This window comes from Symphalangus syndactylus, chromosome 21 (assembly GCF_028878055.3).
Source record: "Symphalangus syndactylus isolate Jambi chromosome 21, NHGRI_mSymSyn1-v2.1_pri, whole genome shotgun sequence".
In the NCBI taxonomy this organism is placed as follows: domain Eukaryota; kingdom Metazoa; phylum Chordata; class Mammalia; order Primates; family Hylobatidae; genus Symphalangus; species Symphalangus syndactylus.
The window spans coordinates 71,548,817-71,692,995 of NC_072443.2; the positions used below are offsets into that span (position 1 = coordinate 71,548,817).

Below are 144,179 nucleotides of genomic sequence, written 5' to 3' on the forward strand. Positions count from 1 at the left end.
GAGAGGGAGAAAGTGGGGGCGTGGAGAGAAGCAGGAGAGGGAGAGGGAGAGGGAGAGAGTGAGAGAGAGAGAGAGAGAGAGAGGAGGAGAAAGATCCTTTTCCTCTTTTTCTGAGGCCACCAATCCTATCAGATTAGGATCCCACCATTAATGACCTCATTTAGCCTTAATTACCTCTTAAAATCCCTATCTCCAATATAGTGTCCTTGGGGGTTAGGTCTTCAATATATGAATTTAGTGGGGACACAATTCAGGCCATCACAGCTAGGCATTACATCATTTAGTTCTTCTCTTCCTTCTGCCTTCCTCCCACCTGGAATCCAGATGTGATGGCTGGAGCTTCAGCAGCTATACTGGACCATGTGGTAACCTTGAGAATGAATGCCAGGTGCTGAGGGTGAGGGTGGAAGTGCAGAAAGATGGAAAGAACCTGGGTTTACTTTGTGGCACCATTATATTATCATGGAATCGTTAGGAGTTGCTTTATGTCAGAGCTCTGGTTCTCAGCCACGCTGTATATTGGAATAACCTGGGGATCTTTGAAAAATGCTCATGCCTGGATGTCATTCCCAGAGATCCAGATATAACTGATCTTTTGGGGCACAGCCTAGGCATCGTGATTTCTTTTAAATTTCTCCTGGTGATTCTAACGTGTTAAGCTCGAGAACACTGCTAAAGAAAAAATCCTGGTGTAAGAGAATTGACTGTTTTAAACAATGGTATTTTAGTTTTGTTATGCAGACTAACTCAACTTCAATAAGAAATCTAATTCTAGAAGATGAATCACTTCTGTCTTCTAAGATTTTCAGAACAAGCACCGCCCAAAGCCATCAGGAGACCTGGCCGCATCCTACCACTTTCAAGAGTAGATATGGGTAGATATCAATTCAAGCTGAATGGTGACAGATCTGTGCAGTATTAAGTACAATTTTCTGTCCTTTCACTCACATGAATAAAACAGTGTGTGTAACTTAAAATAAACTTCAGGATTAAAATAAGCACTCAAATTCAAAATAGTCAGATGTGGCACTTTTGTCAACAAACCTCTTTTCCAAAAGTGAAATCCATTGGTAAGGATCATTAGAGGCCAATGAACTCTTCTTTCCTGTGACCCAAATGTCCCTCCTTGTCCCCAGCCCAAGTGGGAAGAGCTCAAGGGGAGGAGCTCGGCCAGCTGGTGAGAGAGTTGGCTTAAAATAAACAGGTACCAGGGTTCAACTCTCAGCTTCACCACTTACAGCTGAGTGCTCTTGGCTACGTCATTTAACCCCTCTGTGCTTCAGCTGCTCCCTGTGCAAAATGCAGTTCATGATTTTGTCCAGGACTTGGGACTGTGGCAAGGACTAAAAGGCAATGTCCGAAAAAGCACTTAGCATTGTGCCTGGCCCATAGTAACTGCTCAGTAAATGTCAGCCATCATTCTTAGGCTATGGCCAGCCACTCTTCCCAAATGATGTGTCCTTCCCTTTCATTTCTGGAAAACAGTGCCAAAACAGGGCTGCTTTTATGAATAGGGTACTAAATGAGCAAACACATGTCTGCAAATAAAGGTAATTCATCCCTGGGGAGATAGCATCTCTCCCAGGTTCAGGGGTTAATGGGCTTGGAGGATTCATAACAAACGGTGCCCGAGACAAATTGGCTGATGGAACTGAGCAGCTATTGTTTCTCAGACAGCTCTTCAGCTGTGGCCCATTTATTAGCATGGCTGCCGGAGAAACAAATTAAAAGGCAAGACCCTCAAAGATAACAGAAATTGAGTGCGAGGGGCAAAACGCCCTGAAAGTTTGAGCCGGCGACAGAGAGGCCATGCTTCTTCATCTGCTGCCAACCTCCAAACACTGAACTCTGGAGGAGGCTGGACGGGAGCCAGCCTCTGACGGCGTGTGCTCTCCTCGGTAAATATGGGAACTGCCAAGAGCCAAGCCCGTGGAAAAGCACTTACAGATTAGAAGCAAACACATGGCAAGCAGGACCCTCTGCAATCGTAAAATGCATCGTGGAGGAAGACGAAAGGAAACAAACCATTCTCTTTGGGACTGTCCATCTGGAAGCGTGGAGCCAGGAGCATTATTACAAATAAATGTATCCAGCCCAGCAATGTCTGGGAGTCACTGGATGTTTTCATCCTCCTGGAACCTTCGGAAGAGCTCTGTCCACAAATACAGGCTTCTGAAGCTGCAACAGAACCCTGGTGCTGGGACACGGGTTCTGCCCTTCACCCCATGTGGACTGGTTTAGCCCATTTTCTAGGGAAGGCTGCGGAGTGGTGAGGGCTTAATACTCCAGAAGCTTTGTGAGTGGGGGTGTGAGCCTGGGAGGGAAGCCTGGAGGCCTCGCAGGCTGTGGGATACGTGGCCAGATGGAGCATTGGCCTCTGTGGGCAAATGGCTTCTACTAGACTTTTCTAGGTGTGACCCTGGAAACATTTTTATCCTGGGGTGCTGACTAATAGAACGGATTCCTGGGTCCTACTTCAGACCTCCACGATCAGCCTCTCTGCAGGGAAGTGCAGAAATCTTACATTTAATATCGCTTCTTTGGTGATTCCTATGCACACTAAGGGAGTGCTTCTCAAACTGGAGCATGCATGCGCCAGCATAACCCTGAGAGCTTACTAAACACAGATTGCTGGGCCCCACACCGACAAGCACCCCTGATTCAACAGGTCCAAAGTGGCACCTGAAGATCTGCATTTCTAACAGGTTTCCCTGATGCTGGTGCTACTGGTCCAGGGACCACACTTTGAGTAGCACTGCAAGTCTGCAAGCCCGCTGAACTACAGGGTTTGCTCTCAGGCTGAGCAAAGTTCCGTTTGTCAACAAACATTTACACAGCCCCAGTTGAGTGCAAGAGCCCTCTATTCCTGGGCGTCGTGGCGTCTGGGAGCCAAAGCTTCACTCTTAGGCCCCCACAGGAACCTGAAGATGTTTGAGTTAATAATGACTCCAGGATGAGTTTGTGCCAGGACTTTCCTTGTAGAAGAGAAGGGCCTAAACAGTGGCTCTCAACTTCGAGCGAGATTTTAGAAACACTCCAGTGCTGGGGAAAAAATGTTAAACTAACTAATGTAGTCTCTTTGGGTGTGGGAACTGGGCATCATCTGGATTTTTAAAGCTGCTCTGGGGAGTCCAATGTGCAGCCAGGCTAGAAAATCTAGCACAAACGTTAACTCTGACTACCATCAGTAGCACCCAGGGAGTGGCTACAAAGCATTACATTGGGCCCCACTCCTCCCTTGCAATTCTGTCTTCCATGATTCAGAGTGGAGCTTGGGCACTGGCATTAAAACAAAAGCTCTCCAAATGTTCCACAGTGCACCTAGCGGCAGGGATCCAGACCTGCCGGCCTAGTGGAAAGGGACTGAGGAGCACTAAATCCTGGGAAGGCTTAAGGGGTAGAATGAAACCAGACTGGGGCTGATTCATTTGGATCACCACAGTAAATGGCAATGGTAAAGCAAGTCACAATTGTGTAAAGCAGTTTTATGATGTGCCATCAGAACAGATTTCTTGTTCTTACCCCATAAACAACTCAAACTATCTTCCTTGCTGGCCTGAGCAGGAATTCATTGGAAGGGAAGATAGAAGCTTCCTCTGCAGACTTCAGACATGCCTCCTCTGGGATGCACACAGCAAGGGGTGCCCTTGCCAGCCATAAAGCCCTGTGCAACTGGGTTTCTACAGCTCTCCAGCGGCCTAGGAGGAAGGTTTGCTAGAATTACTGCCCCATGTGACTTTCTTTTAAAAATTAACTTGCAGATCCCTGGGTGCTAGATCAGCTTTCTCAACCTGGAAGTTGGACCCTGGAGCCTGCATTTTGAACAGATGTTCTGGGCAATTCCAATGTGCATTGTAGGCAGGGAACCATTTACCTGAAGGTTCCACCTACCTGAGCAAAGGCGGAAGTTGGGAGAGATAGGGCCAGAGAACAGAGTGTATAATTCTTTGCCATCTTTGGTTTCCCCGAGGTCCCTGCTGGGCAAAGGGTCTCTCAGAAAACCCTTCCTTAAAGATAAGAGCCTATTTACCAAAATTTACATCTAGGTCCAATAAATGGAACTGACTTTACCCATGCAGGGCTGGGTGTCACACTCAGCTGTCCCTGTCATGATGCACTTTTAAGGCCTTTCTAACAGGATGAGCTAGATTACTGGCAAAGAAATGAATTTCTCCTATCTCCAGAGAATTCTAAATCTCCTCACTAGAGAATTGGACTATCTGTCCCATTTCCAACAATGACACATGTTGAATGGCCCAACTTTGGCCAATGGTCCTGGCCTGCCATGTCTTCTCACAACAAATGTTCCCTGGTAATTTGCTCACTCTGGGGTTAGTAAGAATTTCAAATTGGGAGAGAAAGAGAGAGAACTGTTTTAAGTGGGCTGACCTTGGCCTTCCAAAATTACCTCTGAAGTTCCAGGATTTGTGAATGACCCAGAGGTCCATAATCCACAGTCATGCGCCATTTGAATGAAGCATGAATGTGGATGGTGTGCATCTGGAACCATGGAGGGGAACTGGGTCTCGTAGCTGGGGGGCACCAACACCTTAGCTTTGTGGAACTTACGACATGGTGGAAGTTCTGTTTCTTGGCAAAAAGTGGTCATGTGGTTGAAGAGAAAGTTTCAGAGGATATAGAAATAACCATCAACTTGTGGTAGGAGAAGGGCACTGGGTGCTCATGGAGATTTACAAGGCGTGTGAAGTGGGAGGAAACCAGGAATCTGTGTCAGCATTTCCTGTGCTCCAAATTCAGGATCCCTGGAGGTTTCGGAATCAGTCCTCCCAAATATTTATGGAAAGAATAACAAATGCTTCTATTTATTGAGTGATAATTACACGCCAGGCAAGGTGCCAAGAGCTTAGCACACATCATCTCCTGTGACCCTCACAGCAATACTCCAAGCGTGGACTTTTATGATCACCATTTTCTAGAGAAGGGAACTGAGCACAGAGTGGTTGTCCAGTTTCAACAAGAACCCACAGCCAGACAGCGGCAGAGCTGGGATTCGAAGTGACAAACACTCTCTCCTCGCCCAAACTTTAGTTCGGCTCCTCTGAGCCCTCTATTCAACTAGGCCTCAAATATGGCCCCAGTCCTGCCCAGCAAAAATCATGCCAAGTCAGTTTAGCAAAAATGTCTTCACTTTTGATCTCTGATCACCCTTGAAATCTGATCAATTTCCTCATCCCCCACCTTTAATGTATAAGTCCTTGACATGCCTTTAGCAAGAATCCTGTTAGGTCAGTTTAGCAAGAATTCCCCAACCCTGGGTGTCTCCTCTTCGCAATTTTTCATCCACTGACTCTCCTTACTCTGCTCACTGACTATAATCCTCCACCTGTCCTTTCTGTATTCAGAGTTGATCCCCATCTCCCTCCCCTATTGCAGTACCCCTACTGTGATAGTCTTAAATAAACCCTTCCTTACCTTTTAAATAAGTCTCAGAATCACTCTTTCATGAACAGAACACAGGCAGTTGGACTCTGGTAGCTGCATTCTTAATCCGTACAGTATCCTGCCAGACCAGCGCTGTCCCATACAACTATAATGGAAGCCACATGTGTAATTTTAAATTACCTAATAGCCATATTAAAAAGGGAAAAAGAAACAGGTGAAATATTTTTAAAAATTTTTTTACCTAGTATATTTGAAATGCCATTTCAACATGTCATTGATAGTACAAAATTATTAACGAATATTTTACATTCTCTTTTCGTTACTAAATATTTGAAATCTGGAGTGTATTTTACACTTTAAGCACATCTTAATTCAGATGCTAAACGGCTGCAGTCATGGGCAGCATGGGGCTGGATCTCCCCTGGCAGGCAGGATGCTTGATGTAGTTTGGATGTGTGTCCCTGACCAAATCTCACGTTGAAATGTAACCCCCAATGTTGGAGGTGGGGCCTGCTGGGAAGTGATTAAATCATGGGGGTGGATTTCTTATGAGTGGTTTGGAACCATCCCTTAGGTACTGTCCTCGCGATCATGAGTTCTCACGAGATCTGGTCATTTAAAAGTGTATGGCACATCCCCCCCTCCCTTTCTCTTGCTTCTGCTCTGGCCATGTGACATGCCTGCTCCCCCTTCGCCTTCTGGCCACAACTTTAAGTTTCCTGTGGCTTCCCCAGAAGCCAAGCAGGTGCCAGCATCATGCTTCCTGCACAGCCTGCAAAACCGTGAGCCACTTAAACCTCTTTTTTCATAAATTGCCCAGTCTCAGACATTTCTTTATAGCAATGCAAGAAGGGACTAATACAATGCTTGAGTTGGAAAATTTTTTCATGGGGGTGCCTAGGGTAGAGGAAGCACAGAGAAAGGAGGAGAGGAGAATGAAGAGACAAGGAACCTGGCTGGGACACCTGGGGGCATGGTTGCCTGTGCAGCTGGAATGGAGAGATCATTTCAGGAGCAGGGTGTGGGGTGATTAGAACTGAGCAGAGGCTCTGAGGACATCTGTGTGGGTGGAATCCAGGGGACTACATGAGAGAATTACGCTGAATAAAGATAGGGCTTTGGGCCTCCAGTCGTGAAGTGTGCCTGGGATGGAGGAGACTTAGAGTGGATGGAGAGAAGAGTAGGGTAATGAGCAATCCCAGATAAACTGGCTCCAAGTGTGGGCCAGGCAATGTGCTGTCTGATTGGGAAGGGCATGCAGGTGATGAAAGAGGACAGTGTGTCTCCAGCTGTCATGTGCACAGATATCACCTGGGGATCTTGTTCAAATGCAGGTTCTGATGCAGTTGATTTGGGATGAGGCCTAAGGTTCTGCATTTCTAAAAAACTCACAGGTCTGGTGAGGCTGCTGGTACATGGACCGCCATGCTCTGAGTAGCAAGGACTAGGACACAGATTCATGCTTTGAAAGGTTAAGAGGCATAGAAGGGGAAGAAGTAGAAATTTAGCTAAGCTCTGGAGAGCCTCCGGCTTGTGCGCTTTCCAAGCTGTGGCAATAATAACTGTGGCTTGCTTCCACCGAGTACCTACTATGTGCCAGGTACTGCGTGTTGGGTTTTATACCAGAGATTAGCAAACTAGGGCTCATGGGCCGAATCTGGCTGCTTCCTGTTTTCGTGAGTAAAGTTTTATTAGAACCCAGCTACACCCATTCATTTATTTACATATAGTCATGGCTGCCTTCATGGTACAGTGGCAGAGTTGAGTAGTTGCAACAGAGATCATTCACAAAGTTTAAAATAGTTACCATCTGGCCCTTTATGGAAATATTCTGCTGATCCCACATTTGCACATTATCTTATTTAATTCTCATCACAGCCCTGTGAGGTAAGTACTGTTATTGTTCCCTGTTACAGATGAACAGAGGTATAGAGGCATCAAGGCACTTGCCCAGGGTCTCACAGCTAATACAAAAGACAGACAAGGTCCTCATAATCAAGGCTGATGGAGGCCAATGCCGTATTTGATTTTCTGTTCCTGCATTAATTCACTTAGGATAATGGCCTCCAGCTGCATCCATCTTGTTGCAAAAGACATGATCTCCTTCTTTTTTATGGCCGTGTAGTATTCCATGGTGTGTATGGACTACATTTTCTTTATCCAGTCTACTTTTGATGGGCATTCAGGTTGATTCCATGTCTTTGCGATTGTAAATCATGCTACGATGAACTTATGTGTGCATGTGTCTTTGTGTTAGAATGATTTATATTCCTTTGGGTATATACCCAATCATAGGATTTCTGGGTCAAATGGTAATCGACCATTCAATTACCTGTTTTCTGTTTTAAGTTCTTTGAGAAATTGCCAAACTGCCTTCTACAGAGGCTGAATTAATTTACATATCGCATGTTCTCGCTTATAAGTGGGAGCTAAACATTGAATACACATGGACACAAAGAAGGGAACAACAGACACCAGGGCCTACTTGAGGGTGGAGGAGGGGAGGAGGGTGAGGATAGAAAATCTACCCATTGAGTACCATGCACATTACCTGGGTGATGAAATAATCTGTACTCCAAACCCCTGTGACACACAATTTACCTATATAACAAACCTGCACATGGACCTTGAACCTAAAGTTTAAAAAGATAAATAAGTTAAATTAATACACTAGTCTCATGGAAACAGGAGTGGCCTCTAGAAAGCAAGCACGTATGTGTGTGAGCAGCAGGAGGCTGAGGGAGACCAAGATGCTGTTTTATGGAAAGGACCCGGTGTTTCCTTCTATAATGGCTTCTCTCGCACCCCACAGCATCTTCCCTTGCCCACCTCTGAACTTCCCTGCGACAGTGCCTGTCTCTTACCCCAAGCACTGGCCTCTCTTCCTACTATGGGATGGCAGTTGTTAAATCCTCCAATGTCCCCACCCCTTGTGGGACAATCCAGAGGCACATTCTACACAATTCGCCTGGGGTCCACAGTGAGCTTGAGCTCCAGGTGCCCACAGTGGTCACCTGCTCACTATTGGCTTCCCCTATCTGTGGCCCCCACATCACTCTCCCATTCTCCCACTTTTGGGAATCACCTCCCAAGTAAACTATCTGCACCCAAACCCCATTTGCAGTTCTGTTTTCAGGGAAACACAAACCAAGACACATACTCAGCTGTGTAGGTACCATGGCAGTCATGTAAAATGCCTGTGGGGTTCACCTTTTACAGATAAAGAACTGGGACCCAGAGAGGAGAGCTGCTTGTCTCCGTTACACAAGTTCCTAGCCAGCTCCATCTGACTCATTCATTGACGAGTCCTACAGCTCATTCTTTGAATAATAATCATTGTGGCATTATCATCATCACATGCTTACTGCGAACAGATGAGGGGTCCACGGCTCAGAGGAGTTAAGAACTTGGCCAAGTTTTGCCCATGTGTTAGAATGCGGATTTGCACCCCCAGAAGCCTGGAGTAAGAGGTGAAAACCTCCACAAGCAAGGCTGCGGTGGGCAGGGAGCTGTCTCCTTGGGGCTGGGTGCCCTGGTGTGGCCTGCCCATCCCTCAGCCCTGCCCACTGGGTGGGATAAACATCTTCCTCAATGACTGCTCCCTCGGCCGGTTGCCATGGTTACCTCTGGGTACCATCTGAATATTGAAGGTCAGTGATGGTAACCGCAGCCACTGTCACTGCCTCTGTTTGACATTCTACCCACCCCCCACACCAATTCCTAGTACAACTGGGGCTGGAGAGTGGGAAGGGGGTAGGCCTGGTTGCCGTGAGAACAAAAGAGAGCAGCTCCTCGTGACCTCATCTCTAGAAATCCTGGGAGCTTGGCAGCTGTGGCTGGAAGTTATTACTGCTCTACTCTCTTCCCTCCCCTTCCAAGTTTCCCCAGCCCCAGCATAAGCAGGAGGCTGCCTGCCAGTCCGCATGTGCTGTTCATGCCTGCACCTCTCGTGTACAATGTATTCTAGACCTCGGTCTTGCCTATCTCTCTCCCTTTCTCCTTCTCTTCCTTCCGCCCCCACAGAAATGCACTGTCTTATAAAGGATGCAGCCCTTTGCTGGTGTGTTATTATGCTTCAGAGAGAGGCCCGTAGAGTTCTCACCGGCCCCTCCTGAGGCTCTGAGAGTTTCAGTGATGATCCCCATCTTCTCATCTGTAAAATGGGGACAAGGGCTGTTGGAAAGATTAAGTAAGGGCAATAGCAGAAACATTAAGAGCTTGATCCCTGAACTGGACAGACTTACATTTGAATCCTGATGTCTCACTGCGCCACCGGCGGCAAGTTAATTTTCTGAACCTCCATTTCTTCTTCAATGAGGATAATAGGTGTATCCACCTCGCAGGGATTTAATTTACTAATGATTAAGGCATGGAGCCTTTCTTTGTCCCAGTGCCCTTGCCTGCTTCATGACCCTCTAAGCCTTTGAGTCTGCAAAGGGCAATGAACTTTGTTCTCCCTTGTTCCCAACCAAGGGCCGTGACATGAGACTCTGCCCTTCACTGAGAAAGAACAGCTCGCCTTCCAGCCGGATACGAGCAAGGCAGATAAGACACCTCCGTTTCCTCTCTTGAATGCTGTGGCTGTCACCAGCCTCTGATAAGATAGCACCAGCTGGGTGGCCCCACAGCTCCAATGGGAGATTAAGAGCTTGGGCTTGACAGGGATAGGATGCTTTCTAAGCTTGTAGTAGTGGCACCCTTGATCGGTTTGCGGCACAGGGCAAAGGTGGTGGAGCTTGAGGAGGAGGAAAAGGGAAGGATCTGCAAAATTCCTTTTCTCCCAAAATATTGATCCTTCCATCATCCTTCCCACAAGCCCTCAAGACACTCTCACAGTGCAGGAGGGAATCAGGGAGACAGGGGGTCCTCCAAATCCATCATGAGCTTTGGGCTATTTTTAAAGTCTCCAAGAATTTGAGTAAAAATGTGCAAGTATGTGCATTTCACTATGGTGAGAGAGAACAGAGTGTTCATTCAATTCTCAAGGGCAGGGTTCTTCAAGCAGCAGCCCTGTTATGATGTGCTGGCATCTGCCTGTACCAACTTTCAAGAGCGAATTGTTAAGTATTTAGGAATTGTGTGAGCCAGTTGTGAAACGCAACATTAAATACTAAATTACAGAAAATTACAATTAAATAAATTATACTAAAAATACTTATCATTTCCTAATTATTCTATTTCTCATTCCTTTTACCTATACTTTTGTATCTGTAATATACATAATGGTGCGTTACGGAACATCTCTTCCCAGCTCGACTTTCGGTGACTTCACATGGTTAGCTTGAAATTGGCCATGGTGGGAGTATTTACACCCCCGGAAACTGGCAAATGCTACAAACCAGCCAGCCCTCTCCCAGGCCCCAAGTCCTTGTTAAACATTTACCAGTACATCCTAGTCCCTGCACAACCCACAACAGAGGTATCTAGGTGGTCTATTACAAATACAGACCCAGAGCCGCTCTCTAGACACACTGAATCAAATGTCTGGGTTTGGGGCCCAAGAATCTACATTTAGAGAGCCCCCCCTGAGATTCATAAGCACACTGAGAACTCTGGGAGATTGGAAGGGAATAAAGGAGGGAAGAAGGTGGAAGGGAATGAGAGAGGGAAGGAGGAATGTGGAAGAAAGCAGGAGGCAAAAGAAAGGGTTCCCAAAATAACTTTTCTCAGGACTAGCCATAGGACAATTTTAAAGTGGGTGAAGGCTGAATTGTACTATCTACCCATTATTATTGTATTGTATTGTATTTTATTATTGTATTGAGAGAGACATCTATTAAGCATTTACTACGGTTCAGGCACAATGCTAAGTGCCTTAAGTGTATGTCTCATTCATGTATCACCTTGATGTAAAAGTTATTTATTGTTCCCATTTTACAGGTGAGGAAACTGAAGCTCAGGCTAAAGTGCATTGACCAAGGTCCACACTCAGCAAGAGTTAGAGGCAAAATTCAAACCACAGGAGTGGTGGGCTGAGTCAGCTCTAGTGACTGGGCTCCAGAAGTGGTGATCTGAGTCAGCGTTAGTGGCCGGCACATGGAAGGGCCTTGGTAAACATTGGTGGGTGGACTTATCCCAAGGGCGCCACCCTGTCAGAGCCGTGTTTTCTCTGGAATGAGTTTTAAACTCGTGATGATTTCTTGAGTGCCATTAACTGTCTCACATAAGCAAGGATAAATGCAGCTCATCTCAAGATGTGTACAATTCAGACAGAACATGCAGGGGCCGGGCACTGAGAGACGGCCCATGCTGTGGTTCACAGAGCAAAGAGCTCTTCTCACACTGTTCCTCACTGGCTCATCCCTCAGTTCCTTGGCTGGGCCAAATGCCTGCACTCAACCCATGTTGGTCAGAAAGAAAATGTAGATGGCAGTGATCAGGAGCTCCCAACCTGGTCTGGCAGATTAAGACAAAAATCAGCATGAAAAATTAGAAGCACTACAGGAGTCAACCAAGAAAACCAAGCCACCATCTCTTATAAGGAATTTAGCTCACAAACATATTAGTTAGGTTCAAGATGAATGATGAAGAATCATTAAAAAAAAGAAAAACAAAAATATATTTAAAAACATATTTAGTTTGGGGGAGAGTAGGCAACTCTGGTGGGGGTGCAGGAGGCTCAGAATGGAGTTGTGAGAGATGAAAATGGGGAGTTAAGTTGGATCACGTTGGAAAGGTTGGCCAGGATGGCTGACTCTAGAAGTCAGAGAAGGATATTGAGGCCTATAAGAGTAAAAATAAGTTCAAAAGGGCCATGCTTGGGAAGCTCTTGGGGGGTCCTGGAAGAGCCCAGCTCTGTTGGTGCGAGGCTGTGTGTCAGTTCTGTTGGTAGCCTACACTGAGCACCTGGGGGCGGGGTCAAGAGGTGGTGGTGAGCTGGGAATGCCCCTGTAACGCCTGGAGCCCAGTCTGGCTGGGTTCCTTTTGGCTTCCAAAGGACCCCAGGGCGGTGTTCAGCTGAGGCCACGAGAAAGCTTTTTCTGCTCTCCATTCTCCATCATATGGGCCCCTAAGAGCAGGGGTTCCCCAAACTGAGATCTGTAGGCATTCTAGAAAAAAGACAGCCTCGTAGTTGAGCTGGGGAGTTGCTACGTGTGCTGTCCTTTCCATAGAGATTGCAATGATCACATTAAAAGCTCTGAAAAGTTCTCCAGACAAAAAAAACACTTTCAAATTTGTAATTCATTTAGAATTGCTGGAGGTAGCAGACAATGGCAGGGCTCCACTCAGATAGACACAGATCTCTAGTTTCTGTTTCTGCCCCACCCCTGGTTTCTGCATGCTTTCATAAAAGTGCTCTAAAATTTACTTCCCCTAGGGACAACCCTCCACTAGTGAACAATATGTCATCCTAGGTGGGGCAGCTCTGAGACATCATTCGGAGTTGATAGTTCCCCTGTGGGACCAGCCTAACGCTATCCTCTATGGGACATTGCCCAGGGTCAGTTCTTCCTTTGCACACAAGTCCTCAGCTCAGGGTCAGCCACTGGGAATCAGACCTAAAACACCTGCTTTCTCTAACATTCAGGCTGTTTGTGTCTGAAATATCTTTCAGTATCATTTAGATCTAGTATTCTTTGGCACATCCTTTGAAAAACTCCTCCTTAGAGAAAAATTCATCCCCTGAAATGATTTTCTGCAGAGGAAGAGCCTAAGGGGAAAAAACAAAACAAAAGCCTCCTTTGGAGCCGATCGCTAGCTCAGTCTTCTTTCTCTGGAGCCCTTCTGTGCTGTCCTTAAACACTGTCAGGGTTTCTGCAAGAGACCTGCTATGGTCTGAGTATGGCTTGTCCCCAACAAAACTCACATTGAGGCTTTGTCCCCAACATGACGGTGTTGAGAGGTGGTGGGATCTTTAAGAGGTGTTGGGTCATGAGAAGTACATTCGCATGAAGGGATTAATGCAGTCTCTCTCTGGAGGGATTGAATTAGTTACTGCCAGAGTGGCAGTAAGGCAAGTCAGCAGCAAGGCTGACTCTTGTATTTGCTCTCTTTTGCACACCATTTCCCCTTCAGCTTCCCTGCTGTGTTACAACATACCACAAGGCCCTCACCAAAAGCCAGCCAGATGCTGGCACCATGCTTCTTGGACTTCCCAGCCTCCAGAACCATGAGCTAAATAAAACTCTTTTCTTTATAAATCATCCAGTCTCAGGTATTCCTTTATAGCAACACAACACAGACTATGACAGGGCTGAAAAGAGATGTCCTTTGTCAGTGTCCAGCTTGCATTTCAGGAGCATGCCTTGAGGAATTCAGTCTATTTGATGACTGGGTTTTTCAGGAAAGCATAATTCATCTTTACCACAGTGCACATTTGTTTTTGGAGAATGTGGTCAGATCCCCCTTTCCTACTGTCTTGAATCCATTTCTGTGCATTATGAGATTTGCCTGGATCAGAAAGTCACACATTTAAATGTCTGCATTGGCCAGACAAGTAGTGCAAATGAGTGAATCAGACCTGATATAAAGCAATTGGGAGCGATGGGGACTGGGACAAATCAGGGAGCACATGCCCCATCTAAGGAGGCAGCCACCAGCAGCCCCAAGCCAATTGTCACTGGGCAGGGATTAGATCCAGGTGCTAGGATTTTTTTTTATAAGAGAAGCCAGAGATACAGATTTTATTTGAGATATCTTGACTTTCTAATATTGGCAAATAGTTCAAAAGTTTTTAAACTATGTGACCAAGCAGTACAGATTCACCAGCTTGATGAGAGATGCCAGGTTACGATCTTGATCTTGGTGATCTACAAAAGGTCAAAAGTAGAGTGAGGAGAGACTTAGCCATGGAATACGAAGTCACAAGCTCACCCTCCATCACAGTGCTGTGCTCTCCCTTTGCACATGCTGGCCCATCTGCCTGCAACACACATCCCTCCACTGTTTGCCTGGTTACCTCCTTTTCATCCTTTAGACTGGGGTCCACAAACTCTGACCTGTTAGGTCTGTCGTCTGTTAGGAACTGGGCTGCAAAGCAGGAGATGAACCACGGGCAAGTGAGCGAAGTTTCATCTGTATTTACAGCCACTCCCCATCACTCACATTACCACCTGAGCTCTGCCTCCTGTCTGATCAGTGGCAGCACTAGATTCTCATAGGAGTGTGAACCCTGTGGTGAACTACGCTTACAAGGGATCTAGGTTGCATGTTTCTTATAAGAATCTAATGCCTGATGATCTGTCACTGTCTCCCATCACCCTATCACCCTCAGATGGGACCATCAAGTTGCAGGAAACAAACTCCAGGCTCCTACTGATTCTACATTATGGTGAGCTGTATAATTATTTCATTATATATTGCAGTGTAATAATAATATAAATAAAGTACACAATAAATGCAATCTGCTTGAATCATCCCAAACCATCCCTCCCACCTTGGTCTGTGGAAAAAGTGTCTTCCACAACTGGTCCCTGGTGCCAAAAGTGTTGGGGACTACACTTTAGACCACAGCTATCTCCTGACTCCTCAGATGGGCTTAGTTTCCCCACAAGAGTTCCCACAGCCCCTGAGGCTCCCCTTTTGTAAGATTTATTCCATTTGTAATTACTTGTTCAAAGTCTCTCTTCGCCACAATTCTGCAGGTTCCATAAAGACCAGAACTGTGTCTGTCTTGTTCTCCATTATATTCCCAGCACTGGGCCCAATGCTTGACACAGAGTACCTGCTCAAAATGACTCTTTTCATGAATGAAAGAGTAGAATGCCCAAAAGATTTCCCGAAGGTGAAAGAAATATTCTAAACCCATCCCAGAGGATTCTACTGCCTCCTTGAAAACACTCCTCCAGGATGGTGTCAGGCACTCATCTGGATTGTTCCTGTTTTCCCAGAATCGAGGCCCAAAGAGCACACAGTGCTAAGCAGAGCCACAGTTTAAGACTGTGTGCATTGTGCTTTGTGAATGGAATCCCCTAGAATGAAGGATGGCACACTATAATCCTCGGGCCAAATCTCCTGTTTTAGTGAATAAAGTTTTACTGAAACACAATTATACTCATCCATTTATGTATTATGTATAGCTGCTTTTTTGCTAAAACAACACAGTTGTCTAATTGAGGCAGATCTTACATGGTGTGAGAAGCCCAAAATATTTACTGTCTGACCCAGTATGGTAAAAAGTTGCGGACCCCTGCCCTGGGAGTTGGGCAGTGCCCAAACTGCACAAGACATGTTGCAGCCATACTGTTAAGTATTCCTCAATCCAAATTCTGAGAACCACCAAGTGCCTGGACCAACCACTTCCCTGCAGGGTTTGTGGGTGGTGACATTTTGGCTGAATCCCCAATACCATCAGCCCCCTCTATTCCCACCCACAGATGGAAGAGAAGCTGGGTAGAGAAAGAAGGGCAGTAACCTCATGGGCCCACTGCAGCGTGTGGGGCAGCAACCTCCTCTCCCCTTTGCATATCCCACCTCTTAAAAGATGGTGCACATGGAGCGTGTGAGGGAATGGTGATAGTCTCTTTGGCCCAAAGTTGTCAAACTCCAGTCCAGGAGCTCCTGGGTTTGGAGAGAGGGGCAGGAAGGAGATGAAGGAGATGAGACTGTGACTCTAGGAGGGGTGGGGTTGCCTAAAGGCCCACCTAGGGGCCTAGCAAGGGTACGCCAGTCTTCCGTGGGTCAGCGGATACCAGTGAAGATAGCTGGGCTGTTCCCACCAGAAGCGCCACCCTCTGGGCACAGGGATCTTGCTACTAAGGTCTGCCATGAAGCTGATGGCTCAGATCAGAACCCGGGGGTGGGGGAAGAGGAACTTGAACCTGAACCAGATCACCTGTGGCTAGGCTCTGTGCAGTAGGGAGATCCCCAGTGGGTTTTCCAAAGAACCAACCATTTTTGTTGTAGTTATTTAATGCTGGGTACCAAACCATCCCAATACTTGGTAGCTTAACAAAACAACTCATCATTCTGCTCATGAATATGCAGATTGGGCTGTTCTCAGCAAGACAACTCCTCCCTGATCACTCATTATCAGCTTGAGTGGCTCCAAGGCCAAGAGCTGGGGCCTCTCACTCACGCGTCTGGTGGTGAATGCTGTCCCTTGGGGAGACCTTGGCTGGAGCTGTTGCCTAAAATACCTACACATGGCCTTTCCGTGCTTGGCTTCTGCACAGCATGGTGGCTGGTCCCAAAGGCAAATACTCCAAGAGACAGAGCCAGGTGGAATTTGGATCACATTTTCTAACCTAAGTCAGAAGCCACACTGCATAACTTCTGCCACATTCTGTTTGTTAGAAATGAATCACTAAGCCTGGCTTATGTTCAAGGAGAGGGAAACTAAAGAGTCTATGGGCCTATTTTAAAAGCTCCACAAATATGCTTCACCAAGAATAAGCCTTTGGGAATTGCCCTACAGAGAGCCTGGAAATGATGATAAAGTAAAAGGAGACATCCACGCCAGCCCTGGGCTGCAGAAGAGAAGAGGAAGTCAGTTTTCTGTCTCTCTCCCCATCAGCCGAGGGCTGGGGCTTTGTGGGGGGAACCACCTCTTGGGGCCACCTCCCTGGCAAAAAGTAGGCAAGCTTTCAATCAAATATGAGATTGGAGCTTTAAAATGAATACAGCTGAGCGTTAAGATCCAAAGTGAGACCATGTTAACGATCACAAGATGTGGAAAGTTGCAGAATAGGATTAAAAGTCAGTTAAGGAATCCTTTACCATTTGGAGATGCAGGGACGGGATGAGGGTGGATGTCCACGCTGCACTGATCATAGCAGCAATTGCAAATGTAGAAATGGCTCAGATTTTTATGCCCCAATATGGATAGGTTGAGACACCTCTCCAAATGGCTTCATTTAGAAGGCCTTCATCAGTAGTCTAATCCTTCTGCAGTTTGCTTTTCAAGCCCTAAATTTGGGGAAAATTGGAAGAATTGGATAAATGATCTCTAGGGGCCCCTCCAGGACTCACAGTCCCTGATTATCTTGGTAACAAGGACTGGGTGCTGACAGCTTACGAAGGAAATGGTCTTTAAGAATGTGTTTATTTAATTAAAGAATCTTTCAGTACAGAAATCGTAGTAGTATCTGGAGAAATTAGCTCTGTTCTCTGATTTCACTGAAGTAGAAGTAATCATATATGGTCTTTCCCAGCCTCTCTTCTTTCCCTCTCCCTCCCCCTCTGTCTTCCTTCTTCCCTCAGATCCTCTCTCAGCCTTTCTCAATCTCTGTCCCACACATACCCAGGGTGGTGATTTGAGGAGAGACTTTAACAAGCTTCCAGTGGGGCATCAAACTTCTGCTCCGATGTCTTTACTATTCAAGTCCGTTTTACGGCCCCTGTCTTTAAAGCTTTGCTACTCAAAGTGTGGTCTGTGAACCATGAACATCACCTGGGAACTTATGGGAAATGCTGAATCTCAGGCCCAATCCTGGGCCTACTGAATCAGAATCAACAGCTTAACAAGAGTCCCAGGGGATTCAAATAAACATGAAAGTTTGAGAAGTGCTGTTTAAGAATCGCTGTTTAAGGATCCCAATTCCTCACCTCTACTATTCTTCCTTGTCTTTTTCAAGACATCTTGAAGTAGATGATCCCCTGTGGTTAACTCCCTGTGTTTCAGACCCCTCTGGGTCCCTAGCAACCCGTTTAGAGCTGGCTCTCCATCCATAGCCTTAGAGAAACTAGGCATAGCTCACCTTCAGCCAATACCTAACAGGAGTCAAGCCACACTTCCAGCCCTTGGATCTCAAATACTCTTGATCCATATCTGGAGAAATATTGGGCAGAAATCCTTGTGGGAAATGGCTTATATTCAGATGGCATGTTGCGGAACACCATTGTCATTTCTTTTGAATCCAGACCCCGTTGTCATTTACATCCCCCTGTGTGCTTCAGGCTTTAATGTCAAAAGACTTGTCTCATTGCAAAGCTCAGAAACATTTCTGTGACAAGGTCGCTTGCCTAAAGCTATTTGTTTACAAGCTAAGTGAGCATTGGAAAGGTATCCTAACCACCCTTTAGTGCCCTGGAGAAATCACACCATTGTATTTGGCTATTGTACAGATTTTTTTGTTCCTTTAACTCTTTGCTTTGAGGACATAGAAACCAATGGTGGGGAGAATGGTTATAATTTTAGGCACCCACAATTTTATACAGTTGGGATGGTGAAACGCTTTCATCCAGCTTGAAGAAATACCCCAAACCCTTCCAGGCATTTTCCATTTTGAACAAATTTCAGCTTAGCCAAGTGACGTCCATCTACAGGTGGACTCGATCCACTTTCTTTTCTTTTTTTTTTTTTTTTTTTTGAGACGGAGTCTCGCTCTGTCCCCCAGGCTGGAGTACAGTGGCGCGATCTCGGCTCACTGCAAGCTCCGCCTCCCGGATTCACGCCATTCTTCTGCCTCAGCCTCTCCGAGTAGCTGGGACTACAGGCGCCCGCCACCATGCGCGGCTAATTTTTTGTTTTTTAGTAGAGACGGGGGATCCACTTTCTTAGGGTGGTTACTAAAGTGTATTGACAGCCCGTGGGTCCCTGAGATGGCCCACCTTAAAAGCAGGGTTTCCCAGCACCTGTGAACTCTAAACCCCAGACAAATAACCACAATGGGCATTTTTGAAATGGCTGCTTGACATTTGCTAAACCTGGTTATGACTTTTAATTATCCTAAGTTTGGGGTCCCCTAAAGCCTGAGCCTACAAGGGCTTGGATACAGGGGATTAACTTGAGGGGTGACTCTAGGAAGCAGGAGTGCGGAGTGGGTGACTGTCAGGCTCATATAAGGGGGCTTCTCAAAATTGCTGCTCCAGACCCCAAAGCCAGCTGCAGTGGAGTCTTGGTGAAGCATAGAGAATGCCTCTAAGAAATGTTCCTGAACGTCACAGAGGTCTGAGCACTCATTCACTGCTTCTAAGACTAATTGGTAGAAGGTTACACTCGGCGGCATTAACTCCTCTGCTGTCCTGGCCTGTGCTTTCTGCACTGGCCAAGCAAGCTGCCTCAGCACAGAAAGCCCTAAAGCAAAATACAGAAAGATGCTTCCAGGCAAAGCAGGTGAGTCTGAGTTCAGCCAGAAATGCTCACCTCAGGAACATCCAGGGGCTACTGCCATGCCTCTCAACACCTTGACAAGGCAAGTGTTTTTCTTATTATCCCCATCTTCAAGCTAAGGAAACTGAGGCTCAGACAGGTGAATCTTCTGCCCAGAGAGGAGGCAGGGACTGGGGTCCTAGCACAGGCTGTCCGCTGCACAGCCTCTCCTTGGAGACTGCCACCCTGTGGGGCAAAGGACTGGAGGGAGACCAGTCATCTGGTGTGCCCAGGACTATCCAAGTTTTATCACTGAAAGTTCCAGATCCTAGGAGTCCCTTAGTCCCAGGCAGAACGAGATGGTTGGCAACCCTCGTGGGTCTCTCCGCCTCTTCAGCTCCTGGCTCTCCCAGCGGGCTCCCTTGTGAGCGGCAATAGACATGTGGCTTCAGGACGGTCTCCCCTCTCTTCTCTCGCTCCACTTCTGCATTCTGGTAAGGCTGTTTCTAAGTAAGACTCAGATAAAACTGGCTTTCAAATGGTGATTTCCCCTGAGTAAACCTTTTATGTAGAAGGTGAGAGACAAGAAAGTTTTTCATTCTTACTTCCTTTAATGAAGCCCTCTTATTCTAGTTGCGGAGAGGAGGGGTGGGTGGTGATGACTATAAATGAATTCTGATTGATTTCTTTGCTAAGCATGCATGATCATTTTATTTTTTAGGGACTTTTTTTAAAAAAAATGAAATAATATGTGTGTGTGCATGTGTACCTGTGTATATGTATGTGTGTGCACGTGCAATGCACATAGGCAAATACGTAGTAAATCTGTGTATATTAGTTTGCTAGAGCTTCCCTAACAAAGTACCACAAACTGGGTGGCTTAAACAACTGAAAGTTCTTCTCTCACAGTTCTGGAGGTTGGGAGTCTAAGATCAAAGTGTCCACAAGGTTGGGACACAGTTCTGAGGACCGTGAGGGAAGGATCTACTCCAGGCCTCACTCCTTGGCTTGTAGATGGACGTCTTCACCTTTTCTTCCTTTATGCATGTCTCTGTGTCCAAATTTCCCCTTTTTAGAGGAACACCAGTCATACTGGATTAGGGCACACCTTAAGGACCTATGTTGACTTGATTACCTCTGTAAAGATTCTATTTTCAAATACAGTCACATTCTGAGATACTGGAGGCTAGGATTTTGACATATGAATTTGGGGGTACACCATTCAACCCATAACACTATGTCATCCCTGTGTGGGAGTAGTGAAAATGCCCAGCCCACAGTGTTGCCATGAGGAATAAGACTCAGCCTAATTTCGTGCCCCTCAGTCTAGCACACAGTAGGCATTTGGTCAATATTTGTCAAATGAATGAAATGTATGAATTCATGTTACAGAATTGAAGTGATGGTAACTAGTAGCTAATGGTTGAAACAGATAAAGGAAAATACAAAGTGGTAAGTGCCACCCCCGCTGTGGAGGACAAAGACACTGTGATTTTGGTCTGTTTAGCATGGCTCTTTGGGGATCCCCTCTCCAACACCGTGGGTCCCACTGGAGCTGACCCGAAGTGCCCTGTCTCTCCATGCAAGGTTGGAACTATGACCCAGAGTGGCCAATGACAGAGAATTTTATCCTCTCTGGACAAAGTGATGTGTTTAGTGATGGGCAGAGGAACAACAGGGCAAATGATTCCTCCTTAGGACTGGCATTTGTGTAAGGGAGAGAGGGCCTTGTTTTCCACTGGGTTTGTAAAACTGGAATTAGGTGCAGACGGCAGTCACTGTCTCAAGCTGCATAGGTGGGCATATGGAAAAGGACAGAGCTAAGGTGTAGGGAGATGCAGAGAGAAGGAGAGAGGAAACTCAGGAAGCTGACATAATTGGCTGGGACCCTGGATCCACCTATACCTGAAGGATCCACTCCTGAACGTCAGCTACATAAGTCAGTAAGTTCCTGTTGGGCTTGGGCACTTGCAGCTGCAGGATTTCTGTCTAAAAATGGGTATGAGCAAAGTGACTGGGAGCCCAGAGGGCAGTCCTATTAACTCTGACCAGGGGAATCAGCTTAGGTTTTCTGAAGGACGTGATATGTGGGCCATCTTCAAAGATAAGTCAATTCTCAGCCAGCAAAGGAGTCCAGGGCACTTAGCGGGAGGTGAGTGTGCATATGCACCGATAAGTGAAAGGGCAAGGTCTGTTCAGGGCTGGTGAGGAGCTGGCTGTGGTTGGAGCTGGGCCATGTTATTGGGAATGGGGGCTGTAGCTGGAAAAGTCAGAGACAACAAAGGGCTTAATGCCACCACTGAAAGCTGCTGTTCACCCCTCAGACTCCTCTCAGCTTTCTTCTCCCGCTCAGGGCTTATGACTTTGGGAAAAAGGCATGAGGATGGGAGGAGCTGTTTGAAAATAGAAGCAAACCAGTCTCCAGCCTGTAGAATGGGGGGTGCCCATTTCCCCCACATTCCTTGTGTCCAACCTAAAGAAGATAAATGGATGTCAGAGACCAGTTCACTGGGAGGCAGGGGACCCCACTCTGCCCAGGGCCCATGTTTCCCAGGCCAGAACACTATCTGACAGATACAGGTGGGCAAAGGCCCCAAAAGGATACTCACCACTGCGTGGAGACTTCAAATGCTCTATCACAATTTCCTCATTAAAGGGAAAGATGGGAACATGCAAGAGAAGTTGGGTAAGTGCGGTAGACAGAATGACATTCCCCCAAAGATGTTCACGTCGTATCCGCGGGACTTGTGAATATATTTCCTTCCATGGCAAAAGGGACTTTGCAGATGTGACTAAGTTAAGGATGTTGAGATGGGGAGAGGAGCCTGGATTATTCCAGCGGACTCAATGCAGTCACAGCTATCCTCATCCAATGGAGGCAGTAGGGCCAGAGTCAGAGGGGGAGATGTGATGAGGCCAGAGTGACATAATTGTTGGAAGGAATGTGGGCACGCCCTCGAAGCTGAAAAAATACAAGGAATGGATTCCCTCCCGGAGCCTCCAGAAGGGATGCACCTGGTTGATACCTTAATTTTAGCCCGTAACAATCATGTTTGGACTTCTGAACTACAGCACTGTAAGATAACAAATTGGCATTAAGTCACTAAGTTTGTAATAATGTGTTACAGCAGAAAAAGGAAACGGATATGATAGAGAAGCAACAGAGATCATAACTATGAGACAGTAGGATGAAAGTTCAGTGCATGCATTTCAGGGCCAAATTAACCTGGATTTATAAACCGGCTCTGATACTTTCTAGCTTGAAAAGATCTCTGGGCCTCAGTTTTTCCCACTGTAACCTGCATATAGTAATACCCACCTCTTACCATAGCTGGAAAAAAAATCAAATAAGATGATGTACGTAATAATAATTACAGTGTCCCATATATGGTAGGTGTTTAAGACATGTTAGCCATTTTCCTTTTTATTATTTTTATCACGATATACATGAACAAACTTAATATGGTGGCTAGCACTCAATGTAAAAAACGAAACAGAACATTTTTTTCTACTTTTAGATGTTTATCTTCCAAATCCTTTTCCCAAGGGTGTTTTGGGATGTTATTTGTTACATAAAACAAGAGAACTATGAAGGAGGTTTTGTGTACACTTTTAATAACAAATTTTACATTTATATGGTGGTTCATGGGCTATGTCTAAACGCATAAACTGATACTGAAAACCAAACCAAAGACAAGCAGAGTTATGTTAAACACAGTGAAACCACAGCTTATTTTTATAACAGCTGGCTATGAAACATTCCACTTGACTGGATGAAGGTAATTGGTTGTTTCAAAGTACACTGCTTATATTTTGATGCAGAAACAAGGACTATCTTTCATTTGCAAAGAATTATATGAAGTCCCATGCACTTTTCCAGACACATTCCCATTTTACAGCTCAGGGAACTGAGTTTTTGAGTGACCCATGTCCTATGTCCCAGAGTTGTACGTATTAGAATACATCAAGGTTTTTGTCTTTAGCCTCTCTTCTTTCCTTTCCTCCCCTCCTCTTCTTGCACTGATATTCTCCATAGGTGATCTCACCCAGTTCTATGGCTTTCACTGTCATCCATGTGCTCAGGAATCCAAATATATATATACCTCCAGCCCTGGCCCTGCCCTTGCACACCAGACTCCTGTACCAACTGTCTACCTGATGTCTTCACTTACATACCTGCTAGGCACTGCTAAATCCTCCAAAAAAGAACTTCTGATTTTTCCCTTCCTCGGTATGCTCCTCTCCCAGCCAGTTCATCCTCAGTGAATGGTATGGCATCCCTGTCTAAAATCCAGGGACCTTCCTGACCACGCTTCATTTGATTATACCCACATTCCAAATTATCAACAAGTTCTGTTGGCTCTATAACCTCAGCATGGCTCAAGCTCCACCACTTCTCAGCACTGCTATTGCTACCGCTTTCATCACCTCTCCCTTGGAGCACTATACTGGCCTCCTGGATGGTCTTCCTGCCTTATGTGTGCCTGACTACACCTGGTGCTCCGGAGTAGCCAAGGTGAACTTTTAAAGACGCACATTGGGTCACATCATTTGCATGCTTAAAACTCCACAGTTGCTTCCCATCGTCCGATAAACTAAACTATTTACCATGGCCTGTGGGACCTCTATGAGCGTGTCCTCATAGGGCATATAAAGAACATGTTCTGACTGAGGGGATATGGAAGAGGTGAAGCAGAAACTACTTGCAGCACCCTAACATCTGCTCTATCCTTTTCTTTAGTAATAGCAGCCCTGATTTTTACTGGGCTCATGACTGGAATAAAGACTAAATTTCTTAACCTCCCTTGCCACCAGCTGTGGTCGTGCAACTAAGTTATAGCCGATGCAATGTAAAGGTTTTTGTGTATGATTCTGGGAAGTGTCCTTCTAAAAAGGAGGCGTGATTTTCTTCAATGCTTTTCCTAATTCCTGCTAGCTGCAACACAAATGTAATGGCTGGAGCTCTAGCAGCCATTTTGATACATGAGGTGACCTTGGCACAGAAGCCACGTGGTAGAATACAAGAATGAAGAAGGCTGGGTCCCTGGTGATGTGAAAGAATGCCATGCCAGCCCTGGATTTCTAACCTCCACACTTCTTACAGTTTTATTTTGAGTGTGTCTGTTAGTCAGAGCAGAAACTAATGATAACTTCTGCGAAGGGGGGCTGTGGCAAGAATAGAAGCAGGAATAAGAATGTGGGTGTGTCTGCAGCTCTCCAGCAAGAGGCCTGAGTGGGGTGGTGGAGACAGAGAGATGTGGAAAAAATGGAGAAAGATATGGCCTATAAAAATCTCGATAATAAATTAGAAATGGAGTATGAGCGTGTGAATGAGAAATGCCAAAGTGCCTCCCAGTTTTTTGGACCAAGCGACCACGTGGTTGCAAGTCCAGTGATTGAGGCAGGGAATCAGGAAGCACACACAATTAACATTTCTGCAAAAGAGCTGTCTAACGCTGTTGAAGTCTGGCATTTTGTCATCTGAATCAGTGTATTTATGTCTCAAATTTGCAGCGAAATGACCCACTCTTTAAATCAATGCATAGGATACTGCTATTGTATAAATTTCAATGCTTTTCAAAATATCCCTGTAATTTCCATTTCTCATGAAGAGAAATGCTCTTGTTAGAGTCTATTTTTAGGGGCTGATTTCTCAGGTAACAATGTTATTCTCCCTTTGAGCTCTGGGTCAGTACAATCTAAGACTCATGCACATCAAGCCCTGGTGAATACAAAGAATGCCATGAAAGATAATCTTCCAGGCCCTTCTCCACAGGCCCTACTAACATTGGATTTATGATTTGGAGGGGCCAGGGTAGTTCTAAAATGTGCTTGGCACTTTAACTCATTTGGCCTTCCCTCTTATTTGGGTTGGCAGAATCACTCATCTTCTTTATAAAAGCTTGGCACATTGAGAATGGTAGTTTATATTTTTTATGTTAAGCTGGAATTTCCGGATTGGGTTCTGCAGCATATGGCTCTGTTTTTATTAGGTTCTGGTGGGCTTACAAAGGAATTTTCTCTCTTTTGTTTACTTCACGCTAGAGTTTAGGATCTGTTCACTGTGGAGGAGGAGGTAGAAAATTGGCAGGGGAGAGACTGTCTGTCCAGATACAAGTCTATCCAGCACAAGTCACATTTCGGTTCCAACTCTGGCAACTTGGTTATTCTCAGACTCAAGGCCAGAATCACAAGCACAAGTTAAATACACTGCACTGATGTCCTTACTTTCACAACAGAGAACATGTTGGCTACATGGTAAACTGTTACCCTAAGCATCTACTTGTGGACCTAGTACATGTGGGATGGGGGTCCCTGACTTGACTCCACAGTAGAATTGTTCATCAGTCAGTTTCATAGACATCAAAGATAGTTGACTGATGTAGAAGAAGATGAGTACTATGCCAGCCTCTAAATGGTCCCCAGTACTCCCCACCTCCTGATATTTACACTTGTATGGAGTCCTCTTCTACTTGGAATAGGGCTGACTTGTGTAAACAATTGGATTCTGCAGAAATGAATAATGTGACTTCAGAAGCTAGATCTCAAAAGACAGCTTCCATCCTCCTGCTCTTTCTGGATCACTCACTCGGGGCCACCATCTGCCGTGTCAGGAGGGCACTCAAGCATCCCTTTAGGGAGGCCCATGTGGTGAGAAACTGAGGCCTCCTGCCAACAGCCATGTGAGAACACCAGCTGAGAAGCAGATCTTCCAGCCTTCAGGTGACCTCAGCCCCAGCTGACATCTTCTCTCTAATCTCACAAGAGCCCCCATGCTAGACCCTCCTGACAAAGCTGTCCGCAAATGCCTGACCCACAAAAACTGTGAGATAATAAATGTTTATGGTTTTAAATCGCCATGCTTTGGAACAATATTTTATACAGTGACAGATAACTAATACACATGTACTTCGAAAAGACACGATGATACAACTAGAGGACCTCATTCTATTTATCTTAAAACAAGGTAGCAAAATAAAAGCTTTAAGTAGGTATTCACCCTTTTAAAAATCTTTTTAAAATTTTTTGTTGCTATCATTTTAATGGATGTGTGATTATTTGACATTTGTGGTTGTTCATCATCAATTCCCTTTACCTCATAACAGCCCAGTTGCTTATTAGGGACTTGACTCTACCCTTTTTCATAAAGCCTGGTTAAGACATTTTAGTATGGGTTCCCCTAAAGCAGATCTTGGGACAGAGATTTAGGTGCAAATGGTTTATATGGGAGGAGATCTCAGGAAGCACTAAGAAGTGCAATGTGGAATGGAGGAAGCCAATGTCCCTTATTGACATTAATGCACAGATTACTGCTGTGGGCAACTTGGCTCATGAGAGACTGTGTGGAACACACTTCAGGACTTCTTCCTGAGGGTCAAGGACACTGGGCTATTGATCTTCCAAATCCTGGCCCTCGTGGGTTGAGGGTAGCCCACTGGCCACAGAGATGACCAATGTGTGTAGAGGCAAACCCAGAGGCAACTTCCCGGGGAGGCCAAGAGGATACATGTGGGTATTGACAGCATCTTCTGCAGAGGGCAATTCTTGGTTACCACTTTCAACTGGGAAAGCCAGATCCCCTACTCTCCACTCTAGTTGGTGAAAGGAGTTGGGAAGAGGTGGGAGAGAGCGAATAAAGCCTCAGCTGAGTCACCCAGGTACTTTCTCGGTGCACTTTTTGAGTCGTGCCCAGTACAAAAGGAGGGACTGGCTAGAAGCCTTTCATGATGGAGTCAGAGGCATTTGGATCAGACTCTTTCAGGTTCCAGAGAGGAGCTCTCTTCTCTGTTTCCTTGATACTGTGAAGCTTCCTTAGTTCCTATCCATGTCAAACCTAGTCCCTAAAAATTGTGCAAGTCTCCCCAGAATTTGACAAGCCCTTAATGTATTTTCAGTAGGTTTCTCTTTGCTTAGGTTAGCCAGAGTTGGATTCTGTTGCCTGCAACAGAGAAGCCTCATGGAGACAATGAGTTGCACTGAAATTAATGGGAAAGTTCACACTATTCCAACCCAGATCCCAGTGGGATGGGGGTAGATTTAAGAACTTGCTAAATGGAGTCTAAAGGTCATCTGTATGTGCAAGATATTCAAGAAGGTTTTGAAAAGGAAATGTGAGGCCACAAAGATCTATGACTGCACTAAGTGGGGACTATGGTTTATAGAACCACCAGTTTAAAGATAAAGGGTCTCTGGCTGGTCTAATTTGGCAGACAAAAATTTCATTCCCTAGTGCACATAGCCTCTCAGTCTGCTAGACTGAGCTGAGATCCTGTCTATAAAAGCTGGCTCTCGATTTCAAAGGTCAGCACTCACAATGTGTACATCTGCCACCCTCTTATTGAAGACCAAAGCGTGGCTGGGAGTGATTTGATATTTAAGCATGACCTGCCTGTCTAGACCTTTTTCATTCTCTCTCTCTCTTGCTCCCACCCTCCCACTCACACTCCACCACTTATAGATCTCACAGATTCAAAACTTTTTTTTAGCCTCTCAGAAAAAGATGAAGAAAGGCTGCTTGGAGTGAGTGCATCTGAAAATTGTCAGCAATAACACTGATCATTTTTATCCGGTGTAGACCAGATACTAATCTGTTGGTATCATTATTTGGTGCTGGGGGGAAAAACAGTTTCTAAAAATATTTCAGTGATCTGCTGAGTTTTGCGGAAATGGAGGTTTGATGATCCATCACAGTGGCATGGCATAGTGGTTAAGATCAGAGTTTGCACTCAGACAGCTGGAGTAGGGATTCAGTAGGGATTCAGTTCCTGGTTTGTTATTTTCTAACTCTGTGATTGTAATTTCTTTAAGCTTGAGATTCATCTTCCATAAGGTGGACTAGTAACACTCCGCGGAATTCTCGCGGGGATTAAATGACACTGCACTTGCAGGACTTACAGCAAATGTTTAATAAAGTTCATTGTTACGGACATTAGTGGGGTTGCAGCAGGAAGCAAATGACAGACTTAAATTGGGGAACTTGGGGAGATTTTAATAAAGATACTATTTACTAAGTGTGAGAAGGGTATAGGGATACCAAGAGGGACAACTCCACCCAAATACTGGAAGACTGGGCATTTCCTACGACTTTAGCAAACTATTTTGAAATACCCACCACGCTTCCCCAATTTTTAAAGTTTAGACTGAAGTGTTTGCTGATAACTGGAAATTCTGACTTTTGGTTCTCAGCATTTTGGAAATGGCAGGCCCTATATACTCAACTCTGATCAGCCATAGATATGCTCCCCCTCAGGGTGTTCTGCAGCTGAGATAACGCCTACTGGGCTGATACCAAAGGCAGACTCCATACCAGAAGCGCCTCCTGCAGTTTGCGCACCCCTTTCTTGAAGGGAGATCTGGAAGGAACATCACCATCCTCTCCTCAACGACTTTATAAGGGAAGATAGGATTTTATACCCACTGCATAGATGGGGAGACTGAGATTTAAGGAGCTGAATGATCTTGCTCAAGATCATGCCACAACAAATCCACGAGCCAGTATCCGACCCAAAGCTTTCAGCTCACAAGTTTTCATCTTCATAAGTCTTAGATTTTAGAAAGGAAATTTAGTGCATGTACCATATATGTCACTATACCTCTGTGTTAGTTTCTATTATTACTGTTAAAATTACCACAAACTTAATGACTTAAAACAATACAGATTTATTCTCTTACAGTTCTGAAGGTCAGAAGGTCTAAACTCAAGGACAGCAGGGCTGTGTTCCTCCTGAAGGCCCTAGGGGAGGATCTGTTTCCTTGCCTTCTCCAGCTTCTAGAGGCTGCGTGTGTTCCCTGGCTCACACCCCTCCCTCCATCTTCAAAGCCAGGAGCGTAGCATCTTCAAACTTCCGTTTCTCTAACCTCTGCCACTGTCATAGCATCTCCTGTGCATCTGAACTTTGTGTGTTTCTGACTCTGCCTCCCCTCCTAGAAGGACCTATGTGATTACACTGGGGAAGGTGTGATCACCCAGAGAAAGTAGGATCACCTCTGCATCTTCAAGGTCCTCCATTTAATCACATCTGCAAAGTTCCCGTTGCCATGTAAGGTAACACATCCACAGGTTTTAGGGATTAGGACCCAAACATCTTTGGGGACCATTAGTCTGTCTACCATAACCCCAGAGGTATCTGGGCCAGCACCCAATAATCAGAATCATTAATATTTCTATAGCAAAATGTCTGAATTGTTTGTGCTAAATAGTATACTTCAGAAGTCAGCAAACTACACCCTGTGGGCCAAATCCCACCTGTTTATGTAGATCAGGTTTTATGGTAACATAGCCATGCCCACTTCTTATGGCTGCTTCCCTGCTACGAGGGTAGAGCTGAGTGCCAAAAATACTATCTGGCCCTTTATGGGAAAAAAGAAAATTGCCAACCTCTGGTATAAATGATCTTTCTAAAAATTCAGGTCAGTTTTGCCACCAAATGACTGTAAACCTACAGAAAATCTTTTGGTTTTCAAAGTTGTTGAATTTTGGAAGCACAAACAGTGGAACATGGGCCCCTAATTAGTGACAGAGCAGAAGACTCAATCCCACATTACTGCAGAGCCCATGCTCTTCATCCAAACAAGCTACAGCCCCATGTCCTTTGTATTTAAGAGTGAGATGGACCCATTTTGGGATCACAGACACCCAAAAGCTTAGGGTCATTTGTGGCCCTGGGCATCATTCGGTTCCCATGGATGAATAAGATAACAGTCTGCAGGCCAAGTCAGAACAGAGGCACATTCATCAGGCAGCACTTTAGCAATAATGCACCTGAAAGATTTTAGCCAAGAGTGGACACTGTTTTTTACATTTTTATTTTTTATTGGAGACAGGGTCTTGCTCTGTCACCCTGGAAATGCAGTGGCACAATCATAGCTCACTGCAGCCTCAAACTCCTGGGCTCAAGCGATCCCCCAGACTTCAGCCTCCCGAGTAGCTGGGACGCCAGGCACACGCAACCACATCCTGCTAAATTTTTTTTTTTTTCTTTTTTAAAGACAAGGTCTTGCTATGCTGTCCAGGCTGGTCTTGAACTGCTGGCCTCAAGCAAGCCTCCCACCTCAGTCTCCCAAGTAACTGGGACTACAAGTGTGACCTATCATACCCAGCAATGGATACTCTTTTGGTTAGCCGCAATCACCCATACTCCCTGCCTCTTTATTGTCTCACCCAATCTCCTTCACGATAGACATTTCCAGCCTGGTCCCTGAAGGCTTTTGAGATTTGACTGTTGAGACCTAATCTTCCTCTTCTATGCTATAGAGGGAGACAAAAAAAAGTTCAACAGCAAAGCCTCTCATATAAGGTCACAGAAAATAAGTGGCCAAGTTGGGACCAGAACACAGGTCTCCTGTCCCCTCCACCAATCTCTTCTACTTCACTCTCAGGTACTTATCTTGGCTCGGGGCCACTAATGATTCATACCATCAGCTTTCACTGGCTGCTTCTGCCTGCCACGTCAGTCCCCTTCTCTGCTTGACCTTGTTTTCTCTGCAGGTCACCAGTAAATCACTTGCCTAAACAATCATCAAATGTTCAGTGCTGGTCCCAGATGTCGTAATCTCTCTTGGCTTCCTTTGATGCTCTGGAAAGAAGTTTCCTTGGAGATCTTCCAAATCCAGGACTGGAAACTTGTTATCACATGAATTTAAGGCTACGTCAGATCTCGGCTTTCAAAATCATCACAGCTTACCTTTCCTCCAACACAGCTGAACTGTGGCCTGCAGGCGAAGGCGCCCAAGTCTTGGCTGATCCCTTCTAGACGGAGTTCTGGGGTCTTGTTTTTGGAAGGAACAACTCTTGGCCTGGAGATGATGATCTACTGACATCATTCTCCCCGAGGTCATTCCTGCAGGAATTCCAGAAGAAAAGCAAAGCATCTACCTTAATTAGAATAGGTACAAAATATCTTCCAGCTGTTGGCCTTTCGTGAGAGTGATAAAGTTTCTTTTACTGAGTACCTTTCCTCTGGTTTAGGCTGAGTTAAACGTCATCCATAAGGTATCCGCCATAGGGATACAAATCACTTTTGAATTAGAATCCCTCACCATAGGTTCAGGGATAAGGGCTGAGAATACTCAATTATGCTCCATGGCATTTTCTTTTTGAGAGACACTGCAAAGAGTTAGATGTTTCTAGAAGTGAATGTCTGTTTTCTCTGCATTTGAATGTGGCTATTATCTTCATCATTGCTTAGTCTCTTCAACTAGTATATGGTCATTGATGTAGACTGAGAGTTGTACCTGGAAGAGGTCTTGTACAAGGAAGAAAAGGTTAATTCTCCATAATTTCCATCAATGAACCTCCTCTAGCCATTCCAACGAACATACAACCTCAGCGGAAATGATGAACTTCTCTGCAGGAGCGCTTCACTTCCACGCTATGACCACGCCATCCCCTTTCTTCTGCCATATTGGCCCCAAGCACCTCTGGTTAGAAGTTTTGGAGGACCCTGACTGGAATTCAGACAATCTTATTGGAACTTTGAAAATTATGTACTTGGATAATTAGCATACAATCTCCACCATTCAACCTGATGTTTTGTTTTGTTGTTTTCCCTTGGATACATACATAGATATCTTTTCACAGGCTAAAGTTTTTTCTTTAAACAGGGTCTCACTTTGTCACCCAGGATGGAGTGAAGTGGTGCAACCACAGCTCACTGCAGCCTCAACTTCCTGTTCTCAAGCAGTCCTCTCTCCTCAGACTCCTGAGTAGCTGGGCCTGCAGGTGTACCACCGCACCCTGCTCATTTTATTTATTTATTTATTTTTGTGGAGAAGGGCTTTTGCCATGTTGCCCAGGCTGGTCTCAAACTCCTAAGCTCAAACAATCCACCCACCTCCGCCTCCCGAAATGCTGGGGTTACAGGTATGACCCACCGCTCCCAGCCTGTGATAGGCTAAAGTTGAAACAGCCGGATCATGTCCTATTGTCCCTCAACTAATTGTTCCAGGATAGCCACATTGATGGGAATTCCATTATATCAGGCTGCCTTCTGGGTTAGCCCAGTTTCTGTGAGGACCTTGTAAATGATATGTAATTTGTTTATTCATGTAGTAAATGTGTCTGTATACCTACTATATATGCTAGGTTCTGTGAGGAATATTCTATCATCTCTACTGCAACTAGTAGACGAAGCTGGCATTGGATGGCTAGCTACCCACGAGGCACTGTTTTAAGCACCTTATATGTATTAGCTCGTTTAATCATCACAAGAATCCTATCAAGTAGGCACTACAATGTTGTTATCCCCATTTTACAGAAGAGAAACCCGGATCAAGAAAAGGATAGTACCTGCCAAGGCCCACAAGCCAGTGAGCATCAGCACTAAATAGGAGCCTAAATAGTTTGGGCCCAATATCTGTGCTTTTAATCATCACACCAAACCAGGGTTAGTAAGGAATGCTTTCTGCCCTCAAAGTTGTTACAGCAGGGCTGCAAACTCCACTGCGGACAGGGATCCAGCAGGAGTGAAACAGGCCACGCGGGAATTGTGGAGAAACCAAGAGCTGGCTTCCCTTCTGGGAGCTGGGGGTGGGGCAGCCGCTTCGCAGACCCAGCCTACTGTAACTACCAGAGCAGACAGGCCCAGTGGGGCCAGGCTTGCCAATGCTTCAAGAGAAGCCAGAAAGCCAGAGTTTTGAAATCCGAAGTCTGAAATTTATCATTAAAAAATACATACTTTCAGGTTTCGCCAGTCACTGCAAGCTGAGTTGAGCCTGTGGGTTGTCAGTTTGTAGATCTAAGTTATCATCCTAGGAGTGAATGCAACATGTATGCTAATAGCTCTAATGTAATGTAAAAGTTCTGTGTCCTAAGAGAGGTACATTAGGGACACGCTATGGGAATTCACAATAACAGAGAAAGGTGACTTCTCTATGGTATCGTGTGAGAAAAGTGGCAATTAAGATGCTCTATGAAGAAAGGGCCAGGCTTATAAACACAGAAAGGAGTGTAAAGGGCGTGGAGTATCCAATTCTTCTGTTTGTCCACAGGGAGGTCTGATATTCATCAGGTGTTGAAACGTGCTCTTATAGTTGGTAGAGAGCGTTGTTCCCCCAGGAATCCTCCATCAGACCTTCTCCTGAACCAGGAACTGAAAGGGTACTGCCTGGCACCGCTAACTTCCTATCTGTTGGTCAGTGCCTATGGCTGGTTCTCAGGTACAATCAAGCACTACATAGGGACATTTAGGTCAACGATAGATCACATATACCTCTGTGGTCCCATAAGATTATAATGGAGCTGAAAATTCCTGTTATCTAGTGAGATCACAGCTGTCATAGTATCAGTGCAATTACTTTATTTTTTTATAAACTTAGTGTCACCCAGGTGTACAGTGTTTATAAAGTCTACTGTAGTGTACAGTAATGTTCTAGACTTCCACATTCACTCACTGACCCACAGCAACTTCCAGTACTGCAAGCTCTATTTATGGTCAGTGCCCTATACAGGTGGACTATTTGTCATCTTCTACACCATACTTTTACTGTACCTTTTCCATGTTTAGATACACAAATACATACCATTGTGTTACAACTGACTGCAGTGTCAAAGTTGCCTAACAACACATTTCTCAGAACATATCCCTACAGCAATGCATGACTGTATTTAAACACCACCCTTGACCACAGTATGGGTAATGGAGTTAAGGCCAGCCAGGGAAGCTGGGGCCACAATGCAGGAACCCTGGGTACCAGGTTGAGGTGTTTGGACTTTTGCCCTGGGGAGCCATGGACGATTTCTGCACAGGAAGTGACTTGGCCAGAATTGGATCTGACAGGTCTGGGTCAGGTTGATCGGAAAAAGGAGGAAACTAGAGGTTACTAGTTAGAAAATGGAGAATGGGCCGGGCGCGGTGGCTCACGCTTGTAATCCCAGCACTTTGGGAGGCCGAGGCGGGCGGATCACGAGGTCAGGAGATCGAGACCACGGTGAAACCCCGTCTCTACTAAAAATACAAAAAATTAGCTGGGCGTCGTGGCGGGCGCCTGTAGTCCCAGCTACTCAGAGAGGCTGAGGCAGGAGAATGGCGTGAACCCAGGAGGCGGAGCTTGCAGTGAGCGGAGATCGCGCCACTGCACTCCAGCCTGGGCGACAGAGCGAGACTCCGTCTCAAAAAAAAAAAAAAAAAAAAAAGAAAATGGAGAATGACAGTTCCTACAAGAAAATGTCAGGAATTTGGGGCACAGAAAGAGAAGAGAGGCAGGGCTTGGGAAGGGACTGGACCTGGTGAATGAGTGAGGGCATGCTCAAGGGCCATTTCCCCAGTCCAAGCCAAGGTGAGTGGTGATATCACTGGGCACCTAGGGGTGGAGTGGAGAGAGCAGGGGAAAGAGTAGGAATTCTCCTTGGGACGTTTTGGGTGTGAAGAACTGGTGAACTTTCAGGCCCATGTACATTATTAAATGTCTTTCCTGGGAGAATAATATGTCTTTAGAAATAATGACTATACATTCATCTCCCTCCCCACATCCCCTGGGATAGCTTGTGAAAAACAGATTGAAGCTTTGGGAGAAAAAACATAGAATTGTTAAGTTTTGCTTCAGAAGCTAAAACACTAAATGTGAGAATGTTACGATAAAAAGCAAGTCCTGGTGGACATTACCTGGGACAGCTCGGGATTGAAGGTGATAACATTTATTGAGCTCCCGCTATGTCCCAGGCCAACAGCATGACTCTATGTAGATGATCTCATTTAATCCTCAAAACAACCCTATGAGCAAAGTACTCTAATTATTCTCATTTAACAGATGAGAAAACTGAGACCTAGGAATATTAAGTAATTTGTGAGACCTTCCAAAAGGAGAGATGAGGATCTTTGAGGCAAAGTTTATTCATTTCATGATTTTTTTTTTAGAGATGGCCCTAGTTACAGGTGATGTAGTCTTTATTAATCACATTTCCAACTCCTTTGTGAGTGATCTACAGTGCTGACTTTATTAGATCACAGCAATGATGGGCTTATCTTCGAGCCTGGTTTATACAGCAAGCAGACAGCTTTTCTTAGAGTTAAAAGTGCTATCATTCAAATTTTATATAATATTAAGAAAATGTCCATATTAAAGAATATTTTTATTTGACTGGTATATTAGTCTGGGTTCTCTAGAGAAACAGAACTAATAGGTGAGATAGAGAGACAGATTTATTATAAGGTATTGGCTCATGCAATTATGGAGGCTGGGAAGTCCCACCATCTGCCTTCTGCAAGCTGGAGACCTAGGAGAGCTGGTGGTGAAGTTGGAAGGCCCGAGAACCAGAGAGTTAATGGTGTTAAGTCCCCATCTGTGTCCCGAAGGCCTGAAAGTCTCAAAGACCCCCAAACCAGGAGCAGTGATGGATGAGTGCAGAAGATGGATGTCCCAGCTCAGGTAGAGAGAACGAATTCACCCTTCTCCTGCCTCGACTGACTGGAAGGTACTGCCGACATTGGTGAAGGTGATCTCCTTTACTCAGTTCGACCAATTCAAATGCCCATCTCATCCAGAAACACCCTTGCAGACACACGCAGAAATATTTAGACAGCTATCTGGGCATCCCATGCCTCAGTTAAGTTGGCACAAAATTAACCATCACAACTGGGGTAAGAAATCATGTTGGGGCCACTCCTTGTTGACACAGTGACTTCTACAAACAGACTAAGTTGAAAACCCTGAGCTTTGGAGTCAAAGAGAAATGGGTTCAAATTCCAGCTCCATTATCTGCTGACTGTATGACCTTGAGCCAGCCATTTAGCTCTCTTTGCTTCAATTTCCTCATATTTCATGTCAGCCTTATTACATTGCTGTGAGGGTTAAGAAATGTTTTAACTGTATATTCTTTTTTTTTCTTCTGTCCTATATTCTCTTTCTTTCCCTCCTATTTATTGCCTTTTGGAAATTATCTAGACCAGGGTTCAGTAAACTTTTTCTTAAAGGAGTAGGTAGTAAACATTTTAGACTTTGTAGATCACGTGGTCTGTATTGCAGCTACTCAACTCTGCTGTAGTACAAGCCATAGACATAAGTATAAACATACATAAACATACACATAAAGCTATGGAAAATGTATAAGCAAATGAGTGTAGCTGCATTCCAATAAAACTTTATGTATAAACCGAGGCAGCAGGCCGGATTTGGCCCACAGGCCATAGTTTTCCAACCCCGATCAAGACTATCTGAGCAGTTATGAGGACCTCTCTAGCAGGCTTGGGAATGAGAAGTGCTTTGCAGGCAGGAAGCACAACTTCCTGATAGGGGAGGGAATTCCAAATGTACTCCAGTTACCCTTAGCAAACAATGGCAGCTCTGTCTCTAAAGAAATGCACAAAAAGATATTGGAGATTTTTGAAACAGCTTCTAGAAGATGAGAGTTTAAGCACTTTTAATGGTTCTGAGATTACTCTGATCAGATTTACTTTCAAATGTACACAGCCCTGGTAAAAAAAAAAAAATGCATGGGAAATTTTTGCCACACTTAGAATGTGTTGCTTTTTATGGCTTGCAGAAGGCAGGAGAGACACTGAATCCAAACAGGGCTTTGCTCACTGCCTTTTTGCCCACAGACCAGAATTCTCTGTTACAGAAGCATTAATGCCACAAGCTTCTGTGGTCCCTGGGGCCTGAATCCCACTGGCTCTCATTCATGTGTGCATGTGCTTGTGTGTGTGTGTATATATATATTATATATATATATATACACACACACACACACACATATATGTATTTTAAGACAGCATTTTGCTCTGTCACCCAGGCTGGAGTGCAGTGATGCCATCATAGCTCACTGCAGCCTCAAACTCCTGGGCTCAACTGATCCTCCTACTTCATCTCCCTGAGTAGCTGGGACTATAGGCACATGCCACCACACCCTGCTAATTTTTTTTGTGTGTGTAGAGCGAGGGTCTTGCTATGTTGCCAGGCTGATCTTGAACCCTGGCCTTGAGTGATCTTCCTGCCTTGGCCTCTCACGGCTCTAGGATCACAAGAGTGAGCCACCATGCTCAACCACGTGTTCTAGTTTTTTAAATACTGGCTTTCACAGATATGGACTTATTTGAGCCCCACAACAAGCTTTCTGAGGCTCAGAAAGGTGAGGCAAACACCTTAGTCTGAGAACGTGTGGGAATTCTTATAATATGTGTGGCCTCCATGAGAATGTACCCTGCAGACTACAGGGAGCCTAACTGGCCAGGTGCCCCAGCTGCTGTGCTCTTGGATCCATCCCTGCATTTGCACCAAAGCCACACTCCCCACAGGCTGCTCCCAGCCAATGACCAAGTGGGAAAACTGAGGCAGGCCCGTTTCTGGGAGATGTGAGCTCCTTTGATGGCTGAATTTAGTGAGTCATCTTGTTGCACTTTGGACTACACACATTCTAGAACACATCTACTCGACCTTCCTTCCCTCTCTCCTTTACACAGAGTTAGACCTGCATGTGGTCTGACAGCTCTCCCAACCTCTTACAGCCCCTTCTCAATTTTCTCTCATGAGTGTTTTTTATAATAAAATCCGTATACATTTAATCCCATCTTGGCATATGCTTCTCAGATATATACTTTTAAAAATAATGTGGACCCCAGCCCTAAGGTAAGAAGTGCTCTCTATGATGGCAGGGCCCACCTGCAGACACTTTGGTGGACGTAAGCTTCTTGAGGCCCCAGCATCCCTGACTTAGTTGGGATTCCTTCAGAAGATATAGACGACAAGGATTTGACTACAAGTAGTTTATTTGGAAGACAATTGCAGGATGCACAGCAGAGGAGTGGGAGAGTGAAACAGGGAAGAGACAGAAGCCAATTAGAGGGTGTGTTGGGGAGGAGGTTGCCACCGTGGGCAACTAGAGCTCAGTTGTGCTACCCACCTCTGGAAGGCAGGATAGAGCATATATTTGAGTTGTTCCACCTGGGAGCTGGTTTTGAGGAAGCTGGGGTCTTTTTCCATCAATTCCTACATATCATTGGTTGACAGCTGTTCCCTGACCCTCTGCCCTGCCCTGTGCATGAGTGCCACTTGCTCCTTTGTCCAGAGGAAGCCCCCGGGTCAAGTCATAGGTACTTCCACTAGGAAGCCAGGCATGCGGGAATAGTGAGAGTCAGGGCTAATGGGTGGGGCCTAACAGCATCTTCCCCAAGCCTCATTTCAGGTTGTAAGGGTTAGGTAGAAAAGACCTAGGAGTTTACACCTGACCCAAGCACTGTCACCTCAAACACAGTGATCAGTTCAGGGCTCCAGTGCAACCTGGATCAACCACAGTTTTCCCTGGAATGTTTGTTAGCACTATCTAGGAGGATGCACTTGCTCCTGAGATCATGAAAACTAAGCACTGCCAAGCTGGACACCTGGCAGTCCTCCTGCCCTGAGAATGAAACCAGTGTAGATGAAATTAAAGCTGAGGGATGGAAAGAAGCAGAGAGGCACTAGTATCCACTGATAGCTCTGCTGAAATGTCTGGATTCAGGTGTACCCAAAGCCAAAGTACCTCTGGATTTTCTGTGACACGCCGATTCATTATATTTCCTGCTGACGCAAATGTGAATGGAGGCTCTGTCATTTGAAAACAAAAGAATTCTGACAGATGTGGGCAGACACCCAAGTTAATGTAAGATCGCGGGGCATGGGTTTCAAAAAAAGAAAAAAGCCGCTTCTCTTGATGCGGAATCTTGTGTTTCATTGACAAGACTCATCCTCAGGATACGATGGCCAACTCGGGAGACAGAAACAGTCCCTGCCCTCAGTTTTGAGAACATAGCAGCAGTCTTCAAAAGACATCACTAGCCATAGATTTTGGAAAACCTCCACCCAAACCCCATTCTTCTCAAATAAAAACTTCATGAAATCCCATAATAAAAGCTCTTAAATTCATAATTTGAAGCTTTTTAATAATTAGAAAGCAAATGAGCAACACTGCAGGGTTAGATTTTCAGGTGGTCCTGCTACCACTGCATGCTGAAAAGCCATCAGAATTTATGCCAGTGACATTTCATTTTAGTTGTTTCTGAAGAATTCTCTGAGCCTGACTTTTTGCTGTCAATACCTCTTTCCTAAAAGGTCTTGATTTGCTTCTGTGGCTGAGGCCTATGGTTAAATGCACTTTAGCCTGAGCTCTTGACTTTGCACGAAGGAAATGTAGAGTAATATGCCCTTTCTCCAGGGTTCAAATAGCCATTATGCAGACTTCCCAGTGAGGCTTCTATGGACTTAAATGTATCCTCCATCATTCGTACGTTGAAGCTCCAACCCCCAATATGATGGCATTTGGAGGTGGGGCCTCTGGGAGGTAACTAGGGTTAGATGAGGTCATGAGGACAGGAGCTTCATTTAAGGATTAGTGTCCTTAAAAGAAGAGACACCAGAGAGTAACACACCTCTATCCCTCTCTTCCTGTCCTACTGTGCATGCACAAAGAGGTTTTGTGAGCACACAGAGAGATAATGGCCACCTACAAGCCAGGAAGAGAGCCAGAGGGCCTTTACCAGGAACCAACCTTGACCTTGAACTTCCCTGCCTCCAGAACTGTGAGAAAATCAATGTTCCTTGTGTAATCCACCCAGCCTGTGGTACTTTGTTGTTGCAGCCCTGGAGGACTGATACGGAGGCTAAGAGGTTGATCTCACTCCATGTGGAAAGTGAGTCCAGGAGTGGTAAAAAGTAGCTCTGTGTCTCCATCCCTATCATCAGAATGGGTCTGCTGCTGATCAACACAGTCACAAGGCCAGGCAGCGACTGTGGGGAGAGTTTGGAATCTGAAAAAGTCTCAATGGGGTTGCTAAGTTTATTTGGGGTTGGACTGTCATGGAAATTATGGGATATTCTTCAACCTTGGCCCCTGCCTGCTAAATGCCAATGGAAACTCCCAGTCACTGGGACAACCAGAACCACCTGCATACATTTCCAATCACCCCAGTGGGAAAGGGGGTACTGTCCCTAGTTGCAACCAACCGGAATCCCCAGGATCTAAGCTTTTAACCACCTCACTTCATTACCGTTCCAATGGCTGGCATTTTAAAGCTTGCCCAATGGCCAGAGCTGTCCAGTGAGTTGTAGGGAGAACATTCCATTCCTTTAGTATTTGGCAAGAAGGTGTCCTTGCACTGTAAGATTTCCAGGGCCGGTCAAACATAGCAAGGAGCACGTCTTAACTCCAGGCCCTGCAGAAGCAGAATGGCATGTGTCCAGTGGGTTTTCAGTCAGTACTGTATATTGAGAAATTGTTGAATTGAAATCTTGCCTCCAGACAACATACATTAAACTTATGGAGGATGTCACCATTTTCCATGGCTGACCCTCTCTCTCCTATTTATCTTGGTCCCTGCTCTCAAAAATACCTTCCTTAATTAGTCTTGCTGCAATTTACATCAGCTTCTACTTGCCTTGCACCCACATTTATTACCCTAAGAGACAATATGACATATCGTGGTTTAGAGATTGAGCACCAGAGTTGGATAATAGGTTCAAATCCTACCTCTGCCTCTTATTAGTTGTGTAACTATCGGTTGTGTAACTAAAAGCAATATATTATTTTTTGGTCTGTAAAACAGGAGCAGCAATAGTAGTTCCTATCTCATTGGGTTGATGGGAGGATAAAGTGAAATTCCTGGGACTCAGGGGCAAAAAAGCAAGAGTTGCCTGTCTAAAAGTCTTCTCTCACAATACATTCCTTGGCTTTACCAAAATGCAAGAAATTCTCAAGTTTCTCCTTCATTTTTGTGTTAAATTATTTAAGGCTCCAGTTTAAAATGAAAATATTGGGAAGCTCCTAGAAAATAAATATTACACATGGTTTATCTTTGTATCCCTGGCAACTAACCCATAGAAGATAGGCACTTAATGGTTGTTGAACGAACAGTGTCCAATGGCTACATGAAGTCACTGTGATAGTAATAACAGCAGCTCATCCTAAACAACTGTTTACTAAGTACCAGACTATGTTCTAAGTGTTTCATATATATATTGAGTTATTTAATTCTTATGACAACCTACAAGGTAGGTAGTTTCATCACTGTCATTCTATAACAAGGAAACTGAGGCTACAGAGAGATTAATTTCCCCAAGTTCACACAGTTTGTAGATGTGACCTTGGAAAAAATCAAAGTAACTCTAGAGGGAAACGAAGCTCTGTCCCAAGAACTCTTGTCTGATATCACCTCCCTAAACCTGGTTGGGTGGGAGGTGGAGGCAGGCGGTGGCTTTTCTCCAAAGGGCAATTGCACGGCATGTCATCTGTTCTCAATTTCCACTCTGGTTGTCCTCCATGGCAGTCCTCCAGCCCAACACATGCGCTCAGGCTGTTGGCCAGGAGCTAAGTTTATTTAAGAACCCAGGGTTCAAACAGGTACATAAATTACACATAGACAGCCTCATTCCTCAGCTCAGCCTGATACAGTGGCGTACCCCTCAGAGCTTTACAGGCAACTTGCTCCCACTCGTAAGCTATCTGGTCTTGTGGTGCTATCAGCTGCTACCCCCACCCCACGCAGCAGGCACCTTATAGGAGATGACCCTGGCGGTTTCTCTCCCTGTCTGTAGCCTTAGTTTTGAACTCTGCCCGACTTAGTCCTTGTATCCCACTCTGTCACTGTGTCACATCTCTGACCTTGTGGCTTCCCACCCTTTAGTGCTGTCCATTGACCTTAGGATAAAGTGTAACCCCCTCACAGTGACTCACGGAGCCCACCTCTCCAAGCTACCTCCCAACCGGCCTCGCACCTTCCTGACCTTCCTTACTGTCTTACAAATAGCAGGATGTTTTGTTGCCTCTATCATCCACACTGCCATAAAAACCAGACAATAATTTTTTTCTTAAATATTAAAGATCAGTCCTTTGATGATGGAAAATGTTGTGTCCACCAAGATAATTCTCATTTTGCTAGGACTGGATAAATACCAGCCAACTGCTCACAATTCAAATCACTTTAAGTCTCCTCAGCCATGGAATTGATTTCTGCTTTTATGTTTACTCTAGTGGTATTGTATGGAGGCCTTTCAGAGGAAATTTCAGGAAGGTCCACATAACAGAAGCTTCATAGACTCCTTAAACAGCTTTTAGAAAAGACATTTCCTCCTCCAACTATGATATATGGGCAGGGTTAGGGGGTGGGCAGAGAGTTAAAAGTCCAGAAGACTGAAATCCTCTTGAAATAGGACCTTATTTGGGGGGGTCTTCTGTAGAACTTGGCATTTGCTGAACTGAACAAAAAGAAAAGGAGTCTGGGTAGGGGGTTTTAAGGAATGAGAAAAGAAGGAAGAAGTGAAGCTAATGTTTATTGCAGATCTACAGCGAACCCTCAGTTTGCCAAGTATTTTACATTCTGTCATTCCCTTCAATCCTTACTACAATTCTATGAAGAAAGAGTATCCCCATTTTACAAGGAAGGAAACAGGCCCAGAGAGGTTAAGCAAGTTGCCTAGGGTCACACAGCTAGTGATGAGCAGCAGCAGTATCTGAACTCGGGTCTCATTTTCCTTCTAGAATACGGACTTCCCTATTAAAGTCAACTAAACCATTGCTCACCTTCAGCCCCAATAGGTCGATATGTTTTTCCCTGTTCCCGCAAGACCCTTTTTTTAAACCTCTGCTGAGCACCTCTTGATGTCTCAAGAACTTACTACTCAATCAAATTTCAAGTGTTGTCAGAATTCAGAAGTTTTAGAAAGCTGGCAGATATACAGGTTTTAAAAATAGAATGGCAGCATTAGTCAGTGTTTGGGATCCACTCTCTGGACACTCAGGAGAGTGTCAGAAATCTAATTGGATAATTACTGAAGTTTCACTCAAATGTGCCTGCATTATGAAAATACAGTCTTCTTTAAATTTTAATTATGGAAAATATTTGGGTTGTTAAACTATTTCTAACAAGGAACATTTATCTATTTTTTTTAAAGGAACTTAAATTTTTGTTAAATACTGAAATATATTTGGGGGATGTAATTACTGTAAATATATGGAAATAGGACCACTTGGGTTATATGTTACCAGTTGCCAATTTCTCATGCACTTAAACAATCTGTCTCCTTTCAAAGTATGACAGTTGGCAGAAATTCTTGGGCATATGAGAGATTGTGATTGTTTTCAGACATTAAAAATCAGCCTTCAGACCATCAATGCTGCACAGATCTAACTTCATCCTCCGTCTGCCTCTATCCTACAGGCATCACCTCGCACAGAGTAGACTCACTTGGTGTGTGCGTGGGGGCAACTGGATTTTTTACTTTCTACCTTCGCTCTGGGTGGCTAAGGGCTGTTCTCCCCTCATGTAGAGAATCCATCAGCTGCTGGGAGAAGCCAGTGAAGCATGCGAGACCCAGGAACTAACTCTATTTCCTAGCAACCAAGGAAAACCATTTCTCCTCTGTCAGCAGGAATGCTCAGATTTATGTAAGCTACAAATGCCCGTTATCACCATAATAAACCATATATTTGCAGGCGGTATTTACAGCCAGCTAATCGTGGCACTCTATCCTGAAAGCCCCCAAGCTGGCAAGTTTCCCATTTGGAGCCCCCCAAAAATATGATTAGGTGGACGCTGAGTACTAATTTAGTTAACAGCAGTGCCTGACAAAGCTACTAACCGTCTAATTATGAAGGAAGATTACTGATACCGTTAATTGAGTGGTTGTAAAACTCTGGTAAAGTCAGATGGTAGTAAAGTCCATTTTCAATTTACTAGGCTATTAAAAGTATTTCTGGCTGTAAAATAAACAGACACAAAGCATACTAAACAGGCTAATATGGAAACATAAAAAGAAAAGGGAGAAGCTTGTCATGGCAATTAGTGGTCGTGATTAGCTGTGCCACAGACCCAGCGGTGGAAATTAAAGATTAATTTATGACAGTGCTCTGGCAAAGGAGGTTTTCTGGCGACTGCTCTGCCTACAGGTGGGCGAGGCGCTTGTCCTTTCAATTGCCAAAAACCACCTCCAGCTTAGGTGGGGCTTTGGGCTTCCTTGGGACTGTTGTTTCTATTATCTGTAACTGAAGATGCTTTACTGATACATGTCGTCACTCAGAGCCTCTGTTTCCCTGCACGAATAGGTTGGTTCAGGGGCCTTGCAGTTCTAAAAGATCCTAGAATTATCCATTCCCGTGTCCCATCCTACCGACCTGGGTCCCTGCTGTCCCCTAAATAGAGTTCACATGTTCATGTGCCCATCCCTTCCCCTGGGTGCTCTGCCCTCCACCTACTCAATGCATGGGCTGTCTTAGTTTCCACTATCTGGAGAGTTCTCGTAAGTAACCCATCTCTGCACCCCTCACTTGCCATCCATCCTTGCCACCTCTTCTCTGTTTACACTTTTCATTCACCCAGCTTATAAAAGTTTCAGGAGTGGAGGCTGGGCCCAGTGTCTCATGCCTGTAATCTGCATTTTGGGAGGCTGAGGCAGGTGGATCACCTGAGGCCAGGAGTCTGAGACCAACCTGACCAACATGGCAAAACCCTGTCTCTATAAAAATACAAAAATTAGCCAGGTGTGGTGGCACACACCTGTAATCCCAGCTACTCAGGAGGCTGAGGCATGAGAATAGCTTGAACTCAAGAGGCAGAGGTTGCAATGAACTGAGATCATGCCACTGCACTCCAGCCTGGGTGACAGAGCCAGAATCCATCTCAACAAACAAACAAACAAAAAAAGTTTTGGAGTGCTTATAGAGGTGTGTGGATTGATTGAGAGTAAGCATTCCAGGCACATGACGCATGTCACCTGGAAGTGAAGGAAAATTGGGAAGGGGGAAGAAGGAAACTGCCAACATCCAGAAATAACAAGAACAGTATTTGGTGTGGAGTCTTGTTATCCAAAGGACCTTCACAGTGAGATGTCCAGAAGCAGCTGTGAAGTAGACCAGTAGATATCCTGCCAATCTCACCAGTACACAGATGGAGGCTTAGAGAGGAGAAGTGGCCTTGTCTGGAGTTTCACCATCAGCCAGTGTGAGGACCGGGAACAGAAACCACGGCTCTGGTCCATGTTCTGATGGGCCGAGCAAAAGAACTCCTCTAGGGCTAGGCACAGTGCTTCACACCTGTAATCCCAGCACTTTGGGAATCCACCCAAGGCGGGTGGCTCGCTTGAGCCCAGGTGCTCAAGAACAGCCTTGGCAACATGGTGAAAAACCCATATCTACCAAAAATACAAAAATTAGCCAGTCTTATAACCCAGTCTCAGAATATAAATAAATAGATTTTAAAATTTGAAAAAAAAAAAAAAAAAAAAAAAAGAACTCTTCTGGGGGATGATTGTTGGCTGCGTGCCAACGTCCTTATCCATAGCATGACTGGAACTTCTCAGACTCCACTTTGAGAATGAGCCCTACCATCCGGCTTCCTCAAGGTGAAATGAACACTTCACACACAAACAGGAGCTGGGGCACATGGCCTTTTTAACCAGCTTCTTTTCTCACAGGACAACCAGCGATTGCTTCACCAAAATTTTAGTCACCCTATCACCTTCTTGTTTCTCAAACTGTGGTCCCTGCACCAGTGGCATCAGCATTTCTGGGAGCAGGTGCGAAATCTAAATTCTTAGCCCCACTCTAGGCCTCCTGAACCAGAATCTGCTGCCTAACAAGATCCCAGGTGTTTCCTGTGTGCGTGGAAGATTGAGAAGTACAGGTTCCAGTTGCTAGCTCTGTTCTCTGTCGAACTCCTGGGCTCAAGCGATCCTCCTGCCTTGGCCTCCGAAAGTGCCGGGATTACAGGTGTGAGCCACCACACCTAGCCTGACTTCACTTTTTTCCCTCTTCCCCAGTGTAATTTACAGTCCTTTAGTCTCTTTTTCTATCCCACTGGGGACCTTAGTTTCCTTGCTGGTCTTTTGCCCCTCTTCTCCCTCTCAAAACTACAAAAGGGGGAAAAATGATGTGTCTTGCAAATGAGCGTTTAGGACTTGTGGTAGGCCAGATGGTGGCAGGCATCAGTTTTTCCTAAATTGTGGCAGGACAAGGATCATCTGAGGTGCTTGTTGAACCTACAGCCTCCTTGTCCCATCTCTGGAAATTCCCCAAAGCACTGGTTCTAGGACAGGGTGGGGTGTTTGTGTGGGTAAGTAATGCCCACAGGGGATGCTTCCTGAGGGAAGTTCAAGGATTCTCTGCTCGCACCCTGTGGTTCGCAGTCCCCACTGTGCATTAGAACCACCTGGTGAGCTTTTAAACCGACTGAAGCCAAGAATGCACTCACAGCAATTCCATTTGATTGGGTGAAAGTAGATCCCAGACATTTTGCCTTTTTTTAGGTTCTCCAGGTAATTCTAATGTATAAGCAGTGTTCACAACAGTCTCAATCCATGGTTCTCAAAATGTGGCCCATAGACCAGCAGTGCCAGCACAAACTGGGAACTTGTCAGAAATGCACATCTGAGGCGCCCACCTTCCAGAACTACCACATCAGAAATCTGGAGGTGGGCCAGTTATCTATGCTGTAATAAGTTCTCCAGACAACACTGGTTACATAATTTTCAGGGGCTACTACAAAATGAAAACACACAATGCCTTGTTCAGAAATTCAGACTTTCAAGACAGTGACTGCATAGCACTGAGCCAAGCAGAGAGCCCTCTGAGCATGGAGCCCTGTGTGACTACACTGAACACGCACCCATGAAGGCGACTCTGTATCCAAGTGACTCCGATGCATGCTAAAATCTGAGAACTGGCAGGGCGCGGTGGCTCACGCCTGTAATCCCAGCACTTTGGGAGGCCGAGGTGGGCGGATCACTAGGTCAGGAGATCAAGACCATCCTGGCTAACATGGTGAAACCTCATCTCTACTAAAAATACAAAAAATTAGCTGGGCGTGGTGGTGGGCGCCTGTAGTCCCAGTTACTCAGGAGGCTGAGGCAGGAGAATGGCATGAACGTGGGAGGCGGAGCTTGCAGTGAGCCGAGATCCCGCCACTGCACTCTAGCCTGGGTGACAGAGCAAGACTCCGTCTCAAAAAAAAAAAAAAAAAAATCTGAGAACCTAGAGTCGAGATTCTCCTGCTGGCGTATAGCTCATGTTTCTGCTTCTTGGCATGCTCCAAGGGTGACACTCAGGACCTGTAAGGCACTAGCTCTCAGATGATGATAATAATAGAACCATTCATTGATCATGTGTGATGTACCAGGCACTGGTCTTGGCACTTCCCAGGCATTGTCTCACTCAAGTCTCATCACACCCTCAGGAGGCAGGTCTGTTAGCTTCGTTTGCATTGTGCAGTTGGGGAAACTGAGCCAAGGCCAATGGTGATTAGTTGGTTGAATATTTCGAATATCACCTTCCTGCCAGCTCCTTCACCCTTCCCCCTGCTGCAGTCATGATCAACCCTGAGACCATCCTTACTCCTAACTCCATGGATGAGGACTTATTGGAACAGAATTGCCTGAAAGGTCTCTAACCGGGAGCCTAGCCTTTTCTCCAGCAGGATAGAAGGATTCATAATCACAGGTTTTCTGCTTATTGTGCCAATGAAGAATCGGAGGTTCAGACAGGGGACAGAGCTAGCAAGCACTGGAGTCAAGATTTGAATCCAGGACATGTTGAACTCAAGGGCTACCGCAAGTCCTAAACACTCGTTTACAAGACACAGCATTTCCCCCTCTTTTGTAGTTGTGACAGGGAGCAGAGGGGTGAAAGACCAGCAAGGAAACTAAAGTCTTTAGTGGGCTAGAAAAAAAGACTAAGGACTGTACATTACAGTGGAGAAGAGGAGGAAGTCTAAAGTGAAGTCAGGCTGGATGGGCGTGGTGGCTCATGCCTATAATCCCAGCACTTTGGGAGGCCAAGGCAGGAGGATCGCTTGAGCACAGAAGTTAAGACCAGCCTGGACAGCATAGTGAGACCCCGTCTCTATAAAAAGATATTTAAAAATTAGCTAAGCATAGTGGTGTGCTCCTGTAGTCCCAGCTACTTGGGAGACTGAAGTGTGAGGATTGCTTGAACCTGGAGGTCGAGGCTGCATTGAGCTATAAATAATAAGATAATATTAAATTGAGCTATAAATAATAAAAAAATTGAGCTATAAATAATAAAATAATAAATTTTATTATTTATTATAATTATCGCTTATTATTGATAGCCCCTGAGATTTCCTTGGCCAAGTTCAAGTCCATTCTGAGAGTTCTAAGCTCTCAAACTTCAGACTTCTTCCAGGTGAATCTCCCTGGTTGTTTCAGGGAATCCAATTCATTTATTCACTTAACGTATCTTCAGCAAATATTGACTTAACACCTATTGTGTTGAAGACACAGTGCGACGGGGGATATAAAAAATAAGATGAGGTCACGGTCTCCAGGGAGATAAGATGTATCCACACATAGCTACCGTCTAAGGCAAATTGTGATAAGTGCTCTTCTGTGTGTGCCAATACAGCATAAAGTGAGTTCAGAGGAGGATGAAGAACATTGTGTGTGGTCTGAAGGAGTAGTGTTGGAGTTGGGTTCGGAAAGGGGTAGAAGCGCAGCAGAGGAGATGGAGGGGAGAGGATACAATACATGGAGAGGGGGAAAGTGATAAACTCTAGGAGTTTGGCATCCCAGAGACAGCTCAACTATGTCTTAATGTGAGATCCCACAGATTGAGCCTCTATCTCTCAGAGATAATGGGACAGCGGATGCTCCCCCAAATTATTATTACCATTCCTGACACTTACATAATACTTACCCTGCCCTAGGAACTACAGGGGATGTGCTACGTATGTTAACTGATTTAATCTTCACCTTCAGGGTCAGCACAACTATGATCTCCACTTGACAGATAAGAAAACTGAGGCTGCAGGGGTTAAATGTCTTGCTCCAGCTCCCGCGGAAGCTAAGTGCCTTTCACCTAATCCTGTGTGGTCCGGCTCCAGGGTTCACACTCTACACTGCCTCTCAAGTGTGGCACCTTTTCAGGATTTTAAGGGAATATGTTGCTGTGACGTTGACAGGGCTTGAGGAGAGACTGAAAGAAAGCGCTTCAGCCCCATAGAGGAAGTCCCCAAAGGATGGATGGTTCTGGAAGTTGCGGGTTACCAGGACAACGCATCCCCTCAGCCTGGCCACGCCCCCCGGGCTCCTGCTCACTGGTTGCAAAACTCAGCTTTACCCCGGCAGAGAGCTTCCCTTCCCGGGGTCCGCTGGGGAAGCGTCCGCGGCTTGTGGTGGCTGTGGTTTGGTGCCCAGGACCCACACGTAAAAGGACCTCATTCGGAGGCAGGGGCACGCGCTTGTCCCCAGAACTCAAACCCCGGAGTCCCTCCGGTAGGTGGTACAGAGGCGAGTTTGACCCTAAACAAAACAGGGCAGGGTCTTCCTGTTTGTTTTCTTCCTCCAGCGGGGAGCAACGGCTGCTAATTGGATAGTGAAGTAACCGATTTATTATTCTCTTATCCGTGCTGAGCAGAGCTGTAGGAAATCTCCGGTGCCGGGAGCAGCACAGGGGGGTATCTCGGGGTCTCTCTGAGAAGGAGTTGACAGTGGGGACAAAAGCTGCCGGCTGCCATGTTTTATTTGGCCTGCCCAGTGTTTAAAAAAAATGTTTTTAAATAGATGCTGACATTTTTAAAAGGGGAAGATTATACATACACTTCTACATCTCCGACTTGTGTCAAGAAATGGGAAGTTCTGGGCCCAGATCCCCATAAGTCAGCGATGAAGGGGGCCGAGCAGGGGCTGCCCGTTAGACGGCCGCAGAGTCCCAGCCCCCAGCCCTGCTCACCTTTCTTACCTCTCTGGCCCCGTCGGCATTTGAGCCTGGGACCCCAGACGAAAGGATACGCTTCCTTTTAGAACCCCTGCCAATCTGAGGACGGGGCCACCCCACAGACGCCATGGCTCAGCACGCAGACCAATGGCCGAGGAGTCTGGCAAGGGGCGCTTGGTGAGTGGGTTTAATGACAGATTAAGTTGCCCATTAGAAAGCCATTAGAACACAGCATGATGCATCACGGGTAAACGAGAGAGGCTGAAGTCAGAGACAGGTTCTTGGAGCGCTGGATCCAATTTAATTCTTCTATTTTTTTTAAAACCCTAGGCAGATGATAATGGAGGCTGTAAATCACCCTCTATGCAATGGCTCATCATAAAGGATACGGAGCAAAATTAGAGGAGGCACGAGAAGGAAAGCCGGTGATGAACAAGGTAGGGGCTGCTGCAGGGTGATTGAAGACAGGCTGGGAACGCGGGAGAAGCCGCTGGAAACTGGCTTGGGCTGGAGGTCTGATTAAGGCATCCCAAGCCAGAAAAGCCCAGAGCCCAGCTTTCTGCTCTGCCTTGGGGAGTAGGATGGGGGAATATGTGTGCAGAAAACTTCCTGAGACAGTGCCTCATAGTGCCATCTACATGGAACGTGAAGTCCATCAGAATGTCTCTAAATCCTGTCTCTGTTGGGTTTTGGCTGTGTGACTTTGGGTAAGTAACAACCTCTCTGAGTCACATTTTCCACCTGTGTTAAAGGAGTTAATCATCTCAAATGCAAAGCGCGGTGCTGGATATCAGGGTGGTCACCTGCTAAGTGATGCTTTCTTCTGTTTAATGTTGTAAAAGATATAAATGAGACGGTCCCCAAATGAGGGTAGATTTTACTCCCGTCTAGCTCAGGTGGCACTTGTCGGGGAGATCAAGCAGTTTCTGTTCCTCCCTAGTAAAAACAGGAAGGCTTTCCTTGGCGGGGTCCTCTGAGTGCTGGAAGAGGGAGAGGGTGTCCACTCAGCGAGGAGGCAGGAGGGCAGCCTTGCACACACTGGGCACCTCTGGGCCTCCAGCACTGGATGTCAGCTGTGCTTGTTGAATGGATGTGCTGCCCTCAACCCCCAAATCTGTTCTCTGCCCTTCTCTATCCTCTCTGTGTCCTGGGATGCTGACCCCAGCAGTAACTCACCCAGTGTCTTTATCTGGGCTCTCCCAAAACAGAGCCCCAGATAAGGATGTGAGGGCAGCCTGTTTCTTGGGGAGCTTATGGTGAATGTGGAGCTCCCCATGCAGGCCCCCCATCCAGGAGGGACTGATTGCCCCTCTGTTGGCTCCTTCAGGATTTGCCTCAACTACAGAGAGAGGCATGGAACACGCCCTCCTGGGCTGCTCACATCCTCATCTGCATGGGGGCACAGAAGCCCAGCCATTCATCCCACAGGAGACTCAGGACATGCTCCCAGTACCCTGCTGGGCTGCCCAAGGCTTGGCTGATCCTTTATCCCTGCATCACATCTCAGCTTCTCCCTCTGCCCAAATCTACTTCCTCCCCATTCCTTTCACAGGCATTGATTCCCTGATAAACACCTTGCACCCCATATTCCATCTCAGAGTCTTCTTGCAGAGAACCCAACCTGTGGCGAAGCTGGTCTCAGGACTCGGAGTGAGGGAGCAGGGAAAGAGGACAGGAAGGCAGGGAGAGTCAATTTAAGGGTATGTTGTCTGAGACAAAGATTCTGCTAGGACCTCTGAGATGGGTACAAGATTCCTGGAGCCTTTCAGTGGGCAGTATCTGTCCATCAGCTCCCAGGCCCCACAGAACCAGAGCTGCCTGTGAGGGCTTTCATTGCCCTGCATTTCTGGGCTTCACATATGCACTAGCTGAGAGGGCTCCCTGTCTTCCAGGACGATCCTGAGCAGAAAGTGGGTGCACTTGAGGTGGCATGCTGTTGCGAGAGTGTGAGCTTTATGAGAAGCAGACCCAGGGGGCATGGTGTGGGGCATCCCAAAGGACCTGCTATACATTAGGTGCCTTGGTCGTGGGGAGGAGCCCTCGGGAGTTCTGAGGGTGGGAGAAGAGGTAGGTGGGGTTAATCCTTTCCCATTCCCTCCCTGCCTCAGCACCACGGCTCAGGCAGTAGCGCTGCCAGCTCTTCCTGGGATCAGAATCATGGCCCCGCTCCCCTTGTCCCTTCAGGCTGAGGAACATAAGGGCTTCCCATGGTTGCTGGTATCTGAGTGCCTCAACCTCCCTTGCTGGTTCCTTTCCCTGCCCACACCTTTGTCAATAGTTCCCCCCACTGAAGTCTCTTTGGTTGAGCAGTTGGTGGGGATGCTGACTGATAAAGTGGTCTAGGCCACTGCTCACTGCTTAAAGCCTTGCTTCAGACTGACCTTCCAGGGCCCTGCAGCTCCCCCTTCTCCAACCCCTCCAACCCCTCCAACCTTTCTCCCTCCCAGCTGGTCTGGGTTCCCTATGGCATCTACTTGCTTTTGAATCTATTTCTTATAGATACATGTGTGTGCTCCTCTTTCACAGCCTTACCTTTTCACATGGAGGAAGAAAAAACCCATTTCTATAAAGCTATTAAATGTTTTCCTTTCACAAACACCAGTTTTGTACATCAGAAGCACTGCCTTTCATGCCTATTGAATTCTCAGAAATGGGCTTCGAGTGCCTATTTCAGGAGTTGAAATCTGAACATCAGCTCTTTCTTCCTCTCTGCATTCCTGCCACACAGTCCTAATCCTCTCCAGTGTGATGGATCCCTCTGGCTGGGTAGAAGGGAGATCATTTCAAGGAAATGTGAAAAAGAAAAGAATAGTATTCCATTTCAAGAGATTTTTCTCCTGACACAGTTATTTTCCACAGGTGACAGGTATTGATACTGATGAAAGATTCTTGAGTGAATACAAACCACTCCCCACCCCCTCCCCGTCCCCAACACACATTCTCCAGAAATTCCAGAATGCCTAGTGAGTGGATTAATTCCACATATATTTAGTGCCTAACTACATGCCAAGGAGCTGGGTGCTAAGAACAAAAAAGTACGATTCCTGCCCTCTGCCATAGAGTTTGTGATCTGTGTTGATGCATTAAAGATTAACCCAATGATTACACAAAATGTGATGTTGCAATTTTGCCTTTGCACTTGCTGTTCCCTCTGCCTGGAGTGCTTGTCCCGGCAATGTGTCTGCCCGGCTTTCTCCATACTTCCTCTAGGCCTTTCCACAGTCATCCCTCCTCACTCATGGCCTTCTTGGCCACTCACTCTGTCAACATTCCTGTTCTTTTTTTCTCTCTAGCATACTTCTCTGTTTATGGACCATCTCTCCCAGAATGTAAGCTTCATAAGAATACGGATTTTTCTTTTCATAAAATCTTTTATTGTTCCTGCAGAGAACAAAATTCCCAGAGCAGAAAACAATGCATGGGATATAGTAGATGCTCAAACAATGTGTATCGAATGAATAAACATTGACCACACTAAGTGCTAGTAAGCGTGGGCTGAGAAGGATTAGAGACAGGAGAGTTTCCAAGGAGAGCGATAGTTGGGCTGATCTAAGGAAAGTTGGGAGGCATCAAGTAAGCCTAAAGGAGAGGGAAATAAATCCGTGCAGGAAACATCAGCATATGCCAGGGTGCTGGGTGAGCAGGAGCATGGTGGGCTTAAGAAACTAGAAGGAGGCCGGGTGCGGTGGCTCACGCCTCTAATCCCAGCACTTTGGGAGGCTGAGGCGGGCAGATCACGAGGTCAGGAGATCAAGACCATCCTGGCTAATACAGTGAAACCCTGTCTCTACTAAAAATACAAAAAAAAATTAGCCAGGAGTGATGGCGGGCGCCTGTAGTTCCAGCTACTCGGGAGGTTGAGGCAGGAGAATAGCCTGAACCCAAGAGGTGGAGCTTGCAGTGAGCTGAGATCGCGCCACTGCACTCCAGCCTGGGCAACAGAGCCGAGACTCCGTCTCAAAAAAAAAAAAAAAAAAAAAAGAAACTAGAAATTCAGTGGGATTTGAGCACAGAGGATGGAAAAGATATGTGGGGAGGGATTAATGACAAAGCTGACACTTAGAACTGTCACACAGTGCTGGGAACTAGGCCAACCTTCACACAAGTCTGGGAGAAAGGTACTATATGTATTCCCATTTTACAGGTGAGAGAATCAAGGCCCAGATAGTGTAGGTAACTTGCACAAATTACAAACCTAATGAGCAGCAGAATTAGAGTTCAAATGCAGGAACTTTGATCCAGAAGCCTAAGGTCTAAAATCCATGTGGCTTTTAGTCTCCGGTAGAAGGACTAGGAGGGGTTGGCACAGGTAAGGCTTTGTAGTGACATAGAATCCCACGTTGGGGCTAGGATAGAGCTGGCAGATACAGGCTGGATATCTCCTAGGATGATTGTTACAGACCTCCCAACTCCCAACTCCCCACCCCACCCCATCTCCAGAGCTGCACATGCTCTGAATGGATTGACCTTAAAAAGCTTGCTTCCATTCTAGTCAGGATGGGCAAAATCAGTCTAAACTCCCTGAAGATTTGGCCATGAACCAATAAGATCCCTTCAGAGATTAGTATAAAGCTAGTGCTCTGTTCTCTGCGATGACAGGTTATTTTAAAAAGCATTAACTAGGTCATTTGCAATGCAGTGTGAGTGGCAAAGGCTGCTGACTAGAATCCTCTTGGGACTTTTAAAAAATCCAGATGCCCAGGCTGCACCCTCACCAATTACATCGGAGTCACTCAGGCGGTACCCAGGCATCAGTATTTTTTAAAGCTCCCTGGGGAAGCCCAATGTGCAATCAAGTTTGAGAACCAACAGTCCAGTCCCCAGCTACTCAAAGGCTGGAGCAGGGATCGGTAGCATCAACATCCTTGAGAAGCTTGTTAAAAATGCAGAATCTCAGGCCCTTTCCCAGACCTACTGTTTCAGAGTCTGCATTTTATTTTTTTAATTTTATTTTGTTTTTTATTTTATTTCTTCTAAAAAAAGGGGGGATACATGGGCAGAACATGCAGTTTTGTTATATAGGTATATGTGTGTGCCATGGTGGTTTGCTGCATCTGTTGACCTGTCCTCTAAGTTCCCTCCCCTCACCCTCCACCCCTCAGCAGGCCCTGGTGTGTCCATGTGTTCTCAATGTTCAACTCCTCCTTATGAGTGACAATATGCGGTGTTTGGTTTTTCTCTTCCTGTGTTAGTCTGCTGAGGATGATGGTGTCTAGCTTCATCCATGTCCCTGCAAAGGACACGATCTCATTCCTTTTTATATAACCTCATGTGGTTAGTGGCTATGGTTTTGGATCATGCAGTTCTGGAGCAGGGCTTTTCAAACTTGTGTGGATTCTGAGGTGGCCAGATCACCTGAGGTTGGGAGCTCGAGACCAGCCTGACCAACATGGAGAAACCCCGTCTCTACTAAAAACAGAAAATTAGCCGGGCGTGGTGGTGCACGCCTGTAATCCCAGCTACTCGGGAGGCTGAGGCAGGAGAATCGCTTGAACCCAGGAGGCAGAAGTTGCAGTGAGCAGAGATCGTGCCGTTGCACTCCAGCCTGGGCAACAAGGATGAAACTCCGTCTCAAAAAAAAAAAAAAAAAAAAAAAAAAAAAAAAAAGAAGAAGAAGAAGATTCTGCATTTTAACATGGAGATTCGTATTCACACAGGTTTGAAAAGCCCTGCTCCAGAGCTGCATAGTTCAATACCATAGCCACTAACCATAGGAGGTTATTTAGATTTAAATTAAAAATTCAGCTCCTCAGTTGCACTAGCTACATACATTTCAACTGCTCAATTGCCACGTGTCACTGGCTGGTGGCTACCATATTGGACAGTACAGATACAGAATAATAGCCTGATCATTGCCAAAAGTTTATTGGACAGTACTGCTCCAGAACATTCTGGAGTGGTGGTAATTCACCAGTCTTTTTTCCTGTGGATGCTGCAGGCATACAGACAGACAGCGCTACCCTCCCTGGATGGGACAAAATTAAGATACATTCAACCAGGCACACACGGGATGTATCTAGATTATTGATTTTCCGCTCATTTGAAATAAATCAAGGACATGGCCATGTCTTCCCAAGCCCTAAATAAGTGCAGTTTGTAGGGTAGGAAACAGATGAGTGGGAAAGAAAGGAGAGGAGAAATGCAAGAAGCAAGATCAATTTCAGGTGCTAGAACAGGATACAAGAGGGTTAGCCCAGGCCCCCACACCTCCCTGTCAGTCTCAGCACTGCCTGCTAATCACAAGGCAGGAGAGCACTTGGCAAGCGAATGTGATTGATTTGTGACTCCAGGTGCAAATATGAAAAGGGGGCATTTAGTCAGCTAAATAATAGCCAAGCTGTAGTGTGACAAGGCTGGGGGCTTAGATTGTTTTTCTTCTGCTTTAGGGTGGAGATGGCGGCAGAGAGTTCCACCCTTCTGCAAAACCTTGCCTGTTTTCTGGGAAGGCCTGGCGAGGTTTCCCCCTTGTAGACCGTTTAGTTGCAGGCAGAGGGATGTATAATGGGGCTAGAGCTGAACAATATGATGACAAGCCAGACCAGCAGTAGAGAGAGATGTATATTTTTCTTGGAAAGCTGCTGTCCATGTAGACAGCAGCTGACAGTAGATGAGGGGCAGCAGTTAGCGGCAGATCATTTGCCTACTTGCACACTACCCCTTGGGTGTGCTCCTTCCGAAATACTGTGGGTCAGGGCAGGGTGAAAAGGGTGAAAACTCAAAACAGAGAATGCACCAAAAAAAGTACCCTACTACACAGCAACAGGCACCATTCAGTGCTGTTTACATCTTTTCACACTTTCAGCTTTTAAGGCTAATACTTCTACATAGTAAAGCTTTTTGCATTTTGAGATGTTTTGTGGTTGCCTTATGGGGCTGGTCCTCATGACCGCCTCTGGAAGAAGTCAGAGTAAATTTTGCCATCCCTTTAGACTTGAATAAAGCCCAGAATGGTTAAGTGAGTTTTCCAAAGTCACACAACTGCTCATGAGTTGAAGATGTAAAATAATCATTCCGTTATTGTTTATTCATAACTATTTACTGAGAACCCTACTAAGTGCCCAGCCCTGGGGATGCTTCTGTAATGTCTGTTTTCATGGAACTTGGAGCTTGGATTCTAAAGAGGCTGATAGAAAAAAAAAAGTAAACAAATGAAAGAACCACAAATTACAGTAAATGCTGCAAAGGGAAGACAAACTATGAGAATGCTGATAGATAAACAGGGAAAGGGATGGGGCAACTTGGAGAAGTTGATTTGCAAAGGCTTCTCTGAAAAGGACATGTTTATGCTGAAACTTGAAGAATGAGATGTAACGAGAGCGGGAGAAGAACATTTCTGGCAGAGGGAGCTGCATAAGTAAAGACAGATAATTGAAAGCGCACGCAGCCTACGTGGGCCACGTAAGGAGACAGGTGTAGCTGGTGCTGTCTGAGAGGCAGAGAGCATCATCTGAGATAAGAGCACGTAAGGGCCGCCCACCTCCGTCGCCCCCAATGTATCCCTACGTCCAAGGGGAATTTTGTCTTCACCTTTCAGTTCCTCCTCCTCGTGGCCCTCTGATGAGGGTCAGTTCAGCCAGCCCATTCCAAGACTTCGTGCTGTGGTATCAGGAGGTCTGGGAAGGGGGATGAAGAAGAGACACAGTTCTGGGAAGGGGGAAGGAAGAAGATAGGGTTTCAAAGACAAGGACCCTGAAGCCTGAATGTCTGCAAAAGCTGGAGTAGAAAGCTGAGAATGAAGAATTGAAAAAGAGCAAAGGGTCAGAGGTTCCAGGGCCGCTGCCAGCCGCAGAAAGAAGGCCTGTCGGGTGCATGTAAGCCTCTTCAACCTCCTTCAGGGATGACTTAAGGCTTTGTCTCTGTGCTTCTTCCAACAGACTATTGATTAAAGACTGAATGACATGGACCTCAGAGTTTATGTGAGTTACTCTAAAATATGGTAAAATCAGGACTTCACTCCCAACTGAGAGCCTTGCAGAGTGAAGATTTTCTCTAGAGACCATCTGATAAATGCGGGCTCCCATACACAGAGATGTGAGCTAGAGCTGGGCAGCAAATAATATATATTATATTCTTCTCCACTTAAGGTCCAGATTGTCTGATGTCACATCTTTGGTGACCGTTCCATTTGGGAACCCTAGCTTACTGGATGGAGCTGTGTGCATTGTGAGGTTGGCCCTTGCTGTGTCTGAGCTTAGAAGAAGGAATAGCAGGGGTAATAATCATTATGATAAGCACTTCTTGAGCACTCACTACATGTCAGGCACTGTTCTGAGCATACTACATGCATGGGTTCTTTTAATGTGCATAACCCCACAGGATTAGTAGGTGCCATTTACATCCCCATTTTACAAATAAGAAAACCAGGGCACAGGGTCTCAGAGTTAGCAGGTGGGATTGCCGAGATTGGAACTCAGACAGTTTGGCTCCAGAGCTCCTGCCCTTTAGCACTGTGGAGGTGACTTGAGAGACGCCCTAAGTTCCAGCCCAACCACAAATACCACCCCCCATTGGCCATAGTACATGACTAAATGTGACAATTACTTATTCAGCATTTATTAAAAGCACAGTATTGTCCTAAGCACTTTACATGTAGTATCCTATTGCATCTTCTTATCAACTCTTTTAGATAGGTACTGTTATTCTTCATCTTTTACAGAGGAAGGAATTGAGGCTCAAATCAATAAGTAACTTGGTGAGAGTCTCCCACTTAAATAATTGGTAAAGTTGAAATCCAAATCTAAGCATCCAACCCTGAAGCCCAAGCTCTCAACTAACCCTGGTCACTTTTTTGTGTAAGGACTTTGTATCTCTCAAATGCCCCCTATTAAAATGAACCTCAGCCATGTGGGAGCAGTGTGATAATTTTTTTTCCTGCCCCTAAAGCATGTTGAAGATTTGGGGACAAGTTTTATTGAAACTCCCCAAGGCACTAGCTTTCACCCTTGGTGGTAATTATCTAGTGACTGCAGATGCCTAATTAAAAGAGTTCAGGCACACTGATCTCCTTAATTCAGTTTCTTCCAACCCCCATCTTCATTCTGCCCTTGTCTTTGAACTCCTCATGCTTTGTCTCAGTGATCTCCACTACCAGCTGTTAACATCTACTGTATTGGGATGAATCCCTGACACACAACTTCAGCCCTGACCTGGCTCCAAATCTCCATGTCCTTCATTCCACCTGCTCCAAGACCTAGGCACCTGGATTTTCCCTAGTGTAGCTGAGGCTGGCATCCCCACCCAGATCCCACGGGGTCTTTTTTCTACCCCCATTTCCAAGCCGCTGCCCGCATTGCTGCAGGCAAAGGCTCACATCTGCAACCTTTTCCTGAGGCTTGCCCTTGAGCAACGGGAGCAGCCTCACCCAGACTCATACTCTCCACCTTTGCCTGACCTCAGATACTGATAGCGTCTGTTCCAAGAATCTAGTGCAACTTCCTTAGACTAGCAATCAATACCTCCTGCACCTGGTGACAACCTCGCTGTCAAATCTTCACTCCTGCTCAGCTGCAGAGCAGCTCCTCAGCCCTGAAGAGTTCCTCTGCCTTCTGGCCTTCTTGCCTTTGCTCACTCAGCTTCTGTTTGGAATGTCATCCGCCCTGCTTCCAACTGTCAAAATTCTACACATCCTCTGAAGGCGAGTGACACTGTGCCTCTGCCCACGAGGCATTCCCAAATTGTGCTTGCCCTTGCAACGTGGGTTATTGCTAGTTATGCATGGGTCTCTAGTCAGCATGGTTTGTATTCTAAAAGGTCAAGAATGAATCTGATTCTCTCAGCTATCTCTAGTTAAGGGTTCAAATGTGTACCCACCAAAGGATATTGAAGTCTTAACCCTCAGTACCTGTGAGTATGACTTTATTCGGAAATAGGGTCGTTGCAGATGTAATCAAGTTAAAATGAGGTCATTAGGGTGAGCCCTAATCCAAGAGAAGAGAGACAGAAACAGACGGGCACAGAAGGAAGATGATGTGAAGACACACGGGGAGAACACAGAGGCACAGATTGCAGTGACGATGCTTGCATGAGCCAAGGAACTCCAGATCTACTGGCAAAACCAGAAGCTCAGAAAAAGGCATGGAGCAGACCTTCCCTAGAGCCTTCAGAAAGAGCACAGCCCTGCTCACACCCTGATTCCAGACTCCCAGCCTCCAGGAAGGAACTGCGAGACAATAAATGTCTGTTGTTCTAAGCCACCCAGTTTGTGGTCCTTTGTCACAGCAGCCCTAGGACACTAATATATTAAGTATCTCACACAGTGCCTTCCACAGAGTAAGTAATGGCAAAGGCTTGTTGAATTCGTGTGGGGGTGGAATATTTCTCTCACTAGCTTTTTTTTTTAAACAAGCTACTTAATGTTTATTGTAACATGCCTTGCACTACGTTGATAGAATCTCTCAGATTTCCTAAACCTTTTGTTGTTATGGCATACCTATACACTACCCAGCCCCCACTTGTACGTTCCATATGTACTCTTTTTTCTTCCTTCCTTTCTTTTCTTTTCTTTTTTTTTTTTTGTTTTCTTTTACTTGCTCAGAGAGTTTTACTGTGAAAGGGAGTCAGGAATATTGACAACAGAATCCAAGCAACTCCACTGGAAAAACAATGAAATAAGAATCTACGGAGCGGGAGAATGATGTGTGTATGCTTGTGTGTATATGTGTGTGTATGTAGTGTGCATGTATTATATCAGTATGTGTGGCTATTAAAAGAGAGACAGAAATATAGTTTAGCCTTTGCATCCTTGGGAAAGAGGACTGCTAGGATAGCCTTGTAAACTGAGAGTCTCTAATTTAACAACCTTTGTTACACAACTTTTCAAAGTGTTTGCTATTTGTCTTCTGTGTTTCTTTTTTTTTAAATTTTATTATTATTACACTTTAAGTTTTAGGGTACATGTGCACAATGTGCAGGTTTGTTACATATGTATACATGTGCCATGTTGGTGTGCTGCACCCATTAACTCATCATTTAGCATTAGGTATATCTCCTAATGCTATCCCTCCCCCCTCCCCCCACCCCACAACAGTCCCCGGAGTGTGATGTTCCCCTTCCTGTGTCCATGTGTTCTCATTGTTCACTTCCCACCTATGAGTGAGAACATGCGGTGTTTGGTTTTTCGAACTTGCGATAGTTTACTGAGTATGATGATTTCCAGCTTCATCCATGTCCCTACAAAGGACATGAACTCATCATTTTTTATGGCCGCATAGTATTCCATGGTGTATATGTGCCACATTTTCTTAATCCAATCTATCGTTGTTGGACATTTGGGTTGGTTCCAAGTCTTTGCTATTGTGAATAGTGCCGCAATAAACATACGTGTGCATGTGTCTTTATAGCAGCATGATTTACAGTCTGTTGGGTATGTACCCAGTAATGGGATGGCTGGGTCAAATGGTATTTCTAGTTCTAGATCCCCGAGGAACCGCCACACTGACTTCCACAACGGTTGAACTAGTTTGCAGTTCCACCAACAGTGTAAAAGTGTTCCTATTTCTCCACATCCTTTCCAGCACCTGTTGTTTCCTGACTTTTTAATGATCGCCATTCTAACTGGTATGAGATGGTATTTCACTGTGGTTTTGATTTGCATTTCTCTGATGGCCAGTGATGATGAGCATTTTTGCATGTGTTTTTTGGCTGCATAAATGTCTTCTTTTGAGAAGTGTCTGTTCATGTCCTTTGCCCACTTTTTGATGGGGTTGTTTGTTTTTTTCTTGTAAATTTGTTTGAGTTCATTGTAGATTCTGGATATTAGCCCTTTGTCAGGTGAGTAGGTTGCAAAAATTTTCTCCCATTTTGTAGGTTGCCTTTTCACTCTGATGGTAGTTTCTTTTGCTGTGCAGAAGCTCTTTAGTTTAATTAGATCCCATTTGTCAATTTTGGCTTTTGTTGCCATTGCTTTTGGTGTTTTAGACATGAAGTCCTTGCCCATGCCTATGTCCTGAATGGTAATGCCTAGGTTTTCTTCTAGGGTTTTTGTGGTTTTCGGTCTAACATGTAAGTCTTTAATCCATCTTGAATTAATTTTTGTATAAGGTCTAAGGAAGGGATCCAGTTTCAGCTTTCTATATATGGCTAGCCAGTTTTCCCAGCACCATTTATTAAATAGGGAATCCTTTCCCCATTGCTTGTTTTTGTCAGGTTTGTCAAAGATCAGATAGTTGTAGATATGCGGCATCATTTCTGAGGGCTCTGCTCTGTTCCATTGATCTATGTCTCTGTTGTGGTACCAGTACCATGCTGTTTTGGTTACTGTAGCCTTGTAGTATAGTTTGAAGTCAGGTAGCGTGATGCCTCCAGCTTTGTTCTTTTGGCTTAGGATTGACTTGGCGATGCGGGCTCTTTTTTGGTTCCATATGAACTTTAAAGTAGTTTTTTCCAATTCTGTGAAGAAAGTCATTGGTAGCTTGATGGGGATGACATTGAATCTATAAATTACCTTGGGCAGTATGGCCATTTTCACGATATTGATTCTTCCAACCCATGAGCATGGAATGTTCTTCCATTTGTTTGTATCCTCTTTATTTCATTGAGCAGTGGTTTGTAGTTCTCCTTGAAGAGGTCCTTCATGTCCCTTGTAAGTTGGATTCCTAGGTATTTTATTCTCTTTGAAGCCATTGTGAATGGGAGTTCACTCATGATTTGGCTCTCTGTTTGTCTGTTATTGGTGTATAAGAATGCTTGTGATTTTTGTACATTGATTTTGTATCCTGAGACTTTGCTGAAGTTGCTTATCAGCTTAAGGAGATTTTGGGCTGAGACAATGGGATTTTCTAGATATACAATCATGTCATCTGCAAACAGGGACAATTTGACTTCTTCTTTTCCTAATTGAATACCCTTTATTTCCTTCTCCTGCCTAATTGCCCTGGCCAGAACTTCCAACACCATATTGAATAGGAGTGGTGAGAGAGGGCATCCCTGTCTTGTGCCAGTTTTCAAAGGGAATGCTTCCAGTTTTTGCCCATTCAGTATGATATTGGCTGTGGGTTAGTCATAGATAGCTCTTATTATTTTGAGATACATCCCATCAATACCTAATTTATTGAGAGTTTTTGGCATGAAGCATTGTTGAATTTTGTCAAAGGCCTTTTCTGCATCTATTGAGATAATCATGTGGTTTTTGTCTTTGGTTCTGTTTATATGCTGGATTACATTTATTGATTTGCATATGTTGAACCAGCCTTGCATCCCAGGGATGAAGCCCACTTGATCATGGTGGATAAGCTTTTTAATGTGCTGCTGGATTCGGTTTGCCAGTATTTTATTGAGGATTTTTGCATTAATGTTCATCAAGGATATTGGTCTAAAATTCTCTTTTTTGGTTGTGTCTCTGCCTAGCTTTGGTATCATGATGATGCTGGCCTCATAAAATGAGTTAGGGGGGATTCTCTCTTTTTCTATTGATTGGAATAGTTTCAGAAGGAATGGTACCAGCTCCTCCTTGTACCTCTGGTAGAATTTGGCTGTGAATCCATCTGGTCCTGGAATCTTTTTGATTGGTAAGCTGTTGATTATTGCCACAATTTCAGAGCCTGTTATTGGTCTATTCAAAGATTCAACTTCTTCCTGGTTTAGTCTTGGGAGGGTGTATGTGTCGAGGAATTTATCCATCTCTTCTAGATTTTTTAGTTTATTTGTGTAGAGGTGTTTGTAGTATTCTCTGATGGTAGTTTGTATTTCTGTGGGATCGGTGGTGATATCCCCTTTATCATTTTTTATTGCGTCTATTTGATTCTTCTCTCTTTTCTTCTTTATTAGTCTTGCTAGTGGTCTATCAATTTTGTTGATCTTTTCAAAAAACCAGCTCCTGGATTCATTAATTTTCTGAAGGGTTTTTTGTGTCTCTATTTCTTTTAGTTCTGCTCTGATTTTAGTTATTTCTTGCCTTCTGCTAGCTTTTGAATGTGAACTATCAGACAAATTCAGCTGTCTGATAGTTCCTCTGGAAGTTTTGTCTCAGAGGAGTACCCGGCTGTGTGAGGTGTCACTCTGCCCCTACTTGGGGGTGCCTCCCAGTTAGGCTGCTCAGGGGTCAGGGGTCAGGGACCCACTTGAGGAGGCAGTCTGCCCGTTCTCAGATCTCCAGCTGCGTGCTGGGAGAACCACTACTCTCTTCAAAGCTCAGGTGGAAATGCAGAAATCACCCATCTTCTGTGTCGCTCACGCTGGGAGCTGTAGACCGGAGCTGTTCCTATTCGGCCATCTTCTTCTGTGTTTCTTTCTTCCTTTCTTTCTTTCTTCTTTTTTTTTTTTTTTTTTTTTGGTCTCCCTATGTTGCCCAGGCTGGTCTTGAACTCCTGGGCTCAAGCAATCCTCCTTCCCTGGCCTCCCAAAGTGCTGGGATTACTGTGAATGACCCCACAGGCCGACTATCAACTAGGCCTTGGCCCTAGTCCATCAGGCACTCACCCCTTGCAGGACGTGGACCCGCCGGTGCCGAACGTGTGAACGAGTACCTGGAGGCCTCACCCCACACTGCTGGAATGGCCAGAGAAAAGGATCTGCCTGCCTCACCCACCCAGGTGTGGCAGCTCCTGGTGCCAGTTTCCCAGGAGCGTGGCCAGGCCCCGGGTCTCTCCATCACAGCTGTGGCTCTGGCTTCTTGTTGGAAGTTGGTTGGGGGGGGTCACTCCCCACGCAGCCGCCACTGCTGCTTCAACATCTGTAGGCCTGCATGACCCACTCTCTCTCCTCCCCGGCAATCCGCTGGTAGGCCAGGGAGGCAGTCAGAGCCTGGACTACACCGTGGGGGCTCAGAAGCATCCTCAGCATCTGCAATCTCCTGCCAGGCTGATCCTTCTTACGCTCCTTCAGGGCCTGGTAGTCAGTTCTGGGCGCTGCAGGACAACCTCACCAAACTTCACCGTGTCTCGGAGCAACTCCTGCTCCAGCCGGTCTGCCATCTTTTCCTCCTTTTTCTGCCAGACTTTATCTAGTCGTCACTTCTGGAATGCTTTGTTTGCTTTTTTCAGCTCAGACTTCTCCATAGGAGCTGCCTGGATCTCTGGCTGCCGGGTGGCCTGGTTCTTGCTGAGGAATAGCACGTGCTGGGTCTCTTGCTGCATGCGCTCGATATGGGCCTAGGGAGACTCCCCCTTCCTCTGCTTGAACTTGGGGACGGCAATGTCGGGCTCCACTCCCTTTGCTTCCTTTGCCAATGTCTTTCTGAAGGCCACCTGGGCCGCTTTCTTCCTCTTCTTGTTACCGGTCAGATTTTTCATCTCCCGGCCGCTCCTCATAATCTCCTGGAGCCGGAAAGAGATCTCCTGCTCGTCCTGGGTTTTGGGCTTGCAATTCACTTTCGCCTCTTTGCGTGAAGCCTGGACCACGGGACTGGGCGCTGCTTCCCCAGGGCTGCACTTGCTGCCGCTGCTACGCCCGCCGGGGACTCCCAGGACCCGCCGGCGCCCTGGGCACCGCTGCTCCACGTCCAGCTTGCGCCGTCTCCACGCTGGAAGCTTCCCTAGCGAAGCCACTTCCGCCTTCCTCCATTTTTTAAAGTGATTAAGAAACACTGGCTAAAACTTCTTCAGTTGTAAGCAGTAAAACTGCATTCAAACTGAGTTATGCAAAAATGAAATTCAGGAGTCTGGACTTCAGGTATTGCCAGATCCAGAGGTTCAGATACTATCAGCAGTGCTTTTTCTATCCATATTACACACAGACTGTCTCCAAGCAGCTGTCCTTGAGGGCCCCTATGAGTGTCATTTACATCTTACTGCCAGCTATCTGGGAGGATTGTGAAACACTGCCCAGCCCTAACAAGCCTAGATTAGTCAGCAGTGTAGGCGCTAAGACTCCCACTTATACGGACAGAGAAGATAAAAGACCTTCAGCCATTTCACAGTGCTGCCTGGGGAGGGCTCCTTTTCTCCTGATATTCTAGGAGAACAAGAAAAACAGGGCTTCGTAATCTGATAGGTATAAATTCAAATCTAAGATCTACCAGTTACTAGCTCTGTGATCCTTAAAGTTCTTGAAGCTTTGGTTTTTCATCTGTAAAATGGAGGTAATGGTAGTCACCCATAAGACTGTTGCTAGGATTAGTTGAGACCGTGCATGTAAAGTTTCCCACAGAGCACCTGCACATGCTATAGCTAAAAGAGGAGAGGAGGAGGAGGAAGACTGTAAGTGGGGGATGCTTGTTTCCTGTTTCCAGAGAGCGGAGGACACCTGCCCACTCTATAATGTTTTCTGCTCTTGTGTTGCTTTGCTCAAGGTTGAAATCCCCAGGACAGAAACTCAGATTGGCCAAGCTTGGGTGATGGGAAAGGCCAGGTGACATCAGTGCACCTTGCTTGACCCACCAAGACCACCCAAATGGGGGTGGAGTGGTTCCCCAGAGGAAAATTGAGTGCTGTTAGGAGAAAGGAGGGGGCAGACACTGGGTAGGAAAAGTTGCAGATGTCCACCGCAGGCATCCTTCAATGCAGTGTGCCGGGAAGCACTGACCCATACTTTCTTCCCTTCACCCGCTTGTGTCTATTTTCTCCCCTAGTGGGGTCTGCAGAGAAGGGGGAGTAGGTGATTGTGGCTGACACAGTCAATTGCCTCCCCCAAGGACCTTTCCCACCTTCTTTTAGCTGGCTAAGTTTAAGAGTTGACCATCTCTGGCCTGCTCTGCCTGATGTGTGCTATGTGCTCGGCTCTGCTGACTCCCAGGGGCCTCCATCACACACGGAGCCAGGCTCATCAGCTGTCTTAATAAGTGGTGTTCAGGGACAGGGTAATGGGACCCAGCCCTTCCTAAGGTGTACCTGGGCTGCGACTCAGAATGGATGTTCAGAACAAAGAGACGCAACTGTGAGTGACCCCAGGCCCCACAGGCCGACTGTCAACCAGGCCTTGGCCCTAGTCCCTCGGGCACTCACCCCTTGCAAGATGTGGACCCGCTGATGCCCAGTGTGTGAACGAGTACCTGGAGGCCTCACACCCACGCTGCTAGCATGGCCAGAGAAAAGGATCTGCCTGCCTCTCCCCCACCCAGGTGTGGCAGCTCCTGGTGCCAGTTTTCCAGGCGTGTGGCCAGGCCCCGGGTCTCTCCATCATAGCTGTAGCTCTGGCTTCTTCCGGGAAGTAAGGTGGGGTCACTCCCGGTGCAGCTGCCGCTGCCACTGTTTCAATGCTCCGTAAGCCTGCACTGCCGGTTCTCTCCTCCCCTACAATCCACTGGCAGGCCAGGGAGACAGGGGCACAGGGCTCCTCCCCGGCCCCAGCAAGGGGATATCGCTTAGACTCACCAGATCATGGTAATTCCATTGCCCTTGCCAGCAACTGTGGGTACATGACGATCGTAGCAAGTGGGATTTAATGGAATATCCTCTGGGCACCTCTGGGAGAGTTGTTCCTCCTGAATAAAAAGACACATGGGCCAGGCACGGTGGCTCACACCTGTAATTCCAGCACTTTGGGAGGCCGAGGCAGGTGGAACACTTGAGGTCAGGAGTTCAAGACCAGCCTGACCAACATGGTGAAACCCCGTCTCCACTAAAAATACAAAAATTAGCTGGGCATGGTGACTCATGCCTGTAATCCCAGCTACTCAGGAGGCTGAGGCAGGAGAATTGCTTGAACCCGGGAGGTGGAGGTTGCAGTGAGTCGAGATCATGCCATCGTACTCTAGCCTGGGTGACATAGCAAGACTCTGTCTCCAAAAAAAAAACCCCACAAGGAAGAAAACCCCATCTCTTCTTCAGACTGATGTTTCTGGGTTCGCATGTGGTACCTGGAACAGTGGCAGCCTTCAGCCTTTCTGGAATAATGAAGAGACAAGCCCAAGAACAAAGCCAACATGATGAGGATGGCAGGACAGAAAGACAGGGAGAGGCTAATCCTTATTGAAGTCAGTCATTGGCTGAGCTATCCATGGATAGGACCTGCAGACTTCTTTTGATGCCTTACTGCCTAAACTACATTCAGGTGGGTTTACTCATACCATAGCCAAAGCATCTCAGTGATACATATATATGCTCATCTATTTCTAAATCTCCAACAAGGGTAAGAAAGCCTTTTAGGTCAGTGGTTCTCAAAGTGTGGTCCCTGGACCAGCAGTACTGACATCACCTGGAAACTTATTAGAAATGCATATTCTTGGGCCCCATCCAGTTCTTGTCAATCCGAAAGGGAATGGGTGCAGCAGCAATCATGCTTTCACAAGCACTCCAGGTCATTGTGATGCATGCTATAGTTTGCCAACCTCTGCTTTATATACTACTCTGTTGTCATACTGATATCAGAACTGACCACTGGGAGTGAGGGCACCACTTGTTATTCCATCCAACTTACCTTTTTCTATCATTGCTTCATTTGATTCTGCTATCCCTAAAACAAACAAAAAACAAGAAAAAAAAAAGAGAGAGAAAGAGAGAGACAGAAAGTATTTGAAAACCGTTGGCCAAATATACCTTTTGCTTTGAGTTTCAATCTGCTGACTCTGGGTCATCAGCTCTTTCCAAACAAGACTTTGGAGGTCTGCAGAAACCTGTAGTTGCTAGAATGTGGTAGACATTTCCAAAATATTTAGAAACACTAATAATCACTGTTATCAATAATGCTCCTTAGGGATCTCCCTTGAGCTATTGGAAGTGAAGTTAGCAAGGAACTTAGAGAGGCGTGCACTGTCTGGGGTGAGCAAACAGAATTTGGAGGGACAGAGGAGCCCTGAGAATAATGTTAGAAAAAAAAGGAATGAAAAACTTGCTGCAAAAAGGAGAAAAGAAGGAAAGAAAGAAAAGAAAAAGAAAATGATTCTCTTCAGGGAAGCTGGTGAAGATGGATTTGTTTTCCAGGACTCAATACATTTAGACAAAGGAGCCCAGAGAGGAAATCCAGGTTTAGGGGTGGTTTGAGCAAGGTGTCCAGGAGGGAAGTCAGGGGCACGTCTGGACACCTGGGAAGCCACGGATAACGGAGAGAACAGGTCGTGGGAGTAATGCTGTGCGAGAGGAAGAATGCCTCCACAGGACTGGGCTCTGGCACCACCCCTTACTAACTTTGGTCTTAAGCAGCTTCCCGAGCTTCTCTAAGCCTCAGTTTCCTCAACAGCCAATGGGCTCAGTGATTCTTATCTCACAGCTTGTTAGAAGTTTACATAAATCAATGTACTCTGATCTGAACTGCATACCCCCCAAATTCATATGTTGACGTACTAACCACCAATGCGTCGAATTTGGAGATAAGAGTCTCAGGAGGTAATTAAGCCTAGATGAGGTCATGGGAGAGGAGCCCCCATGATAGGATTGGTGGCTTTATAAGAAGATGAGAAAACAGAGAGAGAGAGAGAGAGAGAGAGAGTTCTCTCTCTTTACCATACAAGGACACCACAAGAAGGCAGCTGTCTACAAGCCAGGAAGAGGGCCCTCACCAGAACCGGAATCAGCCAGCACCTTAATATTAGACTTCCAGCCTCCAGAACTGTGAGAAAATAAATGGCTGTTGTTTAAACCACCCAGGCTATATATATATATATATATGTTTTTTTTTTTTTTTTTTTTTGAGACAGCGTCTTGCTCTGTTGCCCAGGTTGGAGTGCAGTGGCGCAATCTTGGCTCACTGCAAGCTCCGCCTCCCGGGTTCACACCATTCTCCTGCCTCAGCCTCTCCGAGTAGCTGGGACTACAGGTGCCCGCCACCATGCCTGGCTAATTTTTTTGTATTTTTAGTAGAGACGGGGTTTCGCCGTGGTCTCGATCTCCTGACCTCGTGATCCGCCCGCCTCGGCCTCCCAAAGTGCTGGGATTACAAGCGTGAACCACCGCGCCCGGCCGGTATTTTGTTATGGTAACCTGAGCTGACTAATACACAAGGTATATTAAGGACCTTGCATAGTGCTTGGCTCATTCTAAATGCTAGATAAATAAATAAGATTCATAACAATGAATACATTAATAAGCAGTAAGTTAGGAAAATGAGATTGCCAAGGTCTTTGAATGGCTAAACTGAGTATGTAATTTTTTATCTGCACCATGGGGAGTTTCTGAGCAGGAAACAAAAAGAGAAAAGATATGTGTGCATAGCTCTGAGGTCAGTGTGACAATAGGGCATTACATAAGGTGGGATTCAGCAAACGTGAGGTTGCGTCAGGATCACTTCGAGGGCTTGTGAAAATATAGGTTGCTGCCGCCTCTACTTTCTCTTTCAGATTCAGCAGGTCTGGGAAGGGGTTCAAGAATTTGCATTTCAAGTAAGTTCCCTGGAGATGCTGATGCTGCTTGTCTAGGGACCAGACTTTAAAAGAGGGAAGAAGAAAGATAAAGAGAGAAAAAACAGACAGAGACATTAGCATGACCTTTGGTCTAGAATGGCAGCAGAATGCTTGCTCCGCAGACATTCAGTCCACACTGTGATGCATGACGGAGAACGGAGGTGGTGCCTGGAGCTGCCAAAAGTAATTGCTTCAAGCATGGCACGCAATCATGGCACTGGTTTTTTGGTTTTGTTTGGCTTTAAGGGTAAACCACTATAATTAGAAAACTTGCAAAATCCTGACTTACAAAGTGAGCAGATTTCAAATCAGAGAAACTTAGTTTTCATGCCTTCCCCAAGTTGTGGATCACTGCTCAGAGATGACTATTTGGGGCCAGTTGCTAAGACTGATACTAGTTGCAAGGTAATATACACAGTGCTGGTAAGGTCAGCTTGATCTGCAGACCCATTAGGATGTTTGGTTGAATGTATGATGTTAGGAGTGAGATGGTCTGTTTTTTTTTGTTTGTTTGTTTGTTTTCTGATTTTTCTTAGGACCCTGAGGTGAACATATGTGGTTTCTTCCACATAGCGCTTATTTCTTCTTTACATTTGTACCTGCACTCTCCCTTTATCTTTTTTTGGGAAAATCCTTGTCATTGCATACTTCTTCTTCTTCTTTTTTTTTTTTTTGACAGAGTTTCCCTCTGTTGCCCAGGCTGGGGTACAGTGGTGTGATCTCAGCTCAGGCCAACCCCTGCCTCTGGGGTTCGAGTGATTCTCCTGCTTCAGCCTCCTGAGTAGCTGAAATTACAGACACGCATCACCACACCCAGCTAATTTTTGTATTTTTAGTAGAGACGGGGTCTCGCCTTGTTGGCCCTCAAACTCCTGACTCCAGGAGATCTGCCCACCTTGGCCTCCCAAAGTGTTGGGATTATAGGCATGAGCCACCATGCCTGGCACACTGCATACTGCTATATGGTGTCTGTCAGGCTGCTAAACTCCTCAGTCTTCCCGTAAGCCACAAGGGTGGGCATGGGATCGAGGTCTGCCCAATCCTAGTGTCTTCTCCCTTCAGCCCCTGTGACTGGGCTAAGGAAGCTTGTGACCAGACCAGCCTATCAGAATCCTTGTCTGGGATTCATCCATAAACCAAAAATAAAATTCTAAGTCCCCCAACCATGTTGATGGACCCCATCTCTTGGCCAAGGCATTCCAAAGTTAACCAGAAAAACTAGTTCAGGCCATGATGGGAAGAGGGAGTCAGACATGCTTCACCATACCTTCCTCCCCTTTTGGAATTCACGCTCACCTGACCAGCATTAACATCAACTCAACCTTAAGACTGATAGAACAGACCTTTTAAGTCTGATAAGAAACATTTACAATCTATTGTCTCTGCAGCCTGCCACCTGAGGCTTCATCTACACGAAAAACCTTGGTGTCTACAATGCCTTATCACAACCCAGACATTCCTTCCTTTGATTCCAGGTCTTTAGATAATAACTCTTTCAACCAATTGCCAATGAAAAAGTCTCTGAATCTACCTATGACCTGTGAGCACCCCCGCTTCCAGTTGTCCTGCCATTCCAGACCGAAACAATACACATCTTACATGTATTGATTGGTCTTCTTATGTCTCCCTAAAATGTAGAAAACCAAGTTGTAGCTCAACCACCTTGGGCACGTGTTCTCAGGATCTCCTGAGGGTTGTGTCGCAGGCCATTGGTCACTCATGTTTGGCTAGAATAGATCTCTTCAAATATTTTACAGAGTTTGACTCTTTTTGTTGACACACATGTGGGTACCAGAAGAGAGAAATCACTGTTTCCTTGGATGGCCCTAAGATGTGATGATGTGAGTGAAGCATGCAGTTCACCCAACCCCATAAATGAATGGAGTCTTCTTGTAAGAGGGAATCAGCCCCAACCTACAGAGAAAAGAGAAGCTAAGACTGCAGGGGAGGGAGAAAGGGGGAAAGGAAGGAAGAAGAGATGGGGAGGGAGGAAGGGACAGTGGAAGAGAGGAAGGCAAGGGGAGGGAGAAGAGATCCTTGTCGTTCGATTCACTAGCATCCCAAGGCTAATACCACATTCAAATTTTCACTCGCATGAGTCAAAAAAACTTCCCCGTTTTACTTAAGCTTTGAGTTAGTTTCTGGCACTTTTAACTAAAAAGGTCTGAATAATAAAGTTCATCAATCCACTCGTAACATCTAACTTCTAGAATTCAGGTTGTGCTGGGAAATTGCTAATTCAACACTCAAGTGCCTACATCAGCGTGGGAAGGAGTCCTTTGGAGCTGTCTGAAATTTCAGGGCATTGTCCCCATTGGAAGCTTTGAACGTTACACTTAGAAATGCTAATGAGAAAGAGAGAAAAGAGGGAGAGAGAGAAGGGTTAACCAATTTTCAAAAGCCGAAGTCAGTCTTTTTAGGAGAGAAAGAGGAAGGAAAAGGGATGGAAGACACTGGGAGTGTTTTTAGTGGATGAGACAATGGAGGGTCTTCCTTACCAGGTAGTGAGGAATTTTTTCCTACAAAAAGGACACTAGTGGCTTTTGTATTTGTAGAGAGGACTAACCCTCCTGGGGGTGAGCTGATCAAGGTGAAGTTATATAACCTATACAGTTGACTAAAGTGAATTCATCTCCATGCCCTCAGCAAGAAGAGTGAGAAAGAGTGCTGATAGGGTGTTGGTTCTGCCCATCCTCACCTGCAAGGGGCACGTGAGAGCTGAAGTAACCAGATTTATTTCCTACCTCCCACGGTGCAAGCACCTCACTGTGCTAGTGGGCATTTGAAGGGATTTTCCAAATGCAACTTTAACCGGACACAATTTTCATCTTTGTAGAAATTTAGAACCCGACTCCCTAAATAAGATGAGACATCACCATCACAGGCCGCATATTACAAGCCTGTACAGAGGGAGTGTGTGTGTGTGTATGTGTATGTGTGTGTGTCAGAATATATCTGATGGTTATTTGAAGCTCAGTGTTAATAAGCTATATAATAACTGAGTTCTATAGTATTTGAAATCAAAATCACTTTTAGATTCCTCTAGTCCTCTGGGCTCTTGTAAATGGTAAGTACATCAAAATGCCTTGTGATGGCCTTCTGGGAAAAAATCCTCTCAGCCCAATTTACCAGGCAACTTTTATCCCATTGAATAAACTCGAGGCTCTAAGGCAGTGACTCTGCCATCAACAACATATATGAAAGCCTGCACTTTGTGGTTGGTCTGTTTTGTGTGAGGTGGGCACTTGCTGTTCTACTTGCCCAGTGGTGCTTTTTAATTGGAATGATTTTTATTTGGTCTAATTTCCTGAAATAGAATACATCGCCTGCTTTAGAAACCCCAGATAGTCTATCAGCACAGAGAGCAAATTGTCCTAGGGTTCTTGGCTTAGCTGTTTGTGGGGGGAAAGACTGCTGGGCAGGGGGTTGGGGGGGCAGTTGTAGCATATTCAAATCTGATATGGAAACAGTTTGTGTGTGTTTAGGAAGTAACCGCAAATTTGACATGCCACCTCCACCCCAAACCCCAAACTGGTTCCATTCCAATAGGCAGTAGTCTCAAAGACTCTCTTAAATGTTTCATTTCTTCCTATTTATAACTCCCACAGTGAGCTGTTTTTTTAAGGGGAAATCAGTTTCTATGAACGTCTAGAGCCCCGAGTGGGTCTTTGCTCTTTATTTGTCCTGCTTTGTTTAAACCAAAGAACACCTCAAGCCAGTAACCAGGTGAGCAGGGGCCTGTGACAGGCATGGTCACCTGAAATCCATTTATGCACAGGGATTGAAGGAGTAATCATATTCTAAATAAGGCTAATCAAGCTTTTTGTGAAAGCGCCAAAACCCACACACAAACATCACCCTTGGTGTGTTCTCATTTCCATGGAGCAAAAGTGAAGGGGAGAAGGCTTACTGGGAAGCTGCCACTGGCACATAGAATTAAGCAAATGCTGTCCCATAGGTGTGCACAGCAGACTTCTTTTCAGAGGGAGGATGAGGAGAAGGCAATGTGGTTCTTGCATACTAAGGGACTCAGTGCACTGCTCTAGGTGTGATTTTTCTTTTCTGTCACAATTGAGCCCAGTTTGAATTTATCCCCTTACTTTCTTGGTTCACTCTTTTCCTTCATGGTAATCTTGCTGCTTAATGACCCTGGCCCCAGGCTTCCAAGGCAACTTGCCAAGAAGATCAAGTTTACTTCTGAAGTCCATGGCTTCTCACTTCCTCTTCCTTCGTCCCTCACCTCTTCTCACTTTTCTCTGCACACCTTCCGCACAACATCTGAAATATTCACTACCTCCAAGTGGCCCCACTTTTGCAACCCATCCAAGCCTGTCATTTGTTTAGAAACTACTACTTATTTGGGTTTTGGCTCTGGACCACTCATCAGCAAACATTTTCTGAAAAGGGCTAGATAGTAAATAGTCTCAGCTTGTGAGCCACACTGTCTCTGTTGCAACCCTTCACTCTGTTATATCATGTAAATAGCCATCAGCAATATGTAAATGAACAGGCAGATGTGTCTGTGTTGCAATAAAACTTCATTTACAAAAAGAGGCAATAGGCTTGATTTGGCCTAGTGGTCAAATGGAGTGAGTGCATGTGACATACATAGGAAACTCATGAGGCTTTTAAGAATGGTATGTCCCCCAAAACACTGCCAGCTTGACCTGAAAGGGACAGAGAGAACAGAATGAAAGAAGGCTGTCAGATCCCCAAAATTCTACAGACAGGAAACAGGTGGGTGAAACTACAGCTGCAAACAAGTATTACCCTTCATGAAAAAGGAAAGATGACTGTGAGAGCAGACCTTATAGGCTCAGAAGGCAGAGCTGAGAGCCATGCCTTGAAACCTAATAGAGTTTTTTCTGGTCGGATTTAGAAAATGTTTGGGACCAGGAACTCTTTTTTTCCTTTCATTCTTCTCTCGTTTCAAATGGGAGTGCTGTTACCCTGGTAGAGTATGTTTCATTTTGTATTTTCGGAGCAGATAATTTCTTTGCTAGCTTCATAGGTCCACAGATAGAGAGAAATTGTGCCACACACTGGACTATACCCAGAGCTTCACCCATGCCTATATTAGATGATTTATGTGATGAGAAATGAAACTTTTGACCTGATAAGACTTAGATGAGATTTTGAATTCAGGTTGATTGCTGTAAATGGGTTGAGAGTTTTGAAGAATGGGGTCAATGCAGTTGAGATAGACATAAAACTTTGGGAACAGACAGCAGATTTTTGCAGGTTGAACAATGGCCTCCAGGCCAGCACAGTGGCTCACACCTGTAATCCCAACACTTTGGTAGGCTGAGGAAAGAGGATCACTCGAGCCGAGGAGTTCAAGACCAGCCTGGGCAATATAGTGAGATACTGTCTCTTTTTAAATTAAATAATGGCAATAATAATAATGGCCCTCCAAAAGATTTCCATATCCTAATCCCTGGAACCTGTGAATATATTACTTTCCACTATAAAAGGAATTCTGCAGATGTGATTATGTTGAGGATCTTGAGATGGGGAGGTTATCCTGGTGGGCCCAATGTAATCAGAAGAGTCCTTGTGAGAGATCAGCAGAAGCATCAGAATCAGAGAGAGAAGATGTAAGGATGGAAGCTGAGGTCAGAGAAAAGAGAAGATGCCACACTTCTGGCTTTGAAGCTGGAGGAAGGGCCCACAAGCCAAGGAATGCAGGCAGTCTCTAGAAGCTGGACAAAGCAAGGAAGCAGATTTTCCCCTAGAGCCTCCAAAAGGAAGATAGGCTGACACCTTGATTTTAGCCTAGTATTTTTATTCCAGAACTATAGGATAATAAATTCACATTGTTTTAAGCCCACTGTGTTTGTGGTCTGTTGCGGGAAGTCAGGGACCCCGAATGGAGGGACTGGCTGAAGCTGTGGCAGAAGAACATAAATTGTGAAGATTTCATGGACATTTATCACTTCCCCAATCAATACTCTTATAATTTCCTATGCCTGTCTTTAATCTCTTAATCCTGTCATCTTTGTAAACTGAGGATGTACGTCGGCATAGGACCCTGTGATAATTGCATTCATTGCACAAATTGTTTGTAAAACGTGTGTTTGAACAATATGAAATCTGGGCATCCTAAAAAAGAACAGGATAACAGTGATTTTCAGGAAACAAGGGAGATAACCATAAGGTCTGACTGCCTGTGGGGCCGGGCAGAACAGAGTCATATTTCCCTTCTTGCAGAAGGTGAATAGGAGAAATATCACTGAATTCTTTTCCCAGCAAGGAATAAACCTGGGAAAGGAATGTATTCCTAGGGGAAGGTCTGTAAAATGGCCGCTCTGGGAGTGTCTGTCTTATGCAGTTGAAGATAAGGGATGAAATACGCCCTGGTCTCCTGCAGTGCCCTCAGGCTTGCTAGGATTAGGAAATTCCAGCCTGGCGAATTCTAGTCAGACTGGTTGTCTGCTGTCTAACACTGTTTCCTGTTAACATGTTTATCAATGACAGTGTTTGCCCAGCAGGACATGGAACGTCATCAGTAATTCTAATTTCGCCCTGGCCTTGGGATCTTGCTCTGCCACTTGCCTTGTGATCTTTTATTGCCCTAGGACACATGTGATCTCTGTGACCCTCTCCCTATTCATACCCCCTTCCCCTTTTGAAGTCCTTAATAAAAACTTGCTGGTTTTGTGGCTCAAGGGGCATCACGGAACTTGCCGACATGTGATGTCACCCCCGGAGGCCCAGCTGTAAAATTTCTCTCTTTTGTACACTTTCTCTTTATTTCTCAGACCAGCCAACACTTAGGGGAAATAGAAAAGAACCTACATTGAAATATTGGGGCTGGTTCTTCCGATAGTGGTCATTTGTTATAGCAGAAAGGAGACTAATACAGATTTTGCCAACCACTGATCTAAACATAAACTATGTAAGGGGCTTTCATGCATTACCTTCTCCAGTCCTCACAACACCACGTTGAGACAGATATCAACAATATTCCCACTTGCAAGAAAGAAAATGCTGCTTGCAGAGATTGATTGAACAGTGTAGTTTATTGAACCTCAAAGCCCATGTTTCTGTCATGTTGCTCGACTCAGGCAGACTTCCATTTTCCTTATTTCAGAGTGCCTCCACAACCCCCATTAATGTTTACCAGTCCTGGGTCCCAAGCTCTTGCAACTTTTTCCTCTGTTCCTACGCATGTGTTTTTCGTTCACTCAGCCTACAGTTTCTGAGACCTACCAAGTACCAAGCCTTGGCTTAGGTTGCAAGATAGGTATATAAAAAAGATGCTTATTCCAGGCTGGATGGGGCGGCTCACACCTGTAATCCTAGCACTTTCAGAGGCTAAGGCAAGTAGATCACTTGAGCTCAAAAGTTCAAGACCAGCCTGGGCAACATGGCAAAATCTCATCTCTACAAAAAATATAAAAACTAGCCAGGCAAGGTGGTGCGTATATATAGTCCCAGCTACTCAGGAGGCTGAAGTGGGAAGGATTGCCTGAGCCAGGGAGGTTGAGGTTGCAGTGAGCAGTGATCATGCCACTGCACTCCAACGTGGGTGACAGAGCAAGACCCTGTCTCATATATATATAGCCTATCTATATATGTATATAGGCTATATATATAGCCTATCCTGGAAGAATCAACATCCCTCTCTCTGGTATTTGGGGATGGGACCTTTGGGAGATAATTAGATTTAGATGTGGTCATGAGCATAGAACCCTCATCACAGGATTCATGGCTTTACAAGAGGAGGAAGGGTGAGCTTTCTCTCTCTCTCTCTCTGCTGTTTGAAGACACAGCAATAAGGTGTCTGTCTGCAAGCCAGAAAGAGAGCCCTCATCAGAAAAATGAATCAGTAGGCACCTTGATCCTGAATCTCCCAGCCTCCAGAAATATGAGAAAGAATTGTCTGTTGTTTAAGCTATTCACTCTATGGTATTTTGTTATTGCAGCCTGTGAAGATGGAGACAATCTACAAAGCAAAAAAAAAAAAACCCTAAAAACAGCACTTGGGCTAATAGCTGAAACAGTCTTACACATTTGTAATAAGTGGGCTAAGCAGGAGGCAGGACAGCATGGATTGGTAGGCTGACTCTTAGATGGCCTCAAGGATCCTCACCTCCTGGTATGTCTGCCCCTGTGATCCTACTGTGTGATGGTGGATTGGCCAAGCAACTTGTTCTTAACCAATAGAATATAGCAAAGGCGATAACGCATGACTTCCATGATTATGTTACATAAAATTGCAATGTCCATATTGCTAACAGTCTCTCTCCTTTGCTAGACTTGATGAAGCAAGTTGCCATGTTGTAAGCTATCCTACAGTGAGGCTCATCTGGCAAGGAACTGAGGGTGACCTCCAGCTGACAGCAAGTAGGGACCTGAGGCTCTGTCTTACAACCTAAAAACAACTGGATTCTGCCAACAGGCATGTGAACTGGAAAGTAGCTCTTTCTCCAGTTGAGCATTGAAATGAGACCTCAGTCCTGGCCAAAACCTTGGTTGTAGTTATTCAGAGGACCTCCGAAGTTGTACCCAGATTCCTTACCTACAGTTACAGTGAGAAAACGATGTATCCTGTTTTAAGCTTCTAAGTTGTGATAATTTGTTATACAGCAATAAATAACTAATGCAAGTTGAGAGCATGGGTTTAGACTCACTGAACAAACATTGTGGGTTCAAATTTTGCCTTGACTGCTTCCTCTTGTAATCTTGGGCATGCCACTCAGAGGCTTAGTTTTCTTATGTGCAAAATAAGACAACACCAGAGCCTACCACATAACAAGTATTCAATTATTGCTAGCTGTTATTTTTTAAGTGCTAAGGAATCACAGAAGACAGAAATTTAATTTTCTCTGAAATCAGAGCAAAATAATTAAAACTAACACTTGTATTGGGCTCTCAAATTTACAAAGGCTCACATAGGAATTACTGAGTTTAATCCTTACTGCAGTGTTTCCTGACTATGGGCAATTTTGTTTCCCAGGGAATATTTGGAGATGTTTTTGGTTGTCACGGCTGGTAGAAGGTGCTACTGGCATCTAGTAGCTGAAGAATAGAGATGCTGATAAACATCTTGCAATGCACAGATAAACATCTTGCAATGCACAGGGTACTCTCCCTACACACACACACACACACACACACACACACACACACAATTATCTAACCAGAATGTTGATAGTGCTGAGGTTGAGAAACTGTGCCTTAGTAATCTTGTGAGGGAGGGTGTGCTTATCATGCATGACTCCTAGATGAGAAAACTGAAGCTAAGAAAGGTTGAATTACAGAATGTTGGGGTGGGCGGTCAAGTAGGTGGTATGTGGCAGGGCTGTAGCAGGCTTTGCCACCAGGCCCCAAATGCATTGCTTTTTCTTCACTCCAACTTGACCTACTAAGCCTGTCTGGAGGCCCACTGATTTCAGCCCAGAGACAATGAACAGAATGTATCAGCCTACAGGAGTAATGGTGAAGGCTTAAGGCATTGGGCCTGGTCGGGACAGAATTTGTTCGAGGGCAGATAGATTCAATTCTACTTGGTAGGAGGGTGAGATTAGAGTGGAGGGACCTATTCCATCAGAATCCAGAGACATTCTTGCCTATGTAAAAACTCTGTATTCTTATATAGAGATATCTTGATATTCTTTTTCAGCTGTTGAGATTTTGAGCTAACAAAGACATGCATTCAACCAACGTTTTTGATCATTGTTTCTGCTTAGACATCATTAAGACCTTCCATGGAGCTGGCATTTTACAGTTCCAATTGTTCCCCAATGGTAACCCATTCAAACCTCTCAGTAGATAGTTGTGTTCCCATTTGACAGGTGAGGAAACTGAGCCTTGGAGAGGAATGCAATTATATATCAAAGGGCACACAGTTTTCAAAGGGCAGAGCTGGGTTCCAAACCCTGGCTTTTAACATCAAGTCCACATTAACTTCCACGCTAGCACTGAGCTCCCTATAACGGAGTTTGGGATATTTGCAGGAAGGGGGCATAAAGCATTTCCTATTTTCAAGGAATCTGCTATTTAAAGGAGGAAACAATTGTAGTAGGTGAGTAAAATTAAAAGGAGAGTAAAAACACATACTTAAAATGGTTTCAAACAACACACTCCTGGGAGCACAGGGAAAAAAACAAAAAAATGGTTCTCGGGGCTGGGGCTGGGGGAAAGGAGCTGGAAAGTCTTCAGGGAAGAGGTGACACTTTAGCTGAGGCTTAAATTGCAGGCAGAACAAAAAGCCAATGCCCCAAATCAAACAATAGATTCACTTGTTAAAAGTGATTTCTGCCTCCAGATGCTAAAAGAAAAAAATGTCTAATTCCACTCTAACCAGTCCTCAGCAACAGAGCCTTAGGATTTCAGGCATATTGTTATTATTGCTCCTTTTTCTCCTTGCATGATTTGACAGCCAGGCAGCCTGAGTTCTATGCGCTTCTCATCAGGGCTGAAGATCTGCTGCTTGTCTTGTGATTTATTTTGTGGTGTGATTATACTAAGTTTATGAGACAAGAATCTTACCATCACTATCAGCACTTTTGTTTTTCCATTTTCATTCATTTTTACAAAATAATAATAGCAATGAGCTCCTAAAATAGTCAAATAATCACACAAACCAACACTCTCCTGGGCAGACAACAACAGCAATGTGAAAAACGGAACCCTTAGCCAACAGACTACACACTCGGATGCCATCGTTTGAAGCACCGATTCAACTGTTGAAAAACAGAAACCCACTTTCTACATGTGAAGGTTGATTCGGGCCTCTCAAGGCAGAAAGCATAACTGTACAGGTGACATAATATATTCATTTATTAATTCACTTAATAAATATCTACTAAAGACCTATTCATTGCCAGACACTGTTTCAGGAAATGGGATATAGCCATGAAATTGACATATAAGGTCCCCATCCTCATGGAACCTCCAGACTAGATGGGGAGATGGACAATATATAAGTAAGCACATCAAGAAGAAAGGTAAGTTCAGGCTGGGTGTGGTGGCTCACGCCTGTAATCCCAGCACTTTGGGAGGCCAAGATGGGTGGATCACTTGAAGCCAGGAGTTCGAGATCAGCATGGCCAACATGGTGAAACCCCTTCCTCTACCAAAAATACAAAACATTAGCCTGTAATCTCAGCTACTTGGTAGGCTGAGGCCTGAGAATTGCTTGAACCCAGGAGGCAGAGGTTGCAGTGAGCCAAGATCATGCCACTGCACTCCACCCTGGGTGGCAGAGTGAGACTCTGTCTCAATAATAATAATAAGGTAAGTTAAAATGGTGATAAATACTAAATAGGGTCACCAGATCAAATACAGCTGCAGTCCCCAAAATTTTTGACACCAGGGAGCAGTTTTGTGGAAGACAATTTTTCCACAGACCAAAGGTGGGGGCCCACCTGGATGGTTTTGGGATCATTCAAGTGCATTACACTTACTGTGCACTTTATTTATATTATTATTGTACATCCTACAACTCACCATAATGCACAATCAGTGGGAGCCCTAAGTTTGTTTTCCTGCAACTAGACAGTCCCATCTGAGGTGATGGGAGACAGTGACAGATCATCAGGCATTAGATTCTCATAAGGAGCCAGCTACCTAGATCCCTCACATACACAGTTCTCAATAGAGTTTGTGCTTCTATGAGAATTTAATGCTGCTGCTGATCTGACAGGAGGCGGAGCTCAGGCAGTAATGTGAGCCATGGGGAGTGGCTGTAAACACAGATGGAGCTTTGCTCACTCACCTGCTGTTCACCTCCTGCTGTGAGGCCCAGTTCCTTACTGGGAGTTGGGAACCCCTGAAATACAGGATGTCCAGTTAAATCTGAATTTCAAATAAACATCAAATTTTTTTAGTATATGTACATCCCAAGTATTGCATCCTAGCTGCAATATTGTATTTTTACTAGCTAACTCAGGCAACCTGAGCACTAAGAAAATAAATGGAGTAACTGGAGTGTTGTATCATGCAGGGCTCCACCACAGAAAAAGAACTAGTAGAATATATTAAGAGATTTATTGCAGAGAATTGTCTCGAGCAGGTATAGGAGCTCGCTAGGCCAGTCTAAAATCTGTAGAACCAGGTAACAGGAAGGATGGGCTGGAAATCTTGAGCACAACTGAATCTGCTGTTGAAAGACAGAATTTCATCTTCCTCAGAGAAACCTCAACTCTATTTTTAAGACCTTGCAACTGATTGGGCCAGGTCCACCCAGACTATGGAGAATAATTTTCCTTACGGAAAGATTATGGACTTTAATCACACCCATAAAATACCTTCCCAGCAACACCTAGACTAGTGCTCCATCGAATAACTGGGAGCTATAGCCTAGCCATGCTGACACATACAACTGACTGTCACAGATGGGAAAGGGAGGGGTGCCCACACAGGGAAGGCTTCTCTAAGAAGTGGGGGCATTTGAATTGATATGTGAACATTGAAACACTGAGCATTAAACTGCCATTCTAAGAGCCACGAGATGAGAATATTCCAGATGGAAAGAAAAGCAGATGGAAAGGATCTCAGATGGGAAAGAATCTGTCTTATTTTAGGAGGAAAAGGAAGGTCAATGTGTCTGGAGTGGAGTGATCAAGGGGCACAGTGGTACCTGATTGAGTGGGAGAGGAGGACAGAAGCTGGGTTGTGCACAGTGATGTACAAAAGTTTATAGAACTCCAGGTTACTACTTATTACTACTTATAAAAAGATGGTGATGGATAGAGAAAGTAGAGCAGGTCTTTGAAGAAGCTTCTCCCTGAGTGTTTCTGGGTATCAAATTGGTATAAAGTTGTCTATTTGCTTGCTCAAAAAAAGTGCTTAAGGCATGGAACTTAAGAAAGCCTGAACATCACCAAATTGAAATGATCCAGGACTCCATAAAGTCAGACCATCCCTTATTATTAGGTTGGTGTAAAAGTTATTGTAGTTTTTGCCATTGAAAGTAATGGCAAAAAAAATTATTGTTTCAGAAGAGCAATCTTCTCAAGAGCTGAAGAATAAGCTTAATAGCTGGGGAACCTCCATGGGACGTCTCCAACCTAGAGGTTTTCCTTAACCAGTCTTTGCATTCCAGAGCCTTTTGAAGGCTAGAGTTGTCAGATGGCAAACAAATTGTTTACATGAAGCCACTGAATATGAGTCAACACTTTCTGTGTCTTGGGGACTTACAACTTGCTTAAGGAAAGATTGCAACAATTTTCCTTAAACAAACAACAAATCAGTTTTACATATTGATATTGAATTGTAATTCCACAGACTGCTTTGTCTCCTGGGTATTGTAAATATGTTTGCGAACCCTCAGTATTGGTGATGTGCAGAAAACATTATTACCTAGGCCAGGTGGAAATTCCTGATATCAATAACTTTTCAGAATTTGCCTGTTGCCTCCAACTTAAACCAGGATTCCTCCAAACCAGATAAAAGAAATTCAGGAAAATCACTTATTTTCTCTCAACCTAGGTTTCCCTATCTATTAGGGGGAAAAATGAAGATTTTTCAAGCCTCTGAGTTATCTTTTGACCCAGAAATTCTGGTTCCATGAGAATTCTGTAGGTAATACTGTAGATTATCGCCAGTATTTTGCTTCAATTCAGTAGACAGTAGAGGCAAGAAATGTTGATCCCTGTTATATGTCATGTGCTAGAGCAATTTTGCTTCCTAAAATCTTCATGATGGATTTTTCCTGTTCTATCTCCCCACCCCCACTAATAATCAAATAATTATCTATTGTAGCACAAAAAATTACCCCTAAAATTTAGTGACTTAACACACAAAAAATATTTACTATCTCCACAATTTCTATGAATCAGGAATTTGAGACACAGCTGGGCTCTGGCTTAGGGTCTCTCATGTAGTTGCAGTCAAGATGCCAGCTGGGTCTATGGTCAACTGAAGGTTTGACTGGGGCAGGAGGAGCACATGGCTGTTGGCAGAAGCCCTCAATTTCTCACCATATGGCCTCTCCATATACTGTTTGGTGTATCCTAGTGACATGGCACCTGGCTTTTCCCAGAATGAATGACCTAAGAAAGAAGGAAGCTTAAGTGTGTGTAATGATCTAGTCTTGGAAGTCATACGTGATCAGTCCCATTATATCTATTGGTTAGAAGTGAATCACTAAGTCCAGCCCCACACTCAAGTCGGGGATGGAAATTAGGAGGACTGCCAAACACTTTTGGATGTATTTTAAACCACCAAAGTTCTGTCTTTTGTGTGCGCCAGAGAAACTTCACTCCCTAAGATCCTGATGACATTGTTCTTCCAACTCTATCTTCCCAACCTCACCCCTACTAGTTAAATAGTATTTAGCCTATAACTTTTCTCTCCTTCTGTCTTGTATAATTTATTCTGAGCACGATGTGGCCTTGCTTAAGAAAGCCTGAACATCAGAAATACTCCTCTTTTGCTGCTTTCAGGTTTTTAACTCCCTTGGTAGTAATTGGCAAATCTTCCCTTCCCCACCTGTTAGGTAGTCCATTGCATGAGGAAGGGGAAAAGTGGAGGTTAAAATAAGAGATATTTTTTTCTTTAGCCCCTTGATATCATTTGACTGTGTCCCCACCCAAATCTCATCTTGAATTCCGATGTGTTATGGGAGATGCCCAGTGGGAGGTAATTGAATCATGGGGGCAGGTCTTTCCTGTGCTGTTCTTGTGATAGTGTATAAGTCTCATGAGATCTGATGGTTTTTAAAAAGGAGAGTTTCCCTCCACAAGCTCTCTTTACCTGCTGCCATCCACATAAGATGTGACTTGCTCTTCTTTGCCTTCTGCCATGATTGTAAGGCCTCCCCAGCCACGTGGAACTGTGAGTCCAATTAAACCTCTTTCTTTTGTAAATTGCCCAGTCTCAGGTATGTCTTTATGAGCAACGTGAAAACTGACTAATACACCCCTTTAGACAGATGAACCACTTTATGCACCATTGCATCCAGTGATAGATTGTGCAGAAATATTCCAGGGCCAGGATGGCCAGAGGATGGCCTTCTCAAATATCAGCCAGCATATGTGATCAGAGGGATTCTGACACACAGAAAGACATCCAGGGATGCATGCACACAGAGAAAAGATCATGTGAGGACACAGTGAGAAGGTGGCCACCTGCAAGCCAAGGAGAGAGGCCCCAAGAAATCATATTTGCTGACACCTTGATCTTGGACTTCCAGCTTCCAGACTATGAGAAAATAAAGTTCTGTTGTTTAAGTCACCCAGTCTGTAGTATTTTTTTATGGAAGCCTTAGCAAGCTAATATAGCTGTCAATGTAAACTCTCAAAAGTAAATCAGATGATGTCACTCCTGTTTAAAAATCCTTGAAGGGCTTCTCACCGCACTTATAGTAAAATCTGCACTCCTTAATGTGGGCTGCGTCACCCAGTCACTGCTTATCTTTTCAACTCATCTACCACTAAGCTTCTCCAGCCCACAGTGCTGCAGTCACAGTGGCCTTTCAACAAACTGTCCTGCAGTCATGCCATGTTCTTTTCTTCCTCATGGCCTTGGCATTTGTTGTTCTTTCTGCCTAGAAGCCCTACCTAGTGCTTTTTACCTAGTTGGTACTTAAATCCTTCTTCACGATATGTTAATAGTTTCAAAATCATCTCCTCAGAGAGATCCTCCAGACCACCTGTGGAATCTGTTCCCCTCTCCATGAATCTAGGTTGGCCTCAGTGACTCGTTTGAACAGTCACATGCAGCAAAAGTAAACTATGGAGACTTTCAAGTCTAGATTATATCAAGCTTTGCAGCTTCCATCTTGCCTCTTGGAATACTAACTCTTAGAACCCAACAATCACACTGTAAAGAAGCTCAAGCAGCCACATGGAAAGTACTAAAACCCATGGGTGTCAGGCAGTCCAGGCTGAGTTCTCAGCTCACAACCAGCACCAACTTGCCAGCCACGTGAATGAGCCAGCCCTAGCTGAGCCTCCCCAGCTGACACTCCATGGAGCAGAGATGTTTGTTTTGACCATTAAGTTTTGAAGTGATGTGTTACACAGTAATAGATCATAAGAACACCACTTTATATAACATACCACCCTGACTGATTAACATCTACTGCACCATTGTTTTATTCCCTTCATAGCACCTGCCACAATCTGAAATTACCACATTTGTTTAACTTCCTCATTTCCTATTTCCCACCACCACTAGAATATAAACTCTATGAAGGCAGGCAACCTGGCTTTGTTATTCATCACTAAACCCATAATAGAGTAGATGCTCAATAAAGACTGACTGAATGAATAAATGAAGGAGTGAAAAAGTGAATTAATGAGCTCGCTTCAAGCCCTTGATTCAGAATGATAAGGGAAGGGGCCTCTTCTGCCTAGTTAAATCAATACAGTTGACAAAATATTGAATCAATGATGTCCTGAGCCTCCTTGGTTTGCACTGGGCTCTTCATTCTTCTGCAGTGAACACTCTTTCCCCTATAGTCACATTCACTTGGCTTGGAATTTGAGATCCATCCAGTGAGGAACAGTTCACTCCAATAAAAGAATCTTGTTTCTGAAGAGCTATGAATGAACAAAGGCCTGGAGCTCTGTGGCACTGTGGAAAACCAGTGAACCTGCTGCCTCATTCTCTTTTAAAGGGATGTGCCATGTTTGCATTTTCATCAGAACTTCAATTTTACCCTCTCTATCTCTTACCCTTTCTTTCCCTCTTTTCTCCCTCTCTCTTTTCCTTTGAATGCATAGAATACTAAAAAGATTAAAAGGCCTTGGAGTGTATGGAATGTACCCACAGGGTGATATTAATATCAACATTCTAGAAAGAAAACAGACCCAAATGCAGACCCACTTAGGTTGACTTTGGCAAAATGAGGTGCCAACTTTGAAACTATCAAATCCTCCCCTCCTGTGGGATTTCTCCACCACCGACAGGACACATATTTCTCCTATCCTTGCCCTGCAATATCACTTCTAAAACTAGATAGATAGAGAAATAGATAGATAGATAGATAGATAGATAGATAGATAGATAGATAGATGATAGATGATAGATAGATAGATAGATAGATAGATAGATAGATAGATAGATAGAGATGGTTTGGCTGTGTCCCCACCCAAGTCTCATCTTAAATTCTCACATGTTGTGGGAGGGACCTGGTGGGAGGGAATTGAATCATGGAGGCAAGACTTTCCCATGCTGTTCTCATGATGGTGAAAAGTCTCACAAGATCTGATGGTTTTAAAAAGAGGCATTCCCCTACACAAGCTCTCTCATTTTTTGCCAGCTGCCATCCACATAAGTTGTGACTTGTTCCTCCTTGCCTTCCACCATGATTGTGAGGCTTCCCCAGCCACATGGAACTGTAATTCCAATTAAATCTCTTTCTCTTGTAAATTTCTCAGCCTTGGGTATGTCTTTATCAGCTGCATGAAAACGTACTAATACAGTAAATTGGTACCAGTAGAGTGGGGCACTGCTGAAAAGATACCTGAAAATGTGGAAGCAACTTTGGAACTGGGTAACAAGCAAAGGTTGGAACAGTTTGGAGGGCTCAGTAGAAGATAGGAAAATGTGGGAAAGTTTGGAACTTGCTAGAGACTTGTTGAATGGCTTTGACCAAAATGTTGACATGATATGGCCAATGAAATCCAGGCTGAGGTAGCCTCAGATGGAGATGAGGAATTTGTTGGGAACTGGAGCAAAGGTGACTCTTGTTATATTTTAGCAAAGAGACTGGCAGCATTTTGTCCCTGACTTAGAGATTTGTGAAACTTTGAGCTTGAGAGAGGTGATTTAGGGTATCTGGCAAAAGAAATTTCTAAGCAGAAAAGCATTCAAGATGTGACTTGGGTGCTGTTAAAGGCATTCAGTTTTATAAGGGAAGCAGAGCATAAAAGTTCAAAAAATTTGCAGCCTGACAATGGGATAAAAAAGAAAATCCCATTTTCTGAGAAGAAATTGAAGTTGGCTGCAGAAATTTGTATAAATAACAAGGAGCCAAATGTTAATCACCAAGCAGTGGGGAAAATGTCTCCAGGGCATGTCAGAGGTCTTCACAGCAGCCCCTCCCATCACAGGCCCTGAGGCCTAGGAGGAAAAAGTGGTTTCATGGGCATGCTGTGTGCAGCCTAAGGACTTGGTACCCTGCATCCCAGCCATTCCAGCTGTGGCTGACAGGGGCCAATGCAGAGCTCAGGCCATGGCTTCAGATGGTCCAAGCCCCAAGCCTTGGCAGCTTCCACACACTGTTGAGGCTGTGAGTACACAGAAGTCAAAAGTTGAGATTTGGGAACCTCTGCCTAGATTTCAGACGATGTATGGAAATGCCTGGATCCCCAGGCAGAAGTTTGCTCCAGGGGTGGGGTCCTCATGGAGAACCTCTGCTAGGGCAGTACAGAAGGGAAATGTGGGGTCAGAGCCCCCACACAGAGTCCCCACTGGGGCACTGCCTAGTGGAGTTATGAGAAGAGGACCACTGTCCTCCACACCCCAGAATGGTAGATCCACTGACAGCTTGCACCGTGTGCCTGGAAAAGCCACAGAAACTCAACACCAGCCCATGAAGGCAGCTGGGAGGGAGGCTGTACCCTGCAAAGCCACAGGAGTGGAGATCCCCAAGACCATGGGAACCCACCTCTTGCATCAGCATGACTTGGCTGTGAGACATGGAGTCAAAGGAGATCATTTTAAAGCTTTAAGATTTGACTACCCTGCTGGATTCTGGACTTGCATGGGACCTGTAGCCCCTTTGTTTTGGCCAATTTCTCCCATTTGGAATGGCTGTATTTACCCCCTGTACCCCCATTGTATCTAGGAAGTAACTAATTTGCTTTTGATTTACAGGCTCATTGGTGGAAGGGACTTGTCTCGTCTCAGATGAGACTTTGGACTGTGGACTTTTGAGTTAATGCTGAAATGAGTTAAGACTTTGAGGGACTGTTGGGAAGGCATGATTGGTTTTGAAATGTGAGGACATGAGATTTGGGAGGAGTCAGAGGCAGAATGATATGGTTTGGCTGTGTCCCCACCCAAATCTCATCTTGAATTCCCATGTGTTGTGGGAGGGACCTGGTGGGAGGGAATTGAGTCATGGAGTCAAGTCTTTCCTGTGCTGTTATCGTGATACGGAATAAGTCTGACAAGATCTGATGGTTTTAAAAAGAGGCATTCCCCTGCACAAGCTCTCTCATTTTTTGCCAGCCACCATCCACGTAAGATGTGACTTGCTCCTCCTTGCCTTCCGTCATGATTGTGAGCTTTCCACAGCCATGTGGAACTTTAATTCCAATTAAAACTCTTCCTTTTATATGTTGCTCAGCCTTGGGTATGTCTTTATCAGCAACGTGATAATATAGATAGATATAGATGGATGGATGGATAGATAGATAGATAGATAGATAGATAGATAGATAGATAGATAGCATACATAGATAGATACATAGATAGGTGTAGACAGATAATAGAGATTTCTTCCACCCTCCTTCACCCAGGATAGATTCCTTTCCCCAAAAGTCATTTCTGACCCCGAAACAGAGACACCAAGAAACTGCTTGATGCTGGTGTTTTTGAGTTGGATTGTGTGTCTGCCCAGCCAGTCTGGACTGGTCAAGTTGGAACACATGGGACAGGAGAAGGACAGGATCCCCACATTCACATAGAGCCTGACTTCACTGCTATGCCTATCAGACAGCCAATAGAAACCAAGAGAGAGGGATTTGGAGCCATGCCTTTCCAGGGATCTATCCAAAGGCATTTGTAGGTCAGGTTCTGGAACAAGTTGCCATCTAGTCAACCGCCTGTGACTCAGCTCATTCCAACATTTTAATATGAGTGATATCTGGTTAGAAATGAACACCAGAAATGACTGAAAGGAATTCAAGAGCTAGGTGTCAAAGGGCAAGAGCTAGCTTATTCCCTCTTGACTTGGTTATGGCAAGAGGTTTATTAATCTAGTCTGCCATGGCAGACATTGTTAGGACCCTCTTGTACCCCTCATTCTTACCACTTTTATGCATACAGGCCTGACTTCCAAGTGCTGGCATCTTTGTTTCTTTTCCTGGGCGTTTCTCTTCCTGATGGAACCCCCTGAGAGCAGCCCTCAACCAATTACTAATGGGAGTTGTTGTATAAATACACTAGCCCCCTCACCCTTGGAGCAGGACATCTCAGAGGCACATTTCTACACTGGCTCCTAGAGTTTCTTCAGTGGGACTAAGCTCTAGTCACCCACAGGAGTATCTAGCTTGAAAACATACCCTTTATTAACTTTTATCCCTTCCTTCTCTTCACCTTGACCTGCCTCCTAATGTCCCCTTCATTCCCAAATCTCAAACTGTCTCCACTCTAATCCTTGTCTTAGAGACCATTTCTGGAGGAACCCAAACTAAGACAGCTAGGTATTCTTTCACAAGCATTCCTCCAATTCCTCCTATATAGCAAAGGCTGTGGCCCATACCTTAGGTGCTTTAAAACCTAGATGGCAATACCAGTTTATCCAGCCAAGACAATACAAGACTCTATGTGTTAGGAGCCCTGTCAGAGAGCCCCTGTGCCATATACAGAGAGAAAGAGCAATGACAGCAAAGTTGTCCAGCCAACTGCTCAGCTGGAGCCCCGTGGCAGGGTCTTCACCTGGGTCTTTATCTAGGTGCACCCAAAATCTCTCTGGAAGAGATGCAACTCTCTAAGCTGACCCAGCATGGAGATATGGTTTTAAAAAGCCACATTAAAGACTCACATTAACCATGCCCCCAAGAGTCTGGGATATAAATCAGAATGCGAATTGTGAACTTACAGTAAGTGAATTTATGCCAGCTGCCAGGCAGGCTCAGGGATACTAATATAGCCTTAGCAGCATTTCTCCTCCCCCACAGGAAAGTGCCTGGTTGAAGCTAGCTTGCAATCCCAAAGTCAGAAGGTTGCCTGGGAAGCCATGAAACAAAGCCAAATCAAGGCAAAGCAGACACATGGAGATTTTGAGACTGAGAAGAGGGAAACTGAGGATATTCATGTGAGATGGTTTCAAGTTTCCCTTAGAAGGAAAAGTTATCTTCAGAAGGTTAGGTTGGTGAGGTGAGAGTTCAAAAACAACAAAGTACATAGCTACCATTGTGAGGAAGACCATGGAAAATGGACAAATCAGAATGAAAGGCTCTCTGAACAAGAGTAAGTACCCCCACTGATATGGCTTGGTGGTGTCCCCACCCAAATCTCATCTTGAATTGTAGCTCCCACAATTCCCACGTGGTATGGGAGGAACCTGGTCAGAGGCAATTGAATCATGGGGGTGGGTCTTTCCCATGCTGTTCTCATGATAGTAAATAAGTTTCATGAGATCTGATGGTTTTATAAAGGGGAGTTTCCCTGCACAAGCCCCCTCCTGCCTGCTGCCATGTGAGACGTGCATTTTGCCTTCCACCATGACTGTGAGGCCTCTTCCCCAGCCACATGGAACTGTGAGTCCATGAAACCTCTTTTTCTTTATAAATTACCCAGTGTCGGGTATATCTTTATCAGCAGCATGAAAACAGACTAATACACCCACCTTTGCCAGCACCCACATTAAAACAACTTTAACTTCAACCTAGTCAAAGTATATGGGCTTTCCAGTCAGGCAGATTCACAGTTTCATTCTTACTCCACCAGAAATTAGCTGTGTGTGGAGTTAGTCTCTGGGCTTCATTTCTAAAATGTATGTAATAATGCACCAGGTTCTAAAACCTGGTGAGAATTCTGAGAAATTATGCATGCAAAGTGCTGAGCATGGGGCCTGGCTCATAGCAAGGATCAAATAAGTGGTAGACAAGTTGTCATTTTCACTTGTGGTTGATAATTTCCACTTTTGCCTTTCTGTAGCCCAGAGACAGAAGCAGATAATGTAAGTGTCATCTACATCTGGCAAAAGCCAAGGTTGGGAAAATGGACAAAGGAATCCAGGCAAAAAGGAGCCCAAGATTGAAGTGAATGACCAGGTGCACCAGTTCAAATGCAATCAGGAGGGACAGGGGGAAGAGAGAGAAGCCTAGAGCAGCACTTCTCAAACTGACTATTCAAGTCACCTGGAGATCTTGGTGAAATGCAGACTCTGAGGCAGTAGGTCCTGGCGGGAACTTGAAATTCTGCATTTTGACCAAGCTCCAAGGTGAATGTCCAGTGCTGTTGTCCTTGGCCCACACGGGGAGGAGCAGGGATCTAAGACTTGGAGAGCAAATGTCAAGCTCAGAAGAAAGACTGGAAGTTTGGGGACAAAACCCAAATATGGCTAAAGAAAGCCTGTAGATATGCTTTGAGTTGTATTTTCCATCGCATCTGAAGCTGTGCTGGCCAACATGGTTGTCACTGGCCCTGTGTGGCTATGGGCTAGCCCTAATGGACATGGGCTCTAACATGTAAAATACACACTGGATTTTCAATACTTGGTAGCAACAAAATAATGTAAAATATCTCAGTACTTTAAAAACATTATTACATGTTGAAATAATATTTTAGATATATTGGGCTAAATAAAATGTACCCGTATTATTGAAATTAACATCACCTGTTTCTTTTTACCTTTTCTTTTTTTTTTTTTTTTTTTTTGAGACCAAGTTTTTCCTCTTGTTGCCCAGGCCAGAAAGCAATGGCACGATCTCAGCTCACTGCAACCTCCACCTCCCAGATTCAAGCAATTACTGCCTCAGCCTCCCGAGTAGCTGGGATTACAGGCGACTGCCACCACGCCTGGCTAATTTTTTGTATATTTAGTAGAGATGCGGTTTCACCATGTGGACCAGGCTGGTCTTCAACTTCTGACCTCAGGTGATCCACCTGCCTTGGCCTCCCAAAGTGCTTGGATTACAGGCATGAGCCACCGCTCCCTGGCCTACCTTTTCTTTTTAATATAGCTACTAAAAAAATTAAAATTACATTTGCAGCTTATGTTAAATTGAACAGCACTAGTCTAGAAAGGGTTTCTTTCTCTCGCCTTCTCTGAGCTTCTGCCCAAAACCCCACTCTCAGCAATTCCTGTAGTGTCCCAGGGAAAACTCTAGACTAGAGAGGTTCATTGCTCTGAAGGGGAGACAGGCAGGCCTGCGCGAGGGAGCTGTTTGGGAGGAACAAGGTAGAAACATGCCAAGTCATTCTCTGCAACAGCAGAGCCATAGCCATCGGGCTGGCTGGGAGGCCTGGATCCTGGAGATGCTAGCCTGCCATGCTCCAGTGCCTTCTGTCTGGGCCTCGTCAGTCCTTTCTCATGTTCTCCTCCCTATCCTGGGCGACAGGTAATTAGCAGGGCCAGCTGGCAGCTTCTACCAGGTACTGCCGCCAGAGAGCCGGCAGCCGGCCTGCAATTACTGTAATCCTGGCTTGGCCTCCAAAGAGAGCTCTATTCAGCTCTCCCTCTGCAAGTTGGTTTGAGGTGATGGGGCTTGTAATCTGTACATTCTCTGGGTGCCTTCTGGCAATGAAAGGCCCACAGAAGAAAGTCTCTAGTGTGCCTACCTGCGGCAGACTTCCTTTGGTAAATAACTGGGCAGCTGGGACTAAGTCATTGCCTGTTGGTGGCATGGAGGGGTGATATTTGAAATGTCTCGCCCAAGCCATATATTCCCAGTGTTTTTTTTTTTTTTTAATGTGTTCCTAGTATCTCCTCTTTCCAGAAAGCATTTCCCAAGACGAGCAGCCAGTCCTTCTAACTCCGGGAAGCTTGTCCAGGGCAGATCCCAGGCACGACTGAAATGTGTTAAGAATAACACTAGAAAATCCATGAATTTTAGGTTCCATGAAGGTAGCCTGGCCCTAGAAGGGAATGAGAAGAAAGGCTGCTTTATCAAATGGAAACTGTCAGCAAAGACAGGTGGTAGCAAGTGCAAGGCATGCTGGGCTGAACAGACAAAGGATGTGCAAAGAGTCTGCAGAAAGGTCCTCATTTTCACTGGGCTAACCCTTTAGCCTCTCAGGCTTCAGTTTTCCCATATGCAACACGGGCATAATAGTAGCATGTACTTCACAGGGCTGCTATGAGAATTAAATGAGACATTCTGTGTAAAGGGTTTAACATGGCAAGCACCCAACAAATATGAGCATTAAAAGCTAAGCAAAGTAACTTATAAGGGAATGAACCTGAAGAAGCTAGACAGATGGAATGCATGTAGACCTAGCCTGACAGAAGCTTCCAAGAGCACTGAGATTTAGATGGGGTGGGGGTAGGGAGGGCTCTTTTTAAAGAAACAGTCTTCCCTTTTTGGGAGGGGAGTGAGAAAATGTTCTCTTGGAGGCTTAGTGGGTGAAGGACCCTCACTGCCGGCACAGCAGTCTGCGGTGCGGTTTGGGGCCCAGCGACATCATTTGTAAGGTCCAGTGCAAAATAAAAACACAGGACCCCTTGTTCATAAATCAGGATAAAGGTGCCATCAAAGGAACTGAAACAGAAAACTTTCTCCACTCTTCTACTGTCTGTCTCTTTGTCTCTTGTTCCTTTTCTCTCCCCAACTTCTGTGTTTTTATTTGTTATTTAATGTGCCATCTCCTCAGGCAAAGGAATACTCACGCAAACAGTGTGACTCTCGCAGGTACTGGGAATCCTGTCACTCAGCACATGCCAGCCCTGAGCCCCACCTGCTAGGCTCCCGCTCCCAGCAGCCACCAGACTGACGCCCGCACCCCAGCCAAGGGCAGAGAAGCCATTCTCCCCTTCCTACTGGTCAGCTACCCCAACCCACAGTGGATAGGCAACCCTCAAGGATTGCAACCTCCATGCTGGGCACACTGGTATGGGTCAGGTGGGCAGAGGCTCACTCCTGCCAAGCTGTGTACCAGGCATGCCAAGTGCAGCCATATCTTGCTCCTGGATGCCACTAAGTGCATGCACCCAAGTTCACTCTTCCCATGCCAGCACCTAGGCCTCTGTTGGGGCTGGAAGGCAGCATCAATCATTGGACGATGCTTAGGGACGCCTGGTGGTGGGGGTGGCTGTAGTCACTGGGGAGTGGCAGAGAGAGAGAGAGAGAGAAAGAGAGGCCAAGCAGTATCAGGGTGTTATGGGGCACAGGAGCGAGTGACAGAGAACTCATCCTGCGGAGATGACGAGGTGGAAAGGCAGCAGCAGGACAGCTCCACAGTCCCATCAAAATCGGCTTACAAAACCCAAAATCAAAGGTATAATTATTAGGAGTTTCAAGGTGACAACTCTGGAGCATTAAACCCCAAATGTGGGCCTCTGAGCCAGGTTCTGTGCCACTTCACTGCTTGTGTGCCCATGAAGCAGGCTTTCTGGAGAGTCATAGCTGTCTTGCAGTATTTTAACATCATGTTTCCTATCCCAAGTAGAGCCTGGGATTCAGACCCCAGCTCTACCACTTACTAGTTTCAATCATGTTGGGCAAGTCTTTTAACCTTCCAAGACTCAGTGTCTGCATCTGTAAAGTGGGATTAATGATACAACCAACTCTTAAAAGTTGTTGTGAGGATTAAAAGATTATGTAACAGGGCTTAGTATGATGCTTTAATGCATTCTCTTCATATAGCATAAAGCAAGACATTAAAAACTGTTAGCTATTGCTAGCAAAGTGACTTTTTAAAGGGAGGCATGCTTCTCCCAATTTATCTCTTGGAAAACTAATCCGTCACACTTTTCTGAGCTCAGAGATCCTCTGTTTCCCTTCTTCCAGTAGACGGTAAGTGGCCGAATGAGACAAAGCAATAATGGGCCAGGGGTTCCAGGGCAGGATCTATATCTGCTTTTGCCAAGCAATAGATCCCCCAGTGCCTAACCTGATTCCTGACTAGTAGGAGATAATAAATGCTTGTCCAATTAATGAAAGTCTGGATGGATGGATGGATGGATGGATGGATGGATGGATGGATGGATAGATGGAAGGAAGAAAGGATGGACAAATGGAAGAGAGAGATCTTTTTTTACGGTTTGAATGACTCTAAGGTCATTCCCAGCTCTGACAAGCCGTTATGCTATTAAGTCACCTTCATTATTTCCATTTTTTCCCATGAAGGATGAAGTTGGAAGTTCCAGAGCCTTCTCTTCACATAATGGGACATGCAAAGGGGAAACCAAATCAAAAATGTAGAGTGGGTTAGTGGATGTCTTTGACATGGTGATATCTTGTTCCTAATGGAGCTTTTCCTCTCGGTCACATTACCTCTGAAGGTATCTAGGGCCCCATAATCTATTCCGGGGGGGCTGTGGCCCACATGGGTCTGCATAGTCAGACAGTGGCTAAAGCAAATTCTCTGGCTGCAGAAGAGCCTCAGTCCTTCTGTCTGATTGGCTGGCATCATGACCATGAGTGTGCCCTAGCAGATGGCCATGAGGAGGACAACTGGGCACAAACTGGGCAGCCATGTGGCTCCCTGGCACTGGGGTGGATGGCATCACTCCCAAGACCTGGAGCCTCTTGATCTCACTTAGCTCCTGTCTCCATGGTCCCTCTTCTTCCTCTCTCCCTCAGGGGTGGAGTCTTAATTTATCTGACAACAGAGAAAAAATGTGTTCTGCAGGTATATGCACTATGATTTCTGACTTAAATTTAAGCAAGTGGATTTTTAAAAACTCGGTAGTCAGGAATTTGCATCCCTCTTCCTGCTTTGTTTTCTTCTTTCCCCCAAAGCAATGGGTGACTCTGTCCATCTGGGCCAGGGAGGAAGAGCCCCAGCCTAAGGATTGCTTCTCAAATTTTAATGCTCACATCAATCCCCTAGGGATAACACAATTAAACATGGCTCAGTGAGGGAATGAACTCTGAGAAATGTGTCATCAGGTAATTTTGTCATTGTGCAAATATCACAGAGCAGAGTCCAAACTCTTACATAAACCTAGATGGCAGAGCCTACTACATACCTAGGCTGTGTGGTATGGCCTATTGCTCCTGGGCTACAAACCTCTGTGACATGGGACTGTACTGAATATTGCAGGATATTGTAACACAATGGTAAGTATTTGTGCATCTAAACATATCTCAACATAGAAAAGGAACAGTAAAAACACAATTTAAAATATTTTAAAATGGTAGACCCGTCTAGGGCCCTTACCATGAATGGAGTTTGCAGGACTGGAAGTTGCTCTGAGTGAGTCAGTGAGTGAATGTGAAGACCTAGGACATTATTGTACACTACTGTAGACCTTATACACATTGGAGGCTTAGGCGACACTAAATCTACAAAAGAATATTTTTCTTTCCTTTGGCTTACTATATCTTTTTTATTACTATTTTATAAACTTTTTGACTCTTATGTAATAACACTTAGCTTGCCACACAAACACATTGTACAGCTATACAAAAATATTTTCTTTCTTGGCAAGGCATGGTGGCTCACACCTGTAATCCCAGGACTTTGGGAGGCAGAGGCAGGCAGATCATTTGAGGTCAGGAGTTCAAGACCAGCCTGACCAACATGGTGAAATCCCATGTCTACTAAAAATTAAAAAAAAATTTTTTTAATCTTTCTTCTTATATTCTTATTCTATAAAGCTTTTTTCTATTTTTTTTAATTTTTAAAATGATTTTTTAAAACCTAAGGCACAGGCCAGGCATGGAGGCTCACGCCTATAATCTCAGCACTTTGGGTGGCCAAGGCAGGCGGATCACCTGAGGTCAGGAGTTCAAGACCAGCCCGGCCAAAATGGCAAAACCCTATCTCTACTAAAAATACAAAAATTAGCCACGTGTGCTAGTGTGCAGCTGTCAACCCAGCTGCTTGGGAGGCTGAGGCACGAGAGTCACCTGAACCTGGGAAGTGGAGGCTACAGTGAGCTGAGATTGTGCACTCCACTCCAGCCTGGGCAACAGAGCAAGACTTCATCTCAAACAAAAACAAAAACAAAACAAAACAAAACAAAAACAGGGCCGGGCGCAGTGGCTCACACCTGTAATCCCAGCACTTTGGGAGGCCGAGGCAGGCAGATCACGAGGTCAAGAGATCAGGATCATCCTGGCCAACATGGTGAAACCCCATATCTACTAAAAATACAAAAATTAGCTGGGCATGGTGGCATGTGCCTGTAGTCCTGCTACTTGGGAGGCTGAGACAGAAGAATTGCCTGAACCCGGGAGGTGGAGGTTGCAGTGAGCCGAGATCACACCGCTGCACTACAGCCTGGCAACAGAGTGAGACTCCTTCTCAAAAAGTAAAAATAAAAACAAAAGCAACAACAACAACAAAAACTAAGGCACAAACACACATTAGCCTAGGCCTACACAGGGTCAGGATGATCAATATCACTGTCTTCTATTTCCACATCTTGTCCCACTGGAAGGTCTTCAGGGGCAATTATACACATGGAGCTGTCATCTCCAATGATGACAATGCCTTCTTCTGGAATACCTCCTGAATGGCCTGCCTGAGGCTGTTTTACATTTCATTTTTTTTAATAAGTAGGAGTATAATCTAAATAACAATAAAAATATAGTATGGTAAATTCATGAATCAGTAATATAGTCATCTGTTATCAAGTATTCTATACGAGCATAGTCATGTACACTATCCTTTTATACGACTGGCAGTGTAGGTTTGTGTATTAGTCCATTTTCATGCTACTGATAAAGACATATCTAAGACTGGGCAATTTACAAAAGAAAGAGGTTTATTGGACTTACAGTTGCACATGTCAGGGGAGGCCTCACAATCATGGTGGAAGGCAGCAAGTCATGCCTTACATGGATGGCAGCAGGCAAAAGGAAAGCTTGTGCAGGGAGACTCCTGTTTTTCAAAACCATCAGATCTCACAAGACTTATTCACTATCATGAGAACAGCATGGGAAAGACCTGCCCCCATGATTTAATTATCTCCCATTGAGCCCCTCCCACAACACGTGGGAATCCAAGATGACATTTGGATGGGGCCATTGCCAAACCATATCAGTTTGTTTACACCAGCATCACCAAAAATATATGAGTAATGCTATGATGTTAAGGTGCCTACATCACTAGATGATGGAAGTTTTCAGCTCCATTATAATCTTATGAGCTCACCATCATATATCTGACCTGTGGCCAAAACATCATAATTCAGCACATGACTATACTCAACTGCAGTTTCTGAGAGACGTAGAGCAAGTCTAAGATTCCAGATTTCTAACAAACTCCCAGGCGATGCCAATGCTGATGGCCCTGGAAGTTCTCAAGTCCACTTTGTTTTTTTATTGTTGTTGTTTGTTTTTTGAGACAGAGTCTTACTCTGTCACCCAGGCTGGAGTGCAGTGGCATGATTTCACCTCACTGAAATCTCCACTTCCCTGGTTCAAGAATTCTCCTTCCTCAGCCTCCCAAGTAGCTGGGATTACAGATGTGTGCCACCGTGCCCGGCTAATTTTTTGTATTTTTAATAGAGATGGGGGTTCGCCATTTTGGCCAGGCTGGTCTCGAACTCCGGACTCAAGTGATCCATCTGCCTCAGCCTCCCAAAGTGCTAGGACTACAGGCTTGAGCCACCACACCTGGCCTCACAATCTCACTTTGAATAGCAAGACTTTGTGGAAGAGAGAGAGAGAGAGAGTCCTAAAAGGGGAGAGCAAGGAAGAATAAGCACATCATCGAATATTTCAAAACATTCTTGTACTACACACAAGCTTGAGTTCTAGGAACAAGTCCGAGAGAAAAAGGGAAAAGGGTGGGAGGGTGTTGGGGAGATGTGCAGCCAACTGGTCTACTCCTCTGCTTTTGCTCCAAATTGAGGCTGAAAACCAGATGGTGGTTGGTTTGTTTTCAGCAGTTCATCTTCACAGCCTGGGGAGGTCATAGTCTAAGAACGGAGGGAAACTGAGGTATTGTAGCCGTGGAGCATTTTCTCATCCCCCCAGATTACCCTTCAGAGGCAGGATGGTTGCTGCCTGTGGTCCCCACCCTGGGCTCTCCTTTAGACTGAAAACAAATGCTGGCCTCCTCCTGGTCCACCTGCTTGCGGGCTGGAAAGCACTCTCTGCCCTGGCTGCTCACACACACAGCATCCCCAGTGCTCTGGGCTAATTGGACCTGAGATAGGGAGATGACTTCAGGCTTGGAGAGGCATTTTTCTTTTACTTCTTGGCAAGGATCCAGGACCAGGGGATCATCGAGGACCACAGAAGAGAGAGGCGAGAGGGCCCTTGAGCAGCCAGCATTCACAGTTCAGAATGTCTCGTGGGCTTGGGCTTTGGAGCCACCGGAGGGATGACGGCATCTTTCATAGGGTTCTTGTTATCCTTTATTTTACAAAGCAGAGAGGCAATGACAGCCCCAAATGGATTAGTTGCTCAAGAGCCCTCCTGGGCCACTTTTCCTTCATCCATCGGGATCTTCAGTTCAAAGGCCCACAAGTGTCTTTGCTCAAATCCTTTCAAGCCAAACTCTAGACAGCCCTCTAAATCCTTCCAAAGAAAAACGGAGGAGGGCTTGGGAGAAGACTATACCCACTCAGCTAATGAATGATGTCTTGGCTTGCCTGCCTAGGCAACAATCTAGGGTCAAGGATTGAAAGCCCAAATGCCTACAAAGGCTAGGCCGGAAACGCAATGAGCCAGGAGGGGTGGATATGAGGAAACCGGGAACGGTGGCATCAAAGGGGCAGCTTCGGCTGATTGTTGCCCTGTGGGTTTATGGACACAGCCTTCCCAGATCCTAGGTGTTGGGGGACATTCTAAGAAAGCAATGTCTTAAAATAATAATAACAGGTTTTATAAAGCACGTACTGTGTGCTAGACACTGTTCTAAGCACTTTACATGTTCTACCTTACTTGCTTCTCACCATGACCTGGTGATGAAGTACTGTAATTTTCCCCATTTCACAGATGAGGAAACCAAGGCACAGGGAGATGAAATAACTTACCTGAGGTCTTTCGGCTGGCAAAATGACAGAGCTGGGATTTGAATCTAGGCAGTGTGGCTCCAATTCCACGTTCCTAACCGCCATGCTCTATCTACTGCTGGCCAGAAAAGATCCTCCCACATGGTCCAGTCTTCAAAAGCAGCAAAGGCTTTCTTGTGCTTTGAATCTGTCTGGCTTTCCTTCTGCTACCAGACAGAAAAACTCTACTTTTAAAGGTTTCACCTAATTGGGTCAGGCCCACCTGAATAAATTTTGTAATTTAAGGTTGACTGACTTGCCACTTTAATCCCATCGGCAAAGTCCTTTCCCAGCAGTGTGTAGACTCATGTCTCATTAAATACCCAGGGGATGGGAATTTGTTGAGGGGCGGGCAGGTCCAGGTTTAGAATCCTGCATACCACAGCACTTTAAAACTTTTTAAAAACCTCATTTGTGATAAATAAACACATCTTCAGGGCAGGGGTTTCTAACCTGTGGGCCAATTCTTTTGTTTATTTGATAAATCTTTACGTAGCACCCACTGGGTGACAGCATTGTGCTAGGTGCTGGGAATACAGCATTTTACAAGGCAGACACGTCCTCCACCCCTGATCTTCCAGAGAGCTTATGGCTAAGGCATTCATGATCCCTGGGCTCCATTCCTGATACTCTGGTTGAGTATTTATTTGTCTTCAGTTACACGCCCCACAAGCCCTGTTTGTTTTTTCCTCCACCCTGAATGTTCATAACCACGAATTGCTCCGATTTCCTAATCAGTCTCCCATGTGAGGTACATTTAAACAGGGACCACATCTAACACCCCTGTTCTGATGTCTTGGCCAAAGCACATAAAATTATGAATGAACAGGAGGCTGCTAAATTCCCAGTCCCAGGAGACAGCTGCTATCGACAGGGCAACCGGAAGTGCCTGATCCAGGACACCAGATGTGGACTGGCAGTGGGAGGGCAGGAAGAGCCTTGGTGATTTCCCGAATGCCAATTTTTGTGAGTCTTGTGGTTTGAGATTTCCGGCATCCTCCTCTCACTCACGGTAGCTTTCTAAAAGGAGGGCATTTCCACCTCCATTTGGGGCTTAAAATTCCTGAGAGCTTGAGATGTTACCTGCTGCTAAAATATGATTATGCACAACCACATGGCCTGATCCAATATGCACAGCCTTATGGTCTAATGTTCTCATTAATTCAATTTCATTAGTATTTCCTGAGCCCCTTGCATTAGATGCTTTAGGAATTTAAGTGGTTTCCTCACCTCTTCCCAGCACACACTTCACCTACACATAGCATCCTATATTGCGCAGAAATGGATCTGTATATTTTAAATATATATCTATTTGCCAATACCCAGCAAAGTGTGACATCCCAGGAGAAATAGAATAATGCAGATGTGGTTTAAATAGTGACCCCCTTGGCTGGAATTAATCTCTCCCTTCTCCGTGCTCCTCTTAACACTGACTCCCAAATGCTGGGATTAGCATGGGGATAAAACCTGACCCTGAGGTGTAGTTGCACTTGACTGAGAATTACCTCCCTTCCCTTGGGAAAATGTTGCCAGGCTTCTGTAGAGTTCTCTCCTGCAACTCCAGCAGGTCCAGAGATCACGGGCAGGCCACCAGGGTTTTATCTCCATAAATGTTTAATGGACCTATTGGGAGACGCAATGACAAATGTTGAGTGGGACCCACAGAAATAAAACTATTTTTTAAAAACGGAGTTGGGGGTTATAGCCCACCCCTCCACTCTCAAGATGGGGCCCTGGATATTAATAATAATGCACTCTGTGCATGCATGTGCTTTGTATGGGCTTACATCATCCCATTTAATCCTCATCATAACCCTAAGAGGTGGATTCTATTATTACCAGCACCTTAAAGATGAAGAAACCAGGGCACCTAGGACTTGCACATCTGTCCAGGGTAATGCAGGCAGCAAAGTGGGAGAGAACCCAGTTGCACGCCAGCCAGTCAGAGGGCATCAGTTCATACCAGCTGGCAGAGATCATCCAGGGAGAACAGGATGAAGCAACGTCCAGCACCTTTCCCAGCCCAGTCTGCCAGTGTAACAAGAGAGGGAGGAAGATCTTTGAGACTGAAAAAAACAAGCATATTTTATTTTTTTTTTTTATTTCAATATTAGCATTGAGGGGCTGACTGGGAACAGGCAGAGAAATGAGTTCTGGGCCTCTCCCCAGAGAGAGTGCTCATGGTTTTACTTAGTTTTAATTTTCTCTCCTGATGAAAAATTTGCCATGGTTAGAGAGGCACCAAACAAACAGAACTGTGACCGATGTTTTGCAATTTCCTTAGCAGATTCCACATATTTTTTAGAGTTCCATCAATATTTCAACAGTTGCAACCTGGTTCCCCCTCTGGGAAGCTGTGGTGGAGTCACGGTCCCCTGACATCCCGCTTCTTCCACACAGCAGAGGCTGGGCTTGTGTCTAAGGTCCTGAGATTTGAGACATGTTGTTGAGAAGTGGGGCAGGCAGTACTGGGGCCCTGCCATAAGCCCTCAGCTCTCAGCTCCACCCACGAAAGCAGGTACTGCACATTGCTGGGTCTCTCTGCTTCTGGGCATTTTTCTTGGCCTCTGAGCCCCCAAACAATACAGATGGGTGGCCCAACACCCAGTCCGTGCCCCCAGGTAGGATAACTTGAAGGCACCTTCCACACTATGTCCCAGAGCTCTCCAGAATGAGCTCAACTGATCACAAGAACTTGCCTGACAATGCCCCTCCTGGCCCGTTTCCCTTCCCCATCTCAACATCCCCACTCCCTCATTTGTCCTTCTTCCCAAATAAACCACTTGCACTCAAATCTTCACCTCAGGGTCTGACTGTGGGGGGACTGCAACCTAGGAGCAGTTAGAGGGGTTCCAAGCCAGAGAGGGCTGCCAGGGAAATTCAGATTAACAGCAAGGATCAGGCTGGGCGTGGTGGCTCACGCCTGTAATCCCAGCACTTTGGGAGTCCAAGGAGGGTGGATCACTCGAAGTCAGGAGTTCAAGACCAGCCTGGCCAACATGGTGAAATGCCATCTCTACTAAAAATACAAAAAACTAGCCAGATGTGGTGGCACATGCCTGTAATCCCAGCTACTCCGGAGGCTGAGGCAGGAGAATCGCTTGAACCCAGGAGGTGGAGGTTGCAGTGAGCCAACTCCAGCAAGATCTTGCCACTACACTCTAGCCTAGGCGACAGAGCGAGACTCCATCTCAAAAAAACAAAACAACAACAACAAAAAACCCGGAAAGATCAGAAAACTGAACGGTTGTGTCAATAATGCCGGAAAAAGAAGATCCAGAAAGACTCACCCAAAAACACCAACCTGGAGGAGCCCTGATTCAGAGGGCCAGGTGTTTGCTACGAGTAACACATCTCTGCTCTTGCGTCATCATAAGCTTGAGGGTGCCTTCCAGAGACATGAGTGGTCAACACTTCCAGGAATCAGGGGCTGGCTGGGGTTGAGGTATCCTGCCTTCCTTGGGTCATTGCTGGTGTGTGTGTGTGTGTATGTGCTGTGGTGGAGACTGACCTAGAACACATGAAGAACTCCAAGGACAAGGCTAAGCCTCTTCCAAATTGGGCATACATGGAGAAATGGAGAAAGGCAGGCGATTAGCACATCCTGGCAGCAGAGACAGACATGGGCTTTGAGAAGAGTTGCTGGCAGGATTCTCCCACTCAATCGCACTTGGCACAGCAGACGCAAGGACCCCGTCTTACTATTGCTTTCCTTCTGAGCCAGAATCAATGCCATGAGTAGGGGCTTTTTTTCCTTCATTCCACAGGTTCAGCACCCCCATTTCTCCAACTCAATTCACTCTCAACCTTCTTTTTCTGCTTTTCTAGTTCTAGTTAAAGATCCAGCACAAATATCGGTGGAGGCTCACTAAGTGGCAGACTCTGTGCTGAGTGCTTTAAATGCATGATCACATTAAATTCTATGTATTTGTTTATTCATTCATTCATTTAAGAGATATGGTCTCTCTCTGTTGCCCAGGCGGGAGTGCAGTGGCACAATCATGTCTCACTGTAGCCTCGACCTCCTGGGCTCAAGAGATCCTCCCACCTCAGGCTCTGGAGTAGCCAGGACTACAGGCATGTCCCACCACCCCCAGCTAATTATGTATTTATTATTATTTTTATTTTGTAAAGACATGGTCTTACTAAAGTGCCCAGGCTGGTTTCAAACTTCTGGCCTCAAGCGATCCTCCCACCTTGGCCTCCCAATGCCCTGGAATTACAGGCATAAGCCACCACGCCTGACCTAAATTCTCTTTAAAATCCTACTTTGCTCTACTTCACAGTGAGAAAACTGAAGCACAGGAAGGTTGAATCATAGGCCCGAAGTCACACAGTCAGGGTAGCTGGAATTGGAATTGGACTTCCAGATTAGTTGCTTTTGAACCTTGGGCTCTTAACCCCACTCTGTTCATTTGTTTCCTAGGTGTGTTTCGTGTTTGTGTGTGTGTGTGTGTTTTCGTTTTTGTTTTTGTTTTGTTGTCGTTGTTGTTATTGTTGTAGATATTACTATCTGAGGTCGGTAATGATCCTAAATAGACTTGGATTTTTATACCACTTTACGGTTTACAAAGCCCTTACATCTACATTATTATATAATATAACCCTCACCATAACTCTTTGAGCCCTATAGGGCAAGAATTATTAAAACACAGTGCTTAGCACAGCACGTAAACAGTAGCCACGAGTAACAGTAGCATCTTTCACCTTTTACAAATGAGGAAACTGAGTCTCTGTTTAAGTGACTTGCCAGAGACCCCCCGCAAGTGAAGAGCCATGTCTTGTGAACATGTTCTCTCCTGCTTTGGCAACCACATCCTCTCTAGTTGTCCACACTCTCTTGGGTAATGCTGGATGGCACAATAGCTAGGACCACCTTCACTCTGATACTCAGAATCTCTACTGTGACTTCAGGGTAGTGGGCGTCTGCTAATCTCACCTTTGTAGCTGGCATTTATGTTAAGAGGCTCTTGCTGAAGGCTTCTCTCCTACCTTGGCTAGACTACATTTCTCATCCCCCTATACTTGACTAGGGATGTGCTATCGTTTTTGTGGTTGACAATCTACTAACATTTCTTAGAATCAATGTTCTAAGAGACACAGTTTAAAAAACACACCTAGTACCATCCTACTTTTAAAAACATATATATATTTAAATATATATTTTATATATATTTAAAAATATCATATTTATATTTAAAAATATAGGTCATATTTATATTTAAATATAAAATAAGTTATATTGTTATATAATTATTATTATAAATAATATAAGCTATAGTATATATAATATATTATATATACTATATATATAAAAATATATATACTATATATATAAATTATTATATGTAATTATATATTACTATTATATATAATAATGTTCTCTTCCCATTGGCTAGGCACATGTCTTTGCATGTTCCTAGCCAATGGGAGGAGAGCAGGTGGCCTGGCCCCTGAACCCTCCCCTGTAGCTTGTCCACATTCTCTTCCCCAAACTCCCTGCATGCAGCTCACCCTGGGGCTCTTTCTCTTTCTACACCCAGTGGCAAGCACGGAACGTTCCACCAGCGTGTCCCTGCATCCTCTCTCTTCTTCAGAGCCTGCTGGCTGATATTCTCTGGAATGCACAGAGCTTTCAGAAAAGTGTTTATTCCTTACTTTAAGCCCAGCACGGAGATCAAAAACAGGATGTCAAAAAATACAAAGAGCTCGGGTTGCAATGCTGCTGGAATGCAAACCCAGGAAATTTCCTTTCTTTCTGGAGAAGTCGTAATGGGATGGCTGGAAATTTACTTGGACTTTTCTGGGGCATGGGAAAGAGGAGAGAGAAGCACACATATGGCTCATTGGGACCGCTCTGTCAGGAAAGCTGCTGCTGTGCTGAATGATGACCTGTGGACTTGGGCCATTCCTGTGGTATTGGGCCACAAATTCTGGGAGGCCACAGACATGAGGAGGAGGAAAGAGAGGAGGTTTGGTAATTTTACAGTCCACATTTCCCATGTTTAAGATGAATAGGTCCAGTCACACTGGGGCAGTGGTTCTCACCTATGGGTAATTTTGTCCCCCGCACGTGATGTTTTCAGTTGTCATAACTAGGGGGCAAGGAGAAGGCTACTGGCACCTAACGGGTAGAGGCCAGGATGCTGCTCCACATCCTACAATCCCTGAGACATACTACCCAGCCAAATGCCAATCATGCCAAGTTGAGATCACCAACTCTAAGACATCTTGAAATTTCCTACTGAATTAACCCTATCAGCAGAGAGCGGTGGGAAGAGAAAACATACACCTTCAGTGTTTTGAGGTTATAAAGACGATATTACTTCAAGGTGTTTTATCTGAAAACTTCAAAATATGACATTATGCCCCAATCCACAACTCATTCATTTGTGCATTCATTCATTTAACTAATAGTCACTGAGCATCTATCATGTGCGATGCCTGTACTGGGCTCTTCTTTCGCTTTGCTATAGTAAGTCCCCTTTATTATTCAGGTGTTGGCGGAAACATCACATCCTCAGAGAACCTTCCCTGGGACCATCCCATCCACAGCAGCCACTACCGACTTGTCACTGTCAGTCTCTTGAGCAATTTCAGCTTAGTGCTTGCACAATTCATGATTATTTTAGTTAACTATCCGTCTCCTTTACGGTCTGCAGTTTCTATGAAGAGAGAGGCCAGGCTTGTCTATTTGTAGACACAGTCCCCAGCTCTGGGCTAAGTGCTTTTAAATGCATGATCTTTCCATAATCTCCATTTTACAGGTAAGAAAACTGAGGCACAGTTTATTCATTTATTTGCCAAATGAATGAATAAATAGCACCCCCCTCCCCCGCCTCAGAAGATGTGCTGTATTCATGCTGTACCTTATCTGTAGCTTATATACTGGCCAGTTTCATGTTCCTCATCTGAGAGGTTTGGGGAAATGAGCACTCTACTTGGGACCTAATGCAGGCGTGCAACTTCCTCCTGAGGCAAGCCGTTTGATCTTGGGTAAGTCAAATCCTCATTCTGAGCCTCATGCACTTGTGTGCCAAAAATATACATATTTTCTAAAAGGTAAGATTGTATTAGGTCTGTTTTTTAAAGTAGGTCCCTTAGAACATTGATTCTAAGAAATGTTACTAGATTTTCAAGCAGAAAAATGATGACACATCCCTGGTCAAGTACTTGTGGGAAATGTTTTAAATAATGATAGATTTTCTTTAATGCAGGACTTCTCAGAGCCTTCATATGCTACCACACAATGTGAATGCCCAGGAGGAAATACGTCTTTTTCATTGTTTTCCAAACATATCTGCTCAAGGAAATTCATTTATGTGAAGCACATTGAAGGATCTGAATTTCTCGCATACCTTGGGCAATGCTATGTGGCACAATAGCTACTACCACCTTCACTCTGATACTCAGATTCTCTACTGTGACTTCAGGGTAGCGGGTATCTGCTGTTCTCAGCTCTGCATCTGCCATTTGTGTTAAGAGACTCTTGCTGAAGTCTCCTCTTCTGCCTTGGCCCAACCACATTTCTCATCCCCCTATCCCTGGGAGAGAGACCTGTGCCTAGCCAATGGGAGAAGAGCAGGTGGCCTGCCCCCTGGAACCTCCCCTCGAGGTTGTCCATATTCTCCTCTCCCAATTCTCAGCAAGATGCTAGGATCCAGTGAGGCATTCCAAAGCCCTGGGAACAGTGAGCCACAGATGGAGAGAATCTAGACCTCTGAAAGCTGCCCCACCCCCTGATTGGACCGAGAGAGGAGCGAGAAGTAAGCCCGCTCTCGCATGAAGCTGCTGAGATCCAGGACTCATTCATGATGGCAGTTAGCCCAGGCTGACCACTGGGGCTTATTCAAGAAAAACAGAGTCCCACTCAGCCCCTACCACAACCCTGTTAAACATGAATGGGAGAATGAATGGGTGACCTCTTTTTTTTTTTCCTCACCTCATGTCTCAGACCACAAGGCCACTGGTCAGATGAACAGGTGCCTTCCGTTTCCCGGTGTCAGTAACCAGAGACAATGAAAGACACCTGAGGAAGACATACCACTGTCCCCAAGGCAGCAGAGCCTTTAATAATGATGACTAATGCTCACAGAGCTACTCTCCTACCTTTCTTCAAAAAGCAAAGGTATCAAAAGAGAAGGAAGAAAAAAATCCCAGTAATCTGTGTCCTGTGGTCAAGCACAGCCCAAGCTTCAGATGGCCATTGTCAGTTTCCCTGGGATGGAGTCTCTCTTGATACTTGTCAAGACACTGGCACATCCCACCTGCCAGTAGTTAAGATGCTGACAGCTCTTGCTGGCCAGGTGTGGGAGCAGTGAACTGTGCAGGACCAGGTCTCTGATAGCCACCTGGTACTGGCTTGCTGCACACCTGGAGCTGCTGGGCACTGCTGAGATCATGGAGCATCCCTGCTTGGGGCCAGCAACCTCTGTGCCCAGCCACAGGAAGAGGCAAGTCCTCGCTGCCTCTCCCAGCAGCCTGCATGTCTGGGATTTGGCACTGAGGACCCTTCGGGAGGAGGAGGCAGACCAGGACAGGCTGAGTTCAGCTCCATCTGTCTCCGGCTTCTGTTTGGCATCTTGGCTGTGCTGTAGGAGCCCTCTGCAGTTCCCTGCCTCTCTCAGCAGCTGCTCAATAGGAGACAGGAAAAGTGCTCTCCCTTCAGTGGACTAGTCTAGTTAGGAGGCGTCCCCAGGAATCCATAGGAGGGAAGGAGTCCAGGATGGCCAAGACCAAAAGACAAAAACACACCTAAGCCCAGCCAAACCTGGCAGGCATTTGAATTTCCAAACTGAGTCTTGTCTTTCTTTCTTTTCCACTCAGCATGGCTGCTCCAAGCTGAGATATTAGCCCAGATAAACTCAACATGGAAATCATAATCCGGCAAGTCATGGCCATTCTTGTCAATTCTCTTAAAGGTTAATCTGCTTTTCTCCTTATTAGTGAAGGGCCTCGGAAATGCAGCCGGGCCTCTCCCGTGTTTTGGTAGATTTGGGCTAATAGGCTGTTTTATTTCCATGGTAACAGCTTCCAGTGTTACAGGAAGATAATTTTCCAGACAAAAGATTTGTCGGTCTTATTATTCTGCAGGGATCTGACTGTGAAGGCTGGGAAAGTGGGTTCACAGGCTACCCAGGATTGCAAGTTCCACCCATTCTGGAGCACCTGTTTGCCTCTGGTTTCTGGGTCTTGAAGCTTGTTAGGTGCCATGTATTGTAGGAAATTGGCAGCAACTGAATAGGAAACTGGCAGGGACTGAATAAAGACATCCTTTGAAAGACAATACCCTAAATTCATTCTCATTTCAGGCAATGAGGTTGGAATGAGAAGTGGCTTGTATGATAGTAATCGCTGGCACAACAGGGTCCTCTGCCCTGTGGGGTGAGCCGGGAGCTGCCCTCATAGTGAGGGGCACCCTAAGAGGTGCCTCTAAGCACAGCCATCACCCTCTGCACCTTTCAGTCTCAGGGTAGACTGGCAGCATTCTCGCCTCCCAGGCATTCAGCACCCAGTTCAGCAACTAGGTACCAGGCTAGTCAGAGGAAGACAAAAGATGAACAAATTGGCATGCCTCCTCCTCTAAAGGAGCTTAGAGTTTACTGGTGTGTTGGGGGATGGGTGGGTTAAAATGCAATAGGGGAAAGAAAACAGGCAATGGCCATACTTTGTGACGTGTTATAATTGGAACATCCTCGGTGCAAGGGAGCACAGGGAGGTCAGGAAAGACACACAGAGAAAGAGCTCTTTGAGGGAGACTTTGAGAGCAGTGTAGAAGCAAAAGCTTTTCAAGCATTGACTAAATGATTTGTATGAACCAAGCACTACTCTAGGTCCTGGGGATCCAAACATAGATAAAGCCAGACAGAGTCTCTATTTACACCCTGGGAGGGTAAAGAGACAATAATCAATACTGCAATTTAAGGTTGCAACTGAGAGTAGTGCCCCCAAGGGGGAAGTTCTTAGTGCAAAGAGATGCAATGAGATGGAAATTGACAAAGACAGGACCCTCCCATATGGTTGGGCAGGCTGTACACTGCACAACTCTAGGGGGAGCCAGTCACATCATAGACATTATAAATTTGAATATTTATTATGACAGTTTTCTGGAATGTGGCACCCAAAATGTCTTAAGAAAGGGATGCCATTCCTTAAATTGAACAAAATTAATTCTATGGCCTAGTGGAGCTCCTGCCAGGAAGAAAAGGAAAGTCTTCCCCCAGTAAGGGACAAGCTCTAGGATCTGAAGAGTGGGTAGGAGCTCAGAGGGTAAAGAGACAGAAAAAAGGATGTCCTGGATGCAGGGAACAGCAGGTATCCCAGAGACTGAAAAGCAGCCAGGGGGATTGCAGCAAGTAGAATGGGGAGCACGGTGCACAATGAGGCTGGAGAAGGCAGCAGGAGCTAAATCGCACAGGGCTAGGTTAGCATTTCACCTCCCTGCTTAGAGTTTCCAGTGGCACAGGACACCTGGGGGTCCTGGACCTCCGGACAGGAATAAGTGGGTAAATTAGATGCAGCCGTGAGAAGGAGCCTTTGGTTAGTTATGGAAACAAGGCACAATTGGTGGCCCATAGACTAATGATTATGAGAGTCTGGTCTGTGGATCACCCACATCAGAAGCCCCTGGGATGCATGTTGCAAATGCAGCCTCCTGAGTCCCCCACAAGACCTACCACAGTTGACTCTCCGGGGCAAGAGCAGGAATCTGCATTTTACCATATGTGCCATGTAAGGTTGTTGCAACCCAAGTTTCAGAATGCCTGGGTTATGCTAGTGTCTGTTCAGCTACATTCTGATCCTTATTCTGCCCTTCTTAGCTAAGAAATTTTAGGCAAGTTCAAGGCTTTCCTTGGATTTATTTCTTTACTGATCTGATGAGTTCCATAACATCTGCGCCCCCCCCACCCATTTTTTTTTTTTTTTTTTGAGACTAGGTCTTGCACTGTTGCCCAGGCTGGAGTGGATCTCAGCTCACTGAAGCCTCAACCTCCTGGGCTCAAGTGATCCTCCCACTTCAGCCTCTGGAGTAGCTGGGACTACAGGCATGTGCCACCATTCCCAGCTAATTTTTGTTTTTGTTTGTAGAGATGGGCTTTTGCCATATCGCCCAACCTGTGACATTTCTCACAACAGGAAGATGTGTGGTGTTTGTTTTGAGAAGGAGTCTCGCTCTGTCATCCGGGCCGGAGTGCAGTGGTGCAATCTCGGCTCACTGCAACCTCCACCTCCTGGGTTCAAGTGATTCTCCTGCCTCAGCCTCCTGAGTAGTTGGGATTATAGTCATGTGTCACAACGCCAGGCTAATTATTTCGTATTTTTAGTAGAGACAGGATTTCGCGTGTTGGCAAGGCTGGCCTCGAACTCCTGACCTCAAGTGATCCGCCCGCCTCGGCCTCCCAAAGTGGTGGGATTGCAGGCCTGAGCCATTGCATCCAGCCCGATGATTTGTTCATTCTTGCCCAATGTTCCTTGAGGAACGACTCTGTCAAGGAGGCAAAGAAGTCTCACCTTATGTGTCACATCTACTTCCTTACGAGTGGCTGCTAGAAGTGTATACAGCAGTCCCCTGTTTATCCTCTGTTTCACTTACCTGCAGTCAACTAGTCTGAAAACATTCTATGGAAAACTCCAGAAATAAACAATTCATGAGTTTTCAATTGCACGCCGTTCTGAGTAATGTGATGAAATATCACGCTGCTCCTCCCCACTCTGTCCCACCTGGGACCTGAATCCGCCCTTTGTCCAGAGTATCCACACTGTATACACTACTCGCCCACTAGTCATTTAGGAGCATCTCAGTTATCAGGCCAACTGTCATGGCATCACAGTGCTTGTGTTCAAGGAGCCCTTACTTTACTCAATAATGGCCCCAAAGGGCAGGAGTAGTGATGCTGGTGATTCAGATTGCCAAAGAGAAGCCATGAAGTGCTTCCTTTAAGTGAAATGGTGAAAGTTCTCAATTTGTGGAAAGAAAAAAAAATCCTATGCTGAGGTTGCTAAGATCTATGGTAAGAATGGATTTTCTATCCATGAAATTGTGAAGAAGGGAAAGGAAATTAGTGCAAACTGTATACAGGGTTCCATACATTCCACAGTTCCAGGCATCCACTGGGGGTCTGGGAACATATTTCTAGTGCGTATGGGGTACTAACGCATTGATTGACTAAAGATAGCTGTCACAAGCATTGAAAGGGAGGTGGTGAAACATCAAGTCTCCAGCTACACATATCTTATATGAGAAGTCAGCCGTCAGAGCAGCCTTCCAGACCACCTGAAGTAGCACAGTGCACCTCCCTCCCTAACGCATCTCCATGTCATTTCCATCACAGCCTTTACTGCAATCTGTAGCCCTCTTGTTTATTTAGTTGCTCACTTGTTTCTTTTTCTGGTCTTTTTCACCTTGCTGACTATAAGTTCCATGAAGACAGGGCTGTGTCTCCTTGATTCACCACTGTCTCCCTCATGCTATGCACAAAGTAGGTGTGCATTAAGCACGCACTGAATGTATGAATAAAGGCATCAGGTCTTGCCATCCCTGAACTCAATGCATGGCACCATGCAAAGCACATAAGACACAGGGCCACTTGGCAAAGACCAACATCCAATTAGGGAGATAAGACCTATCCAGAAGGAGGAATCAAACTCAAGCCAAATGAAAGAAGCAAAAACACAGAAACAGAAAAGAAAGGAAGGAAGGAAGGAAGGAAGGAAGGAAGGAAGGAAGGAGGGAGGGAGGAAGGAAAAGAGGGAGGGAGGAGAAAGGGAGGGAGAAGGAAGGGAGGGAGGGAGGGGAGGGAGGAAGGAAAAGAGGGAGAGAGGAGAAAGGGAGGGAGAAGGAAGAAAGGAAGGAGGGAAGGAAGGAAGGAGGGAAGGAGGGAGGGAGGAAGGAAGGAGGAAGGGAGGGAGGGAAGGAGGAGGAGAGGGAAGGAGGAGGAAGGGAGGGAAGAGAAAGGAAGGAAGGAAGCAAGGAAGGAAGAAAGGGAGGGAGGGAGGGAGGGAAAGAGAATCAATCCCTTCAACCAGAATTCTGTAAAGATACAATGAAGTGATCAATGTCAACTTGCTCTGATTGATTGAAATGTTATCATTCAACCAACTGTGTTACCAATTAACGCAAATGTTACCATCTTGTGTTACCACTGGGGGAAATTGGAGAAACATGGATGTCTCTGTATTGCTTCTTACAATTTGAGGTGAAATTACGTATCTCAAAATTTGAAACCTTTTTAGAAAAAAAAAAAAAAAAAATTCCACAACTTCCAATGTAGTTGAAAGTTGGAAGCTGAACCAAAGGGCACTTCAGCTCCACAGATTCCATTCCTTGTCTCACCCCTTCCCCCACCACAATGTGACCAAATAGTTTACAGTCCATTCTCCCAGAGACTCCTGCCATCTCTTGTAAACCACAATCTGTTAGACTGTAGCTTCAGCAAAGATTTCTGGAAGACATCACTGAAATTCTGAGTGTCCAATGTGGGCATGAAGCCAGTTTTCCAGCTTCTGGCCTGTCCAAATTTGAGGATATTAGAGTATTCAGATGGCAGCCTGTGAACTCACATTTCAAGTAGACTGTTCCTCTTGCATCCTGGACTTCCACCATGGTAAGGTTCACGTCCTTGAGTCTAATGATTTGGTCCTCACCAGTCTTCCTTGCTGGAACATAAGCACCACGAGGACAGAAATACTGGTGGGTTCCCTGCTGTTGGCCCTGGCCCACAGTGCCTATCACATCAGTGTCCCCATAGTGGCCATTTGCAGTTCCTGCCTGTTCAACATCCATTTCTTGTTCTGCTGATAAAGGCGTTCTTGTTTTTCCTTTGAGGAGCCACCCCTCCCACATTGCAGACAGTCTGAGGGGGAGGGGGAGTTTAATTCAAAGTGTCCTCATTTCTGCCCTGGCCAAGGGGAAGCAGGAGACCCAAGGCAGTCAGAATTGGTAAATGCCAAGCACTAGATTTTTGCTAAAAATTTATTAAAAGACACGTTCTCTCTTTCCCCTACAGTTATTGTTCTGATAGAATATCAGCTGGGAGCTACTAAGGACATCCTCACTACCCTCCCTTGGAAGAGTTTGTCTGCAATGGAGCCAACACAGTGGAAAGCAGAGCTGCAAAATGGACAAAAAACTCCTGATGCCTCATCTGAGCACCTGGATTTAGCCACGCCTGAAGCTATTATATCCTTGAACTTTTGAATCATGTAGGTTACTATAATTCCTTTTTTGTTAAAGCTAATTTGAGTTGGGTTTCTATCACTTGCAATCAACAATTGACCAGGTGCTTAGTAGATAATGAGTGACTGAATGAACAAATTCAATTCTGTAAGTATTTGTCATCTCCTTACGTGGCAGGCACTGTTTTAAGTCCCAAAGAAAGAGGCAGAGGAGCGACAGAGATGACTTCCTCCCTTGAGAACGAAGCATGTGGCCTGACAACCTAAAATTTGGGTCAATCCATCCAATTATGGTGACTGCTTAGAAATATCCCTTTTCCTCCCAATCTTTTCCTTTCCTTCTCCCATAAACATAATTATGGCTCCTGCCAGTACTAAGGCATGGCCCATGGACCCACTAACACCCATGCTCACATTAGCTCTTGAGGCCGAGTGGCTTGGTTCTATCTGGTTATCAGATGCAAACTTCATCACAGCAGGGATTTGGGCTAGACATTAGAGAAATAGTGTGGTACCAGATGGTGTTTCTGAAGAAGGTTGTCCTATTTTTGCAGTTTAAGGATTTGATAATAAATCTGCCTGGCAGCCCTCAGATGTGATTTGGCCTTGAAATCGTCTCTGTTAATCCTTGATGCTGTGTGTATCTGTCAAGGTCCAACCAGGAAAAACAGAACCTGCTCTAAGTATCTAAACAAAAGGAATTTAATGTAAGGAGCTGATTGCACAGATGAAGGAAGGGGCTGGGAGGCAAACAACAGGGAACTGTGAGGTAACCCAGGGATGTGCCACAGCAGGAAGACACGACCACTACTAGGATAGAGAGGTAAAAAATAAAGAAATTAAAAAAAGAGGTGGTGTTACTTGTATTCAGGAGGTGGAGTCATCCAGAGGAGGCTGAAGCCATGGCAGGTCTGTGTGGCAGAAGCTGCTGCCAAGGAAGACATACCATGGCTCCAAGAAAAGCTGCCAGAGACAGAAAGTGTGGGGGAGAAAGATTCTTCCTTTTCCCTTCCTCCTACCTCTCAAACTCACTGCAGAGCTTCCCCTTGGCCACATCCAACTCAGCACTTCCTATTGGCCACACCCAACCCAGCACTTCCCATTGGCCACACCCAAATCAGCACCTCCCATTGGTCACACCCAACTCAGCACCTCCCAATGGGCACATCCAACTCAGTATCTTCCACTGGTCACACACAATTCTGTACCTGCCATTGGTCATATCCAACCCAGCACTTCCCATTGGCCACACCCAACCCAGCATCTCCCATTGGTCACACCCAACTCAGCACCTCCCAATGGACACACTCAACTCAGCATCTCCCATTGGTCACACCCAACATAGTACCTCCCATTGGCCACACCCAACCCAGCACCTACCATTGGTCACACCCAACTCAGCACCTCCCAGTGGACACATCCAACTCAGCATCTTCCACTTGTCACACCTAACTCAGTACCTCCGATTGGTCATACCCAACCCAGCACTTCCCATTGGTTACACCCAACTCAGCACCTCCCAATGGACACACCCAACTCAGCATCTCCCATTGGCCACACTGAACCCAGCACCTCCCATTGGTCACCCCAACCAGGAGCCACAAACCAGGGATTCTCAGAAGCACAGCCTACAGGGGTCAGTCTCCTGTGATACAGGGGTGGGTGGGCATGGATCAGAAGTGGGAACAGATCAAAGATCACAGGACTGTACACTGCTGTTCCCCAGAAGCTGCCATCTCTGGGTTCCAACATGCAGCACCTCACTTCTCACCTGAGAAGAAATGGCCTTTTGAGATCCAAAGATGCCATCATTGCGTCTCTATCAGAAATTAGGATCAAGTTCCAAGACATCCATACCCTGCTGGTGGGATTGTAAAATGGCGCAACCACTTTAGAGAACTATTTAGCAATTTCTGATCAATTAAACATACATCCATCCTAAGACCCAGCGAGTCCACTCTTGGGTATTTTCTCAAGAGCAATAAAAACATTGCACAAAAAGAATTATACAGGAATGTGTACAGCATTTTTTTCCATAACAGCCAAAATTGGGAACAATTTAAATGTCCATCCTCTGAGGAGTGGATAAACAAAATTATGGCAGAGTCATACAATGGAACACTACTCAGCAATTAAAAGGAGCACACTACTTCTACACACAGCAATGTGAGTGAATCTCCAAAAGATTACAAGAAGCCAGGCATAAAAGAGTGCATACTACCTCATTCATTTAAATAGAATCCAAGAAGACATAAAAATCTAATCTACAGTGAGAGAAATCATAGTGGTTCTTAGTATGGGGGTTGGGGATTGACTCAGAAGGCACATCAAGGAACTTTCAGCTATGAAGCAAATGTCCTGTATCTTATTTTGGCTAGTGGTTACCCAGGTGTATACAATTATCAATACTCGTTCAACTGAAAACCTAAACTTTGTGCATGTTAGTGTGTGTTCTTCATTTGTTGTAGGGGACTGGAATATGCCACCCAAAAATATGCCTCTTTGGCATAAGAATTATTTTGAACTGATTATTTTGAGAAACAACAACAAAAGAGAAGCTCTGGAAATGAAGTAGAAGTTACCCTTTTGTAAGGGAAATTTGCATCTATAAAGGAAGTCTCTATTTGTAATGGTGTCTCCCACTCTGTACCAGAAAAAGGATGACTAAATCTCAAGAAAAAAAAAAAATTTTTTGAGACAGTGTTTCACTCTGTCGCCCAGGCTGGAGTGCAGCGGCACAATCATGGCTTACTATAGCCTAAACCTCCTGAGCTCAAGCAATCCTCCCACCTCGACCTCCTGAGTAGCTAGAACTACAGGCGCACACCACAATGTTTGGCTAATTTTGTTTATTTTTTGTAGAGATGGGGTCTCAGTATGTTGCCCAGGCTGGTTAGTCTCGAACTCCTGGGCTCCAGCGATCCATCTGCCTCAGCCTTCCAAAGTGCTGGGATTACAGGCGTGAGCCACTGTACCTGGCCAAGAAACTCTTATCAGTGGAGAAGGAACCAAATTAAATTCTGCGAAACAAAACTTCTGTTTTTACCATCCATTTCCTGGTCACCTTCCCCATAACTTGCCTCCCCAACACCCTTTTTACTTTGTTCTAGTTAAAGATGCTATGTAAGGCAGAGTTCTAGGCCACTTCTTTGAGAGTCACTTATTTTTCTCAGGGTATTTCCCATGTGTTTGTGAGGTATAAATGTTAAAATACTCTGTTGTTTTACCCTTGTTAATCTGTCTTTTGTTACAGGGGGTCTCAGCTGAGAGCTTAGAAGATTAGAGGGAAAATTATTTTTTTCTTACCCTACAATGTCAAATTAGTTGTAATGATACAAAACCAACAAAAAAGAACCGAATTTCAAGGTAAAGGAAAAATTTCCTGCTTCTCTACTTGGCCTGCACTATCAAGCAAGACAACATTATTACATCCTGGCAGATTTCTTACTCCACGTTTCTGTACGGTGGGATATTACCCACAAGCAGGTAGGTGGCACTCAGTTTTTAGGCTAATTCATATGACAGACCAGGAGTGACATGCAGCCCCAACGCCCCCACCACCCCCATGATTCATGGACATGGGACAAACTCAGCAGAAATGGTTGATGGGTGTTTTGCATTAAACTAAGTGGACATAAATAATTAATCACGTGACCATTACTTTTAAATACATCACCTACCACTGTGTATTCCTTTTGGAAACGGTGCCCTTCTGGCTTTATCTAAATACCAACTAAGAGCATTGGGAAAAGATACTAGGGCAAGAAATGTAACACTCCCTCTGCAAATGTTGCTTCCCCAGCATTCACTTCCAGTTTTCCACCTCCACCCCCACCCCCACCCCCAGTTTCTATTTAGGGCTCTGTGTAATTCTAGGGAAGCGAACTCTCCCCACCCCTTCCTCCCATCCTGCCAGCTCTAGGTTTGTAGCACCTGACTCAGAGTAGGCCAATCACTGCCTTTCATCCCACCACACCACCTCCCACTAGAGAGATTGGGTGAAGGTGGATGTGTGAACTAAACAGGCCCCATCATACTGAATCACAGTACTTTGGCTTACAAAGACTCTTCCTCAGGATAGCTGTCGCTTGGAAGTGTAAGGCTTGGAATTACTGAAGCCATTTTTGCTTCTACGAGTTGAGGCACGGCTAGGACACAGCAGAAAGGAGTGTTGAAAGAACTCTAGGGAAACGAAGCTTTGCCCTGCAGACATTATGATAAGTCTGAAATCTGTCCTCTCTCTCAACATTTTGGTTACGTGAGCCAGTAAACCTTCCATATTGTTTAGTTTGACTTAGGTTTTGTATTTGCAGCCCACAGCATCATAACTATTGGGTGATAACCAGAATGCTAGGCTCATTTGTGCAGCAGGGCGTAGTCCGTGAAAAAGGGTGAGACTGGCAATCAGAAGGCCTGAGTCCTGATGCTGGCTGGGTCACAGTTGAGCTGTGTGACCCTGGGCAAGTCGTTTTACCTGGTAGATCTCAGTTTACTGCTCTGCAGAATGAGGCAATCAGACAAGCAGGGTCTCTAAGTTCTGTGGCATTAATAGCAATGAAAGCAATGATCATGATAACAAAATAACTCATAATTTATGTGCCTGATGCTGCCCTAATTGCTTTAGATCCATGATTTCATTTGGTTCTTGTATCACTCAGGGTTGAATCCAGAATATTATGCAATAGGGCTGTGGTTTAAGAAGCCCTTATACAATTGTGGGAGAAGCTGAGAACCAAAGGACAAAAGGGAAAGTAGGAGGATCCGAGTAAAGCCACCAACCAGTCCTCCTGAGTCACTTGTGTGAGTGAGGAAGTAGGAGTTTGCCAGGGAGTACAGGAGAGGGCAGGCACGTCCTGCTGCTGTGGTGAGACAGCAAAGGGGAACGCAGTGAGGCAGTCTGTAGAAGACTGGTGTCTCAGAGACGTGGGGGGCCTGGGGCACTGTTGGTAACAAGCCTGGCAAGTGGAAAGAAGTGGCATGGGAAAACGTGAAGATAAGCTAGAATCTGCTGATACCTCTGCATCCGTCCCTTACTATAAGGCCAAGCATAATGATCTTCAGACAGTAATGGCTGTTGATTCACTTTTACCTTCCAAACTTCATGCCCCCAATTTTTTTTTTCTTTTGGTCAGCTCAACCTAGACTTATTAATAATACATAAGGAAGAGGATTTAGGGAAGTATAGTTCAAGTTTAGAGAAGTTGACAATGCAGACCAACAAAGCTCTGAGAGAAATAGAATAAATAGCCCCCAATGTTTAGAGAAGCTAAATAACTTGCTCAAAATTATCCATCTGGTGAATACTAGAATCAGGACTAAGAATCAATCAGCACTTCTTACTTCTACTTAGTCCTTTTTCTGTATACTTGGCCACTTGTTCCCCAAATTTAGCTTTGTTTTTAATATAAAATGCGGTTGATTTTATTCATTGCTCTTTTATCTTGTTCAGCGTCCTTCTCACTGATCACTGTTATCAATGACCCTGTCTCTTACTCCTTCTACTTCACCATCCTTAACCACTCAGTTTTGTGGCCTCATGGCCACAAGATGGCTGCCGCAGTGCCAGGCAACACATGGGACATGACAGCAGCCAGCTGAAGGACAGTCTTCATCCCTTGAGACTTTTTATTGGCTAGGAGTCCCTTTCCCAGAAGCTCCCATTCCTGGGCCACATGCTTCATAAGCTGCACAGGAGGCTGGAAATCATGTCTGTATCTAGTATGTTCAGTCTCCGTCTTGTGAAGTAACTTTGCCAGCAAATTAAAAAAATAATAATAATAATAAGGCAGGTGTGGTGGCTCACTCCTGTAATCTCAGCACTTTGGAGGCCGAGGTGGGCAGATCACTTGAGCCCAGGAGTTCGAGACCAGCCTGGGCAATATGCCAAAACTGTTAGGAGCAGGTGCTCCAAAATCTGGCCATAAACTGGCCCCAAAACTGGCCATAAACAAAATCTCTGCAGCACTGTAATATGTTTATAATGGCCCTAATGCCCACGCTGGAAGATTGTGGGTTTACAGGAATGAGGGCAAGGAACACCTGGCCCACCCGGGCGGAAAACCGCTTCAAGGCATTCTTAAGCCACAAACAATAGCATGAGCAATCTGTGCCTTAAGGACATGCTGCAGTTAACTAGCCTAACCTATTCCTTTAATTTGGCCCATCCCTTCACCCATAAGGGATACTTTTAGTTAATTTAATATCTATAGAAACAATGCTAATGACTGCTTTGCTGTTAATAAATATGTGGGTAAATCTCTGTTCGGGGCTGTCAGCTCTGAAGGCTGTGAGACCCCTGATCTCCCACTTCACACCTCTATATTTCTGTGTGTCTTTAATTCCTCTAGCACCGCTGGGTTAGGGTCTCCCCGACCGAGCTGGTCTCGGCACAAAACCATGTCTCTACAAAAAATACAAAAATTAGCCAGGCATGGTGGCATGCATCTGTGGTCCCCGCTACTGGGGGAGGGAAGGTTAGGGGCTGAGGTGGGAGGATCCTTTGAGCCCAGGAGGTTGAGACTGCAGTGAACTGTGATTGTGCCACTGCACTCCAGCCTGGGTGACAGAGTGAGACCCTGTCCCCTCCCCACCAAAAAAAGAAAAAGAAAGGTAGAGGGAATGCTATGGGGTGGGCATCCATCAGCCATACGCTCATAAGTTCCTTCTTTTTTAACTTTGCCCTTCAGTCATCAAGACTAGATGGCTTTGTCTGCTTGATTACACTTTGCGTAGAAGGATAGCTTTTATCTTTTCTGTTTTTGTTTTATTTTGTTTTGTTTCACTCTGTTGCCCAGGCTGGAGTGCAGTGGTGTGATCTCAGCTCACTGCAGCCACCGCCTCCCAGGTTCAAGCAATTCTCCAGCCTCAGCCTCCTGAGTAGCTGGGATTACAGGTGCACACCACCACACTCAGCTAATTTTTGTTTTTTTTAGTAGAAACAGGGTTTCACCATGTTGACCAGGCTGGTCTTGAACTCCTGACCTCAAGTGATCCACCTGCCTCGGCCTCCCAAAGTGCTGGGATTACAGGAGTGAGCCACTGTGCCTGGCCAAAGGATTATTTTCTACCTGAGAATTTGTAAAATTGTCCACATTAGCATCACTATGTAAAGGCCCCGAAAGCAATGTCTTTCAAAAAGGAGTAGTAGCGCTACACCAAACACACAGTTCAGTGTTTCTCAACCATTTTTAAAATGTTTCAGCCCCCTACAGAGCCTTTTTAGGTGTCTTTTTTTCTTGATCTGCCACCCGTGAAACTAAAACCACAGCTATTCCATATATTGGTTTGTGTGCTTTATGTCTATCTGTGCTTTACACATTTAAAAACTTAAGGGATTTTTACCTCCCTCGAAATTCATTTTTTTTCTTCTTGACTGCCTTATGGTCCCCATTAAGAAGGTATGGTCTAGATGTAACCTTGAGCTCTTTCAGACAGGTATTCCTATTTTCCAATGAGGTAAAGATTGATACTTATCCAATCACAATATCCAGATGTATCCAATAAGCTCTGCAAGGCTACACAGCTGTCAGAGGCAGTCAAACCAAAGCAACCTCATCTTGAATAGGGGTGGAGTAAAGTGAGGCTGAGACCTACTGGGCTGCATTCTCAGGAGGTTAGGCATTCTAAGTCACAGGATGAGATAGGAGGTCGGTTTCACTGGCATCCATGTGAAGAGACCAGCAAACAGGCTTTGTGTGAGCAATAAAGCTGTTTATTTCACCTGGGTGCAGGTGGGCTGAGTCCGAAAAGAGAGTCAGCGAGGGGAGATAGGGGTGGGGCTGTTTTATAAGATTTGGGTAGGTAAAGGAAAATTACAGTCAAAGGGGGGTTGTTCTCTGGCGGGCAGGAGTGGGGGTCACAAGGTGCTCAGTAGGGGAGCTTTTCAGCTAGGATGAGTCAGGAGAAGGAATTTCACAAGATAATGTCATCAGTTAAGGCAGGAACAGGCCATTTTCATTTCTTTTGTGGTGGAATGTCATCAGTTAAGGCAGGAACCGGCCATCTGGATGTGTACGTGCAGGTCACAGGGGATATGATGGCTTAGCTTGGGCTCAGAGGCCTGACATTCTTGTCTTCTTAATAAGAAAAATAAAATGAAATAGTGGTAAAGTATTGGGACGGCGAAAATTTTGGGGGATGGTATGGAGAGATAATGGGTGGTGTCTCTCAGGGCTGCTTCGAGTGGGATTAGGGGCCGCGTGGGAACCTAGAGTGGGAGAGATTAAGCTGAAGGAAGATTTTGTGGTAAGGGGTGATATTGTGGGACTGTTAGAAGAAACATTTGTCATGTAGAATTATTGGTGATGGCCTGGATACGGTTTTGTACGAATTGAAAAACTAAACAGAATAAGAGAAGAAAAACAGGTATTAAAGGTTTAAGAATTGGAAGGACCCAGGACATCTAATTAGAGAGTGCCTAAGGAGATTCAGCATAGTCCTGCCAGCAAAGATTATTTATTTACTTTAAGAGTTAACAGTGGCAGTTTGGGGATAGCACCAGGAGGTATCAGCTGTGATGGTTTGGAGAAACAGTGTAAACTGGCAGTGTAAACAAGAGCAGGGCATGTATGAGTAGTTAAGAATGGTGAATAGGGGTATGACTAGACAGAAGATAGTAGGGATGACAAGTTTTTATGGGCACAGTCCACGTTGGTCTGGTGTCTGGAATGAGACTGGGGCCTAATAAAAAGGAGCGTCCATACAGGAACTTAAATGGGCTGTACCTTGTAGCATTCTGAGGACAGGCCTGACTTCTGAGAAGGGAAAGTGGTAAAAGTATTGTCCAGTCCTTTTTAAGTTGGTGGCTGAGCTTGGTGAGGTGTGTTTTTAAAAGACCATTAGTCTGTTCTACTTTTCCTGAAGACTGAGGACTATAAGGGATATAAAGGTTTCACTGAATACCAAGAGCCTGAAAAAATGCTTGGCTGATTTGACTAATAAAGGCCAGTCTGCTATCAGACTGTATAGAGGTGGGAAGGCTAAACTGAGGAATTGTGTCTGACAGAAAGGAAGAAATGACCGTGGTGGCCTTCTCAGACCCTGTGGGAAAGGCCTCTACCTATCCAGTGAAAGTGTCTACCTAGACCAAGAGGTATTTTAGTTTCCTGACTCAGGGCATGTTGAGTAAAGCTAATTTGCCAGTCCTGGGTGGGGGCAAATCCCTGAGCTTGATGTGTAGGGAAGGGAGGGAACCTGAATAATCCCTGAGAAGTAGTAGAATAGCAAATTTGCCAGTCCTGGGCATGGGCAAATCCCTGAGCTTGATGTGTAGGGAAGGGAGGGGGCCTGAATAATCCCTGAGGAGAAGTAGAATAGCAGATGAAACACTGAGAAGTTATTTCCTTGAGGATAGATTTCCACGATGGAAAGGAAATGAGAGGTTCTAAGAAGTGGGCTAGTGGCTTGTACTATAGCATAGCCTGCCTTTGCTGGTGTGTGGTGATTAGGCCTGGTGGAACTGCCATCAGTAAACCAAGTGTGATCAGGGTGAGAAACAGGGAAGAAGTAAATGTGGGGAAACGGGGTGAACGTCAGGTGGATCAGAGAGAGGCAGTCATGAGGGTCAGGTGTGGTATCAGGAATAATGTAGGAGGCTGGATTGAAGTCTGGGCCAGGAACAATGGTAATTGTGGGAGACTCAATGAACAGTTAGTACAGCTGAAGGAATAGGGGAGCAGAAAGTATATGCGTCAGGTGTGAGGAAGAAAATAGATTTTGGAAATTATGAGAGCTGTAGAGTGAGTTGAGCATAGTTTCTGATTTTTAAGGGCCTCTAAAAGTAATAGGGCAGCAGCAGCCGCTGCATGGAGACACGATGGCCAGCCTAAAACAGTAAGGTCAAGTTGTTTGGACAAAAAGGCTACAGGACGCGATCCCGGTCCTTGTGTAAGAATTCTGACTGCACAGCCCTGCACTTGGGCTGTGTGTAATGAAAAGGGTTGGGATGAGTCAGGGAGACCTAGGGTGGAGGCAGTCTCTAAAGCTGTCTTCAAGGAACGGAAAGAGGAGTGGGGAAAGGATTTAGGATCTATGGGGTCAGCTAGGTTTCCTTTTATGAGTTTATATAATGGTTTTGTTAGGATGGCAAAACCAGGTATCCAAAGGCGAAAGTATCCAACCATGCCCAGGAAGAAAAGGAGTTGTTGTTTTGTAGAAGGGGTTGGGGTTTGAGAGATTAGTTGGACATGATCAGCAGGGAGAGCACGTGTGTTTTTATGAAAATTATGCTGTGATCGGTAACAGATGAGGAAGAAATTTGGGCTTGACGAAAGTAATGGGGGCTGTCTGTGAAGCTTTGCGGCAGTATAGCCCAGGTAATTTGCTGAGCCTGATGGGTCCAAGTGAGAGCGAAGAGAGGCTGGGATGAAGGGTGCAAAGGAATAGTAAAGAAAGCATGTTTGAGATCCAGAACAGAATAATGGATTGTGGAGGGAAGTATTGAGGATAGGAGAGTATATGGGTTTGGCACCATGGGGTGGATAGGCAAAACAATTTGGTTGGTAAGGCATAGATCCTGAACTAACTTGTAACGCTTGTCTGGTTTTAGGACAAGTAAAATGGGGGAATTGTAAGGAGAGTTTATAGGCTTTAAAAGGCCATGCTGTAGCAGGCGGGTGATAACAGGCTTTAATCCTTTCAAAGCATGCTGTGGGATGGGATATTGGCATTGAGCTGGGTAAGGGTGATTAGGTTTTAATGAGATGGTAAGGGGTGCATGATCGGTCGCCAAGGAGGGAGTAGAGGTATCTTATACTTGTGGGTTAAGGTGGGGGAATACAAGAGGAGGACGCAAAGGAGGCTTTGGATTGGGAAGAAGGGCAGCAATGAGATGTAGCTGTAATCCAGGAAAAGTCAGGAAAGAAGATAATTTAGTTAAAGTCTCTCGGCCTAATAAGGGAACTGGGCAGGTGGGGATAATTAAAAGGAGTGCTTAAAAGAGTATTGTCTAAGTTGGCACCAGAGTTGGGGAGTTTTAAGAGGTTTAGAAGCCTGGCTGTCAATACCCACAACAGTTATGGAGGCAAAGGAAACAGGCCCTTGAAAAGAAGGTAATGTGGAGTGGATAGCCTCCATATTGATTAAGAAGGGGACGGGCTTACCCTCCACTGTGAGAGTTACCCGAAGCTTGGCGTCCATGATGGTCTACAGGGCTTCTGAGGCGATCGGGCAGTGTCAGTCTTCAGCCGCTAAGCCAAGAAGATCTGGGAAGGAGTCAGTCAGACAGCCTTGGGCCAGAGTTCCAGAGGCTCTGGGAGTGGCTGCCAGGTGAGTTGAACAGTCCAATTTCCACTGGGGTCCCACACAGATGGGACATGGCTTAGGAGGAATCCTGGGCTGTGGGCATTCCTTGGCCTGGTGGCCAGATTTCTGGCACTTGTAGCAAGCTCCTGGGGGAGGCGGTTCTGGAGGAATGCCTGGCTACTGTGGTTTAGGCGTTTGGAAGTTCTTGTGTGCTGGAGATGTGGCTGGGGTTTGTCTCACAGTGGAGGCAAGGAATTGCAACTCAGAAATACGTTGCTACTTGGGTGCCTCTACTCTATTATTGTACACCTTGAAGGCGAGGTTAATTAAGTCCTGTTGTGGGGTTTGAGGGCCAGAATTTAATTTTTGGAGTTTTATTTAATGTTGGGAGCAGATTGGGTAATAAAATGTATATTAAGAATAAGACAGCCTTTTGACCTTTTAGGGTCTAGGGCTGTAAAGCGTCTCAGGGTTGCTGCCAAACAAGCCATGACCTGGGCTGGATTTTTATACTTGATGAAAAAGAGCCTAAATCCTATCTGATTTGGGATAAAGAAAAAGGAGCATTAACCTTGACTATGCCTTTAGCTCCAGCCACCTTTTTAAGAGTAAATTGCTGGGCAGGTGGGGGAGGGCTAGTCACAGAACGAAACTGTAAGCCGGACCCGGTGTGCGGAGGGGAGGTGATAAAAGGATTATAGGGTGGAGGAGCGGAGGCTGAGGAAGAATTGGGACCTAGCTCGGCCTGGCAAGGAGGGGAGAGGTCAGATGGGTCTGTAGAAAAGGAAGATTAGAAAGACTCAGCGATGCTTGGGGTTGGGACTGAGGGGACAGGCGGGAGGGAAAGAAGGAAGATTTGGGATGAGTTGCGTTGGGAACCGAGACTAGGGAGAGACCCATGTGTAAAACAATGCCTGGATGTCAGGCACCTCAGACTGTTTGCCTATTTTACAACAGAATTATTTAGATCTTGTAGGATGGAAAAATTGAAAGTGCCATTTTCTGGCTATTTGGAACTACTGTTGAGTTTGAGTTTGTATTGGGGTCAAGCGGCATTGCAGAAAAAAATAAGACTCTTAGACTTTAGGTCAGGTGAGAGTTGGAGGTTTTAAGTAAGTTCTTAACACAGGCTAAGGGAGAAGAAGGAGGAATGGAAGCTGGAAGCTTGCCCATAGTGAGGGAGGCAAGCCCAGAGAAAAGAGTAGAGACATGGAGAAGGGGTGGGGGGTTCTTGCCCTCCAGAAAAGCAGAGAAGCGGTTGGGGCACAGAGATAAGAGGTCGGGGTGTGGAAATAAGGAATCGGGGCACAGAGATAAGAGGTCAGGGTTCCTGCCCCTCCCCCAGAAAAGCAGGACTTGCCGCTAAGGGTGAAGGACCAAGGCAGGTGTACCTCTGTGGTCTGACACCTCTGAAACCTGGGTGAATAATCAGAGAGGCGTCCCTGCAATGATTAAACACCAAAGGAAGGCTGCCTTCCCAGTCCGTGACCGGTGTTGGAGTTTTGGGTCCATGGATAAAATGTGTCTCCTTTGTCTCTACCAGAAAATGAAAGGAACTGAAATTAAGAGAAGGGAGAGATTGAAGTGTGGCGCCAAGATTGAAAGGAGAAAGAGGTTGAGAGATAGTGAGGGAGGTTGGAGAAGAGAGTAAAAAGAGGCCGCTTACTGGATTTGAAATTGGTGAGATGTTTCTTGGGCTGGTTGGTCTGAGGACCTGAGGCTGTAGGTGGATCTTTCTCGTGGAGCAAAGAGCCATCTGGATGTGTACGTGCAGGTCACAGGGGATATGATGGCTTAGCTTGGGCTCAGAGGCCTGACAGTCGGCACAAGATACAGATCATAAAGACCTTGCTGATAAAACCGGTTGCAGTAAAGGATCCAGCCAAATCCCACCAACACCAAGATGGTGACGAGAGTGACCTCTGATGGTCCTCACTGCTACACTCCCAACAGTGACAGGACAATTTACAAATGTCATGGCAATGCCAGGAAGTTACCATATATGGTCTAAAAAGGAAAGGCATGAATAATCCACCCTTTGTTTAGGATATCGTCAAAAAACCATAAAAATGGGAAACCAGCAGCCCTGGGGGCTGCTCTGCATTAGGCATAGCCATTCTTTTATTCCTCTACTTTCTTAGTAAGCTTGTTTTCACTTTATTGTGTGAACTTGCCCAGAATTCTTTCTTGCGTGAGATCCAAGAACCCTCTCTTGGGATCTGAATCAGGACCCCTTTCCGGTAGCACAGCTACTTGAGCAGAGGCATAGAGGAAGGGACAGTATTTGCCCCCATTTCTGACACAGCTTCTCCACTTAAACCAAAGACCTTGACTCAGACACTTGAGTTTACAAACCTTCACATGTGGGGCTTATAAGAAAATATTGAAAGCTAGAGCAAGGAAACTGGGCAAAATGAAGGGAATGTTATATGACTGCAGGAGAAAGCACAGTTCTGAATTGGGGCTCTAGTTGCAAGTACTGGAAAGAAACTTGAGCTAGTTTAAATGATGAGGGGGGCGGGGAGAAGGAATGTTCCTGATGGGATACTGTATTCACTTTCCGGGGCTGTCTTAACAAGCACCACAAACTGGGTGGCTTACACACCAGACATCTGTTGTCTCACAGTTTTGGAGGCTGGAAGTCTGAGATCAAGATGTCAGCAGGGCTGGTTTTTGTCTAAGACCTCTCTCCCTAGTTTGTAGATAGCCGCCTTCTCTCTGCGTCCTCATGTGCCTTTCCTCTGGACCTGTGTCTCCCTGCTATCTCTTTCTCTTCTCATAAGGACACCAGTCATATTGGATTAGGGTTGTTGGTGAAAAGAATCAAACTCTGTAAAATACTTGAAGAGATTTGTTCTGAGCCACATATGAGTGACCATGGCCCAGGACACTGCCTCTGGAGGTCCAGAGAACATGTGCCCAAGGTGGTTGGGATGCAGCTTGGTTTTTTACATTTTAGGGAGGCATGAGATACCAATCAAATACGTTTGAGAAATACATTGGTTTGGTCCAGAAGGGTGGGACAATTTGAAGGACAGGGGGGTGCTTCTGGGTTATAGCTAAATTTAAACATTTTTTGGTTGGCAATTGGTCAAGTTTGTCTAAAGACCTGGGATTAACAGAAAGAAAATGTTCAGGTTAAGAGAAGATTGTGGAGACAGGTTCATTTGAACTCTCAAAGTGGCTGCCCTTAGAGACAATACATGACACAAGTTTCCTATTTGGACCTTTAAAGAGGTGCTAGACTCTCAGTTAATCTCTTCAGTTTTGGGAGGGCCTGGAAGAAAAAGATCTAGTTATGTTAATAGAGATTCTTTATAGATGCAAATATTCCGCCCACAAAGGATGGCTTTGCAGGGTCATTTCAAAACATGGCAAAGAAAAATGTTTTGGGGTAAAATATTTTTATTTTCTTCTTTGTTACATAATGTTATGCCAGAGTCAGATTGGAAAGTAAGTCATGATGTATAGGGTTAAATAAAACCCAACTAATGAGAATTTATGGTTTGTAGGGAATGATTCCCCAGACCCCATAGATAGGAATTTGGGCAAGAGAAAAAAAGCAGAGCTTAGTCCTCGATAGTGTAAATCAGAGAAAATGGCCTTGGCAAGTTCAATCATTTTAGGATGTTTATTTGCCAAAGTTAAGGACACATGCCCAGGAGACAGGTCTATGCCTTTCTCCAAAGATGGTTTTGAGGTCTTCCATGTTTGAAGGGCAGGATATTGAGAAGTACACAATTTTCAGTTGAAGGGGAGAGGGGAAAATAGTCATTCATGTCTTTGTCAGGCTCAGTGAGTCTGCATTTTTTATGTAAGGTAATGCAGCTAGGCGCGATGGCTCATGCCTGTAATCCCAGCATTTTTGGAGGCCAAGGCAGGCAGATCACAAGGTCAGGAGATTGAGACCACCCTGACTAACATGATGAAACCCCATCTCTACTAAAAATATAAAAAAATCAGCCAGGCATGGTGGCATGCACCTGTAGTCCCAGCTACTCAGGAGGCTGAGGCAGGAGAATCGCTTGAACATGGGAGGCAGAGGTTGCAGTGAGCTGAGATTGCGCCGCTGTGCTCCAGCCTGGGTGACAGAGTGAGACTCCGTCTCAAAAAAAAAAAAAAAAAAAAATCCAAAATATTACCCAGACGTGGTGGTGGTCACCTGTAATCCCAGCTACTTGGAAGGCTGAGGCAGGAGAATTGCTTGAACCTGGGAGGCTGAGGTTGCAGTGAGCTGAGATTGCACCGCTTTACTCCAGCTTGGGCAACAAGAGGGAAACTCCACCTAAAAAAAAAAAAAAAAAAAAGGGAATGCAGACAATAGGGCAGAGGAAACAATCAGATATGCAGACGGACGACTTTGAGCTCTGTCCTGTGTCCCTATGCAGCTGTAGAAGATAAGCTCTCAATTTACATTATCACGGTGTCAATAGAACTGCTTTAGGGTGAAGATCTTGGGGACCACAAGGAATTTTCTTATGGGCAAAATGTGAGGAAGGTACATAGCTTTTCATCTTTGTAGCCGTCTTATCTAGGAACCAAAATGGAAGGTAGGTATGTGTGATCCAGTTTCCAGCTTGACTTTTCCCTTTGGCTTAGTGAATTTGGGGTTCCCAGATTTATTTTCCTTATTTTTTTGGTAGCAAGAGTTACAGAGGTATCTCATGGACTCCATTAAAAGGTTGAACAAACAGGCCTTAAAAGAGCAGATACCAGGCTGGGTGTGGTGGCTTATGCCTGTAATCCGGGCACTTAGGAAGGCAAGCGGATCACTTGAGGCCAGGAGTTCGAGACCAACCTGGCCAATATGGTGAAACGCCATCTCTACTAAAAATACAAAAATTAGCTGGGCCTGATGGCACATGCCTGTGGTCCCAGCTACTTGGGTGGCTGAGGCAGAAGAATCACTTGAACCTGGGAGGCAGAGGTTGCAGTGAGCCGAGATGGTGCCACTGCACTGCAGCCTGGCAACAGAGTAAGACTCCGTCTAAACAATACAGAAAGAGAGAGAGCAAATTCCAGGGCTGCTCCAACAGGTATTTGAGATTTTTTCTTCTTTTTATTTTATTTTTTTGAGATAGAGTCTCACTCTGTCACCCAGGCTGGAGTGCAGTGGCATGATCTCGGCTCACTGCAACCTCCACCTTCTGGGTTCAAGCAATTCTCCTGCCTCAGCCCCCTGAGTAGCTGAGATTACAGGCACCCACCACCACACCTGGCTAATTTTTGCATTTTAGTAGAGACAAGGTTTCACCTTGTTGGCCAGGCTGATCTCGAACTCCTGACCTCAAGTGATCCACCAGCCTTGACCTCCCAAAGTGCTGGGATTACAGGCATGAGTCACCACGGCCGGCTGAGATATTTCCTTCTAGAGCAACAATCCCAAACCATAATGCTTCCAAGCACTTGGAGGTAGGATTAACGAGGGCAGGGTAAACAAAATGGATTGGCAGAGACTGTGGGGGAACTGGAGAGTGTGGGACCCAACTAAAGAGGGTGCTACTTAGCTCCAGACAATTGCTGCCTTTCAGAATCCCAGGCCTGGTATAGTTAGATGGTCCAGTTTTCTAACAGAATCCAAAAGTCTGGGTTTTTAGTAAAGTTTACAATATTTTAAAAACCGTGCAGCCCAAATAAAGCATGTCTGCCAGCTAGATCTCTGTCCAGTTTGTGGTTTCTTCTTGAGAGCTGTAGGGGAGGAAAGATTTTTCTCTTCACCTTCCTAGGTTTGATAGCTGGGTCTATGAAATTAACTGACAACAGGGAGATTAACAGGAAAAAAAAGTACATAAATTTATGAATTCTTAATGTAACATGCATGAATGCATCACAGAAAAAAAAGAGTGAATACCTCAAAAAAGCAGTGAGATTTGACAGCTTCCATTCCATCTTGATCAGGAAAGTGGGGTGGGATGCAGGTCACTTAGGAGAGTAGAAGATTTTTAGGAAAGATGAATGAGCCCATAGAAAATTAGATGGGAGATATGCTAGGTTGTGACAAAGTTTGTATGAGAGTGGTGTCAACTTCTAGTCTCTCTGTGATGAGTTCATCTTCCCTGGTTGATGAAACTCTCAGGGATGGGACTGATGACAATTTAGTTTCTTTTGCAGGATCTGTCCTTAGGCAGTTAAGGGAAGTTCAGAGAGGGCCTGTCTCTGCACTGCTGTTTTTTTAAGTGCCTTCGACTCAAAATAATCAATGTATCAAACTGGCAAATTTGAGGTTAGAAAGAACCGAACCCCTTCAGAGCTTTGCTGTGATGTGACTCAGCTTCCTTCTCTGTGGCTCAGTTCTGAGGCGAGAGGTCCTGATTGGCCCAGCTAGGGCCAGGGGGTCACTGGGAGGGATGACTCAGCGAAAATGTGGCTACTGAGTCGGCAGAGTGATAGAGTCATTCCTAAAGAAGAGGGTCTCAAACTGCAGGATCCTCTGGAGGGAGTGAGGGGTCAAGGTAAAGCTGTTTATCACTTTTCCGTGTCAGTGGGAATCGTATCACCCAGTGGGAAGCAACTTGCAGCTTATGGAAAAGAAAGAATGAAATGAAATAGGCTTAAACTGAAACGCAAGGAATTTAAATCAGACATTTGGTCTTCCAAAGGGAGCTGTAAAGCTCTGAGAATTTACCGCAGGGCCTCAGGTCCTATCAGATTGAGTCAAAACATATCTGACTTGCCTGATCTCTGGGAAGACCTTGTCAAGCATCATCTGTCATTGTCTCCACTCCCTTTTTCCAGCCCCTAAATCCCAGTTCACGTGCAACACATTCACCGCCTTCCCCGAGAAGAGCATGGGCCATTTCTTATCTCACCAGCTTGCAGATCAAAGTGTGATTTGAGCACTGGGGCCCAGTCATACCTCCCCTCCCCTTACCTTCCCGTTGAGCCACTGAAAGTCCCAGCAAATCCTTTGATGTTGCTGATTCTGTATTTAAGGTGATGTCTTCATTTGGGAAAAATAATTTCACTCCGATGGGCTGATACGGATGGGAAACTGGCATTGTCAATTGTTATTAAGTTAGAGGATATATGGAGGGTGATGATAAATTCCATGCATTATGAGTTATTAAGAACAGGTTGGTACCCTTACTCATTTGCTTTAACATGCCTCTTTCACCCCCATCTATTAACTTGTGGCTATTTGAAGGCTACATATGCAAATAGAGGCAGAGCTATCAGTGGAAGTGGGGGCAGTGGATGGGGGGACACAGCTGCTTTGGGGGAATAAATGAAATCACATCCACTGAACTATTTTGCTGTTTAAATCCATTCTAAAGATATCCTAGGAGCAATGAGTGCTCTCAAACAACCCAGCTAGGGCTCCAGAACATTCATTCTGATGGTAGTTCTGTCCAAAACTTGAAGGACAACAGCTGCAGAAGGAAATTATAGCATCAGAAATTTCCCAGCTGCTCAACTCCCTGTGGACCTGCTTCTGATAACTTTTCTTTCTTTTATTATTTTTATAATTAATTCATATAATGCTTTAAAGTCAACACAGTTGACAGGCTGTTTTCCGACCATTCACTCATTGGAATAAGTTTATGGAATGCCTGTCATGTGCCGGGAGCCATTCTAAAAGTGGAGACTTTCATGGCAAACAAAACAGACAAAGGTCCTGCTTTTGTGGCTCTTATACTGTAATGGCAAGAAGGAAAGGAAGCAAAACAAGTCAAGAAATAAATGAGCAAGATAATCAACTGTAGCCTCAAAAGACATGATACCCTTCCTCACTCATAGTTTAAGGGTCATGGCCTACACTCCTATAGCAAAAGACAGGTTAACAAGAGAAAAACGTAACGCATTTGTTTAATCAAAGTTTTATGTGATATAGGAGCCTTTAGAAATTTAGACCCAGAGACCCAAGGAAAACTATCTAGTTTTATGCTTAGGTTGCATGAAGAGTGGATAGCCATGTAGAAGTGTGATTGGACAGAAGGGTATAATCTAATGGTGATAGACTGAGTGGGAGAATCCAGTGAGTAGAAAAAACAGAGCTCAGTTTCTCTTACCACACTGTCACTCAACAATCAATGCAAAAGCCTTCAATGTTCCCTGGTCACCAAGAAGCATGGGGGGATTCCTTCTCACCATCAACCAACCAGTCAGTTAATTCTGCAGCAGATTCTACTGCAGAAACCACCTGCCTTTAATGCAATTCATTTCTGACACTATCTACCTGGAGATAGCATCACAACCCACATATTGAGGGCTCAGTTCCACAAGACCGCCCCTGACGTCCAATGCCAGTTGCAAGCCCCAGGTTATCTTACCTATGCTTCTGACCAACAAGCTATAAATTGGGGTTCCCACAGCTTCTTCTTTGGGTTCGATTAATTTGCTGGAGTAACTCACAGAACTCAAGGAAACACTTACTTATGTCTATTAGCTTATTTTAAAGGATATTACAAAGGCTACAGATATACAGCCACATGAAGAGAAACATAGGGCAGGGTCTAGAAGGGTCCCAAATGCAGAAGTTGGGAATGTGTAAGTCCCCATGTGCTCAGCTCTCCCCAAGCTCTCTGAAATCTGTCCATTTTGGGTTTTTATAGAAGCTTTATTATGAAGCCGTGATTGATTAAACCATTAGCCTCTAGCTATCAAGTTAACTTTCATCCCCTCTCTCCTCCCTGGAGGTTAGGGAGTGGGTCTGAAAGTTCCAACCCTCTGATCACAAGGCTGATTCTCCTGGCAACCAGACCTTTATTCTGTAGTATCTAGGGGCTTTCCAAAAACTGTCTAATTAACATAAGCCCAGGTGTGTTTGAAAGGACTTGATGTAATTAACAAAAGACTGTCTTTCACCCTTATCGCTTAGGTGCTACTTCAGGAACCAAAGAGAAAATAGCAAATATTTTAACAAATAATATTCTTATTGCTCCAGTCACTTAGGAAATAACAAGGCTTACAGGAACTGAGAGCCGGGAATCAGGATGGACCAAAAAATACATGGTAATATCACACCCATCAAGGCCCGTCGCCTCTGATTCTTGGCTCTCTGTGTAGCATTCCTCCCCACTTCCACCACCGCCCCCAGTACAAGGCAGGACCCTTCTGAGATGAAGGTCTTTAAGTGGGAAGGGAGAGAGGCCTACATAGGTTTTATGGCTTGCTTTGTGGGAGAGAAGTTCTAGTTTCTGTGACCCACCTTGAGGAAGAAGAACTCTGGCTTCTATGACTCATTTCAGGAGAGAAAGAGGGGCGGAGACTGGGGGGAGGGCAGGAGAAGGTCAGAGAGACCTTGCTTGCTTCAGAGGTCCATCCAGTCTCCTTTAGTTCAAAGTGCTCAGCATGCTAAAGTGCCATACTTTGGAGTATTGTGTTCTGAGCCCCAAGAAGACGATCGGGTATGGACTTGCTGAAGAAGTGCATCAGAGATAAGACCTAAATGACAAGAAGGAGCCAGCTTTGTGAAGATCTGGGATTTTCTAGACCAGTGATTCTCAACTGAAGAGAATTCTGCCTTCTAGGGGGCATTTGACAATGTCTAGTGGCATGGTGGGTTGTCACAACCAGAAGGGGTGTGCTACAGCATCTAGTCAACAGAGGCCAGGAATGTGCTAAACATCCTACAGTGTACAGGACACTCCTGCCAACTCCCCCACATACATACACAACACAGAATTATCAAGCCCCAAATGTCAATAGTGCCGAGGTTGAGAAACTCTGTTCCAAAGAGAGAATAGCTTCAAACAGAGGGAACAGCATGAAAGTTTCAGGAAAGGAAACAAAACTGGGGTCCGAGTATATTAAACATTACCATTAAACTGGGGGTCTTCTGGGATGGCTCTTCTTCTGGCTGCAGCTTGGCCAGGCTTGGTTCCAGACTATGGGTTAGGTTAAAATCTGCTGCAAATCTTCTCTTGCTCTCCTTGGACAAGCAGCTGGCTAGGGCACACCCTTCTCCTGGTGGATCCCAGAAGAACAGGGGAGAGATAAAGTGCACCATCCACACATTTCAGGGTTCCTTCCATGTCATGACCACTAATATGCCACTGGCCAAAAGAAGTCTCATGGCCACGCCCCAAGTCCAGGGACGAGGAAGTCTCCTCTACCATGTAAAGCCATGGCAGGGTTATTCTAGAAGGTTAAGAATCACATGGAATGATCCACTTTTTCTCACAGGGTGTGGCAGAGAGGGAGATAGGAATGGAGACACAGGCAGGTGCAAGATCAGAGAGGCGTGGACTAAGGACTAAGGATTTTATTGTAAATACATCGAAAAGCCAGTGGATGGGCTTAATCTAAGGAGTTACACATAGTTGAATTATATTTAAGAAGTATAAACAGCTGCTTTGTGAAAAAAATAGGTTGTAGCACACAAAAAGAAGGCAGGGAGACTAGTTAGGACACCACTGCAGTAGACCAGGTCAAGATACAATAGTGTCATGGACGAGGATGTGGGCAATGGAGGTAAACCACAGCGCCCAAATTTAGGATATGTTTCAGAAATAGAATCATTGGAGTAGATTGACAGATTTGGGATTCAAGAAAAGGAAAAACATCAAGAATGACTCTAATAGCTTTGTCTTGAGCCTCTGCGCTAGATGGGAGGTAGTACCATTTACTGAGATGGATGACTAGGGAATGAACATGTCTGGGGAAAAATCAATCTTTATTTCATTTAATTTAATTATGTCAACCCTATCTAGAGGTATTTTTATTTTCTCCTTTCCTCAAAAGAGGAGACAGGGATTTGGAAACATAGTGTAGCTTGTCCCAGATCCTACTGCTGGCCAGTGGTAGAGGCAGGATTTGAATATAAGTAGTCTACATTCTGTACAGGCTACCCAATCGCATATGATTGTTTTACTACTTCTCTGCCCCTGTAGGAGACCCTATGTGGCTTGGGGCTGCTGAAAATCTTACCTGCTTCTGAATATGTTTTTTCTAGATCATACACTGTAAAATTTGTACTTTATGTGTTCGGGCAGTAGGAAGCAGGCATTCGACTGAAAGCAGGGAGACCTAGACTCATGTCCCAGCTCATCTGCTAAAAAGCTTGTATATAAAAAATGAAGCTTGGCTGGGCGCAGTGGCTCACGCTTATAATCCCAGCACTCTGGGAGGCTGAGGCGGGTGGATCACCCAAGGTCAGGTGTTCAAGACCAGCCTGACAAACATGGTGAAACCCCATCTCTACCAAAAATACAAAAATTAGCTGGGCATGGTGGTGAGTGCCTGCAATTCCAGGTACTCGGGAGGCTGAGACAGGAGAATTGCTTGAATCCGGGAGACAGAGTTTGCAGTGAGCAGAGATCTCACCACTGCACTCCAGCCTGGGTGACAGAGTGAGACTCCGTCACAAAAAAAAAAAAAAAAAAGAGAGAATGAAGTTTGTTTCTGAGGGCCTTGATAACAATGAGCAATAAAAATAAAGAATGAAGCTTGTTAGAGGAAAAGTAAAGACCAAACTCACATGAACCTGGGTGATCTGGCCCCTGCTTCCTCTCCAACCTTCCCTCCCTCACCATGTTCCAGCCACCAAGGACTCCTCTCAGTTCCTGGGACAGACTGAGCTCTCACTCACTCAGGCCTCTGTGCTGCCTCCTCCCGTGGGTTCCTCATTCATTGCTGTTCGGTGTTCGCTTTTTATTCCCTCCATTGCACTTAGCACTGCAAGTTCTTAAAAATGGCTCCTTTTTCCGTTTCCCCGCCAGAGGCATGAGGGATTTTTTTATCTGATCTTCACTGCGGAACCTGGTAGGGCTCCTGAAGGTAAACCCACAAAAGTGTGAGCGGCGTCTAAGACTAGGTCCCCTCAGAATTTTTACATCTCAATCCGGCCCACACTGATCTTCCAGTAATTTGTCAATTGCAGTTGAACACATTCATCCCAGTCCTGGCTCGGCCAAGACGTCTGCTCTCAGGAAGCTGGGATTCTCTATAGCCACGCATCTGTCTCTCCAGTTTTTTGGGGGCAGCAGCTTGCCCTGTAAGCAAAATTCTCTGATGGATCTAAGAGCTGCTGATTTCCAGTGTGTTCAGCATTTTTCTTGTGAGGATGATTCCAAGCTCTTTACATGGTAGACCGAAACCAACTATGGTTTTTATTGTTAAGTTTTGTCTGCCTCCTCTGCTATGCAGAGACTGTCTCCATTTTCTTCACTCTATTTCCCCAAGATGCCTGGCACATAGAAGGGGCCTGAGACACAGGGCTTGTGAATTAATGCGAGAACGTGGGTTCATCCCGTCATGTCAATTTCCTTAGTTAGGCATGAAATGTGTAATCTCTCAAAGATCCTTTCTAGCACATAAACGCTGTGATGATGAAGCCAGGGGATTTCTTTGGGAGATGTGACCTGAAGGGTAATTCACCAGGCTATAAAGACTATTAATAGAAATGAAAATTGCCCAATTTGCTAGCCAATCTCCTGAGAAGAGTTTTGTGTATAACCAGAGGACCTCAACTATCAAATGAAGGGATCCCCCAGCTCCTAGGGGCTAAGAAGAACAGAAGAGACTGGAAGGCCTTTTTCGTATTTCCGATAACCACTTAGAAATGGTATGTTTCTCTATTAGGAACATGGACTCAATAGTGCCATTTATTAGTTTTAAAAATATGAGAATGAATTAATTACTGCTGACTACATGGTGTTTTGCTTGGATGACATGGTATTTCAAAATATGCCATTATTAAGAAGAAGAATATTGGCCATCTTCTTGGTGACTGACTTCTTTATTTATCTTAATAGAGTTGGGGGTCTCGTTATGTTGCCCAGGCTACTTTTGAACTCTGATCTGCAGCGATCCTTTTGCCTCAGCCTCCCAAAGTGCTGGGATTACAGGAATGAGCCAACAAGCCCAGTCTCAGTGGCTTTAAAAAGGGGGATTGGTAGGTAATTCAGAAGGTGATATCTCAGGTTCCTTGATCCTTAACCTCCTACAATCTTCCCCACCAAGTTAGAACCTGTGTCATTTTCCTCTGAACTGTGTTTGTCCCCTTCGGAGGACCCCACATGCGGCGGACAACTGATGATTCGACCTGTTCACCATCCCTTCAGCCCTGAACTGGCAACAGTATCCTCATTATTCATGAGAAAACTATTCCTCCTCCCTTCCCAGACCATGAGGATTGAGTGGAATTCACTCCATCCTTCTCAGCTCCCTGGTGAGTAGGTGGCTGGAACTAGTCAATGAGTATATTTCAACCCAGGGATGGGAATGTAGCCAACTCTGAACAATGAGAGTCAGCCTCAGGATTCTAATGGAAGTGTCCGTAAGAAAACTCTGTCTCCACCAGACCAGACACTGGCAGGGTACAAGCCTACAACTGTTGGCAGGCACCTTACCATCACCCAGGATGTCTGCCGCTGGGCTCCCTAAGAAGAAGACTCTGAGGCGAGGATTTCTGTGCGAGAGGTTTATTTTGGAGACTCCCAGGAAGCATGGGAAAGAGAATAGGAAAGTGAGACAGGAAAGAGAAGGGGGCTAAATCAGAGTGCACTGGAGAGCAGGCTGCCACAGGGGGCAACTGAGGCTTAGCACTGTTGGAAACATCTGGAGAAAATATAGAACATGTCCAGGAGTCCTCCCAACCAAAGACAGTAGTGATTCATTGTTGAATCTCCTAAATCGATCTGTCTTTGGCTGAAGGCTGCTACCAGGGCCGTTAACTCCCTGGTCCTTTTGCCTGCCCACAACAGACTGAGCCAGCCCCTGTGGCAAGAGAAAGCCCCCAGGCTGAGAATCAACCGAGCTGCATTGAGGAGCCCCAGGTGTGTGTCCAGGAATGCCAAGTGCAGAAGGGCTATATGCATGGGGCACCTTCATGACCTGCTGCAGAGACCGTCCCTGAGAACAGAGGAGCAGAGAGAGGGAAGAGCAAGAGATGGGCAGGGACAGAGTCCCAATCCCAGTGTCTGGCCCTTGCCTCCAGCCATGTCTCAGCTAGCTCTGTCACTGGACTTTCCTTTGTGTGGGACAAATATCTCTCTTCCTTCCTAAAGATGACCGGAGACTGGTTTCTGTCCTGTGTAATGAAAAGATCATGATGTGCACAGCTTTTTACCCCATCTTAAGAATATTTGAGCACTTATCTCCATAGAGGGCAGAACCTGTAATGAATTTACTTTTCAGTCCTCCATAACACCTGTCACAAGGTTTGTACAGTTTTCAAGAAATACTGGGTAGATGAATGAATGGGTACTGAAAAGACCCACTAAAATTTAATGCAAATCTGTAACAACAGATGCCCATTTAAGGCACATGGTAGAGGGCAGGTGGCATAGGGACAAAGAAGTTGGAGTGGATTCATCCTGGCAGTGGCACCCTGTGAGGAGGGGTACTAGCAGGTGCCACTGGGGCTCCCAAGTGAAAAAGTCCCAGTGTTAGTTCCTGCTACCAAGAAACCTAGAGTTTCTCTGGTTCTGGTTTTTCCAAAGGCTCATTTTCCAGCTTTTCCTTCCATTCTGAGAGCTATACCATAGGTTCCAATAAATTCTTTATTGTTTATTAATTTGGCCTAATACTGTGACTCAGTCTCTGTCACTTGCCACCCTAGAACCCTAGCCAGCACAGAAATGACAGAGTGAAACCATCTCCACACAAACCAGTGCTGCTTCCTCTCTTCACAGTCGCTGATTCTGTCTCTAGTGGCAGCATTAAGGGAGATTGTGTCATCAAGCCTGCTTTGCTCTAAGATGCTGACTTTAACAGATTAGAAATGTTCCCGGCACAGCCCACGCTTCTGCTAATAAATGATTCCATATCTATCATGAATGAATTTCAAGTCTTCCATTACTGGGCTGTGTACCTACTCACGAAGTACATTTCCAGGCGATTTTGTCTGAATTACATGGTTAATTGCCTCATATTTTCAGCTCATGTTACAGGCCTTCTGAGTTAGAATGAGAGAGAGAAATACCATGTATCACTTCCTACGCAGGGGACAAATTCACGGATAGAGCCAGGCACGTGGAAAACGGCTTCATTACATATATTAATGATGAATGCTAATTTGTTTCTAGCTTCCAAGTATAAGTAAGTTAAAAAGAGCCAGAAAAGGAGGGTGAGGGGTAGGACAGTCAGCCAGTTAGCCAGCTGTTTTTACTTCCAAATTTTATACTAATTCGTTTGATAATTTGTTCCTCAAAACCTGCATATGTGCAAGGTTCTCTGCTAGGAATGTTGGAAGGTAAATTCAGAGAGGTGACCTCAAATATTATTCTAACTGAAGTTGTGGTATGTGTAACCCATTTAAAAAATAAGAAAATAGAAGAGTCATTTAAGTAAGCTACAATATAAAGCAGAGATAGATAAATACCTACTGGAAGTTTAGGCAGTAAATCTTACGGGAGTCCATCCGAGGGAGGTTAGTTCAGAGTTATAGAAGGTGAGAGCCGTGGTGAGACCTGTTCCCAAAGGCAGGCTCTTGATGGACCTTAAAGGAGGGGCAGATATTAGTTGGGTGAGGCAGAGGTTGACATGATTCCAGGACTGGGAAATGGTACAAGGAAAGCAGAAACCATGCACATTGCCAGTCTTACTTGCAAGTGGAGCCCCCCAGTATAAAAGTCTAATTAACAGTTGGAACTGGACATTGACTCAAGATCAGTTAGAAATTTGGATTTAGGAGCAAAGTGCCTATAAAGGCATATTCCTAAGTAGTCACGTGGAAAACAAACAACCACTAACATTTATGGAGTGATTACTTAGCAACTGTTAGCCTTGTATTCCTTACCTATGACTGTGCTAAAGAATAATCCTTAAACCTAGCAGCTTAAAACAAGAGATATTTATTATTTTGCATAGTTTCAGCAGGTCAGGAAATCAGGAGCAGCTTAGTTGAGTGATTCTAGTTCAAGGTCCTTCATGAGGTTTCAGTTAAGATGTCAGTGAGGGCTGCAGTCATCTGAAGGCTAGATGGGGGCTGGAGGACCCACTTCCGGATAGCTCACTCACATGGCTGCCTAGCTGTCAGCAGCTGCTGTCTCCACAGGGCTGCTTGAGTCCTCATGACCGTCATGATATGGCAGCCAGTGTTACCCAGTGCGGTGATTTGAGAGAGCTAGGCAGAAATTGCAATGTCATTTATGACTCAGCCTTGGAAGTGACATTCTTGTGTTTCTACAACATGCTTTTGGTCACACAGATCATCCCCATTCAGTGTGGGAACAGACTATACAAAGGAGTGACAAGCAGAAGGCAGGAACCATTGGGAGCCATCTTTGAGGCTGACTGGCACAAGCACTTACAGACATTGTATCTTCAGAACTTGAAAACAATGGTGCTATTAATATGATTTCTCCATTTTATAGAAGAGGAAATGGAAACCCAGGGCAATTAAGTAAATTTACTTCAAATTTCACAACCAATAGGTGGCTAAGCCAAGATTTGAACTTGTGTCTGTCTGACTCAGCCTGGATTCCATCTGTATGAGTTTGCTAGAGCTACTATAACAAAGTACCACATACTGGGTGGCTCAAAACAACAGAAATTTGTTGTCTCACAATTCTGAAGACTAAACATCCCAAACCAAGGTCTCGGCAGGGCCATGCTCCCTCTGAAACTCTGGGTAGAATCCTTCCTTGCATCCTCTACCTTCTGGTGGTGGCCAGGAGTTCTTGGCATTCCCTGGCTTGCAGCTGCATGAGTCTCATCTCTGAGTGCTTCTTCATACAGTGTTCTCCTGGTGTGTCCTCACGTAGTCCTCTGTGTCCGTGTTCAAATTTCCCTTTTTTGTCTGGTGTTAAAGAAAAAATTATTCAATGACACTTGTTAAAAGACAGCAAGGAAGACTTTATCCAGGACCATTGCAATAGGTACGAGGAACACTGCAAAAGGGTCTTGCAGTGGGGGAGAGAGATTAGAATCAACTCCAAATACAACATGAGCCAATTTATAGCTACTGAGCAGGGTGGGGATCAGTGGGTGGAAAATTACCAAGAGGAAAACATCAATGGTAAGGGGGATCCTGGTTAAACCAACCCACTAGGATTCTTGATGAAGACAGGCTGGAGTGATCGGATATCACCTGGGGGATGGTGGAGGATGAGGAGCCTGATCAGATATCAAGGATGACCAGATGTCAAGGATGAGGAGCTTCCTCCTAAGCTGCTTCAGCAGAGTTTTTTGTTTGTTTGTGTGAACCCAGAAAATTTGAGACAGGTCTCAGTTAATTTAGAAAGTTTATTTTGCCAAGGTTGAGGATGCACGCACACCCATGACAGCCTCAGGAGGTCCTGATGACATGTGCCCAAAGTAGTCAGAGCACAGTTTGATTTTGATTTTATACATTTTAGGGAGACATGAGACATCAATCAACATATGTAAGATGAACATTGAACATTGGTTCAGTCTGGAAAGGCGGGGTGGGGGCTTCCAGGTCATAGGTAGGTAAGAGATAAATGGATGCATTCTTTTGAGTTTCTGATTAGCGTCTCCAAAGGAGGCAATCAGATATGCATTTATCTCAGTGAGCAGAGGGATGACTTTGAATAGAATGGGAGTCAGGTTTGCCCTAAGCAGTTCCCAGCTTGACTTTTCCCTGTAGCTTAGTGATTTTGGGGGCCCAAGATATTTTCCTTTCACATTTGTTCGTTTGTTTGTTTTTGCTAAAACTGGATTTTGCAAGGAAGTACACAGATGGGGCCAGGAAAAGTTTTATAAGCACTGACGTGTGTGAAGCAAACTTCAAGGCCAAGCAAAGATTCTTTGTCAAAGGACACTAGTCATATTGAATCAGGGCCCACCCTAATGACCTCATCATAACTGAGGGTGTTATCGCACTCGACACCTGTGGAAGGAAGTTAAATCTACAAAGACCCTATTTCCAAATAAGGTTCTCACCAGTGGAGGATAT

The 144,179-nt window shown here is 45.2% G+C and overlaps 2 long non-coding RNA genes and 1 pseudogene across 2 annotated transcripts in view; 1 reads left to right on the forward strand and 2 right to left on the reverse strand.

Moving 5' to 3' along the window:
* LOC129471591 (uncharacterized) overlaps positions 1–3,684 on the reverse strand; it is a 22,276-nt gene extending 18,592 nt beyond the window's left edge. Inside the window, exon 1 of the long non-coding RNA XR_008653657.2 lies at positions 3,523–3,684. This is a non-coding gene — a long non-coding RNA (uncharacterized lncRNA). The remainder of the gene's footprint in view (positions 1–3,522) is intronic.
* A 45,684-nt stretch (positions 3,685–49,368) lies between these two features.
* On the forward strand, positions 49,369–116,063 carry LOC134735487 (uncharacterized). The gene is made up of 3 exons (XR_010118664.1): positions 49,369–49,561; positions 50,334–50,440; positions 114,967–116,063. It is a non-coding gene; the product is annotated as an uncharacterized lncRNA (long non-coding RNA).
* On the reverse strand, positions 64,665–65,501 carry LOC129471225 (coiled-coil domain-containing protein 137-like; annotated as a pseudogene).
* Positions 116,064–144,179: the final 28,116 nt, after the last annotated feature.